General features: G+C 42.1%; 18 protein-coding genes across 23 annotated transcripts; 8 read left to right on the top strand and 10 right to left on the bottom strand.

Annotated features, from left to right (window-relative positions):
• On the bottom strand, positions 1868–3925 carry LOC8074856 (probable WRKY transcription factor 67). Its single transcript, XM_002441759.2, has 3 exons — positions 2919–3925; positions 2733–2840; positions 1868–2513 (listed from the first exon to the last, which is right to left on the bottom strand). Exons 1-3 carry the CDS (start codon positions 3227–3229, stop codon positions 2129–2131), a joined length of 804 nt encoding a protein of 267 aa, XP_002441804.2. The 5' UTR covers positions 3230–3925; the 3' UTR covers positions 1868–2128.
• On the bottom strand, positions 9844–11397 carry LOC8074855 (probable WRKY transcription factor 62). The gene is made up of 3 exons (XM_002441758.2): positions 10915–11397; positions 10656–10760; positions 9844–10271 (listed from the first exon to the last, which is right to left on the bottom strand). The coding sequence occupies exons 1-3, from the start codon at positions 11328–11330 to the stop codon at positions 9893–9895; spliced, it is 900 nt and encodes a 299-aa protein (XP_002441803.2). The 5' UTR covers positions 11331–11397; the 3' UTR covers positions 9844–9892.
• LOC8074854 (E3 ubiquitin-protein ligase EL5) lies at positions 27614–28465 on the bottom strand. Its single transcript, XM_002441757.2, has one exon. The coding sequence runs from the start codon at positions 28442–28444 to the stop codon at positions 27743–27745; it is 702 nt and encodes a 233-aa protein (XP_002441802.2). The 5' UTR covers positions 28445–28465; the 3' UTR covers positions 27614–27742.
• On the bottom strand, positions 40360–41371 carry LOC8067178 (probable WRKY transcription factor 54). Its single transcript, XM_021446208.1, is given in 4 exon segments — positions 40360–40747; positions 40965–41025; positions 41028–41044; positions 41127–41371. Coding segments are annotated over 4 exon segments (711 nt in total).
• LOC8074853 (histone-lysine N-methyltransferase ATXR7) lies at positions 51066–68959 on the top strand. 6 transcript variants are annotated; one of them, XR_002455546.1, is made up of 18 exons: positions 51066–51397; positions 51899–52056; positions 52161–52611; positions 52703–52825; positions 53423–53713; positions 53814–54164; positions 54280–54576; positions 54664–54934; positions 55030–55665; positions 55742–56160; positions 56248–56370; positions 56455–56535; positions 56918–56971; positions 57049–57200; positions 63827–63865; positions 65210–65946; positions 66027–66102; positions 66521–67141. XR_002455546.1 is itself a non-coding variant. In XM_021466027.1 (16 exons), exons 2-15 carry the CDS (start codon positions 51917–51919, stop codon positions 63846–63848), a joined length of 3411 nt encoding a protein of 1136 aa, XP_021321702.1. In that variant the 5' UTR covers positions 51066–51397; positions 51899–51916; the 3' UTR covers positions 63849–63865; positions 65210–67141. The 6 variants fall into 6 exon arrangements, 1 of the variants encoding a protein (XP_021321702.1); XR_002455545.1 differs by having other exon boundaries at positions 65210–65555; positions 65672–68959; XR_002455543.1 differs by having other exon boundaries at positions 66027–67141.
• Positions 58345–63207, bottom strand: LOC8074852. The gene is made up of 7 exons (XM_021466028.1): positions 63114–63207; positions 62929–63000; positions 60582–60695; positions 60181–60497; positions 60014–60086; positions 59238–59920; positions 58345–58479 (listed from the first exon to the last, which is right to left on the bottom strand). The coding sequence occupies exons 3-7, from the start codon at positions 60688–60690 to the stop codon at positions 58465–58467; spliced, it is 1197 nt and encodes a 398-aa protein (XP_021321703.1). The 5' UTR covers positions 60691–60695; positions 62929–63000; positions 63114–63207; the 3' UTR covers positions 58345–58464.
• On the bottom strand, positions 72020–74139 carry LOC8074851 (probable WRKY transcription factor 54). Its single transcript, XM_002441754.2, has 3 exons — positions 73699–74139; positions 73464–73577; positions 72020–72777 (listed from the first exon to the last, which is right to left on the bottom strand). Exons 1-3 carry the CDS (start codon positions 73992–73994, stop codon positions 72162–72164), a joined length of 1026 nt encoding a protein of 341 aa, XP_002441799.1. The 5' UTR covers positions 73995–74139; the 3' UTR covers positions 72020–72161.
• LOC8074850 (PRKR-interacting protein 1 homolog) lies at positions 87812–89830 on the bottom strand. Its single transcript, XM_002441753.2, has 3 exons — positions 89523–89830; positions 88538–88829; positions 87812–88197 (listed from the first exon to the last, which is right to left on the bottom strand). The coding sequence occupies exons 2-3, from the start codon at positions 88793–88795 to the stop codon at positions 87916–87918; spliced, it is 540 nt and encodes a 179-aa protein (XP_002441798.1). The 5' UTR covers positions 88796–88829; positions 89523–89830; the 3' UTR covers positions 87812–87915.
• LOC8067177 (pentatricopeptide repeat-containing protein At3g02330, mitochondrial) lies at positions 89425–93316 on the bottom strand. The gene is made up of 2 exons (XM_002441752.2): positions 92732–93316; positions 89425–92623 (listed from the first exon to the last, which is right to left on the bottom strand). Exon 2 carries the CDS (start codon positions 92544–92546, stop codon positions 89895–89897), a length of 2652 nt encoding a protein of 883 aa, XP_002441797.2. The 5' UTR covers positions 92547–92623; positions 92732–93316; the 3' UTR covers positions 89425–89894.
• Positions 97988–98695, top strand: LOC8074849 (pollen allergen Lol p 2-A). Its single transcript, XM_002442723.2, has one exon. The coding sequence runs from the start codon at positions 98073–98075 to the stop codon at positions 98436–98438; it is 366 nt and encodes a 121-aa protein (XP_002442768.1). The 5' UTR covers positions 97988–98072; the 3' UTR covers positions 98439–98695.
• Positions 102960–103748, top strand: LOC8067175 (pollen allergen Lol p 2-A). Its single transcript, XM_002442722.2, has one exon. The coding sequence runs from the start codon at positions 103046–103048 to the stop codon at positions 103409–103411; it is 366 nt and encodes a 121-aa protein (XP_002442767.1). The 5' UTR covers positions 102960–103045; the 3' UTR covers positions 103412–103748.
• Positions 114284–126400, top strand: LOC8067174 (pollen allergen Lol p 2-A). Its single transcript, XM_002442721.2, has 2 exons — positions 114284–114719; positions 126079–126400. The coding sequence occupies exon 1, from the start codon at positions 114343–114345 to the stop codon at positions 114706–114708; it is 366 nt and encodes a 121-aa protein (XP_002442766.1). The 5' UTR covers positions 114284–114342; the 3' UTR covers positions 114709–114719; positions 126079–126400.
• On the top strand, positions 117874–118677 carry LOC8067173 (pollen allergen Phl p 2). Its single transcript, XM_002442720.2, has one exon. The coding sequence runs from the start codon at positions 117964–117966 to the stop codon at positions 118327–118329; it is 366 nt and encodes a 121-aa protein (XP_002442765.1). The 5' UTR covers positions 117874–117963; the 3' UTR covers positions 118330–118677.
• LOC8067172 (pollen allergen Phl p 2) lies at positions 122584–123389 on the top strand. The gene has a single exon (XM_002442719.2). It carries the CDS (start codon positions 122673–122675, stop codon positions 123036–123038), a length of 366 nt encoding a protein of 121 aa, XP_002442764.1. The 5' UTR covers positions 122584–122672; the 3' UTR covers positions 123039–123389.
• LOC8074848 (pollen allergen Lol p 2-A) lies at positions 125665–126369 on the top strand. The gene has a single exon (XM_002442718.2). It carries the CDS (start codon positions 125702–125704, stop codon positions 126065–126067), a length of 366 nt encoding a protein of 121 aa, XP_002442763.1. The 5' UTR covers positions 125665–125701; the 3' UTR covers positions 126068–126369.
• Positions 127600–128661, bottom strand: LOC8074847. Its single transcript, XM_021446507.1, has one exon. The coding sequence runs from the start codon at positions 128165–128167 to the stop codon at positions 127814–127816; it is 354 nt and encodes a 117-aa protein (XP_021302182.1). The 5' UTR covers positions 128168–128661; the 3' UTR covers positions 127600–127813.
• Positions 130908–131745, bottom strand: LOC8067171 (RING-H2 finger protein ATL34). Its single transcript, XM_002441749.2, has one exon. The coding sequence runs from the start codon at positions 131685–131687 to the stop codon at positions 131085–131087; it is 603 nt and encodes a 200-aa protein (XP_002441794.1). The 5' UTR covers positions 131688–131745; the 3' UTR covers positions 130908–131084.
• LOC110429742 lies at positions 136450–137484 on the top strand. The gene has a single exon (XM_021446207.1). It carries the CDS (start codon positions 136450–136452, stop codon positions 137482–137484), a length of 1035 nt encoding a protein of 344 aa, XP_021301882.1.

Genomic DNA, 141552 nt, shown 5'->3' with positions numbered 1-141552 from the left:
GAAACAACGTGGAGGCAAAGGCGAGATCAAATAGATCTTATATATGCGTGCAAGTGCAATACTATACTATTGCTGAAGACGCCGAGAGGGACGGATGGTCTTAGGGGCCGTCGCCCACGTCGTTTCAACCGCCCACACACCACACTGGCACTACTGCAGCATCTGTTCGTGCACGCACCATCGAGCACACCCGCACATGCGGCCGCCCACACTGTCACTGTCAGTGCACGCACCAAAACAACATGAATATAAATCATATATCATCAATTCTTTGTCAATAGAAATCAACAATTATAACATAGAAACAAAAACTACACTAATTATAAGTATAATAGTCATAGATATATCAGATATATGTGTATTTCATAGTAATTAATGAATAAATATGTGTTGCCAAGGTGGATATAAATTCTCCGTAGGTAGGTACTCGGCTGTGGAAAGCATGTTCCCATACACATACCTGCGTACCTGATGGTAGAGATTTTTACTTATTAATATATCAGTAGGTGAAGAATTCTTCCCATTCTTACCTTGTCATCGGGTAAAATCCATCGGGTAGTCAAATTTCGCATGCCCGTTGCCATCTTTAATCCCTGTCTATGGTGAATTGATCGATGAAAAGTTGGAGTTACAACAAACCTCATTTGTTGGGCTTGGGCCCTGGGTAGGGCCAGTTCCGAAGGGAAGAAACCCATTTGTCAGGCTAGGGCCTCACTAGGCTGTAATGAGCCTCATTTACGTATGATGCACAATACGCATAGGGCCTGCCCGATTAACTTTTCAGCCCAGTTATTATGTATCTCTCTCTGTTCCAATAATGACATGACCATCTTCCCCAAAAAAAAAGAGAAGAAAAATCAATGTTCAAAAAAGAAAAAATCGAGGGCTTTTCGGCTCCGGCGACGGCGGCCGTGGCTTCCTTCTTCGGCGATCACCGAGCTGGGGCGGAGGCAGCAGCAGCAGCTCCACTAAACTCCCCAGGTCAGGTCACCCCTCTCCATCTCCTCCTTTTGGCTTTCCTGTCAAAGTGTCGAAATCCGGGGGCGCTGCGCTGTCCTCTGAAACCGCACTGATTGGTCATCGTTTTCTCCGTTCCACATATCCCATAGCAGAGGCGAACAAAACCGCCGCATTCCACCGGCCATATAGCATCAGCACACTACTCCTGTGTGGTGTGAAGTGTGAACCTTTGGTCACCTTTCACTTTCAGTGTGACCAATGGCCAACCTACCAACTACCTAGGGACACAAAGCAGAGCCACCAAATTTTAGAACATAACAGAACCACCCAATTTTAAGTAGCTTCCAAATCGACCAGATGTTTATGTTTCCTCCGGTCCACAAATTATATATATTCAGTCAAATGTTATTTATTCAGTTCAACTACAGACACATGCTGGATCAAGTCAAGTCAACGAGGCATGGGATGGGAGAATATAATTAACCATCCTGATAGCTACTAGGCTGCACCCTGTATGCATAGAGAATGTAGCAAAGCTTTGACAGTTCTCATATCAATGTGTGAAATTGTGACTAAGGGTCTGTTTGGTTCCCCTTTCTAAATTTTAGTTAGCTAAAATTATTTTAGCTACTCTTGGATGACTAATGAAACTAAACTATTTTAGCTTCTTTTAGTCAATGTGTTTGGAACTTTAGCTACTAAAGTGACTAAAATTTAGCTAGCTAAAATTTAGCAAGGGGAACCAAACAGGGCCTAACTATGGAGTTTTTCTTGACTGACATCCATTATTTGTCATGCTAATTATTACTATTTCTCATGTTTCTAGTACTCTCCCTCAAACGTTAACAAGTTAGTATAAGCTACTATTCTAGGACCACTTTACCTCTTATGACGACTTTGCATGATGTGTAGGAATGGGATGGTTAATAGTTACACTCAAAGGAAAGTCTAGATATTAGTACATCAACTTTCTGCATGTGGGACAGCATTTACAACTTTTAAGACATAAATTTCTGTCCACTCTGCACATCCACTTTCTTTGCTTATCACACATACTGTACTCTACAGGTAACAAACTTGTGTCCCTTTCTTGTCACAACTCATGAAGCAGTAATGGCTGTCTGCATGTGAACCGATTGACGTACACCTTCAAAGGAGTTCCTTTTAACTACGCCCATATATCTTCGGAGATTATCATAGATGTAACCTCAAGTGCCTCTGCCGTTTCAAAATCTGTGAAATCTGTCAAATATTCTGGCATTCCTGGCACCATGAAAAAGTTTTCGAAGCTTTCATCGTGAATTCCAAGGACATCATTATGAACAAACATTGAGCTGCTACTGCTTTGGTTATAGTTGGCAATTGGTGCACTATAATCTGTTGTCTCAACAACATATGGATGGATTATGTCGTCCTTCTTGCAAATGTGCTGGCCGTAATACTCAACATTGAACAGCCTCACTGTTCCAGTGCTGCCATCTGATTCCTTTTGTTGCACTGTCTTGGTTGCAAGACACCCTTGGTCTTTACTATTGGCACATCTATAGTAGCTCCTGAAAAAGCATGACCTCATTATATATATTTTTTGTTATACACAAAAGGCAAAATATGCAAAATAGTATTCATTCACATAGATGAGAATATGTATGGCTGCAATTTGAGCTACAGTATATGTGCACAAAGCTAATCATCCACACACATGAGAATCTGAATTCAGTATAGAAAATATTATTATATAAGAAGTACATCAACACATATGTTTTATTACATACCTAGAATGCTTTGCTTTGGAGATCCACTTTTGCCCATACTTCCTCCATTGATATCCATCAAAGTGTGGTGCTTGTGTCATAACTGAACCTGTGTGTTGTGCATTCTTCCTAAGAGTAGGGATAAATATGTTAAGCCCTAGTAAATGATATATAACTAAACATATATATGCTCCTTTTGCTACATACCTTCTCTTATTTCCAATTTCTTTAGCTTCGTCCCCCAACATGTGACTCTCCACGTTATTCTTACCACCTTTTCTTCTATATTTGATAAGATTGGCCGGTTTCTTACTGTTATCACCAAGTTGGAGAAAGGAGATAACCTTACTTGAGGAACTGAATATATCTTGAAAGAGTTGCTGCGCATCCTGCCTACTACAGGGATCAAGTGTTGGTAGGATAAGGTCATGTAGGTCCGTCATGAGAGCCCTTTGGTGTTCAATCTCGTTGATCACCACTTGGCACCCACTATGAGTGGAAGATTCAAGGATGTTCATTTGATGCTTTCTCAAATATATGTGGCTATAATAGTTGGACTTCGGAGCTGAAGGTGCTAGGAATATGCAGCTTTAGGCATCTATTTATACATGCAAGTAACATCACACAGTATGAGCATGGTGGAGGGAATGGATCATTTTTCAAATTTTCTCACTGGAAAAGACTAGGGAGAGTACTGTGTCCCTATCCATCAGTAGTATGGTACAACTAAAGGTGTCATTCAAGATCCTGTTTTTCTCAGACTGATGCATAAATATACATAGATCATGATCGTTACATAATTTTTGTTTGATGCACATGTTTAATTACATTATGTGTGATGGGCCTAGGAGACACATTTTGAAGTAGTACATAGTAATGTTATTATAAGGTCAGATGATGATTTTTAAATGCCACACTAGTGATACTAGTGTTTTAAATTGTTGGAGGAAGATAAATTAGTATGAACTTAACTGTTGATCATCAGATGATAAGGATCGATTATTGACATATCTAGTGCATAAAAAACGCAACTGATTTATTCATGTATAGAATATAATAGAGGTGATGCATAAAAAATACAGTTGTAAGAAAATTGTTGTCTCCATAAGTTATTTGATGTGTGAATAAGCATTTCTGTTAGGTCACTTGTTTAGCTTGAAAATCGCCACTGATTGTCATTAGTTTTTATTCCTGTGGTCGACAGTTGTGATAACCAAAGACTTCACTAATCATGCAGGATCGATGACAGTGTCTACATCGCTCACATGGCATAGACATTCATGAAAGGAAATATGTATATAGGCAATAATTCTAGAGTCTGTTATAGGGAACAACGTTGCTATAACTACACCGGCCGTAGGACAGGGACATTCTTGGTAAATGACACCTAGTTATTTGGAAATGAATGCAAAAAATAAACTATAGCTAGTTAATTTCATCTTTTACATAACAGATGTGCTATGATGAAGTAGGTTATCACCATTTATCGTCAATTCAAACTTTAAACTTTGTGTAGATAAATCATTACATGAAATTCAATTTCTGTTAATCCTCATACATGCACAAGAAAAGTATTACTGGTACTTACGAAGCCTGTTGAATAACTAAACTAAACATTAAGTGATTCTCAAAAACATTCACTACCAAAATGGTGGAGTTCTCCTAGTGTTTTTAGTTAGTAATAAAACACTACCACTAGTCAAAACACTAGGGAATCCTCACTAGGAGGTATTTACTAGGGAAAGTTTATACTAAATTTTGAATGCTAAAACACTAGGAGAACCCCACACTACTAGGAGAAATTGAAAAATCTGGTTGTGATTGTTGAGAACCATGAAAATTGCATGTTATGTGTTCAAAGATCATAGATACTTCATAATATGAACATGCACTGATAGTTCCACTCCGACTAACCATAGCCTTGAACTAGTTTTGTTGACCACCATGCATCATTATCAACCAAAACTACAAGAGAACAAAATTAAGTGATATGTGGTGAACCCTTCAGGATTTCTGAGCACCACATGAATGCCATACGTGTAAGCAAACATACCAATTGATTGCGACAAAAGATAAGGGCATTGCTAGTTATAAAGATGATATTTCTCGACATGCAAATAGTGTCCAACAGTTCTTTCTCACAAACCACAGTTGGTGCACGTGCGCGCACACACACACACCAAAAAAAAAACTGATGCCTGTCTGCCGATGCTTCCAACTTTGCGACTCAAATATCTCAAAATTAAACGTTGAAACACTTCCAGCTCTTTCACTTAAGGAGTTAAGGTATACATACTTAGCTGGTACAAGGGGTAGATGAGCTTGACTATACATAGATAACAGTTGGTGCCAAAAACCTGTGGCCACTCTATCCACTATCAGCATGAGGCACCAAATGTTCAGCAGGCATGGGAGTGATAATGAGTGGATGACAATGAGCGAAAGAGAACTCTGTACTGTGTTTTCAAAGATTCTAGTAGCACAGCAGGAAGGATAATCGGAGGTCGTCCCTTCTTCCTGGCCGAACCTTGGGAGAGAGGCTTTTATAGGGTTCTAGGTTAGAGCCCAAATATGTGATCTTTATGTATAAATATTAGCTTACCTGCTACCTGCACAGGTAACTCAAGCACTTGTAACTTTTACACAAATTTATATACTAACTCCATCCTGAAATATAATATAACCATTCAAAAATATATTTGAAATTATAAGGGATTTGAGGTGAATTAACTCTCGTAGACTCCAATCACATATGCTGCCTAGTTGCCAAACCACTGAACAACCAGGCTCAAATATGGTAAGCATAATAGCTGCCTATTTTTAAGGGAGAGTCACATGCGTCTTTTGCTTTCCCAAAATATATTCTAGAACTTCTTGGATATCTTATATTTCAGGATGGAGTGAGTATTAACTAGTAACAAAATATAATATTCCTCAAAAGAAACCAAAATATTCCAACTTATGGATCATTGTCTTTATCATTATATCTCATATTTGTGTCATAGTGTGATGCGTGGTTATTCTTTTGCTTGTAGACTTGCAGTTAGTTTAACTGTATTTTGGACAAGGATGATGCCCACAACGCCCCTTTCTTCAATGGTCACAACTCAAGATTCAGAATGACTTTGTCCATTTGCCTTTGTCCCGTTTATTTAGAAAGTAACATGTGCCATTATATTACAAATGAATATCTCCTTAGTCTCAATGACATGTTAGAGCATAATTAAAACACAAGTAGCATATACCTTAGTTTACTACTTCCCATTTACAGGATAGCTAGACATATGTATATGCTAGTTGACCTAGTTTACAGAGTCATTGTCTTGCTTGGATCCCGTCAGGTTGTTCGGTAAAGCCACGCATGCATATTACTAATTCATACTATTAGTTATCTTTTTTTTGCGAGCAATACTATTAGTTATCTAGTGCTATAGTATTAGCAAGTCTGATGCAAGTGTAACAGCTATACTTGTGCACTGACCTCTCTACTCCCAAGAGATACTCCCAAGAGAGCCAACTTGTGCACTGAACCGTCACAAAAAAAAAAAACTTGTGCACTGAACTCTATACTACTACTTCATACATGATACATATGTATCCCTTTTTCTAATTAAATTCTGGTTGCAGCATCAATTCCATCTACAACTGATCTGGTATGCACGTGCATTGCATTGAGAGCATACACGACAAACTTGTGGCGGCTGGGGGGGTCAACATACCCAGTTTATAAATACTTCAATGATCATCATCGGCTACCTACTTGTGGTTAGTTTACATAATTATGTGTAGTTGCTTGCTATTGCAATGCATAACTCTGAACATATGATTTCCATATTAAGGCTGTGCTGATATTCCAGCAATCACAAGGATACTGTATTGTGAGAATCCAATACCTTCAGACTGGTATCTGATTCTTGACTCTAACAAGATCAGACAAATTGCGTCTGTTTAATCTACTCCCTAGCTCTACTATTCACAGAGATTCGTTTTTTTTTTGCCTCCCGATTCCTTGCCGCCACCCTTCACCTATTCTTCCTTGCAGCTCCCCACCCCAACCAAAGGGTGTGTCTGTTTGTTATGGCTCAGAAGAACTATAATCTGCTTGGAAACTTGGAATGTGCGGGAATTAAATGACCTGGCAAAAAGTTCTAGTGTTATTGGTAGCCTAATTGCGTCCTCCAACAGAGAACTCTGAATGAGATGGTTTGCTTACATGAAACAAAAATTGCTACTGGAATCAGAGAACTCTGAATGATACCCTTGGCCCCAACTTGGCATATCCTAGGTTGTTGTGCTTCCATCAAATGGTGCCTCTGGTAGCATCACCATGCATCACGGTATCCAGTATTGTTTCGAACTGATATCGATGCACACATCAGACCACTGCATAACTACTAACAACAGACTGCGATTAGAAGGCACTGTTTAATTTTGTCCTTAACAGGGGTCTATACTCTATAGTCCTCAATGTGATGTAGACAAGATCGAATTCTTATCTGAGCTTATCGATTTGAGACCTCTTGTGATTCTGGAATGGTTGCTTGTAGGAGATTTCAACCTCATTACTTCAACAAAAGATAAAAATAATGGAAGGGTCAATATGCAGATGATTAATAGATTCAAAAAAACACTTGATGATTTACAACTGGCAGAACTGCATTTGCAAGGGAGAAGATTTACATGGAGTAAGGAACAAGATACACCAACAATGACTAGAATAGACCATTTCTTTGGAACCATGGAATGGCATGATCTCTCTGCTTGCTTCCCAAACTGTTCATATTTCATATCATGTAGATTGATCACTATTTCAATCGATCGATAAACCAATTATGAGGCATCAGGGCCGCTCGGAGCCGAGCCCCCGCGTCGCTCCTTGAGCGACTCGGGCAGCGACCCACCGCGCCGCTGCCAAGAGCCGTAGGGCTGCACATCCTCCGCTCTGCCTCTGCCTGAGCCAGCCCCGGGATGCCCGGCCGGAGGCGAGGATGGCGGCGGCAGGGCTGGGTTTCTCCTCCTCCCTTCCTCTCTCCCTTGAAGCTCCTGCACGTCGGACTGCCATCGTCGCAGGGAGCTGGTCGGCGGCGCAACTGGTGGTCGGCGGCCGGATCCGGTCGTCCCGGGCCCGGATCTAGCCGATCCAGGCGCTGCCGCCTCCGTTTCTGCCCGCCTTGGTCAGGGGCCATCGGCCATGGGTGGCCAGGCACACGAGCTGCCTGACCGTGGCCGGCCATGGCGACCGATGCGGTCGTGACCGTGCTGGTGTGGACAGTCACTCCCGTCCTCTCCCTGTTCTCGGAGGCCGGATCCGCGTGGGGTGCAAACTGGCGCTGCCGGTCGACGCAGACTTGCAGCGGCGGTGACTAGATTTGGGGTTGGCCCTATAGTGGAGCAGGGTTCGCTGTTTGGCCGCGGGCAAGCCAGCTGCGGGGCAGCATGCCCACTCTTCTTCGCTCTTATTTTGCAGGACCCAGCAGCTGCACGGTGCGTATTGTTTGGCCGCGGGCTTGCCGGCGGTGGGGCTGCGTCCATGGGCATCGTGCCGGTGCGCGCCTCCCACCGTTGCGGGAAAGTCCGGGAGCGGCTCCGCACGGTGTGGCGGCGACCGTCACATGCTGGCTGGTGTGCGCCTCCCACTATCACGGGCGAGTCCGAGAACAACTCTGCGCGGTGTGGAGGCGGCCAGCAACCTCCCTTCATCTGGTGTTATCACTTGTCGACGCGCGCCTCCCACTGTCGCGGGCGAGTCCGAGAACGCCTCCGCGTGGTGTGGCGGCGGCCGGCAAGCCCCCACTACCTCCAGCGTTCAGGTGTGGATGTTTGCTGGTGCGTGCCTCCCACTGTCGCGGGCGAGTCCGGGAACGGCTCCGCGCTGTGTGGCGGCAGCCGGCGAGCGCCCCACCCTCTTCGGTCCAGGCGTGGACGAATTTGTTGGTGTGCCTCCCTCCGTTCCTTGTGGGTCAACAAGAGCTTTGGCAAAGCGTTCTGGGCGAAAGCCCAGTTCAGATCCGTCTAGGCAAATGACGAGTCTCCTTCTTGAAGGCGTCATTAAAAACATGTTGCCGTTGTCTCCTAGTTTGATCTGCTCAACACCTCGGTATAAGGATCGGGCAAAAGCCTTGCCAAGCCCCTGCAGAGTCTCCTCCTTAGGCTTGGCTGACGATGATTACGCCGCAGCGTCATTCACCTCTCTGGAGGCATCGTTGAAGAGCTCTGTGCCTTAGTGTTGTTCTTTCCTCTCTCTCTTTCGGTGTATCTTTGGTTTTTGCAATCTTTTGTACAAAATGCCTTGTAAAACTAAAATTATACAAGCCGTTTTGGGCCAATATATGAAATCAGGTGGGGAACGCCTCCCCCGTTGACTTTCAAAAAAAATATGAGGCATCACATCATATGGTCTAATATGTGAAATCCAAAACGCAACTATATTAGTAATAAGAAGATGGGGATCCTATTTTGAGTCTGTGTAATTGCCTCACTCATATTTGGTCCCGTATAAATGAGAATCTTGTTGAGGACCACCCCTTCTCTTTAATACAATGAAATGAAACGCAACTCTTCTGAATTTTCAAAAAAAAAGTGGGAATCCCATGCATTTTAAATGCTAGCTGATTCATAGAAGGGTGGCGTTGCTCAGTTATTCTGTTTACTTTTATAGTTGAGAAAGGCATATTGATTTCAACCAGTAATTCATCATGTACTAATACTCTTCAGTCTTCACACCCTCCAACTCTCAACACTAGTGCAAAGCATGGTTGTGGTTTTTGCTGGGGTTTTATGTGAGGCACTACTATTAGTTGTCACTTGGTCTTTTTTTTCCCGACACATAGGAGAGCTGTACGTGTATCTTATATTAAGAAGATGTAAAAAAGGTAAAGAACCCAAACAAAGAAAAACAAGCCAACAAACACCAAGACTCAAACACTCACTCACGCCTAAGAGGGTGACAAGATAGAAAAGTGCCTTTATATAAGAACAAAACGACCACACACACCCAAGGCCTGACCTAGTCACAGTGAGTGGTGCAATCAAAGAAGTGATGCCCTTAGCCAAACCCCATAACCTCGTTTCCTCAATGGCCATTGCCAACACATTTCTCACATCAGGTGCAGCGCCGTCAAAGACACATCGATTGCGGTAATCACTAGCTTTTCATCGATATATATGTGAATTATCACTTATCAGGCTCCAAACCTTAAGAATGCATCCAACGCCCAACTGTCCAAATCCAAAGGTTCAAATACAGTCATGTCGGCTGGCTCATACATGCTGTTCCTTGTGATCAAGTCTGCAGATTTGTCGAGCAGCTTATTGCCATCTAGGGATGGTGTCTCACGGCCATAGGGATCTGTAGAGATTGTCGATATGCTGGATTGGCTATTTGTTTCAGAGTCATCGATGCCTAAGTTGATGCCATTGTTGTCCTTGCAAGTATGCTGGTCGTGGTAGACGACTGTGAACATCACGGGATGATCAGTGCCTGTGCTGTCATCTTGCTGTTGCACCGTCTTTGTTGCTTTACAGCCCTGTTCCTGCCTGTAGGCGCATCTGTAGTAATTTCTGCATATATGTATAATCCATTTAGTGATTGTACAACCCATTATAGATTTGCAGCGTTATTAGGTTTCTGAACATGCACATGATTTAGTGATTAGTTTTATTTTTGTTTTCTTTTTTTTTCATGGCTGATGAACTTCATTCGCTGCTAGCTCTAGTAAAGAGTGAGCGCATAATAAGAGTCCAAGATCTGGTCTGCCTTGATATTATTCTTCACATGCATATATATGATTTTGTGTTTGATTTAATTTCTTTCTGATGAACCTTGTTAATTCATACATCCCCAGGTGTGTTAAAAGAGAAAGAAATCAAGGAGTCTCAGAACGTCAGAAGTACACCACCAAGGAGAGTTAGATGTGTCCCTTCAATTAAGAAGGAAAAATTTACCTTGGGTGTTTTGATTTGTTGATGTGCTTCTGCCCGTATTTCCTCCACTGCCGTCCGTCATAGTGTGGAACGGGCGTTTCAAGTGACATGGACTCGTCAAATCTCCTGCTCGAAATTAAATTTGTTTGCCAATAAAAGAATCAAAATCGATAGAAAGCTTAATCCCATGCTCACATAATACATATACAGAAGCACTATAAACAAAAAACAAAAGCAGTAGTTTTACTCATCGATTGATGTTGGAAAAATGCATGCATACCCTCTCTTGAGCTGCTTATGACGCGGCTTAACAACATCCTCCTCCTTGCTGATGCAGTCATCAGAGATACTCCTCTTCACTCTCTTCTTGTCATCAACGAGCACATCATCTGGTCGAGCTCGAGCACCATCATCAGATTGGTGATGACGCTGCAGCTCGGCCATGGCCTTGCTGGAGCAGTCCAGTATGCTCTGGAACATCTGGGCAACAAGCTCGTAGCGTTCGTCCGCCTGCTGCAGCGCAGGGAGGACGATGGCTCGCAGCTGTGTCACCAGTGACTGCTCCCTGGAGATCTCCTTCATCGCCGACCGGTGGTCGCAGTCGCAGGCAAGAGAGTGGTGATCAGAGGCTGAAGATTGAGGAAGACATCTGTTGTCATGGAGGTAGTGGTGGTGCTTCATCTCTGTTAATTTCATTCTAGCTCAGCTCGATCTGGTATTCTGGTATCTGAACTGCAGCTTGTTCTATAACCTTCAGGTTCCTCAATCCTCCCTTGTGTATGCAGCTTTCGGAGAAGGGATGAAGGGGAAGATTAAGCGATAAAATTATTCCTAATCGGCTGTACTTATATATGGAGATGGCAACATGATTAACTACCAACTTGGGCTGAATAAATTAAATTTGGCTGTGCCTGTGCCTGCCTGCATGCGTAGGCAAGAGCGGAGTAGCACATGGAGATGGACAGGAAGGACTTCGACTTGGCAGCTGCTACCGCACGCGCCCTAATACGATTACGAGATGAGTATGCAATTAATTAGATGCTACGTACAGTCCTTGTCAATGGCATTCCTGGCACTTGGATTGGCTAATTTCGTCGTAGTCAAGTCGTTTGTGTTCACCAGCTACTGCCTTCTCCCAAAACAAACAAGTCTGGTCAGTAAGCAGTCGCCTGCTCAGTTCTCACCTGACCTTTATTTTCACCTTTACTATTATGTTCTGTTCTGTCCTTAAATGTCATTCTCAATCCCTTGGAATAAAAGAACAAGTGCTCAATGGGGCATTGATCTGAGGTGTTTCTCCTTAAGAGCTAGTTTGAATAAGAAGGAATTGTCCATTTTAACTTCTGACCAGAAAAGTCTGTCTATATTTAGGGTGTTCTTTTTGCATCCAAGTTCAAGTATGAAATGAACCACAAATAATTTGCATCCATATCTATCTTAGGAAGACTAGAACTGGTTTAATGTAGATGGATATATTGCTCAAGCCTCTATGCTGGTTATATAAACTATAGAGTGCATTATTTGGAGGGCAAGGAGCCCAGGGGCAGATCCAGGATTGGAACAAAAGGAGGCTAAATAGTGAAAGTTTAGAGCTAGAGCTAGAGATTAATGATAATTTGAGACTAAGTACCATTGACTTAAAGACACAAATCAGGCTCCAAGGAGGGGGGGCTGCAGCCCAGGCAGCCCACCCCCGTGGATCCGCCCCTAAAGGAGCCTATCCTATTCCTAGATAAGGCAGGTGTCCTGGGACTACAATCAAACAGTCATCCTCTCGCATCTGGATGCAAGGTTGTGGCCCTTCATCCTACTCACAACACTATGGAGATTGTGAGATGCCAAAAATGGAGAAATTTTCCGGAACGAAAGGAGCAACGACCGACTTATCATCTCGCGCATCTGTGCTGATCTTGTAACCTGGCGCAGACGCCTTAAAAATGCAGCTCTTGTAAACAGTCTTAATGACTGTCATAGTTTTCTGAGTATTACTGTTACCAACTCCGATTTGTTGGAGAACTCTCAGCTCTAATGAATTCCCCCCCCCCCGTTTTTGTCAAAAAAAAAACAATCAAACAGTCATAATCTATCATGTATGGAGAACTAGCAAGTACAATAAGAGGTTGTTAGTAGGTTGTTCCTAAGAGCAACCACAATTTGCTCCAAAAGCAGTCCATAGGGACTAAATTATTCCTTATGAACTGGCTGAAACATTGTGAAAGAAACAATAAAGGAGTCCATAGTAAAAGTCGTCCATAGAACTATGGACCACCCATAACAAATAAAAAAATATTTCTCTCTAGTCTCTCTGTACCGGCCCTCTAGGCTGCCGCCCCGGCCAACCGCGCCGCCCGCGAGGCTACAGCCGAGAAGATGCTGCTTGTTGGGACCATGGGGTTTTTTATTTTTGTGTAGACCCCACCTTATGGTTGGACATTGTGAAAGATGAAATAGTAAAAGACTACTGACGCTGGGGCCCACTCCTATGGACTGGTTTGCTATATACATTGAGATTGCTCTAAATTTTACTAGTGCTATTTTTTTAATAAATGCTCGATGGTCCACATTGGCGACGTACTAACAATTTAATGATGGTTTATTCCATAGTCTATCGTTTGTTCCAAGAGCATTGAGTTCTTAATTGTAGTCAACAATGAGCTTTTTAGAAGCTCTGAGCAATGCAAATGCGGAGTTAGCTGATTAAATTTTCCAAATCACAGTGTACTAGCACAATTTACATTTGTTCCTTTATTATATGCTGACCACATACATAGGGGCTAGCTTTTGACATTATTTTCCATGAAACAGATCGAAGACTGAGATGACAATGTGAAGTGTTACGAGGCTTTAGCAGTGGCTAGGTGATCTGGGGCGGATTTATGTTTTGGGCCGAGTGGACTTGCCTGAGTTGTAAGTCGGTAGGTGTGCCAGTCGAAGTATAAATTCTGAGAGTTTTGTAACTAAAAATGACCATGAACTGAATAGAAGAAACTGCTTTCCAAAAAAAATGAAGACATCACCAGAGGGGTGAGAGCCCCACCTGAATAAATTTTTATTGATTTCGGCATGCCGGTGTATGGAGGGTCCAGGACCCTAAAGTTTACAAAAAGGTTTAGGACTAGGGAAAGAGAGAGATTACAACACCAACACCATCATCAACAACAACACTCAATAGACTCAAGGATAAGCCTAAACATAAGCTAAAAGATGCCAACCGAACGTCGATTTGCACCACCACCGAACAACATACTCGCTGGTTTTACCGTGACCGTTGTGCCCTCCACCACTCCTTGTAGCTACGCCACTCCACTGCCGCCCTCCATCTCAGGGCCAACCAGTGAGATGGGGACTAAGAGTAGCGACGGACACGCAAGCCTAGGATCATCAGACATGGCGAGCTCCCTTGGAGCTGATGGTGACATCCTCTAGCACATCCAGGCCCACATGCCACCATCCAATGCCATCCACGGGGGAGAAAGCCATGGAGGGCGTCAGCGGTGGAAACACCACCTGTCATTTGTTTTTGTGGCACCATCAAGGAGACCGTCGACGGAGCAAAGACGCAAGAGGAGGACACTCGTTGAAACATCGGCAATGACCAACAACCAGAGCCAGTGTCACCCAAGAGGGTCCAACAACAACATTGGGGAGAGAGCAAACGGAGAGAACACAAGGCCGCGACAGGAGTTGGAATATATCCCTCCACAGTGGCGCTCTCAAGAGGGTCAATGGCGTTGACGATGTCGCCACCACCGTCTCTAGAAAACTAGAGCTAGGTTTTCACCAGGAGGGAAGGGACAAAACTACAGTCATAGAGTTGGGATCCTAAATTATCGACGCCTCCAAGGAGGTAACCGGTGCTGGAGGGCATCGCCGTCGATCGCACATACAGGGTCGTGCAAGGCTCTCGCCTAAGCTTTCCTAACTCATGGACCATAGTCTCTCGACTTGCTAGAGTGAGCTGGCGTGGAAGTGCAGAGACTGCACCGCTCGTTGGAGGACCGCATCGTTGTGGAGCACGTCAAGAGGCACAACGCCCATGTGGGCCCTGTGACTGGGTCCTGCCGCACGGTCGCGCCTAGTCCCACGATCGGGAGCCGCACACTACTGCAGGCCGCTATGCCCAGCAGTGCCATAGCCTCAGCTACCAGCGAGCACCACACCACCACGCGGCCACCTCGAGCGTCAGAGACCCACCAATGCCCCTGACTCTCCATGGCCACTGCCGCCACCGCAAGAAGTTGAAGCCGTGCCAACGCTATTAGATCGATGGCAGGGGTCATCGGATTCGGCCACAGGGCCACTAGATCTAGTGAAGGCCGCTCTAGAAGCGCCAGGAGCAAGCCGCAGATTGAGCGAGCAGAGCATCCACCATCAGAGAAGCATCTTCTTGCCACTGTACGTTGCGCCCTGACAGAGCCGGATTGAGGGCAAGGGCGTCGTTTGCAGGCCCCTAAGCCATGGATCCAGAGCTGCGCCAGCCTCCATGACCGCCGACAGGCGTCCTTGTTGCTGGAGGTTCTAAGGTCGCCAATGGGAGGAAAGGAGAGGAGGGAGCACGCTGAAAGCCCAAGTTTGGTTTTGGTAATTAATGACACCGAGTTGCTAATGCCTTGTGTTTAAGTGATTTGAGTTAGGCATAGCAACACATGTGATGAAGGTGCATGGTGGCATGGAAAGGGGGCCACATGATCACAAAGGGATGAAGCATAATGTGGAGTTCATGATGATAGACGAGGAGCAAAGTTATCAAGGCAAAGGTATAAACATAGGGTTGTACTTTTGCCGGTCTAAGATGAGTAGAGAAGTGATTGACCGGGTTTAGAATAGATAGCCGACTATCAAGAGGGGAAATCACGGTCATCTCTCGAATCAAGTGCTATTTTGCAAAGGAGGTGGTTTTCCTAGGGTTGAGAGGGCTGTGGGTTCCTCTCTCCCTCCCGCCGAGCTTTTGAGAAAAATAAGTGTATATTTTCTATTGCGCCGGTGGGAAATTTGGAGAAGTAGCGGAAGTGTTTCTTAGTGGGAAACACTCACCGGACGCTCAGTGCGGAGGCACCGGACGCTGGCCCGAGCGTCCGGTGTACTGTCAGAGCTTGACTCTGCTAGGGTTGAGCACCGGACGCACTCTGGTAGCGTCCGGTGGTTAGCGTCCGATGTGAGGGGTTTTTGCAACCCTCTCTGCGCACGAGTCCGGTGAGCACCGGACCGTCCGGTGCCCAGCGTCCGGTGAGGTCGCGAGTTTGACAAACTCTCTGCGCTTGAGTCCGGTGAGCACCGGACGCGTCCGGTGTGGACTTGCAGAGCGTCCGGTGGTCCGCAGGTGACCGTTAGAATCTGACACGCGAGATTCAAAGAGGACACGTGGCCTTTCCCTGAGCACCGGACGCTGGGGGTCGAGCGTCCGGTGATCACTTAGTAGCGTCCGGTGTCCCCGTTTTCAGCCCAGTGAAAGTGGCCAACGGCTAGTTTCTTTGAAGGGCTTATAAATAGAAGGTGGCCGGCTTTGGGAGGCACTCTCTTGCACATTTGATTACTTGAGACATACATTGAGCTAGAGAACACTCCCTCCACTCATCTCCTTGCTTGATTGCTAATCCTAGTGAGATTGAGTGAGATTCAAGTGCATTGCTTTGAGAATTGCATTTAGTGGCACTTGATTCTTGAGTTTGCTGTGGATTTCTTGTTACTCTTGGGTGTTTCCCGACGCCCTAGACGGCTTGGAGCAGCGGTGGTGTTGAGCTCGTGCTTGGCGATTGTTTCGAGCCTCACCAAGTGACTTGTGAGGGGTTCTTGAGCTTTCCCCGTGGGAGATCACAATTGGCTACTCTAGTGGATTGCTCGTGGCTTGGAGGATCCCCATCTTGTGAGTGGATGTGCGGCACCCGCTGAGGGTTTGGCTTTGGATTGCCAATTAGCTCGTGATCCATCAAGTGGGTGTATCGCCACAACGAGGACTAGCTTGCCGAGAAGCAAGTGAACCTCGGTAAAAAATCTTGTGTCATCTCTTGCCGAGGATTCTCTTGTGATTGTGAGTGATTGGTTGGATATATCTCTACTCTACAACGTTGGTATAACAATCACTCTTCACTCCTTTACTTACTTGTTTACCTTGCTAGTTGTTTAGCCTGTTTAGTTTAGTCTTCTTGTTTAGGAGTGTAGCAAGTTTCTAGTTGTGCTTTCTTGTTGTAACTAGTGTTTAGCTTTCTTGCTAGACTTGTGTAGGTGGCTTGCTTAGCTTAGTTGTGCTAGTGCTAGAATAGCTTCGCCTTTTGTTTTACTAATCAACTTGTCTAGTTGAAGTTTGTAGAAAATTTAAATAGGCTATTCACCCCCCCTCTAGCCATTTGGACCCTTCACATGCATCCGTCCCGAACGAACACGGATCCAGCCATTGGAAGCAAGGATCTGACCAAAGTGCTAGCAGATCAAGATATGCTTGAGGGACTTTGGATTGGGAAGAAAGGAATGATGGAGGATAGAAACATGCGGGGTGAGCCTTTTTGGGTGCCGCCCGCTGGCCGCCGCCGCCAGGGCTGTCGCTGGCGAAGAGCCGCGGCAGTAGCGGTTGTGCTCGCCGGGGAGGGTGTGGTGGTCAGAGACTGGACTAGGTCACCCTCGAGTCGCCTCGCGAGCGAGACGGCGTGAGAGCCCCTACGTGAGAAATTCAGTTCTTGATGTTCTTCCTAAATTCCAATCCATGAGCAACAATTTACTACCAATTTACCGTTACTTCCTCAGTAGGTGTAAGTGCATTAAGCCACTTAATGTGTTTTGGATGATTGAATGACAACCATGATTAAAGGAACTAATGATCTTGCTAAGTGTGAAACAGGGAAAAGCTATCTCATAGGTATTTGATCCAAGCTTACAAAAGCCAAAATTATGCATTGTTATATGAAGCAATCTAGTTCAAGCACAAAACAACATTGCAAATGGAATTATTGAAAAAGGCTTACTTATTGTGAAGATAGCTATCACTCATATGAAAGCAAAAATGAAAAGTATAAAATTGATGGGATGATTCAAAGCAACATATGACTTGAAGTAGTTAATGGAAATGACTTGGTACATTTGGAGTCAAATCTATCTATTGATTGGAACCAAGTCATGTGCTCAAGATGGCTATGCTCAAGATGAAAACAAGTTTGACATGATGACATCCTCAGCTTATCAAGAATTGAAAGAAAGGCTTTGGTTTGATGGAAGCTTCTCAAGTGGTTTCAGTTTGATTTATCTTTTGTTCTTGAGTTGATAGGAAAGCCGTACTATTAAGAGGGATGCATCATGATCATGGATTAATACTCTCTAGTGCTCTAGTCAACCCATGTGAGGTCTTAGAGAGACTAACCTGAGAGTTGAACTCAATGTGCACAGGTCGTGCATACCGGACGCGTCCGGTATGAGTACTGTTGCGCATACTGACTTTTTGGGTTGCGGTGACCAGGGAGTTGTTCTGGTGCGCGTCAGCTCTTCCGGTGCGCGTCAGTAGTGCTGACTTGTCGGAAGTTCCGACGTACGTCGGGAGTTCCGACGTAGGCTTCTCCGTGGTAGGGAGTAGCAAGCTAACAGGGGTAAGTCTGTTGGCCTCGACCATATCGGACGTGTCCGGTATGATACCGGACGCGTCCGGTATGGCCAACGGCTAGTTTTCAAAACTGTCTTTAACGTGGGCTGCTGATTCTACGGGTTTGGAGACACTTTGCTGAGCTTTGCTAACTCTCCCACAACCCTCTCTTTGTGAGTGTTTGGTCTAGATTGACAAATCCAACTTGTGGGTTGAAAGTTTTTCGGTTTTGAGAGCAAGCCACCACTTGAGCACTTGAGCATATTGTCTATTTCGTGATTTGCATTTGTTACTCTTGGACTCTTCGGTCCTAGACGGTTAGGCGTCGCCGGAGAGCACCCAAGTGTTTGTGGTTGCCTCAGATTGTTTGTGCAGGTCGGATTTCGCCTCCGCAAGGGAAGAAATCATCTAGTGGAAGGAGGAGTTGGAGTTGGAAGAGACTCCGGCTAGAGTTACCTTTGCGGTATTCTCTAGGGAGGACCTTTGAGCTAGAGTGACCTTAGTGGTATCCTCTAGGTCATCGAGTGCCTTACCCGTAGCCCCCTCAACGGAGATTAGGTCTCTATGGAGACCGAACTTCGGTAAAACAAACTTTGTGTCTCCCTTCGCATTACATTTGAAATTTGTGTCTTATCTCTTGTGTGAGCTTCTCTGCAGGGTTCTAGTATCATATATACTGTGATTGAGACTCTTGCAGGGAGAGGAAGAAGTTTCACAGCACAAGGATTGAATATCCTCTGCTCGTGAATTTCGGACGCGTCCGAGATCAACCCGGACGTGTCCGAGTTGAACAGCACAGCACTTCTTATATAAATTGTATTATCTGTGTTGGATACCTTTTTGTAGGGTGTTGTATTTCTATACATCTTCATACAAGCTGTGTGTAGGTTTTGGAGAAGCTGGAGAACAGAAACAGCTAGGTGCTGTGTGCTCGTGTATCTCGGACGTGTCCGAGTTGATACCGGACGCGTCCGGTATTTGCGAGTGGTCAAGAATATTTCTTTGTGTGATCTAATCTCTGTGGTGCAGTTGTTAAACTTATTTAATATTGTTTACAATTGTTTCTCTGATTATCTTTGTGTGGAGTTTTTCATTTGCGTGGAAAACTCCAGTTCTAATTGTTTCCGCATTTTAAGTTGTAAATTTTCAGAAACGCCTATTCACCCCCCCTCTAGGCGCATCCTTGGTCCTTTCAATTGGTATCAGAGCAAGGTCTCACGATCGAGCTTCACCGCTTATGAGAAAAGGATGTCGACGCCTATTAACATGGATCCCATACTTCTCCAAAATGATGGTTCAAACTTTCTATCTTGGTCAATTCATGTACTCAATACTTTTCGGACTATCAGTCCACTTGTAGAGCAGATTGTGGATGCAAGTATATCTCATTCCATAGTCGATTGGTTTAGTTATAAGAATATTCCAAAAGAGGAAGAGATATATGTGCAACTCAATGCTCTAGCTACTAATGTCATTTTGAGTACATTAAGTGTAGAGGTTCAGGATGAAGCAATTTTCAATGGACAAACTCTTCCATCAAGTGCTCATGTCATTTGGATCAAATTGTATGAGTTATATGGAAAACCCAATGACAATGAGTGCTATGTGTGGAAAACAAAGGATAATATGTCCACCTTACTTCACTGCAATGAAGAAATATCCAGCAACCTCAAGAGTGCAGAGCTGAAGCTGATCAAGGCAGATGCTGCTGTGCTGGCAGTGCAGCGCATACTGGACGTGTCCGACATGATGCCGGACGTGTCCGGTATGGCTGTGGCAGCAGAACATCAAGCAGATCAATGCAGCAATTATGCACCTCAGTGGAGACCAAGTGATGAGTCAACGATAGAATCCAATGACTCTCATCACTTGTGTCTCATGGCCAAGAAGAGCAAGAAAAAGAAGAAGAAATGAACCAAGCAAGAGAAGGCTCAAGAGGATGATCAAAGAGAAAGTGAAAATGGAGATAGTCACTTGCTTGATCACCTTAGCAGCAAGGACAAGCTCATGTTCATGAAGCTAGTAAATGAGGAACAAGATAAAAAATTTCATGATCAAGACAAGTCCCCCATATCCAAGCTTGAAGAGCTAAAGGAAATGAATGAGAGGTATGAAAAATTGTCAATTGAGCATGATTTGGTTACTAATGCTCTTTCTAGTGTTGTTCAACTAGAAAAGGAAAACTTCGAGCTCAAGAAAAGGCTTGACAAGATTTCATGCAACTTCAACACTCTTCAAGTTGTGCATGAGCAACTCAAATGTTCACATGAAAGCCTAGTAGAATCACATGCCATACTTGAGATAGCGCATGAGGTTGTTATTACAATGGTAAAATCCTCTCAACCTCACACTCACCCACTCACTAGCACTCCCTCTAAATTAAATATTTCTTATGCTAATGAGTGTGCTTCTCAAGCTAGCCAATCTTTGATTGAGCATGATCCTATGGAAAACATTAGGCTCAAGGAAGAAGTAGAAAAATTGAAGAAAGATGTGATTAGGTTGAAGGATAAGGAGAAAGCACAACCTTCTCAAGATAACCGTGAAAACATGGTGAAGAAGCTTGAGAAGGGTTCAAATCTTGCTTCCTCCAACATACAACAAACTAACCACATCACAAGCAAAGCGATGTCAACCAAGAGCAAGAAACATAGTAAAAGGTTATGCTATGGTTGCGGGGCATATGGGCACATGAGAGATATGTGTCCAAACAAGAGTTGGGCCAACAAGTGTGAGGTGGCCGAGAAAAAGGCCTCTAGCAAGTTGGCAAACCAACTCAAGATGGATGAACCTAAAGCTAGCATCAAGTGCGACAAAATAAGCCACTTGAGCAATACTTGCAAGGATTTCAAGAAGATAAGAAACAAGGCTCAAGTTGCAACAAGAAGATGTTATGCATGCAATGAGGTTGGACACATGATATATGAGTGTCACAACAAACAAAACAAGGATTGTAGCAACAAAGGCCGCATTTGCTACAATTGTAGAAGAAAGGGACATCTAAGCTATGATTGTCCCAAAGGTAACATGACCAAGCCAAATGCATATGTTTCCAATGATAAGCTTAGAAGGACCACAAATGGATCTAGTACTAGCCAAGCAAGGTATTCACCACATGCTAGCACTAGAGCCACTTGGGTGCCTAAGCACATTGCAACTAACTCTATAGGACCCAACAAGAGTTGGGTACCAAAGTGTGCCTAAGCTGTGATTGTAGGTACTTGGTGAAGATGAAGGCTTTGGGGTGGTTGAGAAAGCATACCATGTCCTTACATTTGACACGCTCAACCTATCAACTTGTTCATCAATCTTCAATATGTAGTTGACCCAAAGCAAACTAAATTGTCGTATCATTCACTTCATCTTCATCATCGGTGAGAAGTACCTAAACCAGTTAGTTTAGTCACTCATGCTTAATATTTCACAAATAGCAATATTTGTGATATTTGAGAAAGTGACTAAGTAAATTTGACCACATTCTTACTTGCCATTCGATGCCATCAATGTCTCTCTAGTAGAGCAATATTTTCACCTATGTGCAGGTCAATTCAAAGGCAAAAGGAATGGCCAGAAAACAAAATGATTAGTTTCTGTCCTATGCATGTCGGACGTGTCCGACATTGGGCCGGACGTGTCTGGTATTCTTGGGGCAGAAATTTCTGATGAAAAGCTCATGAAAAGACTTGGGCCAGAAGCACTTTAGTATTTAACCATTAATAGTGGTCCAGGACTAGTTCTACTGCCCAGATCATTTATTGCAGGGATGTGGCACATGTCGGACGTGTCCGTCATTGTCTAGGACGTGTCCGAGATTTACGTGGGTGAAATAACTTCGGTTTGCAAGCCAAGAATTGATCCTTGAACCTCATTTATCATAAGTCCATCATATTAATGAGTTTGTGAGTTTACTGACCTATGATTTGAGCTTGTAGACCTTGATAAAATTGGATCAATAAAATTAAAAATTATGTATGGTCATCTGGTGATTGGACTTCAAATGTTGATGACCATACTTCAAGATACACTCAGTGGTATTCATAGGGGCTCAAGGCTAAGGTATGGTTTTATATGAGCATTGTAAGTGCATATGAGGCCCTTATGCTAGAATGTGCATTTGATTGACTTAACGTAGAATCTTTTCAAAATCTCTAGTAGCATGAGTAGGCTGAGTGGGTTGTGAAAACATTTGGTTCTGGGTCTTTGTGGCCTAATCATGCTGAGTGTGGTTATTGTTCTCCTTGGTTGATTGACTGCCTAATCACACTCGGCATGATTCTCTCAAGTCCTAAGTCACTCTCTTATCTCTTCCTCACATCTCTAGACATCATAAGACTCATGGACATAAGACCGAGGAAAGAATTCTTGAAGAAATTTCAAAAAAAGATTTGAAATATTTTGGAGTACAAATTGTAAAGAAAAGAGATGATAAATGATTGGATTAAGTATATATGTGTTTGGACTCAGTGTTAACATAGAAGGGGTCTTGGATCAAGAAAAATAAGAAATTCAGCAAACTATTTGGAGCCCGAGCATCTCGGACGCGTTCGGCTCCATCTCGGACACGTCCGGTATGCGCGGGGTTAAAGAAGCAGCGTACCCCTTCAGACCTGTTCTCTCTTCATTCCCTTCTCTCCCTCTCAACTACCTCTTCTCTCTCATCACATTGGCGATTTCGTGAGTTGTCCGTGGAAAAGGAAGGGAGGAGGGTGGATTGGAGTCACCAAGCATCAAGAGTTAAGGATCTGCAGCGAGAAATCGAAGGCCCAACTTTTTCTCCACTCTCATGGGGGAGATCATGACTAGAGACGGATGGATTGAGCCACGAGCTAAGCACAAGAATGATCCCACTGCCATGAGGTACTACAAAAGAACAAGGGAAGCTAGAAGAGCAGCTGGCAGCGGTAGTGGCAGTGGCAGTGGAGGTGTGAGGAGGAAATCTGGTAGGCTTGCAGATAGAGCACCAGCTGATTATGGAGAAGGTAGTGATGATGATGATTCTTCATCTGCTTCAGAGTCAGATCAGTTTAGAGTTGAGGCCAGAGGTGAGATTGAGTCTAGGCATGAGTCAGGCAATGGTCAAGAGTCTGAGGATAGTGATGAAGACCATGTGCAGGCCTAGAATGTACCACCAGCACAATAGCTAGGACAGGGAGGTGGGCGTCACTTGGGGCATCCTAGAGTCTATGCTCCTAATGTGCCAGATTTTGTGCAGAGAGCAAATTACAAGGGCACAGGGATGACAAAGAGAGTGAAGACCCTTAGAAGTGAGGATCCCAGGACTCAGCAGCAGGTGATGTATGACTACAGGTTTCGCACTCTGTTTCAGATTGACTTCTACACCACTGTTATTTTGACTAGAAATCATGTGGTCATCAAGTCTCAGTGGGCTAAGTGGAAGGAGTTGAAGGCTCACAAGAAGCCTTCACTTGATAGAGCTGTTGATATTTGTGCATGGATTGGTGCTAGTGAGATCATGTCTTTCAAGCATGATTGGAACACAGAGATAGTGGCTCAGTTCTATGCCACTTTGTATGTTGATTCAGATAGGGTGATGCACTGGATGACAGCTGGCGAGTGTTTCAGTGTTGAGTATGCAGCCTTCGCTGGATATCTTGGTTTTGATGAGGAGGACCTTGCTAGAGACAAGATTCATGATGAGATAGTGACACCTCCAGAGAGGATGGGACAGCTGTACATTCCAGGCTTTAGAGGAGCAGTTGTGGGGAAGGTGAAAGGTTTTTTCCCCACATACAGATACTTGGATAGGATGTTCAGGAAGACCATTGCCTGCAAGGTTGGAGACAAGGGCAATGTGGGAGATTATAGCAGAAATCTATTGATGAGGATGTTGCCTGATGCTAGACCATTCAGTGTGTTTGATTTCATTTGGAATGAGATCAAGTCAGTGGGTGAGAGACCAGTCAAGGGATGTGGCTATGCACCTTACATCACTTATATGATTCGACAGGTGACATGCTACTCCTTTGAGTATGACAAGCAGCACAAGGTTATGAAGATTGCTGCTGACTTGGCTGAGATTGATTTGTCACCTCTAGGAGCAGCAATAGAAGGAGGTTCAGCAGCACACCCTACTCCACCTCGTGGTCCTTCCCGGTCTTCTTCACGTAGCCGTGCCCCTCCTTCTCCCATTAGGAAGTTTTTCAGTGCTATATTTGGGATGTGCAAGGACATGAATGCAATCAAGACTAGACAGCACCATGAGAGAGAAGCAAGGAGGAAGGATACTCGTACTCTCAAGGAGCTTGCACAGAAGAATGAGCTTCCTACTCCGAGGTCTCCTATTTCTAACAGTGCTGCTAGTGAGCCTGAGACTTTTGAGCAGCAGCAGGCTAGATATGAGAGAGAGTTTCAGTAGGAGTTTGGTGGATACTCTCAGTCACAGCTAGTTCCACCACAGGTCCAGTAGGGTCAGACAGACCAGGGCGAGTAGCCTGAGGCGCCCTTGCAGCAGCAGTCACAGGAGCACTGGTGGGACAGTTTTCTTTACTTTGGTGAGTCCTACGACTATGACCACGGCTTTGGTGGTGCGGGGACCTCTAGTGGCTTTGGTGGCTATGGCCATCTAGGTGACCCAGGACAGAGTGGTTCTCGCCCACCAGGTACTTCTCGCTCTCCAGATCAGAGGTATGGAGATGACGATGATGATGATGATGATGATGATGACGAGTGAGAGACAGCCAATTACATCTTGCAGCCCTCCTATGTCATATGCTTGTTCCTGTACATTTTTTGGAGATGGATGACAAAGGGGGAGAGATATTGATTAAAGCTTCAGATGTTTTTCATGTTTGGCATATTCTGAGATATGTGTTTTCATGTTTGGCATATTCTGAGATATGTACTGCAGCTGTAGTGTCTATGATGAGCTCTTTGATGTATGAGACTGGTTATATTTATCATGAGACTTGTTATATCATCTTGTATCTTGTTGAGTCTATGTGAGATGTTGAATAAGACATGGTCTTTTTCTTAGTGACTTGTGGACTTGGGAAATCTATGTGATGTTTGCTATGTGTGTTGGTTATAATTTTTAGATTTCTAATTTTTTTACAAATGTGCTGCCCTGACATGTGTTGGTGTATGTTTCATATTTATTCTTGTGTATTTTATACATGTCATGTGCATCACGGTCTTATTGTTCACACTCACTTGCACTGGATGCAATGATTTAGGGGGAGCTTGACACTCACTTAAAATGTGCAAATTGACCTTTATAGGTCTCATTATGAATTCCACTCATATTGCACATATTAAGGGGGAGCTTCAAATAAATCATTAAACCCAAGAGCTTAATTTTATTATCTTTTGTAAGCTTTAATCAAGGTTGTCATCAATCACCAAAAAGGGGGAGATTGTAAGTGCATTAAGCCACTTAATGTGTTTTGGATGATTGAATGACAACCATGATTAAAGGAACTAATGATGTTGCTAAGTGTGAAACAGGGAAAAGCTATCTCACAGGTATTTGATCCAAGCTTACAAAAGCCAAAATTATGCATTGTTATATGAAGCAATCTAGTTCAAGCACAAAACAACATTGCAAATGGAATTATTGAAAAAGGCTTACTTATTGTGAAGATAGCTATCACTCATATGAAAGCAAAAATGAAAAGTATAAAATTGATGGGATGATTCAAAGCAACATATGACTTGAAGTAGTTAATGGAAATGACTTGGTACATTTGGAGTCAAATCTATCTATTGATTGGAACCAAGTCATGTGCTCAAGATGGCTATGCTCAAGATGAAAATAAGTTTGACATGATGACATCCTCAGCTTATCAAGAATTGAAAGAAAGGCTTTGGTTTGATGGAAGCTTCTCAAGTGGTTTCAATTTGATTTATCTTTTGTTCTTGAGTTGATAGGAAAGCCGTACTATTAAGAGGGATGCATCATGATCATGGATTAATACTCTCTAGTGCTCAAGTCAACCCATGTGAGGTCTTAGAGAGACTAACCTGAGAGTTGAACTCAATGTGCATAGGTCGTGCATACCGGACGCGTCCGGTATGAGTATTGTTGCGCATACTTACTTTTTGGGTTGCGGTGACCAGGGAGTTGTTCTGGCGCGCGTCAGCTCTTCCGGTGCGCGTCAGTAGTGCTGACTTGTCGGAAGTTCCGACGTACGTCGGGAGTTCCGACGTAGGCTTCTCCGTGGTAGGGAGTAGCAAGCTAACAGGGGTAAGTCTGTTGGCCTCAACCATATCGGACGTGTCCGGTATGATACCGGACGCGTCCGGTATGGCCAACGGCTAGTTAACGGCTAGTTTTCAAAACTGTCTTTATATACCCCTCAGCCCTCTTTCTTTTGGGCTGCTAATTCTACGGGTTTGGAGACACTTTGCTGAGCTTTGCTAACTCTCCCACAACCCTCTCTTTGTGAGTGTTTGGTCTAGATTGACAAATCCAACTTGTGGGTTGAAAGTTTTTCGGTTTTGAGAGCAAGCCACCACTTGAGCACTTGAGCATATTGTCTATTTCGTGATTTGCATTTGTTACTCTTGGACTCTTCGGTCCTAGACGGTTAGGCGTCGTCGGAGAGCACCCAAGTGTTTGTGGTTGCCTCGGATTGTTTGTGCAGGTCGGATTTCGCCTCTGTAAGGGAAGAAATCATCTAGTGGAAGGAGGAGTTGGAGTTGGAAGAGACTCCGGCTAGAGTTACCTTCGCGGTAATTCTCTAGGGAGGACCTTTGAGCTAGAGTGACCTTAGTGGTATCCTCTAGGTCATCGAGTGCCTTACCCGTAGCCCCCTCAACGGAGATTAGGTCTCTACGGAGACCGAACTTCGGTAAAACAAACTTTGTGTCTCCCTTCGCATTACATTTGAAATTTGTGTCTTATCTCTTGTGTGAGCTTCTCTGCAGGGTTCTAGTATCATATATACTGTGATTGAGACTCTTGCAGGAAGAGGAAGAAGTTTCACAGCACAAGGATTGAATATCCTCTGCTCGTGAATTCCGGACGCGTCCGAGATCAAGCCGGACGTGTCCGAGTTGAACAGCACAGCACTTCTTATATAAATTGTATTATCTGTGTTGGATACCTTTTTGTAGGGTGTTGTATTTCTATACATCTTCATACAAGCTGTGTGTAGGTTTTGGAGAAGCTGGAGAACAGAAACAGCTAGGTGCTGTGTGCTCGTGTATCTCGGACGTGTCCGAGTTGATACCGGACGCGTCCGGTATTTGCGAGTGGTCAAGAATATTTCTTTGTGTGATCAAAGTGTGGTTCATGCAAATGTAATAATGGCGGTGAAGGGCGGACCAAAAGCATCAACATTTCCATTCCTAACAAAAATACCATGGCCAAATTAAGCAAATTCCCATTTTCTTTTCCCATTATCGTCAATAGCCATAGTAGGATCAGATGTTGTCAAAAAAAAATCGATGGATGCATCGCTTCATTGTTTCCTCGCATGCATTTGCTCAGTGATGATTAAACCAAAGCTCATTTCCCAACAACATACAAGATTTAGGCATGTAGTAGCTAACAACACAACATCGAAGACTGCAGAAATCAGACTCAGACGGACGGCACAATAATCGTCTCTTCTCCTTCCCCACTAACAGCCTGCGCGGGGACCTGCAGATCAGTGCCAGCAGCGGCGGGCGGCGGGTCCTGCTCCGACGCCGGTGCCGGCGGCACCTCCCCTGCTGCAGGCCCGGTGTTCTCGGAGGGGAGGCGGCAGCGGCAGATGGGGCAGGAGTTGTGCACCTCGAGCCACGGCACGATGCAGGAGGAGTGGTAGAGGTGGCCGCAGGGGAGCCTCCGCGCGGCGGCCGCGAGCGGGAGGTCGTCCTTGCAGATGGCGCAGACGGCGCCGGGCTCCGACACCTCCACCGTGGGCAGAGCCTCGATGGACGCCGCCGGCGCCGGCGTCACGCCGCCGCCTCTGACGACGACCCAGGGCGCGAACAACGCGGGGGCCGGTGGCATGGCCATGATGGGACTGCGACCACGACCGGCACGACGACGCTGCCCTGCTTCTTCCTCCTCGCCGTAGGTTTGGCGGTGGGTTGCGATTGCGATGACGAGGTCACTGTCGTCGTCGCCGTCGTGGCTGTCGTCCGAGGACGACGAGGACGAGGACCGGTCAGTCGGCAGCAGCAACACCTGCTCCGGCGGAGGCGACGACGACGTGTCGGACATGGCTGCCGGCGGCTCTCTCGGTTTCGCTCTCACACTTTCTTGGGTGCTCCGGCCGGCCGGCTCGTGTGGCATCATTTATCGGTGTCGTGCACTTGTTCAAGGGAGCGCCTGCATGGTCTTTGCTCTCGTCGTCACTCTCGTGTCGTCTGGCCTCTACGCGAGCAACCAGCGCCAAAAGTGATTTCCAAATTTCCTACTCAGCTTAATTAATCACTTAATTATTAGTAGCATGGTTGTTCATTGACGCAATCCTCTATGAATCGCCTGTTTGGTAAGGCTCCACTTTATACTTTATTAGTGAAGCTGTTTTGAAGGCTTGCTTCACGAACAACTCTATTGGTGGAGCTAGAGCCGTTTTGGTAAATCATTTGACAAAACAACTCATTTCTTAAATATGCTCTCACATAACGCCAGGTAGGATGAGGTGAAGCTCGAGAAAAACTATTTTTTTTTTTGCTCCATCGCACCCAAAAGCTTTGTGATAGCACATTTTTATGGGGTATTTGGGACTGCTCTGCTCCACATTTTCAGCTTTGCTCCACGTTTTTTAGCCAAACGGTTTCAGCTCCACGCACTCAGTTCGAGGAAAAAAGGTGGAGTTGTAAGAGCACCTCACAAACTCCAGTTTTTGTGGAGCTGCTCTACGGTGGAGTTTGTGGAGCTGTCCCAAACACCCCTTCATCAGTGGAGTCATTTTATTTTATCCTGTTTGACAGAAAACGGCTCCAAACAACTTCTGAAACCGCTGGAGAAGCCCTGCCAAACGAGACTATATATATAGTATATAGTTTCATCCTCAGCAGTGAGTCGATATACGTCGTAGTAATAATCTTTCCCTAATACTTAATTGTGAAAATTTCAGTCTGCCTAAACTTTCTGTCTGTTCCCTCTCTTTCTGCCTGCAATACGAGTCCGTCCGGAATTGGCCTTGTGAAAGACGAAAAAAAGAAAGTCCTATTAAGAATAAGGAAAGCCTAGAGCACGACGGATCCGGTTGCCGACTTGCCGCACACCGGGAAGCTGCAGCCACCCGCCACCCGCCGCCCATCGGGAAGCTGCAGCAGGGAAGCCGCAGGACCACACGCCGGATCCAGTTGCGAAAATTTCAGTCTGTCGTTGTGTCCGCCATGTCCCTATAGAATTCTTTAGAAGGGAAAAACAAAACGGCCAAAGATAAAAACTCAGAATCCAAAAAGAACTATAAATAAATAAATAAATCGATTAGAAACACACAACAAATTGTGTGGACTATAGTAGGAAAGATCTGGATTCGATTCCTCAGAGGTTCCGGCATAAAAAGATTCCAGAAACATAACGCACGATCCATCGAAGCAACCAAACAAAATTAGGGTTCCTTGGTCCAGATGGAGATGGAGAAGAAACCGATCCAAACCCCAGATATGTGGATTCAGTGAGGGACTTGCATGACCGCCGGTACAAAGCTTCACTGACAATCCCCATCTTTTCAGCCTTTTAAACCTTCCTTCTATTTCTATTAAATTTTAGTGATTTATAATAATAATAATAATAATAATAATAATAATAATAATAATAATGCTTTGCTGCATGATTTATCAGGTGCTCCGAGCCGAGCAGCATCACGTGGCTTCCGGTAGTGGTGACCAAACGCAGAGCACTGGCGTTTCCTGTAATGCAGGAATATGCCCGTTCCACCAGTGTAACAATGGTGTGGTTTATCCCACAATCTGGGATTGGCTATTCGTCTGGTCAAAATGGGGCGCAGGGCGCATACTTGCAACATCAACATATAGGTTTCATGTATATGAGCCAAAATGGGCAGATGTGCGGTCTTGTTCTTGTAAAGACCTTCCGGCCATGGACGTCGATGCAAGAGTCTAGTGGCCGCCGACGAGGTCTTCCCAACTACGGGTCTCGTGCCTCTGCCTCCGTCACTTCAGCATGTGGTGCTGCGTGTCCGGCGAGTGCCTGGAGACAGACCCACCAGCAGGAGGTGCGCGCTGGAACAGAGGTCCGTCTTCGCCTTCGGGATGATGGGGTCGCCGAAGAGGGAGGGGCCGTGGGAAAGCCAAAGAGGGAGGGGACACGGGGTCGGCAGAGCGGCGACATCTAGACGTCGGATGGAAAGACGCGGAAGAAAATCAAAAATAAACCGATATCTTTCATAAACAGTGGTAGGTGGGTAAATTCTTTAAAGTTGCCCACCTTCATAGCAGGTGAAAGCAAGAGGAGATGCTATGAGTTTTGTACTAGAGTAAAAACACAACAGGTCAAAGCAAGAGGAGCTACTGTGAGTTTTGTACTAGAGTAAAAATAGCTATGGTTGCCGTCCCTTTGGTTGATTTTTGACTTTTTTGAATGTCGAAGCAGGTTAAGCCCAACCAAAGGGGGCCTTAGCCTGGCATCATCTAACTTTTCATCACTTAGTATTGCTTTTCCTAATTTAGCCCCTCTTGAGAATTACGGTCTGAATATGCAAGTTGTCTTGCAGATAACCAACCAAATGGTTCATTCATACTAATGCAATCTTGTGCAGTTAACAAGTCTAATATGGAATTGGATGGGGTTTGCTTCTAAAACTAGCACTAGCAGGTTCATTGAAATTGTTCTATGGTTGCAATTTGGCTTATCTATCATATGCTGTCAACTATCTGTTGTCTGCAATTTTTAGAAATATGTTAGAAGTTATAAGGGAGCTTGGAGAGAAATTGAAACCTGTTGCTAGCAGAGGATGGAAAACTTAGTTTATCTACTATCTGGTGTCGGTTCTCTTTTTCTGAAAACTTGTACCAGTTGCAGTTTGCTGTAGTATCTGACCAATGGAGTTTGCTGTATAATAGATACCTATTTTGATGAATGCTATCGTGCTACCTTTTGTAATGATGTTCATGCTTCACCATTTTCTATCAAATAACAACAAAATGGTATCCAAAATGCTACTCGCGATTGATCTTTAGCTACATACAAAACATTAATTAAATAGCTTGCAGACAAACAGACAATTCATTGGATGACTTGTGTCTTTTTAACTATACCTGTATTCATCTTATACTCTTATAAAGCTAAACCCTACTAGAAAATTCTCTCAACATGCAAACTATGCACATCAACAATCCACTAGAACTTACAATTATAGCCAACTAACACATATAATTATGATAGTTATCTTTTCATCCACTAACATACATTTAGTTGGTCAGCCAAACCATTCATCAAAATTAATTTAAGATAATTTCGTCCATATAACTATAAATATAAATAGTCTAATTTTTTTTTAAATTATCTGGAATCCCCATAGCAACGCGTGAGGTATTCTCCTAATAGTATTCTAAAAACATATAGACATGAAGTTGGTGGTGGCCGGAGCAAAGCTAACAACAATTACGACTAGATTTAAAATCTCGTGCTACCGTCATTTTCTACACCTCACCATCATCGTCTAGAACATCTTTGATTGGTCCAGCACTTAGAACCACCTCTCTCTCTCAATTGGAAAACTTTCCAATAGCTAGATTCGAGTGGATTTCCCTTGAATGGTCAGTCATGGTTTTCTTCGCTCCACACACAACCATAGCACATGCCAACACAGTTTCATAGCTAGGGCCTATAGTTCATAGTAGTATGCTACATGCGGCATATGAGGCGGGTCCTCAACGGCATGAAAGAAACTGCTAGCGACGGTCTCCAGAAACGATAAAAAAAAAGGACATTGAAGTGCAAAGCTGAGCGTGACAGATTTTTTTTTAAAACGTGCGGACATTGAGGCCTTGTTTAGTTACGAAAACTTTTTGGTTTTCGGAACTGTAGTACTTTCGTTTTTATTTGACAAACATTATCCGATCATAGAGTAACTAGGTTTAAAAGATTCATCTCGTGATTTTCAGATAAACTGTGCAATTAGTTTTTATTTTTATCTATATTTGATACTCCATGCATGTACCGTAAGATTCGATGTGACGGGGAATCTTAGAAAAATTTTGGATTTTGGAATGAACTAAACAAGGCCTGAATGAAGTGGAAAGCTGAGTGTGATAGATATTTGTTTGGCGGCAAACGTGCGAGACTGGCTAATATTATTTTCTCGCTAGCACTATTCTATATTTTCCTTGTATATACAGTAAATACAATATCTCCTAGAGACCTAGACCATCTATTTGGTCACTCTCGGAACCAGCCATTGCTACCTTTGGACCGGAAGATCTATACGTAGCAAAACTTGTATCATAGATAGGCTGCATTGTTTTTTCTCGACTTGCATGCCATTTTCACGCTTAATTAGTGGCATGCATTACCAGTGCGGAGAGGAACTGGTGGGACTGGTGGGAAGGAAATCAGAAGAGGAATTGGTGGGAAGGAAATCAAACACAAAGGGGTCCTTTAAGTTTGAAGCTAAGTGGCTAAAAGAAGAGGGGTTTAAAAATATTATCAAGGAGGGCTGGGAGTCAGCGGGGAGTGCGGAGAGGTTGACAACAAGGGTGAAGGGGGTGGCTGCTAGCTTAAAGGATTGGAATAGCAAGCTCCGCGGGATTCAGTGTTTTTGAGAAAATAAAATATATATTTTCTATTACGCCGGTGGAAAGTTTGGAGAAGTCACGGGAGTGTTTTTCTCTAAAAAAACACTCATCGGACGTTGGCCCAGCGTCCGGTGTATAGTGGCTGAGCAGCACATTGTTGAACTGGGCGTCGGAGCGTTTGACGAGTGAATGTCGGACGCAGCTCTGACACTGTTCCCGCGCTCGGTGAAGTAGTGACGTCAGCGGTCGCGTGAGCGAGCAGCTTCTGCAGAGCGTGTCGGACGCTAGGGAGCGTCGGTGAGGACCCGTCAGATGCGTCCGACGCTTGTGCGTTTTGCAGAGCTCCCTGAGGAGCGTCTGGTGCTGAGAGCCGCGTCCAGTGTGTACCACCTAACGCATCTGACGGTTAGAATCTGTGAACTCGAATGTTTAAGTGACCGTTAGAGATCGATGTATGAGATTCAAAATCAAGACACGTGGTTGTCATCTGAGTGTCGGACGCTGGGTTCCAGCGTCCGACAACTAACCGTCTGCGTGTTTGACGCCCCCGTTTTTCTATGCAGTGAGAGAGCCAACGGCTCTATTTGTTTGGAGTGTCTATAAATAGCGTTTGGCCGGCTTGGGGCTCACACTCTTGGCATTCTAGTATACTTGACATCCTTGTGAGCCTAAGCAAACACCTCTCACTCATCTCCTTCATAGATTAACTATCTTTGTGAGATTGAGAGTGATTCCAAGTGCATATGCTTGAGTGATTGCATTTAGTGGCACTTGGGGGTCGATTTGGCTACGGTTTTCTTGTTACTCTTGGTGGTTGCCGCCACCTAGACGACATGGAGCAGCAAAGGAGCATTGGCACAAGTTGGTGATTGTTCGTGGCCATCTCTCGGTAATTTGTGAGCGGTTTTGTGCCTTCCCCGGCGGAGAGCTAAAGGCAACTCTAGTGGATTGCGTGTGTCATTGAGCTACCTCACTTGTGGGTCAGTTCTTGCGGTGTCCTAACGAGGACAAGGTTCGTGCAACACCTCTTAGCCGCTGAACCTCCAAGTATTGGTCGACACAACGAGGACGTAGCGTGTCATCAAGCACGTGAACCTTACAAGAAAAATCTTGTGTCTCCATTATGATTGTTTTATTGGATTTCTCCCGGTGATTGGACTTTATATTATTCTAATTGGTTCATCCCAGCTTTCTAGTGTATGTAGAAACATGGCTTTTGTGTGCCTAGTGATAATAGCAACTAGAATTGTTGGATAGATAACTTGCAAACACCCCATTAGAGCTAGAGTAAAAGGTTTCGCTTTGTTATTTGCTAACCTCTTGCTCTAGTGAGTTTGTAGAATTTTTAAATAGATTATTCACCCCCCTCTAGACCTTTCACATGTGCTACACCCTTTCAAACTTGTTGTGGATCCAACTAGTGGCCAGTCCAACCATTGTCTGCCATGATTAGACCACCAAGTCCCACCAAAGGGACCTCATGCATAAACAGTGCCAACGTTGCATCCGATGGCAAACACTAGCCATGGGCGGAGCTAATAGGCTGTCTGGGTGTGGCATGGCATACTCTAAGCCCAGCCCAATAATGGACCTACCCCTCTATAAAAAAAAAGAATCACGAGACTCTGCTATCCACGTTCGCTCGTAGCCCCGTCCTCTCCACGTTCGCTCGTCCCGACTCACTCGTTTCGTTTGAGTTGAACCACAATTGTCAAATATAGATAAAAGTGTTGAAGTATAAAAATGCAAAAACTTTTCACAACTAAGGTCTTGTTTAGTTCCCAAAATTTTTTGCTTTGGGCTACTATAGTATTTTCGTTTTTATTTGACAAATATTGTCAAATCATGGACTAACTAGGCTCAAAAGATTCATCTCGTGATTTATAGGCAAACTGTCCAATTAGTTTTTATTTTCGTCTATATTTAATGCTCTATGCATTTGCCGCAAGATTTGATGTGGACGTGAAATTTTGAAAAGTTACCAAAAAGTAGCCAAAATTTTTCAAGATTTACTGTCACATCGAATCTTGTAACATATGTATGGAGTATTAAATAAAAATAAAAATAAAACTAATTGTATAGTTTATGTGTAAATCACAAGATGAATCTTTTGATGTTAGTTAGTCTATGATTAAATAATGTTTATCAAATTAAAACGAAAATGCTATAATATTTTAAAACAAAAAAAATTAGAAACTAAACAAGGCCTAAGATGTTCGACGCGGAGTTGCATGCAAACAGTGACTTGGTGGCCAGGCCGCATGGGGCTCGGTGGCATAGCCCTTGGAGCGGTGCTTGCATGCGAATAGTGCTCGTGGCTCGTGGCCACATGGTGCTCTGTTAGATTCTGACACTCGATAATGTTAGATACACGAGCACTGTTCGCCTGTGACCTGTCTCGGTCTCCGCGAGGCGAACATGAGGCAGCGCTGTAGACTGCCTTCTCGGCAGCTACTGTCGTTTTCCGATATAGCTCACGTATGGCACTGTTGAGAGAGACTTATGTCCCTATTCATGTCTCGTTTAGTTCCATTTTTAAAAAATGAACACTATATCAATTTTGTTTATATTTGATAAATATTATTAAGTCATACACTAACTATACGCAAAAGATTCGTCTCGCGAATTACAATAAACTGTGTAATTAGTTATTTTTTTATTTATATTTAATGATTTACCGTAATATTCAATGTGATAAGGAATCTAATTTTTTTTAAAAAAATTAGAACTAAACATGGCTAGAGACCGGGCATAGAAGAAGCTTGCCTTAAAAAGCTGTACTATATGCTACTGAATATGTTCCAACATCAAGTGAACCTTGTCTTTATATATCTATATCTCAGCACCTCCGGTCCCAGCCACACGCAACTCCAAGCCACACTCTTTTATCTCAGCCTCGCGCTCTCCTGTCACTCTTTCCTAGTATGCTCTCAGCACCTCCCCAGCTGCAACTCCAAGTCACACTCTTTATCTCAGCCTCGCGCTCTCCCTTGCTCTCTGTTGTCTCCGTGTGATGGCGAGCGAAGGCTCTAGCTACGACAACCAATACCTTAACGCCGCTGCTGGAGAATCTCATGGCGACGATGCCAGATGATCCAACCTTCAACATGACAGCGCCGACAGTTTTGACCATCCCGGCGACGAATGTCGGCGACGGCTATGACTTCGGCAACGTCGGACAGAACCTCAACGCGTCGGCCCTCCTCCCTCCAGCCGTCGGTGCCTACGTTCTTGGCGGCCTCTACGACGTCGATGCCGTTCCCAGCTATGCCATCGCCTATCATCCTTTCCCGGTGGCACCTAACCGGCCGGTTTATTACCCGCCGCCACCGTTACAGGTGGATTACCCGGCCGGCGTCCCATACGGCGCGCCCGGTGCTGTTCTCGGCGTCTACTCCTACACGACGTACTTCTATGGGGGGCACCACCCAAGCGAAGTCATAGCGCACCAAAGCTATCCTCCTCCATTATGTGCAAGCGAAGGTCCCTCTCATCCTCCACATTGTTCGCACGCCGCGGCTCCAGTGGCGGCCACAAGTCACGTACGGAGGAGAATTTAGTTTAATTTCTATTCTAATCTAGCTTGATATTTAAATTTAAATATTATAATCTCATTTTGCAGGAAGAGCCGGGCAGGAAGAGTAGCGGGAGAAAGAGCCACAAGACGCATAGCTGTGGACGAATAAAAAGGTGCAAGCGTACAATGGACAAAACGGTCAAGAGGATCTTGACGAAGGCCAGGAAAGCTGGTGTACCAGAGTCGAACCAACGTCTGTGGCATGCACTTGGCGAAATAATAAAAGACAAAAATGAAGCGGCGTTCTTCCTGCAATCCCACCACAGTGCAAGGAAGGCTATCGTCGAGAACAAGGCTAGGGAGTTGGAAGACGCGGCAAGGAGTGGTCCCTGACAAGATCAGGGAGCCTTGTTTAGTTGTTAAAAGTTGTTTTCATTTTGGTATTGTAGTACTTTTATCTATACTCCCTCCGTATCGTTAAAAAATAACGTCCTGACTCATACGATGAATTGCTAATTAAACGACGTCGTAGCGCAGCAGTTCGTTTCCTAGACATCTTTGCCCCCGACGCATCGATCTCTGCAGTAACTCGGTGGTGGCCGCCTCAGCGTGGTGCCCTGTGCCCCTGTCTGGCTGTCCAGCGTTGGCTGTCCCCTCTCTCTCCCTACCTCGCATCTCCCAGCGTCTAGCAACTAGCATCTCCTCCCTCTCCCTGCTGAAGCAAAGGTACTATCATTGAACTATTTTTTTCCCAAATCTGTAACCCTAACTATTGGTTGTTGTTCAATTTATTCTCAAATTAGTTCAATTGATGTAGCGGTGAGAACTAAAAATTAGGGAACAGAGACGAATTAGTTGATTACTACTTATACAGAACAATATGTCCTTTGTAGGATCTGTGAACTATGAAGAGAGATGGAGACATTGCTTCTATGTTTCAGAAACATGCTGCAAAGAAACATGCTTCTTCAGCTCCTGTTGTGGAAGAGCAAAATCAAGTGGAAGAGCAAGATACAATAACTGAAGAAATTATTGATCCTTTTGTAGAACCAACAGAAGATGGGACTACTGTTGAAGAACCAACTCCTGCTCCTGCTATCACTGATGTGTTGCCACCTACATCTCCACAGCCACCTTCAGGCTATGATGTTGATCGCCTTCCACATGATCCAGGTGAAAGGTTGCCTATTGCAAGTTATCATGCTAATGATCAAGATGCAGTTAGGAGATCATACATTCTTAGAGGACCATTCCAACCTTATGCTCATGAGTTTCCAAAAAGGAAAATTGGAGATAGAGATCGTAATTTCACATGTATATGGTTTGCCCAATATGATTGGGTCGAATATAGCATCAAGAAGGATTCTGTGTTTTGCTTTGTGTGCTACTTGTTCAAAAATAAAAAAATACAAGGGCAAAGGGACGGATGCATTTATCATAAATGGATGGAGAAATTGGAATGTAGGAGATACTTCACTTTTGAAGCATCATAAATCTAAGGCACACAAGGAAGCTCAACTTATTAATGTGGCAAAAAAACAGAATGCAACACCTGAGGTCTAATGGATGGGATCAATTCCTTCAAAAGGTCACTTTGTTTTGCAATAAACATGGTGTCGTAGTTCCTGATATGGAGGCTAATTATGTGCCTTATGGAAGATCAAGAAGGTTTGTCCAAGATCAAACAAGTGATGATCACTTTAGAAGAGAGGTATACTTGGGGTTGTTGATAAAATAAGTCAAGAGCTTGGTAGTCGGTTTGATGAGGTTAATATGGAGTTACTTTCTTGTATGTCTGTCCTCAACCCTTCCAATTCATTTGCATCATTTGATGCACAGAAGGTACGCCGACTTGCTGATTTCTATCCTAAGGACATATTTGGCTCCGAATTGCTAAAACTTGAATTGCAACTTGATACCTATATTGATGTCATGAGACAAGATGATAGATTCAGTGGTCTAGAAAACCTTGTTGACCTCTCGGTTTTTTTGAGCATTCTCTTAGTTAAGCTAGTGGAAACAAATAGACACAAAGTCTATGAGTTGGTTTATTTGCTTATCAAATTGGTATTGCTTCTACCGGTTGCGACAGCAAGTGTTGAGAGGGCATTTTCTGGAATGGATTTTGTCAAAACCAAGAGGAGAAACAAGATGACCAATAATCTATTGGATGATTGCCTTGTCACGTTCATTGAGAGAGACATTTTGGATGAAGTAGATGAAGATGACATAATCAAGACTTTCATGTCCATTAGAAAGCGTAGGCCCAAAAAGTAGTGGTGTGATCTTATTTGGTCAGGTTTGTATCATGCATATTCTAAACTATCGGTGTGCTATTTGAACTATTTCTATCTTCATTTAGGACTTGTTATGCTATTTAGTAATTGTTTACCGAATTGTGAGACAATTTTTATGATACTGTACCAAAATGCTAAATGGATTTACCAGTTTGCATATATAAATTTTTGTTCGGCATACCATTCTAAAAAATCCTAGCTCCGCCAGTGACACTAGCAAATCACCAAACTAGTCTGGTGGTCGGTGAGACCGCCTAGTGGGCTGGTCCAACTACCAAGACGACCGATAGCTCTCTAGGCTCCCTCAACTTTCACCTTCAACATGCACCATTATAGTCCACTACCAAACCCTAGAAGGTCACCAAACTAATATGGTGGTCACTCAAATGGCCCATCAAACTTTATTTTCAAAGCCTTTTTCAATATGCTCAACTCCACCAAGTGTTTCTATCGTTTCATGTGTATGAGTTAGCATTTTTCAAATATTTTGAAAGGTGGCTTTTCTCTTGCACCTCACCACGTCATTAAGCTAATTCAAATGCACATGAGGCTGACACTTAGTGGCACTAGATAACTGTTACAACTAAAGATTTCCTCTCTTTATAGTATGACTATCTATCCTAAATCCAATCGTGCACTCTATTGCACTTTGTTTGGCAAAAGCAAAGCCCTGTCAAATATTTTGGCATCATGCCTTGATTTTGCTCCATCCTCACTTGCTCCATTTAATGAACACTTGCATAAATGTGATCATGATCTTCATTTCCATCACCTCATATGCCTTGCTCATCACAATCAAGTGGACCCTAGTAGCTCAACATACTCAACGAAAGCATTGGTCCACATGGTTGGTACTCAATTACCAAAACCAAACTAGGAATTTCGCCTTTGCCCTCGTTATGGAAGGGGGTTGAGGGGGAGGAGAAGGATAGCTGGAGGCGGTGGCCACCTAGGGTGGAGCGAGCGATGATGGTAGCTGGTGGTGGTGAGGCTGGTAGACGAGCGGGCTCCTGGGCGACTCTGATGCCAAGCTGGTGGAGGGTGCTGGGGAGTAGGTAGAGAGGATGAAGGATAGGGGAGGCTAGGGATGGTGGTCATAGGGCCGAGGCAACCGCCAGTGGCAGCAGAGGCGCTATGGGGCCAAGCCTGTTAGGCACCCTAAATTTCTTTCGAAGGACCAGGAACCAACTACATGCACGTATACAATATACTAGATCAAGTCAATGAGGCATGGGATGGGACAATATAATTGACTAGGCTACAATCTATATTGTTATTTTTTTAATGGAGGATGTAGCAAAACTTGACAAGTATCATATCAATGTGTCGAATCATGAGTGATCAACTATCGAGTTTTTCTTGACTGGCATGCCATTTGTCATGCTAACTATTGTTTGCCATGTTTCTAATGATCTCTCCGTCAAACATTAACAAATTACTATATGCTATTCCATAACACTTTAACTATATTATAAAGACTTTGCAGGGTGTGCTTTACAGAGGTTGGAAATGGAGTGGTTATAGTTACAACTCAAAGGAGTCTAGATAGTACATCAACTTATAAGACATCATTTACTCTTTGCACATTCCTTTTTTTCTTATCACACTTATTATACTCTATAGGTACCATAATTGTGTCCTTTTCTTGTCACAACCCCAAAGAAGTTCCTTCTCATCACTTCTTTACGACCATATATCTTCAAAGATCATCAAAGAGGTAACCTCATCTAGTGTCCCTGCCATTTCAGTATCTGTGAAATCTGTCCAATATTCTTCTATGCTTGGCATCATGAATAAGTTTCCAAAGCTTTCATCCTGAATTTCATGAACATCATTGTGAACAACTGTTGACCCACTACTGCTTTCGTTATGATTGGCAATTGGTGCAGTATAATGTGTTGTCTCAACAACATATGGATGTATTATGTCATCCGTCTTGCAAATGTGCTGGCCGTAATAGTCAACATCAAACAACCTCACTGTTCCAGCGCTTCCATCTGATTCCTTCTGTTGAACTGTCTTAGTTGCAAGACACCCTTGGTCTTTACTATTAGCACATCTATAGTAGCTCCTGATTAAGCATGGCATCATTATGTATATATTTAGTTATACACGCAAAAGGAAAAATTTGCAAAATATTATTCATCCACATAAATGAGAATATGTACGGCTGCAATTTTGAGCTACAGTATGCACAAAACTAATCATCCACACACATGAGAATCCAAATTCAGTATAGAAAACATTATATATATGAAGTACATCAACACATATGTTTTGTTACATACCTAGAATGCTTTGCTTTGGAGATCCACTTCTGCCCATACTTCCTCCATTGATATCCATCAAAGTGTGTTGTGCATTCTTCCTAAGGGAAGGGTTTACTATTTTAAGCCCAGTAAATGAGATATAATATGAGCAAACATGTATATGCTCCTTTTGCTACATACCTTCTCCTATTTCCAATTTCTTTAGCTTCCTCACCCAACATGTGACTATCCACTTCGTTATTCTTACCACCTTTTCTTCTATATTTGATAAGATTGGCCTGTTTCTTACTGTTATCACCAAGTTTGAGAAAGGAGATAACCTTACTTGAGGAATTGGATATATCTTGAAAGAGTTGCTGCGCAAGCTTCTCCTGCCTACTACAGGGATCAAGTAATGGTAGGATAAGGTCATGTAGCTCCCTCATGAGAGCCCTTTGGTGTTCAATCTCGTTGATCACCACTTGGCAGCCACCAACAGTGGAAGATTCAAGGATGCTCATTTGATATGGCTATAACACAGTTGGACTTTGGAGCTGAAGGTGCTAGGTATATGCAGCTTTAGGCACCTATTTATACACGCAAGTAGCAGCACACAGCCACACAGCTGAATGGACCATTTTTCAAAAATTTTCACTGGAAAAGACAAGAGAGAGTACTGTCCCTATCCAGTAGTACGTAGTATCAGTATTGATAACTTTGCTTACCACGGGTGCCTCGTGGTCCAGCAGTACGTAGTAATTGTCATTCAAGATCCTGTTTTTCTCGGACTGATGCATAAATATACATAGATCCTGATTGTCACACAATTGTCATTCGATGCATGCAAATGTTTAATTACATCACGTTTGATGGGCCTATGAGACACATTTGAAATAGTACATAGTAATGTATTATATGGTCAGATGATGATATATAATTAGATGCCACGCACTAGTGGAATGGTGTTTTAATTGTTGGAGGAAGATAAATTATTACCCCCGTAAGGTTGGTAAAAGAAGTTGTTTTGGACGACAACACAGTCTTAAAAGTATAACTTTGACCCCCTTATTTCTATAAAAATATTTATTAAAAATTAATATATATTTTTATGAAAATATATTTCAAGACAAAACTACTCGTATGGTTTTCACATTTATAAACTCAACAACTTAAAAGTTATTCAAGATTTATATTCCCAAATCCTAATATTTGACCCAAACCTTGTCTTAAACAACTTCTTTTACTAACTTGGAGGGAGTATGAACTTAATGGTGGTCCATTTATTTATTTTGATCAGATGGTTATGACCACTTATTACCTCCTAGGAGGTAATATATGAGATATATATTTATTTAATTTTTTATTTTGTAAAATAGGATAAATAAGGAAAGTTTTAGATATAAAAATATTTTTTCTAGATTTGATTGATGCATTCATGATCTGAGTGATATGGTAAATCTTTTTTATTTTGTAACTTTGGACTTAATATATTTTGATTATCATGTAACTTTGCATATATTTGGAATCCTAAATGATCTCAACTAAAAAAATTTATCAACTATAAAGTTTTAGATCTCGTTGAGATCTACAATTTTGATATAAATTTTTTGTCTTCATCCAACTTTATTTGAAAAAGATATGAACTTATTTATGCTACAGTTATTTTTAAGGATGGTTGACTTTGTCAACTATCTTTGAAATTTACTTTTTAGGGACGGTCGACTTAACAAAACTGCCTCTAAAAATCAATCATCTTTTGATACGGTTGACAAAAGCAACCGTCCTTAAAAATCTTATTTTCAAGGACGGTTCTTTTAAGGCAACCGTCCCTAAACATTGATTTCTAGCAATGGTTCGTTAGCTACAGTGCTCCCTACGAAGGTTACTCCTAAGTCATCCGCCTTTATTAGAAATGATGTTTGTACTAGTAATATACACTTGATTTTTCATAATTCCTTGTGGCTGTGGTATAATTTGCACGTGTACATAATTAGCGTGTGTGTAAGTGGTTAGTGTGCGCACATGAATAGCGCGCGCCCACATGGTTAGAGTTTGTACGTGTGTACATGTACATTGCTAGAGTGGACTTAATTAATGTTGAACAGTTAAATTAAGCATTAAGTGATTGTCAAAAACATGTTAGAGAACCATGAAAAATTCATGTTACGTATTTAAAGATCCTAGATACTTTTCAATGTGAACATGTACAGATGTATTGATAGACTAAGGCCTTGTTTAGTTCACCCAAAAACCCAAAACTTTTCAAGATTTTCCGTCACATCGAATCTTGCGACACATGCATAGAGCATTAAATATAGATGAAAAAAAAACTAAGTACACAGTTTATCTGTAAATCGCGATACCAATCTTTTAAGCCTAGTTACTCCATGATTGGACAATATTTGTCAAATGATAACGAAAATGCTACAGTGTCGTTTTCCCAAAAAAATTGCATAGAACTTGCATTCGTTGTTGGCCATCGACTGTTCTAGGGTATGCGCTTGAATATAATCAGCCTCGAAAAGGTTGTTCTTGTGACTGTGCATATTTTTCTTGACTCTGTATGACACTATAAAGTGTGAAATCCGGTGAAATTAAAATGTGCTATGTGATTAGAAAATTATATAGTGGTTTCACTTACTGGTTTAGCACGATGAGTAGGTCATTGATCTAAGAAAGTTCCCTTCTCTTTGAGTCCCACACTTCAACAAGTGATTCTGCATGTTCGATATCTAAAAGGATGTAATGGATATATATTTGCAGTCGTCGTTGTCTTGCAGACCATGGCGTCGTCTCCTCAGCAGTCCAATACTAGCCATGCATCACCAACAAGAAGAACTTAACTCGTGGTGGAGCACATCTTTCCGAACAATGAACATGGAACCCTGTGCAGAGGACTCTGAATACTGATTGAAAGACCACCCTAGTAGAGCCTGTCTGCCACCCTAGGTTTGAGTTTGGATCCCCTCAAGGACCCCAGGCATGGATATATTCCACCAGCACCTGTGATGTCGGTTACCCAAGCTCAGTTGGTGAGTGCCGAGGCGACGGTGCAACCACTTACACTAGATATTCACATGCGACATATTAAGAGCTAACCATTCTACCCATCATGTTGACAGAAGCACGCTCAAGTCCACACAGATCCGACACCCCACTTGCCTGTTCATTTTGCCTGTTCCTCACTTGTTCGGTTTGCCTTTAAACAAAGGGGGTTGGGAGTGATTGAGGGGGATTAAATTCCCTACAAGTCAAAATCCTCCTTAATCTCCTCCAATCCTCCCTAATCCCCATGGTTTAGGGATGAAATAAACAAGGCCTAAATCTTACTAGTGCTATTTGTAGAAATGCTCGTTGGTCCACATTGTTGGCGAATTCTTAGTGTATTGCTTGTTCCAAGAGCACTGAATTCTTAATTGTAGTCAACAATGAGCTTTAGACGCTCTGAGCAACGTAAATGTGGAGTTAGATATAATTTTCCAAACCACAATTCATTAGCACATTTGTTCCTTTGTGCCGACCACACACATAGGGACTAGCTCTTGACATTATTTTCTATGAAACAGATTGAAGACAGAGATGATGACATGGTAAAGTTTTTTTTTGGGATGATTGGTGAGTGGTAACCAAGCAAGGTAAAATCCTTTCAATTGAGTTGTTCTAGGGTATGACGAACCGGAGGCCAAGTGGTGGCGCTGCACTGTGTCTCTTAGGTGTATATGTGTAGGTGTCAGAGAAAACCTCTTGTCCATGACGAGAGAGAAGGTCAGGCAGTGGTTCATGCCCATGTAACACTAGCAGTGAAGGGTGGACGAAAAACATCAACATTTCCATTTGGCGCTAATGAGCAAAATCAAGAAACTAGTAGTTATGACGATGGCCAAATTCAACAAATTGCTAGGATCTAGGTGAATTAGTAAAAGTTTAGTTAGAATTATATTGGGTTCATTGAGCCAGCTGGAAGGAACGCTAATATATTAATCTAGATGCTATTAATTAGCCAACTACTTTGTTTGATTCATGCATCAACAAAACAGAGTTGATTAGCTAGTTAATTGTGATGACTCGGTTGACATATTACAGTGTGATGAATGAGTCAGTTTGCATGGCAAAAATTCCAATGGAGTTGCCGAATTGTCTTATTCACAAACGGAGCTGACTGAACGATCAATGCGTTCTAGTAGCACCGTGGCAACCTGGATGTGATCCTTCGCTAAATGGAGGTAAAAGAAGTCCTCTCGTCTGTCTCGCATTCCAAAGTACAGGTCTAAGGATCAATCCACTTACCAAAGCACGGGTCTAAGGACCAGCCCACTTACCAAAGCACAGATCTAAGGACTTACCCACTCACAGGGCAACGGTGCCGTTGTGAACTGATAGGACATATGGGGTTTAGAAATTTTCAGGGTCTTTGTGAGAGGTCTTCTACCTTAAGCAGAATGCTCAAGCGTCTTCCCCTGACTGAGTTCTTCTTTTTTTTATTGTCTTATTCAATGTTAGCCTCATTAAGTTGGCAGGGCAACCAGTGCTAGTTCGTCATAAGCATCAGGATTTGTATTTAGCTCTAAAAAGGCAGGTATGGTTGGAGTCCAGAACAGGGGATCAGCATCAGCATTGGATCAGAGATCGTTAGGCAAAGCAGATTGTTTCACCATGACGAGTAGTTATGCTTGTTCGACGCTCTATAAGTCCAAAAGATACTGATGCTGATTTGTTGTGAGAGAAAAATATTATTCTATAGCTGAAAAATAGTGCTAATAAGTTCAAATGAATAGTGATCAGGTACAAGTGCTGTGCAGAGCAGCTAGTCGCTAGTCGCTAAAGAGAGAAGGGAAATTGTGCATGAGTATATATAGATTTTCTATGAGATGCATGTCGGTCGTTTACACAGATGTTTGTTTCTCCGAAGTTTAGTGGAAGAATTATTGGAGATAGAATACTATAGTTGATTTGTCTCCTATACTATACAACTAAAAAGAACAAAAGAAAGACATCTTTTTTCGTGCGACATTTATTTGGTGTAACTTTGGCACCCTCTCCCCTTGCTAGGTCCAGGTGCTAGCCTCTCCCCGTGCGACAAAACGCCGCGAAGAAAAGGAAAGGAACGAGTGAGAAATAGGAAAGGCAGACCATGGTGAAGCACTCTCTTGCAACATGTACTGACCGTGCGGAAGTCTTTCCCAAATCACGCTAACTACCACGGCCTCTAATCAGGATTTGCACGCATGGCCGTCCGGCCAAATAGGAAACCGCAACAACACTGACGCGTTGCTTGCGCACGGCTGCCTTGCGTGGCTCGAGTAGCACAGGTAGCGTAACATGTTTTTTTTTGTCTGTGTAGAGAATGAACAGCGACCTTTTGTATGCAAGATTTTTTGTTACTTGATCTCTCATGGTTCTTGTGTTTGTAGAGAATGTCAGAATGAACATCAGGCTTGTGTATGCGGGATCCTTTTTTATGGATTTTGTAAGTACTATGCTTTAGATTCTAAAATGGTGCAATAAATGTTCTAAAATGGAGGATTGACAGGTATCACTATCAAATCAAAAGAGATTGTCGTGGACTGTTTGATGAGTCTCCAAATGAAACTGTGTTGTTGAAATTGAAGGCCCATTATTTCAGTTAGATCCCTCAAGGAAGACTGGAAGACCACTGCCTGTTATAAAAAAAAATGTGAAACCATTGTGATTCCATATTGATGTCTGGTTTCAGAATAAACCAGCAAATTATTTTTCTTCTTGATTGATGTAGCTATTGTTTTAAACTGATGTTTGATGCAGAAAATGCAATTCTAGTTCCTGAAGAGCATTGGCAAGACGGGTGAGGATAAGGATGGGCTGAGTACTGAATAAACGAGCACACTATTAAAGCATCCATTCTGTAGAGCACCCCAAAATAGAAAAAAAATTTGTAAGACCCAAAGTTGCCAATAGAGATGTTGATCTGGTTTTTCTCTTATCAGCAATCCAATCCATAGAGTTCGAGTCCAAAAGTAGGAAATGGCATGATGGAATTTGTCGCTTATTCTATTCCTACCAACACAATTTTTTATTTTGATATGGTTGTTGTACACACGCATGCTTAACAGTTAACAGGTAACCAAAAACCTAGCTTTCTGTATAGGTTAGTTGGTAATCCTTGAACCAATCTTTAGGTTAGTCTCCAACTGCATGCATTCAGGTTGAACCATGTTAAAGTGGGTGTCCTTCATTAAGATTGATCCATTTTTCATGCTTTTGTGCATTGTAATGCATTAGAGTGAAAGCTTTGTTGAGGATGGCTGGGCAAAAACGTGGAAGCCAATAATGACGCCCTTGTCCAGGCCTGGAGAAAGTAGGTTACTAATTAACAGCCAGAGCCTTGCATAGATGGTATAATTCTGACATTTCACTGTATAATATGTGCTCTCCGAGTCTATCAAATTTGATCTGAGTGATTGTTCATTAACAGGTGTAAATAGAGGGGATTAGCAAGAGGATGGAGGTTCTCCAGGAGTTTGTTCAAAATGCTTCAGCCTAAACTTGTTGGAACCTGGCTCAGTCTCAAGCTAAGCTACCAATGGACATCATGCATTTCATGACATAAGGATTAGCACAAACTTGCAGATAATTAATGCCTAAAGAATTCATTACCTACTTATATCTAAATAAAGAATCACTAGCAATCTTAGATGGTGTTCCAGTACTTGTTGCTAACGATTTATTAGCAGTTGCGTAATAAAATTGATCCGGTTAAAAAAGGCATATATGCATGCATTTAACCGAGGACAATACATATACATAGGTTGACAGAGGAAGATATATATACATATTCTATATATTGCTGATGGTGAATCTTGCCACAGACACTGAAGTGGATACCTGAGTGAAATAGACCTAAAGCCACATATATTTATATAGTGAGTACAACATACTTTGTTTTAAAGTTTGTGAGAGATTTTTAAGACATATAATATTACTCATGTGACAGACACTAATATTTATATGCATACTCGAACCATTGTACAATGATATGGAGATGTGATGGAACTTATTCGTATATTTGCTAGCGCACAAAAGAAATGGATATTGAAGATTTCTCTCTACCGATATAAAACATTATCTTTGCCACATCACGGAAAGGTCTATACAGAAAAAAAAATTGTGAGCCTGCGACGTCGCACTCTCCGTGAATGTGTTAATTCCACAAACTTTATTTTTTTGTTAAATGCCACTTTAGTTTATGTAAGACTCCTAATGAATATGTTTACCAAAGACCGGGTACACCCTATGTCGGGACCGATAAGCTTTGCCATTTTGTACTAAAAATAGTCCACCCACCTCCATGAAAGTGAGGAACTTGTTTGCTAGTTTACTCTTGAAACTAGTCGTTCATCGTACCAAAAACGGTAGTTATTATGGTGCCATGTAATCAATTTTTAGCGGTAACATAATTGTTGACTCCGCTAGAGCTGGCCTTTTTAGACCTTTCTGTACACCTTTTTAGGCCTTTGTGTACATCTTTAAGTCCACAATCCTTCCTATCCAATATCTTAACAAGGTCCAATAACCCAATTATCCTCCATCTAGGCATCACCATCGAGAACATTTCGTGTCGCTTTCGTTGAACAATTGACCTCACAGTCCCCAAACGTTAGCGATTGCCAATTGAGCACGTGGTGGCACCCCGACGATGGCCGGTGACGACGGGTGCGCATCATCCGAGCAGCGGCGAGATGGCACGCTTCTGCACGGACCGATGACCGTTGGGCGGGCGGCGAGCACATGGGGACCCGCGGCTGCCATGGAGTTTTTTTTAGTTTCTTTTGTTATCTTGTTCTCCCGTGACAATCATTAAAACATGAAAAAAATATATTTAAGAACAAAAATATAAGTTTTCTCTCTGTTTCTCTCTATTTTTACTAAAAGCTTTGACAATAGTACTATTCAAGTATTACTATTGTTTGGTTCTTGATATCTTTTGCCTTTACTACAAAAGCTACTCAACACCCTTCTTTGGTAGAAAACAATAGTCCATGAAAATTTAGTAATTGTATTCAATTCTGTAAGAAACGATTTCATAAGAAATGTTTTTTTCTAAAGTCCGCCCAATTAATCTGTCGGTTTATTTTCAATCTTTAGTAGTTGTATTCTATTTTGTAAGCAGCAATTTCATAAAGGACCGTATTTTTAGTCTTACCAATTAATCTGCTAGTTGACTTTTGATCCGATTTTATTTTTTAGAGATCTATCTAAAAGTCAATTACAACGAGTCCATGATGTTGTCCATCAACATGTCTCAGGAAAAACTGGATCACCTGGCCAAAACTTTTGGATGCTCTAAAGGAACCTGTCTTTCACTTACCTAGGGTTACCGCTTGGCACGACAAAGCCAAGGGTACAGAACTTTACACCTTTACTCAACAAATGTGAAAAGAGACTGGGAGCTATTTCAACAATACTCAATCAAGCCGGCAGACTTCAGATGACAAATGCAGTCCTTTCTTCTTTACCAACGTTCTACATGTGTACACTAGAAATCTCAAAAGCAGTGATCAAGCAAATTGATAAATACAGAAAACATTGCTTATGGAGAGGATCGGGTTTGAATGGAACAAGAGCCCCAAAAGCAGCATGGGAAATGGTTTGCACCACAAAAGAGGAAGGTGGCCTAGGTGTCATCAATTTATATCTGCATAATCAGACCTTGCTCATGAAAAAATTAGATAAATTCTTCAATAGAAAAAACACCCCCTAGGTACATCTAGTCTGGGAAAAACACTACAGGAATGGTAAATTATCCAGTACTGTCAAGAAGGGTTCCTTTGGGTGGAGAGACACACTAAAGCTTCTGCGGTCCTTTAAAGACATGGCGCATATCCAAGTTAAGGATGGCAAGTCCTATCTCTTCTGGAAAGACAAATGGACCAATAACATCCTTGAGCAACACTTTCCCCAGCTTAACTCTTTTGCAAGAGACAAAGCCTTGTCAGTCCACTCTGCACTCAATTTAAACTCCAGCAATGACATGTTCAACTTGCCGCCGTCACACGTGGCCTACAAACAACTGCTCAGTCTCAACCAAATTCTTGAAGAAACAAATCTGTACAGGTTGTAGAAACAAATCTGGTATAGGTCAATGATCTTTGGACCTTCAACAATGGATCTGGTAATTTTAGCTCTGCTATGGCTTACAAAAAACTCATCGGTCATCAACAAATCCACCCAGCTTACAAGTGGCTCTGGAAATCCTTCTGTCAACCAAAGCAAAAAGTGTTTTGTTGGCTACTCTTTAAAGACAGGCTGAGCACTAGAAACTTGCTTAGAAGAAAACACATGCAACTGGAATCCTATGAATGTGAGGTCTGTTCTCTAAGAGTTGAAGAAACCGTTGAGCACCTATTTTGGAAATGCCCCTTTGCACAACAATATTAGGGCCTTTTGAACATGCACACGGTCCACAATGCAACCTCTCTTGAGAATGTTACAGCACTCAAGATCCAGCTAAACTCCCAATTCTTCATGGTGGCCATTGTGTTAATGCTGTGACGATCTGGAAAGCGAGAAATGAACTCATCTTCAATAATAACCAAATTGACATTCAAGACTGTAAGGATCGATTCTTCCGGGAACTCTAGTCTCTCTAAGAGTGAAAGAGAATCTCTTAGGATTGTTTGATCAATGGTTACTAAGCCTGCTGTAAATTATTGCCTTCTCTTTATGTTTATGTTTTTTTATTTCCTAAGCCTCTTTTGTAGTAAACCTTTGGTCTTTTTAATAAAACTTCTTCTGTAGGGCTCTCGGTCCCTCCAGTTTCCTCAAAAATCACTAAAAAAATATAATGTTATTAAAATTCTATAATAAATTTAGAAAAATACTGATACTTAGGGAGTGTTTGGAACTGCTCCGCTTCGTGTTTTTTTAGTTCCACTCTATGTTTTTTAGCCAAATAGTTTCAGCTCTACGCACTTAGTTCGAGAAAAAATAGTGGAGTTGTGAGAGCACCTAAAAACGTACTCCACAAACTCCAGTTTTTTGTGGAGCTACTCCATGGTGAAGTTTGTGGAGCAGAGTTTGTGGAGCAGTGCCAAACACCCTCTTAATTTTGAGTCTACCACTACCACTTATGCCCAGTGCTATAATTGAATTGGGTATAATCAGATGATCACTTTAGAAAAAAAAAAAGAAAGGATACCCGAGGCAGAAACAAAAATAGAAACCGTACAGGCTCGAGCGCTCGACCCTTGGCCCGCCGCCGGAGCTCGTCTCGCCCGCGGCCGATCCTCTCCATCCGCTCGCCGCGCCACAACCCGGAGAGGAGACAGCGCTCGATCGACCACCAGCTGGGGCCCAGCGTCCTCGCGAGTCGCGACCAGCTCCGGCGCGGCGTCCGCCCTCTGCAGCCCCGGTGTCCCCGGCGACCGCCGCCGCTGTCCTACTCCTACCTCGCCACTCGCCACATTGGCCGGCGACGAGCACCACCAGGACACCAGGTATTCCCTCCCCCTGGTCCTCCCTTCCTGCTGCGCGAAGCCGTGCGCCCGAACCCTAACATACCATTCCTAATCGGATCTGAATCTAATTACAGGTGTATATGCATGTATTATTATGACTACTAGCTTCGATTGCTTTGCAAAAATTATTGGGTGTACATGTGTACACCCATGTCCTTTACTGGGTCCACCCCTGGTGCAAATTCACCGGCTCCCGCTCCGCCACTGTCTATATATGCCACAACCCCCAATTCCTGATTTCTATACTATGCATTTGCTTGGCCCTCGGCGTGCAAATTCACTGGCAACTAATGTATATACACAGTGTCAAAATAAAAGCACAAATTTGTCGCATGTGTTATACATCAAGGCGCGCTAATGCACATAACAGCAGACCAGACATCAACACATAAGGCCACCATGATTTTCCTAATAATAAGCTGAATGATTTGGTTGATACATATCTGACACTTGTGCATGTGCCGTTATTCTTGTGATCAGGGCCTGGATGCTGAACCAATGGTGTCGGGCATCGGCTGCTCTTACCCTGTTACTGGAAGGAAGCGCGTAAAGTTGTTGGCAACCGAGTTGTCGGATAGTGAACCCCTTGTCTGTTGCGTGCCAATATGTCACGATTCACTGGGGGACTTGCTTGACCGGTATAAAGCTTCCTTGCCAATCCCGTGTCTTCAGCCCTTTTATCCTTCCTTCTATTTCTATTAAAAAGCTAGAGTTTTTAATGCTTTCCTGCATGATTTATCAGGTGCTCTGAACGGCATCACGTGGCTTCTGGTAGTGGTGACCCAACAGAGAACACTGGTGTGTTTCCTGCAATGCAGGAATATGCCTGTTCCACTGTTAACAATGGTGTGGTTTATCCACAATCTGCGATGGGCTATTCATCTGGTCAAATTGGGGCACAGGGCGCATACATGCAACATCAACATTTTGAAGGTTGCATGTATATGAGCGGGAATGGGCAGATGTGCGGACCTTACCCACCTGAACAACTGTATGAGGGGCTGTCCACTGGTTTCTTGCCTCAAAGCCTCGCTGTCTATGCTGTTTTTGGTGGGAAAACAGCCGATCCTGTGCAGTTGATCTTTCTGAAACAATTCCTTTCACAATGGAATGTCGGTGCCATGGCTTCCACACCAAATGCTTCGACGGAGACAGCGAAAGTGGCTTCCCATGCTAAAATGGTTTTTCCAGATGTATGGCTTGCTCTTCTGTCTATATTTGTTCGTGTCATCCTTAGTCTGCCTGCCTTCCTGACTGCTTTGGTTCCTGCTTCCTCCCTGTTAGTCTCTTTCAAGCGAAGAATCATGCTGGATGTTTGAGGATTCAGAAGGTTGCCGACAAGGGCCACATTCTCTTGCTGAACTTTCCTATTGGCATCACAATAGCTATATCCAAGATCTTTCAATGGTATGGAAATTAGATATGAAAATTATCATCTTCTGGATCACACTAATGCTTTGTGTAAGCAAAAAAAAGTGTGTATACATGTGTAAATTATGACATTCTTGATTGCTTCTATGTAATGCAGCACTTTCCTTTTCCTATGATTTGGTCACATCTGTCAGTGGCTCAAGAATATTAGGCTATTGGATATCCTAATGTGTAACAGTTGGAGGAGTTTCTCTCTTTCGTTGAAAAAAACTTTTAAAATTTGGTTCATTTGTTGCCATGAGTTCCCTTGGCTCTTTATGTTAGATTAGCATACCATAGTACTATATTATTATTTTCATTCTTTGCAAGTACAGACTATCTGGTAACTCAGCCAGGTTGAATAAAAGATTTACATGATGGATGAGAAAATCCAAGATAAGATTCTGTTGAAATTCATGGAAGTCTTCCCTGACTTTTGTTCCTGATTTAAGATAATCGATAGACTTGATGTGCATCTAGATCCTTCACTCTCATACTACACATTTCCTTGTATCTCATGTGCCAACTTATGAAATAAGTTTTAATTTCTCAACATACTTTACATTCTGAATTATTCTGATAATTTTACTTCAGATTTACCATGTTCATGGCAAATTTGGCCCATTCACACTTGTATCACTAATGGGTATGTGGAGTGGGGAACACACAGAGCGTTCGGAAGCTACAGACAACGATTCTGCATCATTCAATGGCTTAGTGGGGGACATAGTTGATGATGTTAGCCATCAGCTGCATGCAGGGATTATGAAATCAGCTCGCAGGGTTTTAATTGATGAAATATTCAGCTCTATACTTCCAGATTTAATTGTTTCCAAGAAGACTGAGAAGCAACTGGCTGCAAAACTGAAGAACCAGGTTACTAAGGTTTGTTTTATTTATGAGGGGTTTGTCTAAGGAGGGAGCTGCGTCTTAGTTTTCCTTTTCAGCCTTCAATAACCTGCCCTTGTTGTGCTGTTGTTTGCAGCCTGACAGTGTGAGCAACAAGAAGGATTCCACAGTTAAGGTCAAAGTTAACACATCATGTACTGTTCCAAAAAAAGGCAACTCCTGTTATACAGCCGCAGTGGATTGTTCGGCGGCAATTCAATTTACAGCAGTGCATGGTAAATTTGCTGGTATACTATCAGCAGTTCAGCAAACAGTTTATTGTGAATCCATGAAGAATGTATGGGACGAAATACTGTCTAAACGTGTTATGGACTACTGTGATGTATGGTTACAGAGAAATTGTTTATTGAATCTGCCCTCTACAAGTATTTCCGTCACCCCTGATGATAAAATAAAAGCCCAAGACAGTGATGAATTGTCACCAAAGGTGTTTTCACTGGGGCTGAATGTGTTTCTTTCTTGATAAGACTGGTTTAGTGTTTTATAAACCTTTGGTTATTATTTCACAGCTGATATGTTGTGGTACTTTAATGGTTCTGCAGGATTTAGATGCTACTGAATGTGACATGGACTTTCCACCTGGATTTGGACCATGTTGGAAATCTCCTGAGAGCTCCCTCTCTCCATCCTTATTAGAAGTTAATGGAAGTGCTAAAACAGATGGGAAGTCTGAATCAGGCACCACTTTATTTTCTGGCCCCTTAGCAGTAGTCCAGAGGATGCTGGCAAATGACCTATATATCTCATCGAAGCAGTCTTTATTTCATTATTTTGAGGAGGTTATTGCAGAGGAGATAACAAATTGTTTATGCTTTGGACTCGAAAGCAGTATTGATCAGGTGAGCTGATAATGAAAAGGAATTTATCCTGATTACTGCTAATATCCCTGAATTCTCACAATTTGTTTCGGTAAATGTGTATCACAGGAACAAATTGGTACCCCTATTCATGCACCAGAATCACCCGTGTCAGCCGAAACGTCTATGCACGAAACACTCAATCCTATTGAGATGACTGGAGGCGATGAACTGAATATTGTTGAAATGGCTATGTCTACAAGAACCACTCCAATTGAAATGGCTGTAGATGAAGAGCTGAATACTGTTGAAGCTACAAGAACCAGTCTAACTGAACCAACTTCAGCTGAAACATCAACTGCTGCTGAAATGGCAACAGATAAAATGCCTACTTCTCATGGTAAATGAGCAGCATCCTTCTGTTTTATGTTCTTCCCTTCTTACCTGTGTTGTGCTTGATTGCATTTTTCTTATTCCTTTATAATGTGTGTGCAGTGGAAGAGCACCTATCCATGTCGTATGCAAGGATATTTGAAAAGATGGATATATGTAAGACAGCGGAATTGGATGAGAAATTTGATGAAGTGCCTCCTGGAATGGAGACTGGCTTAGTCCCTGTACCACTTATGGACAAAAACATATATCAACCTTCAAAATCCATGAACTCTATTCCTTTGATTTCTAGATATATAACCTTGGCTCTCTGCCGGCAAAAACTACATGAGAATGTTGTGAGAGAGTGGACATCTCTCTTCTCTGATACGATTAGCAAGTGCTTGGGCTCATGGTACACCAGGAGAAATGCTGTACCTAAAAGTGCAGATGGATCATCAAAACCCAAAGAGAAAACATACTACAGGAAGAGGAAATTTGAGAAAACGTGTCAAGCAAAATCATCAAAAAAACCAGTGGAAATCTCAATGGATGAGCAGCTTTCAAAACCTCTCTGTCAGCTTGTTGACCGCAAGATTTATGTGAAAAATATCCAGGAATCAAACAAAGCTTTGACATCAAAGAAAGTTTCATTTGTGGACAAGCCCTCCAAAAAAGGAGCCAAACCTGTGGCTAATGATGCTCATGATTTGAATATCCAGCAAGATCTGACACTCCTTTCTAGTGAGGTGCCAAAAAGTAAGTCTTTTGATCTGTTTCTTCTCCTTCTGATACATAGGTTTGGATATATTTGTGATGTGCCTTTCCTTTCCAGGAGCCAGGTCATCTCATCCAACTAAGAAGCACATGGTTGCTAACAGGACACCTACGGTGAACGATAATGTGGCGAATAATAGTATGCTCACGAAACATGTCAAGAAAAAAAAGGGCAGGGACATTTCCAGTGAGACCAGTCAGAAGGTAAAACCAATGATCTCATGCCCAGAATCAGATGGTTGTGCTAGAGCTTCTATTAATGGATGGGAGTGGCGCAATTGGGCGCGGAATGCTACTCCATCAGAAAGGGCTCGTGTGAGAGGGTACCGTGTTCGGACTATTCTTTCTGCCTCAAATAATAATGTTTGGAAAAATTCTCAAGCAAAGGTTTCATCTGCAAGAACCAATCGGGTTAAACTGCGAAATCTGTTAGCAGCCGCTGAAGGTGCTGAGCTGCTGAAAATTACCCAAATGAAGGTAAAACAAAACTATATATTCTGATTCTGAAGTTTCTGTTTCTAAGATGTTCTGATGATTCTCATTTATGCCTTTCTTGATGTGTAGGCAAGGAAAAAGCGCTTGCGTTTTCAGAGGAGCAAGATCCATGAATGGGGTCTGGTCGCACTTGAGTTGATCGAAGCAGAAGACTTTGTTATAGAATATGTTGGTCAACTGATTCACCGGCGGGTAATCATGCATTATTCAATCAACCATTGTTTCACTGGTATGCTTGCTTTGATTAATATGTTAAGAATGATTTGTACCCTATAGGTGTCTGACATACGCGAGTCTCAATATGAGAAGAGTGGGATTGGAAGCAGTTACCTCTTCCGCTTGGATGATGATTTTGTGGTGGGTGATGCAGATCATTCCTCACTTAATGCAGTTTTGCTTTGGTATCTTCATTTTTTTTCTTTGATTACGAGAATAAGAAACTCATGTATTATTTCAAGGGGTACAAAATAAACAAAATATGTGAAAATGGTTAGCTAGAGCATTAAGGAAATGTTTTAGTTTGTTGGGAGCTTGCTATTATTATTTTTGAACAAAAAACCTCTGGGGCACTTCTTGACAGAGGGCCTGCTTCTTTGGATGCTTGGTAGTGGTAATTGTACTGCTATAGTGCTATGTAATCTCAAGCTGCAACCAAAAAGAAAAGGCTGTCAGTGTTTTTTTATTCCACCTTGTGTTTTTTGTTTTAGTGTTCATTGCCCAAGTATCTTACTTTATGCAGGTTGATGCCACTAAGCGTGGTGGGTTAGCAAGGTTCATAAATCATTCTTGTGAGGTAAGTGTTCAAGAAAAAAATATTCAATTGCGATGCTTGTAGAATGCTAAGTAGTTATTTCCTATTTTCCATGCCAGCCAAATTGCTACACAAAGGTGATCACTGTCGATGGCCAGAAGAAGATTTTCATTTATGCAAAGAGGCGTATATATGCTGGTGAGGAAATTACATATAATTACAAGTTTCCATTGGAGGAAGAAAAGATACCGTGCCATTGTGGTTCTCGGAGGTAAATCTGCTAATCACTATACAGGAAGGCCGAAGGCTTTTTTTTTTTTGTCAATTGAGATCTATTTCATGAAGATAATGTGTTTCAAATGATGTTACGGGTATTAGATTTGGCCGCCCTTGTAGTCTTATTGATGTTATTGGTACTACTTGTATGTCTACATAATAAAAAAATTTGGAGCCAACATAAAATGATTTCCTTATCAAACTGTTGATAATGCGAGATTAGACTACCTGTAGATGCCAATTTTTGTTTACCACTGCACTATGGAAAGCATGCAATTCGGTTGCCTTTATCTGTGCTTCATCCCATTTTGCACAGCAGTATGCAAACACCTAAGGCTTCGTTTGGCTGTCCATGAATATTATACAAGTGTGTATAGTTCCACCCGTGTATTGGATGAATCCACACCATCCACCCAATACACGCGCGATTTGACAACCACGTGTGAGCTCGCGGGAGGCCAAGTGGTTCTCAGCTGCTCCACTGGCCAGAGCCTTGGCACATCATCACGGCATGCATGGTGGATTATCAAATATGAACTGAACTATAAATACAACATATGCATGTGAGAAATAAAAAAATAAAAAAAATTCAAACTTAAGCTTATTGAGTTCAAACACTACTAGAAAAATAAAATACTTAACAAAAGAGTTGAGTAAAAATCGGTATATAAAAGATCGAGAAAAATAAATAAAAATAATAAAAGAAAGAAAATATCAGAAAAGAAAATCCAACATATATGTCCATCTGTAATTCTAAAAACCTTGCTTTGAAATTGAAAAAAAAAACAAAAACACGAACACAATTTCACATAGAAAATAGAGAAATTAACATGCATACACATGACTGAACATAATCATTGAACTAAAACAATACACACACTTGAGTAAATGGCAGTACATACATGACCTTAAATGACACATTGGGTCATCTCATAAACTATGTTGCGTTCAAACAATATTCCAGAAACTATGCATGAATAAATTAAAACATTTCAAGTAACTGAAACTAGAGCTCTGCAAGGTCTCAGCTAGTTCTCTCATGACAAATCAACATTAATCTCTTTGATTCTTGATATCAACACTCTAACATGTCTAACTCCAATAGCTAAGATTGCTACAGAGGTATAATTTGAAGTCTATTATCTATGAATAATTCCAAGTACCAGCATATCTCCAAGAAAAAGACAACCAAGTATTTAACAATAAGATAAATTTGGAGACAACTCCAGCACCAGCATATATCTCTCTGCTTGAACTTTTTACCCCTGCATCACCTGAAACAAATGAGAAGTTATTAGCAAACTGAAGGACATGTCAAATGTGTGGTAGATTAGCAAACAAAAGCATATTTGTTTTGCAGTACATGTGTACAACACTCAGAAACCTATCATCAGTAAGTTGCCAACCTAATCAACAAGTAGGCAAGGCACTAGGCAGTACAAACCAAACAGTAGAAAATTAATTTGGTTATTTACTTGTTCTAATATGACAGGTTCTTACATTTTGGGTACGAGCTTATTACGGAGCTAACAATAGGAAATGAATCCTTCAAATATCTGTGAAGGATTGCTTGACTAAAATATTCACTATTAGGTGACAAAACACAAAAAGATGCAAGGCTGCTACTCTGGAATAACTGAACTGCACTGAAACTGAAAAACTCTGAACTTTTCTACTTTTTTTTGTTTGGAGTGGCCAGTAAAAATTATTCATACTTGATTACGAGGGCTGTGGAGTGGCAGCTAAACCATTTGGAGGCACTGGAAAAAAAGAGGATGGATAAGCATCTCAAATATCATCACTGCACATCTGTACTAGGTATCCAGACATATCTCAAATATCATCACTACACATTTACATTCATGAAAAGGGTTGAAACTATGGCCCCCATCCTAGAAATGTAAGTTAAATTGAAGAGCTATAAATTCTTATTTTTTAGAATTGTACTTAACAAGTAAAACTGAAGAACATGACCTAGAATAGATAAGAGGTTGCATTGAATAAAGGAAGAGGATGGGAAGAGGATCAGTACCTCCCTCCTTAACCACTTGAGACGTGTAGAAGGTTTTGCAGACATGAAAATATATCTGTTTTGTGCATCCTTGAAAACACCATAGGCCAAAACTTTTTCATCATCTGAGAGCTCCTCCATGCTGTCCACAATAGAAATGCACATTGGGATTGAGAACTCTTCACTTGCATTAGTTCTTGCCTTTTCCTTTTTGGCCATCTCATCTTCAGCTTGCTTTTCTTTCATCTCTATAAACCTCCCCATCATTTCAACCACCTGCCCATCTTGTCGACGCCTTTGTGCTGCCTTTTTTGTCTTGTCACTTGTAGCATTGTCCTTGTTTCTTGTACTTGCACCTCTTTTTCCCATTCTTGACCTTGCAGTGGCATCACGTGCAACTGGTTGTTCCAATATCCTCAAGTCTTCATCATCAGTTTCAACATCATGTGCAAAAGAGTCAAAATGGAGACTCTCATCTTCTTCTCCCATATTATGTTGGGTGACAGTAGCTTGAGATGGCTGTGTGACAGGAACTTGGAAAGGCTGAGTAATAGGAGCTTGATAAGGCTGTGTGACAGTAGCTTGATAAGTCTGTGTGGGAGCAACTTGGGAAGGCTGTGTGATAGGAACTTGGAAGGGCTGTGTGACATTAACTTGGGAAGGAGCAATGGACGTGAAGTTTAGGGTTCCCTCAGCAATTTGTCCTACACGAGCAAGTGAAATCAAGTAATATTAGGAGAACTGAACAAAACATACTTGACTGGTAGGAATATAAAGATACAACAATGGTAACATACCGTCATATAGCTCCCCTAAAGCCTCAAACAATGGGAAAGATTTATTTTGGAACTTCTTGGCATTGCGATGAGACTATTTAACGAATACAAGAATGAAAAGTAATTAGCAAATGATGAGACTATTTAACAAGAATGAACAACAGAAAGAGACAAGAAAGAAATCTTACAGTAATGATGTTGTTCCAAACAGCTTGATCTGCTACAATCATGCATAGCTTATCATCCCATGACGCACCACTTTGCTTCCTTGCTTCTTTCAGAAGTCTGTATTCCCTCTTTAGCTCCCTCTCTTTGTCTTGGATTTGAGTCTTTGTAAAGTTGACATAGGGGAACTTCTCATAGAACAATTTGACAATCCTATTCCATGCATCTGGGGACCACCCATTCTGGCCCCTATAATGGTCATTATTGTGATCATGTAATAGTTCTACCAAACCCTTTTCAAGTCCCGCATTCCAATGAGCTCTTGGACGATCAGGTACAGCTGGAATAGAGAAGCACAGATAAGCTACAAATAATAGCATGTTTTTAATGTACCAACCTTCTAGACTTGAGAAAAAGCCCATACCTTTTGGTGATGGCTTTTTCTTTTGAACTCGTGAAGTCTTTGGAGACGGATTTCTTTGGGCAGCTGCAACTTGGAACAAATTGAGCCTTGGGGACCCTCTTCCAAACATTGTTGCTGCAAATACAAAAATCTAGTATCAAACTTCAGCATACAAAAGTCTGCAAATAAACATGGTTGCCACAGATACAAGAATCTGACTAGGCTTAGAAGACAGAAAATACATAAGCAAAATATTTCATGAGATACCAATGATACTCACATTTATTAGGATGAGTTATGACTGTAGTCATTCCACATATTTTGGGCTATCATATCTCTAACTGCGTTTCCATCATCTACTTGACTGCTAAGGGACGTTACATCATCACTGTAGTGATTGTCACCTTCAGGGAGATCAACAAAATGTTCTGGAGATATGTTGCTTTCTTGGTGATCAAACCAACTCTCATCCCCATTAAGCATCCGTATAAGATTGTGGAACACCACTGCTGCAACTGGTATCTTTACTTGGTTTTCAATAGGATGATGTGTTCCAACTTTTAAGATAGGGAAGCGTTTTTTAAGAACACCAATTGCTCTCTCTATGTGATTCCGCAATATGGCATGCCTATGATTGAACAACTCCTTATAATTTCTTGGACGTTGCTGGCCACGCCCAAATTCCTTCAAATGGTATCGAACACCACGATACGGCGCAATGAAGGATGGTGTGTTAGCATATCCACCGTCAACAAGATAATATTTGCCATGAGGCACATTGAATCCTCCAAGCATGGCTGAACTAAGAACCCTAGCATCAGTTGCAGACCCCTCCCAACCAGATGATATAAAGAAAAAGTTGAGATCAAGATCACATACTAACATCACATTTTGACTTAAGGTATTCTTTCTATTCCTATATGGGGCCTGTAGGTCTTGAGAAATGGTAATAGGAACGTGTGTTCCATCAATAAATCCCAAGCAATTCTGAAAGTAAGGAAAGAACCTTTGATCTGTGCTAATCTTCCAATGAGTTTCAGTTCCACTAGGGGACTTCACAAATCTATAGGTCAGAGATGGGATTACATTGAAAACATCCTTAATATGCCGGTGAATCGTTTCTCCACTATGATGGAATTCATGTTGTAGATCTTCATAGCTTGCATTGTGAGAGATCATGTAAAGAAAATGTCCAAGTTTCTCCTCTACCGTAATACCTCTCGTGTCACGTAGGAGATGTTCTGTTCGGAGATATGTCGCTATTGCTCTAAATATGTTAGGCTCCATGCGGAACGCAACAAGGCAATTTTTCTCATGTCCCTCTAAAATATTTCTAATCTTTTCTTCACCATACTGACTTGAAGTATGCCTTACTCTTTTCTGTATCCCTCCATTACTAGTTAAAAGATATAAGGCAGGCAACCAAAACATCATAATCTCCTCATCCTCCTCTTCCCTCCTCTTCCTAATTAGCAAATCCATTATCTTCTAACTAGAAGGAAAACTGAACCTAAGATGGCTGCAGCTAGCAAAAAAAAAGTTTCAGCAAATAACTTGGTAATGTGTCGATATATTTTGAGCATAGAAATATATTCCCATAGATATATTTTGAACATAAAAATATAGGAGACTGATATATCAGTCGTATCATCAATATATCAGCAACTAACTAGAGATTATCTATAATCTACACAGATCATGATACAAGCATTGCATACTTGTATAGAGAGCCAGAGCATGCAGTCAAATAAATTAGTAAAACGACTTACAGACAGACAGACACCAGCAGAGCTCGATCATGGACTTCACTCTTAATTTTACTCTTCATGCAATGATTCATCAGTTATTAATTTACTAATTACTATAGCTAGTTTATTGCCCCTATAACCATCATTAGCGATAACAGTGGTAATGGACTAAAGATAAGGCTGCACTAGTCAGCTTCCAGGAAATAGCCAAACTCAACTTGTCTCTATGCACATAAGAATGACGCAAGCTGTACTATTGTTCTCACTTAAACAATGACTTCCTAAAAGATCTGATAAAGGCATGCTTGGCAATGCTCTACACAAATTTCAGAGGTAGTGTGCAGTTTGTGATTCAGGGGCATCGGTTTGATTATTATTTTAAAAGAAGCCTGAGGTTTGTTTCCAATTTTATAAAACTATTTTTTTCCTGTAAAGTATTATACTCTCCAAATATAAATTCTTTTGATCAAAGATAAGGAACAAGTTGGGTCGTGCTCACTATATGTTCTATATCTGAGTGAAGACCGACAACCAAGAACTGGCATCTTGTAGGTGCTCGATAGCAAATTGCTGAAGGCTAAAGGCAGGAACACAAAATAAGAGGAGCTCTAAAAATTTACCGATGGTTTGACGCCCGAATGCAGCAGAGAAGTGTCCACCAAGATGCTACTCTGCCAGATCTGACTCTCGATCTGAAGGAAAAGAAGAAAGGTGAAATCGAAACCCTAATACTAAAACGAGGTGAAGCAGAACCCTACAGAATATGGGAGACGGGGAGAAAGAGTAAGAAAGATGTTCACCGGACCGGATGCGGCGGCGGCGGTGACGAGTTAACGACGACGACGTCGAACATACGACAGCGGTGACGAGGGTTGGCGCGGTGCGGAGGACGAGGGGCACGACACCGCGAGGAGGCGGTCGGTGGTGGTGCACCGGCGAGGAGGAGGCCGTGGTCGGAGGGGCACCGGCGGCGTGGAGGAGGTCGCACACGAGAGAGACGACGCGACGCGATGCGAGCTCGGTGTTTTCTTTTCCACGGCTCGGGTGGGGATTTTTCTGGCACATGTGGTTTGATGTGTATTGACCCCTCATCCACGGCAATACTCGAGCAGCCAAATGCAGATTTGCACCGAACGTGGGAGCTCACCCCAGCGTGGGATTCGGCCCATGATACACGTGGTTTGAGGCCCGATCCACGCCAATACTCAAGCTTCCAAACGAGGCCTAAAGTAATTATTTTCATGTCCTGAAGTAATTAAATTATAGATATCAAGCTCTAGAAAGATTGAAATAATAATTTAAATAGTGCATATATGAAGGTAAACATTCAGATGTTACTATCTTCTGCATCCACGTGAAATACTTCTTTCCCCTAAGTGACTTGTCTTCCTCATAGTCATGGTTTTGCTGAGGAATGACCTGTTGCGTTTCTATTTAATTAATGTAGCAGTTGAGTACTACCATTGATATTACTTCTGGTTTACTCTACCTTGTCCTAACTATCTACTGCTTGTTTAGGTGCCGTGGGTCAATGAACTAAGAAGGCCATCTTTTGAGGTAATTGCAGCACTTATGATTCTTGGCTGTGTAGAATTCATTAATCAGGTTTCATATAGTTTTTTTGCAGTGTGAAGTTCATATATTAGTTTTATATCATTCTTTGTCGTGCTCAGATATTCTTATCACGAGTTAAATTTTGAATGCTGGATTTTAGTTTCTAATACTTTATTGAATTCTATGGAACAAAAGACCATGAGAATTTGCAATAAGATATATCTACAGCTATATTAACCTTTCCAAAATATTTAACACAATGTATTCCTATGGTCATTAGAAGCCATTTCTTACAAAGGGGGCATCCTCAGTATTCTTTTCGAACAAGCAACATGGGACAACTGACTTCGTATTGGAATCATTTAAACATTATTTGAAAATCCTTCAATCCGAAAGGGCCCCAAGGCTCAGCCAAATTTCAGTTGGTATATATTCGTTGCTAAATGTTGAATTAGAGATGGAGCATTTAACTTGTCAAACTGCATCCGATTTGTCTTGTGGTTACTGATAATTTATTTTTCAGGGATTATAAACTAGAATTGGTATATATGCATGATTGGGTTATTAAACTGCATTATATTGAACTTTTGGCGTAGAGTCCCTGGCGCCTGATCCCCTGTACTCCATGGTACAGTTTTTACTATTATACACAGAAAGCCATCTGCGTTTTTATCTCTATGTTTGTGTTGATGCCTATCCATCACCCCAATATACCTTTAATGGCTGATGATATTGATGTGATTAATGATCAGACCACTCATTCCACATTTGTTTATTCTTAACATATAGATGCACATCATCTTACTGCTTAGCCTCCTTCTTCCTTTTCCATGTCTAAATGGGTTGATACCAGTGCTAAATATTTCTAAAAATCATCTGGGATTGTAATTATGATTCATGCCAGAGCATTTATGGTACCTATATAATTCCCAAGACATGTCAGTCACCTGGGAATCTCATCCTGTGTAGTTCACTGTACAGGCTTTCATAGTTGCACCCTCTCTTGGTATTTCTGGACTTAGGATTCCAATTGATATAAACAGTTAATTTTTCAGACTTCCAAGAATTTAATGTCCTCCCAGATATTCTGTAGAAATATAAATTGACCATTAGCAGTAAATTTCGATAGGGGGGCAGAGTGATTCTTGGTGAAATTGTTATAATGTAAGTTGAGATCTAATATCTTGGCTAGTGAAAACAACTCCTACTTCCCATTTTATTGACAAATCATCTGATAGGAATAACGATCATCTCTACTCTGTTTTCACTACATAAAACATGCAACAGCTTGCACTGTGTACTTGAAAAAGACTTGGTGGTGATTCGGGTGTTCTGTTTACTTTGCAGGATTTACATCAATATCAAAGTGTGGAGTGCATGAACATGCTGGACAGCAAGAACAAACTGCGCATTATACTTATTTAAGCTATTGTCCTGACTAATTTCAAGTTATCCCAAGGATGGTGCAAGAGGAGGCCCAATACAGTATGATGCCCTGCTCTGCCTCGTGGAGGTGGCTGGCATGGATATCAGTTGACGATGGGCTGAGCTAGTAAAGGGTTGTTTTCTGACAAGGTCAATACTATTGTTTTTTGACATACCTGGGTAGAGTCGCAAACTCTTGTACAGGCGCAGGCTTTACTTATTACATTGTTTGGATTGAGGATATAGTTCACATGGTGGATATGAAATGGTTAGATTGGTTTAAATTCTCTACCTCGTCCTTTAAGTATTTATATTTATTTAGTTATTAAAAGATGAAACACACGAACCACTAGTTCTTGTAATACTTCCGCTGCTTTTGTGAAGGATGTTATGAGCACCAAACTGAACTGAATGGATGCCCTACTCCTGTTGATCTGACTTGAATGGACGGCATGGATGGCAGTGTGGGCTGGATGACCATTTGCTGCAATAGTACATCCTGGAAACAAATCAACTATTTTCCACCCGGGTCTACACGTTTTGCAGCAATCTGGAGTAGCTTTTGGTTTTAGCCACTTCATCCATTCCAGTGGCGTGAAAAATATTTATTTACTGCACCCTTCATTTGGCGTGTCACTTTATGCAAATCCTACTCTATGGTAGTGCACTGGGGGTGCAAGTTATCTTTCTGTAAAGCGGTGCAAGTGTTTATTCATGGACCTACTGTTCTTGCATGCAGGTACCAAATCTGCATAGGCTTGTCGATTCATCCATGAGGTATGCATGTAGGCGTCCACGAATTTTCCAAATGTGTGGTATGTGTTCATCTCTTTATTGGTTGCCTATATGCTTTCTTCGTGCATTTTGGTGCATTTTGATCAAGCACTAGAACCGATAGCTCACATTCACTACGGTCACAACTCACAAATGCTTATGTTTTTGTACAAGATCCAGCCGAAGTATTAAAAGTTTTATTTTATTTGGAAACAAAAAAAACATGTGTAGATTTGTCTTGAAAAGAAACATAGCAATATCATAAATCTATAAGGTTTTAATGTTTTATAATAAAAATCACATGTACTGAAAACATATATGGTCTCATAAAGCCACTGGATTTTGTAACATTCTAGTACAATAGAAATACAAAGCAGTGGTCAAAACATCCACCGGAGAACATGTCATGTCAAGTATTTTTAATCGCATGCCTCCTGATTCACACTGTTTTGTGTTTAGCCAGAGGATTAGGTTTGGCAGCTCGGATGCATGCGTGCAAATGGATTACGCGACTAGCTACCCACCGTAAGTTTTGGCTGCCTACGTAATATGGACAAGGATTAACCCAAAAAAATTGCATGGGTTGTGATGGAGGCATCTGCTTCTTGAAATTTTGACTGCCAACCGAAAGAGTGACCAAGCCTTAAAAGTGACAAGGTTGGTTTTAGCAAAACTAAACAAGGTTTTGCACAGGCAAAGGCCGAAAACAAGCAATCATGTGCAATCCAAGAATGAGGTCCTGCGTTTCTCTATAATATTCGTGGCAATTGAAAGAGAGCCAAGTTAAGCGGAGATGGATAGGTGCACCACGTATTTTGCTCCCTGCAATGATTAGTTACATCACTGCTTTAAGCTCTTCACCACGTAATTGAAAGAGAGCAAAGTTAAAGCGTGATGTTTATTAGTAGTTCTAATTTCGGCCGGAAGGCAGGATGTGGTCATTTAGATGAAATTTGAGTTTGGCTTTTGGGCCTAGATGTGGACCTGAAATTACGAATTTCTTCCTGGGCCTGCCTCTTGGTCATTACTCATTGGAAAGAAGAAAAAGAATAAAAATTCCTTACATGCCATTAGCATAAACCTAAATCCCTTATCTGCAACCTAAAAAACACAATTCTCATATATGTAATTGGTGTTAGACTGTAATCCTCTCGTATCAAGGTAATTGTCTGAGTAAGTATATCAACATGCATATGTCAATATTGCTCCTACTAGTCCCCAAATCGCAAAGGTAGGCAATAATGAGCAAATGGGTGGCTCGGTGATAAAGGTGTCGGTAGAGATGAATCTTCGATTGAGGAGCACGTGCCGTGTGCTGCTAGGCTGTAGTGTGTGGGAGTTGCTCAGTGTGTGGGCGATGTGGTTGCTAGCTGCTATTGCTGGATGTGCTGATTGGCTGTTATCGTGTCATTTTTTGGTTGTGGAGGGTAAGCCCTGTTGACACTCCTCACATGTATCCTTCCAAAGTTCCAAGGATGTGTTGTCAAAAAAAAAGTTCCAAGGTTGCATAAGTACAATATAATCTGCATCATGTGCTCGGTTCGGGGCATAAGTGGGGAGCAACTAAATTTGTGTTCAAGTGAGAGGGTGGGCAAATTGATCTTTTTGATGCCTATTAGCTAAGACTAACAGAATATGATCAGCAATGACGTGAAAGAGATTAAAATTTATAGATAGTGCTACTAGTGGGATTTGAGTTTTTTTTTAGCCAATGACATGTAGCAAGATTTCCATAGAAAGTTGTTTCAAAAAAAAATCCATAGAAAGTGAGCTTAGTTTCACATGAAGTTAAGTTGTCGAGTACTCCATCCAGTCAAAAGTACCCCATGTTTTGGATGTGTAATTTAACCATTATTTTATTTCATTATTTATTTCAGCATATTTCTAAATCTAGTAAGTATAAGATTATAAAAGTATCTTTGAATGTAGAGATCTATATATCCTAAAAGTTATTGGTAGTCAAGTTTTTTCACGAGTTTGACCAGATCTTGTACAAAATAGACCAGCTGAAGTACTTAATTTTATTTTTTTAAAAAAATATATGATATTTATGACAAGATGGTTAATTTTTTTAACCAATTAGCTTGTTATATATACTCCATTCTAATTAGCTTTGTTCCAAATTATAAGTAGTTTTAGATTTGTCCTAGGTCAAATTTCTCTAGTTTTGAGTAAGTTTATGGAAAAATATATTAGAATCTGAAATATAAGAAAGTTCACTATTAAACTATATTTCATGGTGTATCTGATGATTTTTTATTTTATGCTGTAGAAATCTATGAATTTTTCCATAAATTTGGTCAAAGCTAGACAAGTTTTATTTTGGACAAAGCTATAACATACATTTTGAAACAAAGAAAGTACAAAAAAATGGAGGGAATACTTAGTACTTTTGTATTGCCTGCATCATTTAACAAAAATATAATGACAAAGAACTCGCGAGGGGGAGTAGTGCGCCATTTAGTTTTTACTTTTGAATAGGTGACTTGTTTGCTCTCTAGTAAAATTATCTCAAGGAGATCGATCTTCAGTTCATTTTAGTCATGCTCACTCGATGGTATTACCTCTGTTCTAAATCATAGTTTTTTTTTCATATATAATTTTTATTATGTATATAGACAATGTATAACTAGGCGTAGAACTTTGTTGTACATCTTGAAAAAACTAAACACAGACCTATAATTTAAGTTCGGAGGGAGTAGACTGCTTTTGCTTGATTGGAAGAGCGTAGGTGAGCGTGAAGTCACTTTTACTGGAGTCACTTTATTGAGTATTTTGGTTTATTGGATTTGAAGCTTATTTGAACAGGGGACCTTGATAGTTCCAAAAGGGTTTGTACCTTTTTCTTCCTCTTTATTTTCTTTATATTATTACTACTAATACGACTTTTTTCTTTTAGTTAGGTCCTTGATGTTTATTGTGTAGGTTAAAATCTGATTGTAGAAGTGAAGTATGTAAGACTAATTCTCTTTTAATCGTCGAATAAGAGTGTACAGTACATTTGTTGTAAATAATGTAATAATATATATGAGAGCCAGACAATGCATCAGCTTGTATATATCAAAGTCGTCATCTTCAAAACAGCAGCTCCAGCTCCATATAAGATTTCAAGTCGAATATACGATAGAGCTGTTTAAACAAACATATGCATTTAAGAAGAAAGAATGAAATTGCTAAGCCCAGTACCTTTTTCTTTCTCTATTTATTTATTTTTTAATTTTGTGAAGTTCAGTGCTTGGCGAGGAAGGATCTTACTGTACGTTTTGCGGTCACTACCAACGTGGATTGGAAATTTGCCATTTTGTAAGCAATTCTAACAATTTGCTAAAAGTAATTGGCATTCTAGGATTTTTGCCAAAACAAAAAAACAGCCTCTAACAAGTTGGCAAAACTATTTAGCAATTTTGTGAGTTTTGCAAAATTTTCCCTTCACTTGGTAAATATGCTAAGTCCTCCATCGCTTGGCATCACATGTATCCTAATTTGCCAACTAGTTTTGCCAACTTGTTGGAGGCTGAATTTTATGATTTTGACAAAAATCCTAAGATGTAAGTTCTTTTGCCAAGTCCAAATAGCAAACTGTTGGAGAAGATTTTTTTTTTTCACTTGACATTTGGTTTTAAGACTTGGCAAAATTATAGATTTGCCAAGTGAGTTTTAGCAAACTGTTGGAGTTGCTAATAAATAGAACAAAATTGGCATATATTGTAATAAATAGCAATAAAAAAGGTGTGGCTATATGTAACGACAACACGTTACACGTGGCGATCAACTCCGACCCTGTGTATGGGCTGGGTCAGAACTTAAAGGCAAGATTACTAGAGTATTGTCTACTGGGCTGGATCCGGGCTAACCGACAGAATCGTTGGGTCGTCGGCTGCGACGGAGAACGGCCCAGATCTCCATCCCCCATGCTCGATTAGTCGTTAATTAAGAATATGATTTGCACATAACTCTACATTTATTTGGCTTGTTAGAATAAAAATAAAATGGCTGCACTAGAATAATTTGGACTCTGCGGTTGCGGCCGCAGTCGCTGCTGCTGCAGTAAAAATTTGATGAGTGAAGAAAAAGAAATACTTACAGCGGCTACAGCTGCGGATTTTTTCCCCTCTCAGAAATTACCGTAGCCAAGCCGAACGACAGCCCCACACACCTACCTAATACGATTAGGAGGTGCAACAACATCTAATGCTTTTAGTAGAAGCGAACAGTGCAATCGTAACTGAATATAAACCATTTATTTAGTTTTCCACCCCAAAAATTTTTACCTATCCATCAAATTTTTAGACATATGCATAAAACATTAAATGTAAACAAAAAAAACTAATTGCACAGTTTAGTTGTAAATCGTGAAACCAATCTTTAAGCCTAAGGCCAGTCTCAATGCATGTTTCATGAGAGTGTCATGCACATTAAATAGGGTGCCACATAAGCAAAAAATGCTGACTTGGCAGGGTCATTAAATGAAGGAGTTTCATGAGATGAGAGAGGAGTTTCATCCCCATGAAACTCATATGGCCCGGTTACCTAGTTTATAGTCTTGGTAACTGTGTCATGAAACTATGCATTGAGACTGGCCTAATTAGTCTATGATTAGTCATAATTGCTACAGTAACCCACGTGCGCTAGTGAGGGATTAATTAGGTTGAATAAATTTATCTCGTAGTTTCCAGATGAGCTATGTAATTTGTTTTTTTATTATTATCCGAAAACTCATTCCGATATCCTTTCGACACATTTAATGTGACAACAATAATCTTAAAAAGTTTTTGGTTTTTGAAGTACAAAGCCCTCGTTTAGCTGGCACGTGGGTACGGAGTTCGCCTGCCGGCGGCGAGCTAGGGTGCTGCGGTGCTTGCCATGTCACTCTTCATCAGCCACGCAGCAGCAGAGTGGCGTCACGGAGGTGACGTCATAGGCAAGGGCAAACCGTGCAACTCGTGTGGGTGTCATCATCGGATTCAGATCGGTCGACATGGCCGGGCCCACCGAATTGAAAGTTGACGGGTACAGTGCGAATTATCCGCTGGGAGCAACGGACGGACACGAGAGCTCTTCCTGCTGGCCCAAGGACCCCGTTGCAATATCCTCTTACATCTTGTTTAGTTGGTAAAAAATTTTAGATTTAACTACTGTAATTTTTTTATTTATATTTAACAATTATTGTTTAATCATAAACTAACTAGGCTTAAAAGATTCGTCTCGCAAATTTTAGGCAAATTATATAATTAGTTATTTTTTTTATCTATATTTAATATTTTATGCATGCGTAAAATTCGATGTGACGGGAATCTAGTAGATAGAAGTGCTGTGATGGGATGGCATTTGTAAGAAGACAAATAAACAAGACTATGCCCTACAACATTTTCGAGTAGGAGAAACCTAAACCCTAGTACAACGTCAAAAACTATTTATAGCTACCTGTGCTATTATTGGCGGCTTGGACCACCTTGCTAGTTGTAAGTGTACGTTCTCTAGGAAATGCATGAGAGGAGCCATTTGTTTGAGCATCCATATCAAATTAGATCAAGTATTTATTACGAACTTGTAGATGAATATTTTTAAAAAAGCAGACCAAAATTAGAGAAATTCACTTAGCACAAAAACTATAAAAGTGACATATAATTAATTTGGAACAGATACAGTAACATTCACGCGCTAGATTATTACAATCTACTCTTTTGTTCCAAATTGTAAGTCGTTCTATCTTTTAATTTCTAGTTACATTGTTGTACATCTAGTTATACATTATGTCTATGTATCTACTAGAACAATTTGGAATGGAGGGGTAATAATAATCTATTTTCAGTTTTCCACCAACATGCAAATATGTGTCTACAAGCTGGACATTAACGAGGCCCCTCTTGGTGCCTCACAGACCTTGTAAAAGGCCTCTATACATAATAGTACGTACGTATAAGCTGGGCATCTATCAAATCGAGTAGACACTGTCACTGAGAGGGCCATATAGAAGACAATGCCTGGCCAGCCATTCAATTAAACAGAGCCTAGAACACGTACAGTACAGTCAAAACTGTTCACATCCATCTCAATACCAACCTAAGCTACAGAAACAAATTAATTAAAGCAGCAGAGCTTAGAAATGGCAGACAGCAGGCTCATTAACGAGCTGCAGCAAGAGCGGGTCAATAATGGTCCAACCAACCGCGGGAACGTGCACCGGCGACCGGATCGGTCCGTTCATGTCCTCCATCTCCAACAACGACGACGACGACGATGCATCCGCCGGTCCGGTGGCCCAGCCACCACCATGGACAGCGGCACCGAACAACCCGCCGCAGTCGTAGTAGTAGTCATCGTCGGCGTAATTATAATCGCTGCTGCTAGCGCCGCCGCTGGTGCTGCTCCAGCAGGTGATGTCGTCGCCGGAGATCGCCGGAGATTCAGTCCCCGTGGTGATGGTGATGGTGGAACAAGAGCCATGATCTGACATAGTTGGAACGACGATGCTGTCGGTGTAGGTTGTGGTGTTAGCAGTAGCAGCAGAATTAGAAGGGGCGACGACGGTGGTGGTGGTCTCGAGGATGACCGGCGCCTCCAGCGAGTCGTTGGCCGTGCAGGTGTGCTCCGACACGTACACCACCGTGTACTCCGGGGCGGCGGCGGCGCCGCCACCGTCGTCGTCGTTGCGCTGCACCGTCCGTTTGGCCGCGCAGCCTTGCTCGGCGCTCCGTGTACACCTGTAGTAACTTCTGCATGCATGAAGCGCCAAGTAACTCAGTGCACTGAAAGTTTTGCCTTTTTATACAAAAAAAAAAGGAGAAACTGTGTGAGAAGAATTTGGAGACAGTAACACTGTAACAGTGACCTTATAATTCCCTAAAAAATGAAAGTATGGAAAGCATATAAACTGTCTCGATCGATGGGTCGGTGGTACGCTTAATTGCATGCGACAAGGCACAACGTGTGTCACGACGGGCAGAGTCATACTATTTGGTTAGCTATCACTAGCATAGCACGTACTCTATAGCAGTGGATGAACGGACCCAAACTGATACTCTAGCAGCATCAGGCATCCAGCTAGTGTCACTGTCGATTGGTGGACAAAGTATTTCTTCGATTTATTTTGTATATAGGAAAGTGAAATGGCATCTTTTAGCAGAGGCAGCGCTATATATAGCTCTCATCTTTTCCCGTTCCATGCATCTCTCCTTTTCTGATTGGACAAGGCATTCTCGATCGAGATTATTCCCAAAATCGTTTTTTTTTTTACGAACAAGCTACTCGAGTACAAGGGAGGAAGAAATAGTAGTAGTACCGTTTAATTTATTGTTCATTGCATATGTAAGAAGAAGGTACTTACAGACTAACTAAATCACAGAAATAGGAGATGGACAGAAGATAGATAGAGTATTATATTATTACAACACTATACTACCTTGGGTACATGGCACCTTCGATCTGCTTCTGCCCGTACTTCCTCCATTGGTACCCATCGAAATCGGGCACTGATGTCACAAGAGACTTGCTCTTGCTCTGCTGCTTCTTCTTCCTGCAGCCAGCCAGCCAGCAGCAGCACGACATCGATCAGATCAGCCATGGATCATCGTGATCGAGATCGAGATCAGAGGAACTATTGGTTGCAAGCATATATATAGCATGGACTACCGCACCTTCTTTTGCAGGGAGGAGGAGAATAATGGCGAGGTTCTGTAGCTGCTGCTCTCTCCTCCTGATTCTGTTCGTCCTTCGCTTTACTGTCGTCGTCCCGGTCTCTCTTGCTCCCCTGCAGTCTGCGCCGCCGTCGTCCACCGCCGCCACTGCCCATGAGCGATCCGCCGCCGGCGGACTCCACCTTAACGGCCGCCGGAGCTGCTGGTGTCGCCGCAGCCGCCGGGGAAGGCAAGAACAGTAGCGCGCGGAGCTGCGCCAGGAGCTCCTCCTCCCTCCCTACTACTTGTAGCGCCATCGCCACCAGGAGCTCCTCTCTCCTCCGCCTCCGGCCGGCCACGAAGCTTTTTGGCTTTGGCTTTGGCTTGGCTACCCCTCTAGCTAGCTAGCTGCTAGTGTGAGGTCAATGGGCTCACTTGCTTGGCTTGACTGCTGCTGATGATATTTCTTCATTCTCAGCTCGCAGCTCACTTGCTTTGTTTATATAGACAGCAGCTTCCAGAAGGGAGAGAAGGCTATTAGGCTAGCTAGCTAGGGCAAGCGTGGACATCACACATGCATGAGCATGATGCCTTGTGGTCCCCACACGTACGCCCACGTGGCGTTTCTTGGCGGTATGGATTCTATACAAATCGGATGGGCCCCGCGGGCGATCTAACCCTGGGATTTATGTATGGTGGTGTGGTGGTACCATACACATACACATATATATATATATAATACAAGCAAGTGATGGATGGCCTATTCAGTTATGTACGTGTTGCACGAGGTCCGTGTACACAAGGTATTACGGATATATACTTCGATTTTTCAATATATAATTTCTCATCTCTTCTTTGCGACGACGACGTGCAACTAAAGAGAACAATGAACCAACACTATGCCAGAAGAACAGCACAAAGAAAACATCACGTCATGCCAAGATAGCACAAAGAAGACACACCACATCAGAGGCGGAACAACGTTTGTGATATGGTATTAGAGACAGGCGTAGGTGCAATAACGCGTCTATGACGTGTTAGCTCCAACCAAACACGTATCTAGGAAACACATATGCAAAGGTGTTAGGCTAGCCCAACCTCAAGTAACATGTCTGCATTTATTTTGCACATCATACATTACATGATGGTAGTCTCAGTGCCTCTCATGTTAGCTTGCAGAAGCGCGCGTTGCAGCAAAGGACTATCTCAATGCAGAAGCGCGCGTTGCAGCAAAGTTTTCTTTGCCCTTGAGGGCATGTGCTCTCACTCTCCTACCCATTGGATTCGCTTTGAGAAGTGTGCAAACACACATCTCAATGCGAATCTGCTTTGAGATGTGTGTTTGCACACTTCTTAATGCGAATCCAATGGGTGGGAGAGTGAGGGCATATGCCCTTAAGGGCAAAAAAAAAACCGCGTTCCGGATAGGGTAGCCTCTGGCACGCACAACAACCATCAGGGGCGACGAGAGGAAAATTAAGCAGCAAGATGAAAAAAGAAAGTTGCAAACTGATGAGACCAATAATAAAATGCTCCTGCTTAGCTTCTTGTTGCTTGCGCTGTGAGATTATTTGCCTTATCTCTTCCTTGTCTACATGGAATACTACTTTTGGTTGAGGCTAACAACACCATTCGCCTACGAATGAAAGGAATGAAAGGTAAGTTCTGATGTGTTGCTTACTAACCGCAAACTACGTACGACCTAATAGATACATGTGGCCATGTGCAATGACATATAAAACACTCGTACTATTGTACTAGATTAACATTAACTACCTAACAAATTTTCCATGCCAATTGGCGTAGGTACGTAAGTACGTTTGGAGAATTTTTTTCTAGACTAGAGAGAATAATGTCTCCCGGCCTGCTTTATTTAGTTCGTTGTGCAAGAAACCCTGTCCTACAAAAAGAAATATTTTGCAATTTATCCTACTCATACTAAATAAATCTATACTCCTACATATATATTTAGTAGACTTTTTTTCTTCTGTGAAGAGCAAGCTGGTGGTTCCGTCCTTTTTTTTAGTTTCTGCTGTAGTACGTACCTGTGTCAATATTGCATGGGCCAGGTCGCCACAAGACGCTGGACGCGCGCTTTATTTGACACACATGCACACGCGGTCCTGAATTAGGGCACATCGGTGACGTTAGCACCATGACGTAATATATATAAGCATTCTGTTCTTCGTCACACAATAATTCATGTCGCGATAGTCGTCGTCTGGATCGATCGGGTCGCTGGATATCCACATCCATGCCATCTACTATAGGCCATAGTTCCTTCCTTCAAGCGCAGGGATGATAGATGTTGCCACGTTGCAACATGCAAACAACAAAGTCCACGAGTTTTTTTTTTTTTTGAAAGTGTGAAAGACTGAAAGTCCACACACAGGTTACGTATCGATGATTAGTACGGTGATAAATGTTGTGATGTGTCCACGTCGTAGAGTGAGGATGTTCACATGGGAAATGTGTGTGAATATTTACTTATCGAGATGCCGCCGCTGCCTAAATATATATATGATAAAGACATTTCCTTTAGTTAGTTTCCATGTTCACAAACTTCACAACGCAGACGAATCATATATGTACTCCAGTCAGAAGAAAAGAATGCAATTATCTTTCTTCACAAAAAAAATCATATACTTAATTTGAATAAATTTATATGAAAAAATAAAAATATTTATGATAAAATAAGTAGCGTCAGATTAATTATGTAATATATTTTTTAGTAAACCGATGGATACCAAATTTACATTCTTTTGTGGATAGAGGTAGTACTCTCTTCGACGATCATTTTGGATTCATCATGACTATCCCCTCGTTCATCATGACCAAATGTATATATATAGTTCAGCCTTTTCTATTACTATCCCCTCGTTCAAAAACATATGCATTTATAATATTTTTATTCATATTTATGATAGAGATAAAGGGCATGTTTGGATTATCGATCGAGTCTAAAGTTTACTTGTCTGAAGTAGAGGTCTAAAATTTTAAACTAATATATTTACCTCACTCATGTGGTCTAATAAAGTTTGCGATGATGGCTAAACTTTAGACATCATTTTAAACCTTTTGTTCGGAGCCTAAAGAGCTAAAATAAAGTATACTAAAGTTTGGAGTTAAACTTTAGACCATGATATCCAAACATATATTGCCTACGAGAAAGGTAGAAATGAGTCAATCATGAAAATAATAATAATAATAATAATAATAATAATAATAATAATAATAATAATAATAATAATAATAATAATAATAATAATAATAATAATAATAATAATAATAATAATAATAATAATAATAATAATAATAATAATAATAATAATAATAATAATAATAATAATAATAATAATAATAATAATAATAATAATAATAATAATAATAATAATAATAATAATAATAATAATAATAATAATAATAATAATAATAATAATAATAATAATAATAATAATAATAATAATAATAATAATGTAGGAATACACATTAGTCATTCAGGGACGCGGGACAGGACTAGAAGCACGTGACGGTGCAAGAGGTTTTTTTTTTTTGACAAAAATTGACATATGATCAACGACTAAATAATGTTGGGATTTTACCAGACTCGTGATCTCGCTCCATGATTATGATTGTAAACCTTGTTGGGGTCAACATGTTAGTTAGAGGGAGTAGATCAGAGCCTGTTCGCTTGTGCTTATCTATCAGCAGTGTTTTTCTCTCATAATAAATCAAGGAATAGTATAGTACTTAGTCATGTCTTTTATGCTAAGCGAACAAGCTTTTAAGCATGCACACAACAGAGGATGATCGGACTATCTACATCCTCCCTCAGTCCACAAATAAATGCACATCTCGTTTTTCAAAAAGTCAAACTTTTTAAATTCAACTAGAAATATATCAAATAATATTAACATTTATATCTATAAATAAGTATATTATAAAAGTATATTTATACTCAACTTAATTATATATATATTATATATATGATAACTATTAGTATATTTTTGGTTTATATTTAGTCAAACTTCAAAATATTTAACTCTTCAAAAAATAAGATGTGCATTTATTCTTGGAAGGAGAGAGTATATATATATCTTCCATCGGAGCAGCCGCGGTGTTGAATCGCCGGGAAAAAAAAGTCTAGTCCACACGTACACAAACAGCGCGGGTGGTTGAGTGTTGATTTGCTGCTTGTTGTTGACTGCTACTACCTGTTTTGTTTGTGGATTCATTCTTCGCGCGTCCGCCGTACGACCCCTCTCATTCTATAAGGCCTTCCGAAAATTTTTTGGATTTGTAACATTTTCGTTTTTATTTAACAAATATTATCTAATTATAAACTAACTAGGCTTAATAGATTTATTTCGTGATTTACAGTTAAACTGTGTGATTAGTTTTTGTTTTCATTTATATTTAATACTTTATACATGTGCCGCAAAATTTAATGTGACAGATAATATTGAAAACTTTTTGGATTTTGAAATGACCTAAACAAGGCCTAGTTCTGCGTTGACGATCGACGTCGTCTTGACGATCGATCGGTAGCAGTGTCGTCAGTGTCATCGATCAGTGTGTGTACTCATGCAAATGATGCAAGCAGAGAGCTGGGCCACACGTACGTACTACACAGGCCGGAATCGAAAGGGACAGTCGTACGTCGGCAGTGCTCTCGCAGCAACGTCATTTTCTTTTTACACACATACTGCTATTAGGGCCTTGTTTAGTTCCTAAAATTTTTTGCAAAATTTTTCAGATTTTCTATCACATCGAATCTTTAGACGCATGCATGGAGTATTAACTGTAGACGAAAATAAAACCTAATTGCACATGACGAGACGAATCTTTTGAGCCTAGTTAGTCCATGATTGGACAATATTTGTCAAATACAAACGAAAACAAAAAAGATCTTTAAGTCTAGTTTTTTAAAAAATTTATTTAGAGATATAAATATTGAACGTATTTTCTACTGATCGAGTCAAACTTGTACCACAGAAATCTAAAACAACATTTATTTTTTTTTGACGGAGGGAGTATTTTTGGTGGTGTTGCTACGAGAAACCAACGTACGTAGGTCCACGTGATCGTACGTCCTCCTGTGGCATCCTTTTTCTCGCTCGTGCATCACGATGATATCTCTGCATGCACTCACATCACCCATCATATCACTTATTAATAGAGGTACTCTGCCAGCACGCGCCCAGCGGCAACGTTTTTAGGCCCTGTTTAGTTTCCAAAATTTTTAAAAATTTCTCGTTACATCGAATCTTGCGGCACATGCATAAAACATTAAATATAGACAAAAACAAAAACTAATTACGTAGTTTACCTGTAAATCGCGAGACGAATCTTTTGATCCTAGTTAGTCTATAATTGAATAATATTTGCCACAAACAAACGAAAGTTCTACAATAGCGAAATCTAAAATTTTTCCCAAACTAAGCAAGGCCTTAATCATAGGGCACCTAGAGAGCTGGCCGCCCGCCGCGGTCATATGACGCGGCGCATCATCAACTGAAATTAATTTTGCACACGCTCAGACACAGATTTATATTTATCATCCTATATAAATTTGTTATTACACCCTGGAATAAGCTAAAATGGAGGTTTTGTTTTTGTTGGACAAATACTATGATTTCGGTATGGTGCATCCACAACATACCGAATAAATTTGTTGGCCTCGAACGTATTCAACATTATTGCATGTTTTCTTCACAATAGTTGGATCTCTTTTTTTTTCTTTGGGAAGCCTTTAAAACATGTTTAAACATTGCAATAATATTTTGGGAAATTTCCAGATATTTATGTGCATTATCCAATTCTTCTAAACATATTCTTATGAGCTCAACAATTATTTTATTTGATTTTTTTGTATTCCAATCTATAACTCAGTTATACACGAATCGACTAGAAACTATCAATTCCTTAATGCCATACAAGACAACGTCTGATTTGCTATTCAACCAAACAGAGCCTAGTATAGTTCAGCTGTACATATCCATCTCAAGTCCTAACGCGTTGTTTAGTTCACAAATTTTTTAGCTTTGACTACTGTAGCACTTTTGTTTGTATTTAATATTTATTGTTTAATTATAGACTAACTAAAGTTAAAAAATTCATCTCGTAAATTACAAGTAAATTGTATAATTAATTTTTATTTTTGTCTATATTTATCATATGCTTCAAAGATTTGATGTGACGAAAAATCTTTATATTTTTTAAACTAAACCAGAACTGAGTTACAGAAAAAAAAATTAAAGCAGCAGAGCTTAGAAATGGCAGGCAGGCTCATTAACGATCTGCAGCAGGAGCTGGTCCACGGTCTGGCACGTGCACCGGTGACCGGATCGGTCCGGTCAAGTCCTCCATCTCCTGCAACGACGACGACGAATCCACCGAACGGTTCGGTGGTCCAGACACCGCCGTGTGCAGCGGCGGCGAACAACCCGCCGCAATAGTAGTCATCGGCGGCGTAATTATTACAGTCGATGCTAGCGCGCGCCGCTGGTGCTGCTCCAGCAGGTGATGATGTCGTCGCCGGAGATTCAGTGCCGGTGGTGATGCTGGTGGGGTGGCGGCGGTGGTAGAACAAGAGCCAGCTGACGTAGTCGGAACGGCGACGATGCTATCTCTGTGTAGGTGTTAGTAGCCGCAGGGACGACGACGACGACGGTGACGATGGTCTCGAGGATAACCGGCTCCTCCAGCGAGTCGTTGGCCGTGCAGCAGGTATGCTCTGCCACGTACATCACCGTGTACTCCGGCGCGGCGGCCGTAGCGGCGTCGTCATTGCGCTGCACCGTCCGTTTGGCTGCGCAAGCTGCGCAGCCTTGCTCGGCACTCCATGTGCACCTGTAGTAAGGGCTTGTTTAGTTCACTCCGAAATCCTAAAAGTTTTCAAGATTCTCCGTCACATCGAATCTTGCGACATATGTATGAAGCATTAAATATAGACGAAAATAAAAATTAATTATACAGTTTGTCTATAAATCGCGAGATGAATATTTTGATACTAGTTAATTAGTTCATGATTGGACAATATTTATCAAAAAAAAATAAAATTACTAAAGTAGCGAAATCCGAATTTTTTTCGGAACTAAACAAGGCCTGCATGAAGCAACAAGCAAGTTTAGTTTCTTTTTATATTAAAAAAGAGTAGTACTGTTAAGATTTTGGAGACAGTAATAGTGATCTTAGATTTCCCCTAAAGTTATTTATGCAGTTTTGCAAAGCATATAAAACTGTCTGGATCGATGGGTCAAGGGTACCCTTAATTGCATGCGACAAGGCACACAACGTGTGTCACGACGGTGGGCAGAGTCATATCTCAAAAAAAAAAAAAAACAGTATCACTAGCATGCCGGGGACGGACGAACCCAAACTGATGTGGAAGGGACAGTGTAGCATCAGGCATCATCCACTAGCAAGCTTGCAGCTAGTGTTACTGTCCAAAGATGGATTTTTTTTTTGAGGGGACAGGAGGGGTTTGAGGCCCCTACTGAATATATTAAAAGATCAAGAAGAAAATACAAAGTAAAACTGAGTACAAAACAGAGTAAAAAACGGACAGAGAGAGCAAGCTGAAGCACAGCAGAGGAGAAAGGCTTACAGCAGGCTGCACAAGGGAAACCTAGGGAATTAGGAAGGAGTGGAAAAAAAAAATAAACCTAAGAACTACCAGCAACCTTAAGTAGTAGCCCAACTTAGAAGGATTATGATTTCCATGAAGAAAGGGTGATTCAGCTGGCTTCTGAGGCGCTCTAAATTGGAGAAGGGACAAAGTATTCCATTGATTTATTTTGTCTCGATCGATATATATGTAGTAAAGTGAAATGCATCTTTTAGCAGGGTCAGCTATATATATAGCTCATTTTTCCCGGCTAGGAGCTGGACAACAAACGACGCCAATTCTCTATCGAGATTATTCTCAAACCTTTATTCGCCATCGCTCGCCAGGAGCTCCGGTCCTCCTCCCGCCTCTCCTCAGGCTGGCCGGCCGGCTGCTGATATGTTTAGTTCGTCAGCTCGCAGCTCATCACTCTTGCTTTGTGTTTGTCAAGAGCAGCTAGCTTCCAGATTGCAAGTGTGGTCCCCTCCACACGCGTAAGCACACGCCTTTTTGCTTTTTTTTTTTTGGTTTGCCGGTATGGAAAGGATCCAAAAAGAGGTTTTTGCGTGTAGGCCCGGCCCGCAATCGCCCCGGGCCGGGATGTATGCAAAGCAAGTGGCCTATTTTTGTGTACGTGTTGCACGAGGTCCGTACTTGCACACATACATAAGGTACTTACAAAACTAACTATTTTGTAATTAATCTACTCTCTCTATTCTAAATTATAGGCCACTTTGACGTTTTCAGTACATAGATTTTGCTATATATCTTGATGCATATTATATCTGCAAATATTCCTCCCCACGTTGCTAGACACCGCCTGTCACAAACTCTTACGTCTCGCCCGTCACTACTGCCACCGTCGCACCTAGCTAGGGCCTCTCTCGTTCTTCCTCTCCGATGTTTTTTGGAGAACAATAATGTGAGGAGACTCATCTTTGTTCCGTAGTTTTTATATCTAATTGCTTAGGGTTTAGCCTAAGTAAATCTTTTGACGTAATCAAATGGTTTTCAGTCAGAATCATGTTTCCTATGATGACTTCGGTGATTGCCACGATGAGATTGTAGTTGCAAACGTCGATTTCATCTGTATGGAGTGCTAGGGCACTCCCAACAAAAGACAACTACTCTAGGTCATCGACCTCATCATCGATGGTCGTGGAGAGTGAATTCAAGGTTTGGAGATGAATTTGCATCCTATATTATATCCAACGATGCAACTGTGATATTCTTTCATCGATTCAGATATGTTTTGGACTGGTTCTGAAGCATTAGATCTTGTGGCATATCTAATGTTTGGGTTGATCGTTGGATTTGGCATAAATACACCTTGGCTTCGGTGTTCAAGGAAAGCCAATGGAGAAGAAGACAGTTGGTATTTTATTTTATTATATAGTTTGGGGATGTACTATGCTGAGTTTTAATATGTAGTTTCCATTTCTTCGTAGAAGAATTAGATATATATTATATCTATATGCACGGAAAAATAAATATGTTAAAAAGTAAAGTTATAATTTGAAATCATTGGAGCACTAAACGAATATGTATATACAATGAAGGGCCCGTTTAGATCTAAAATTTTTTAGTATTTGAATATTATAGCACTTTCCTTTGTATTTGATAATTATTGTTCAATTATATAAACTAACTAGATTCAAAAGATTTATTTTGTAAATTATATATAAACTATGTAATTAATTTTTTTATCTATATTTAATATATTTCATGTATACGTCTAAAAATTTGATAAGACGAAAAATTTTATAAGTTTTTGGACATAACCCTAAATAAAGACTTTCTTATTATTTTTGTGAGGACTGAGGAGCGGGTGGGCGTCGGACCTCCGCACAGCTGCGTCGCGTGGGCCAGGACAGTGTACGGCTTTGTTTGGCACATGCATATACTCCGCGCGGTCCCGAATGACGTGCACAGTAGTGACGTCATCACCATGACGTATGCCTGGATAGCTGGCTGTACTTTTGTTTCTTCATCAAGGGTACAACAGCCTTTAATTTTTTAGTATTGACATAATCACGCATTCATTGTCCATCGTCTCGAGTCGCTGGATATCCACATCCATCCATCCATCCATCCATCTATCTATCTATAGCTGCTCACTTGTTCCTTCGTCAGCGCAGGGGATGTGTTTGCCTGTATACACTTATCGACATGCCGTTGCAATACTCTTATTAAAGTTGTAGACCGCTCTCCCTCTCACAGTCTCCTGTACATGAACAGTGCCCAGACTCATATCTCTGTTTCCCACAACAGTGAATCCACCCGATCCTTCCTCCCCTCTCCAATACCGTCCACGTATGCATCCTTCCTGCCTCTCTCCTCTCCCTGCAACCTCTGGAACCATCCTGTCCCTGCTTCAGACACGCACAACTCCGCCTCTCCTCACAGTTCACTGTTCCAAGCACAGTAAACGCCCACCGCCCCGCATCGCGCTTCCCAACTCCAGCTTACTGCATCCTCGGCCTCGCAGCCGACGCCGCCGCTCTTCCAGCTGGGCCCTCCGCCGCAACTCCATCACCGGCCGCGTACACCCTGTGACTCGCCGCACCAGCTCTGCCGCTGCTCCATCTCTTGCCCTCACTGGCCTCTCCAGTACCACGGGACGTCTGCCGTTCTTCGGCAACGGAAGTATTTATTCAGAGCTGTTCCAACTTGCAATTTAATCGTATGCAGTTGCTCGAAATATTTTGCACATAGATAACTGGGACATCCACGTATCGGGTATTGGTTTCATGGTCTTTCAGCAACTCCGAAAGATCGCCTTCTACGCGGGCTATATCTTCGATTATACAACCAATCAAATGTGTCTAATACTGCGTACGTATTCCTTTTGTAATTCTTTAGCCAGCAATTCTGTACGAATTCTGATGACATATCCACGTACCAGATTTGCTACCAATGATCACATCCACTCCATTTGTTGTAGGCCTTGTTTAGTTCCGAAAAGTGAAAAGATTTCGGTACCGTAGCACTTTCGTTTGTTCGTGACAAATATTATCCAATCATAGACTAACTAGGATCAAAAGATTCATCTCGTGATTTACGGCTAAACTGTGTAATTAGTTTTTGTTTTCGTCTATATTTAATGTTTTATGTATGTGTAAGATGAATCTTTTGACCCTAATTAGGCTATGATTGGACAATATTTGCCAAAAACAAACGAAAGTGCTACAGTACCCAAAATCCAATTTTTTTGCCAACTAAACAAGGCCTAAAGACACTTTCTTTTTAGTTATTATATAATAATAATAATAATAATAATAATAATAATAATAATAATAATAATAATAATAATAATAATAATAATAATAATAATAAAGACCTAAAAAGGATACCATTCTACGGTATAGGTCACCCACAGTGAAATGGATAACACCTCAAATCTTGCCTTCTCCAACAGCTACCGCAAGCAGCCTAGCCAAAACTGCCACTCGCCGTGGGCACACCGCGCCGCTCTGGCCTCTCGCGCGTAGGCATGCCGCGCTGCTCTGGCCCCTCACCGCAGACGCTGCCTCACCCAACCGACCTGCCCCAGCTCCTAGCCGGAGTTCCTCTCCCCCTTGGCTGGGCGTGCGGGAGCTCCGTCGCTGCTACCTCGGCACCCGCCATGGCCACCGCGGGCAAGCTCCTCCTCCTAGCCACCGGGGCTCCGCCATGGCCACCACCATGGTCACCTCCGCATCCATAGCCTAGTCTGCACGATCCGCCTTGGCCTGCACCAGATCCGCGGCCCCGTGGCCCTCCTCGCATCCGAGTTGGAGGTCGCCGCCTTGTCTGGCCAGGACTGTGCCGAGGATATCCTCATCGTCATCTCCGGCCTCCTCTTTGGCTATGGAGCCTTCACCGTCGCGTCTGGGAGGTAGACGTCTGCTGTCTAGGAGATTTTCATCTGGGAGGGAGAGGACACAAATAAGCGTCCCCATTCGGTGGGTAGGCAAAATGGGTACTACATTTACACATTTTATTGGAGAGTGTTTTCTCCCGCAAAAATACTATGAGTGGCCTATTTTGGGTTTGCCTTGCCGTTTGCACGAGCTGTTGGAGACAGTCTTATACTGTATACTCCCTCCATACCTATAAAAGGAAGTCGTTTAGGATAACGACACGGTCTCCAAAGCATAACTTTGACTCCTTGTTTTTATAAAAATATTTATCAAAAAGTGGTATATTACACTTTTATGAAAGTATTTTCAAAATAAATCCATTCATATGGTTTTCACATTTCAAATTCAACAACTTAAAAGTTATTCATGATTTATATTCTCAATGTTTGACTCAAACCTTGTCCAAAACGACTTTTTTTATAGGTATGGAGGGAGTAAATGGCATAAGTATATGTACATTGTGCCATGATAATTGAATAATACTCCCTCTATATAGGATTTAGATGTCATTTAGGACAGTGACATGATGTCCAAAACACAACTTTAACCTTTTATTTTTATAAAATCATTTAGAAAAAATAATATATGTATACTTTTATGAAAGTATTTTTTAAAACAACTCAATTTATATAATTTTCATATTTGTAAACTAAATAACTTAAAAGTTATTAATGGTTTATATTCCTAATATATTGGTTCAAACATTGTCCAAACCGGTGAGTTGAATAAAACGGTGAGCTAGCTAGACGACCAAACCAAGCTAGCAAGCAACATACGAAGTATAGGATCCTACTCATCGGAGTATCTGTCTAGGATATGTACTATGGTCTTGTTTAATTTCCAAAAAGTTATGTAAAAAATTTTACATTCTCTATCACATCGAATCTTACGGCGCATGCATGAAGCATTAAATATAGATAAAAAATAATAATTAATTGTATAATTTGTCCATAATTTGGGAGACGATTTTTTAAGCCTAGTTAGTCTATAATTAGATAATATTTATTAAATACAAATAAAAATACTACATTGTCTATTTTAAAAAAAATTGGACTAAACAACCCTATATATGTGTGTAAATCCATCGGAGCAGCCGCGGAGTTGAATTATTATCGAACACCCGATCGAATCGCCAAAAGACGCTAGCAGCAAAGCTGTCCTGCTTCTTAATTTGTTTCACATTCTTCTAGGCCTTGTTTACTTTCAATTTTTTTTATAGAAAATTAGCACTATAACACTTTCGTTTGTATTTGACAAACTAAATTTAAAAGATTCGTCTCGTAAATTATAGGCAAACTATGTAATTAGTTTTTTTATTAATATTTAATGTTTTACGTATGTACTGAATATTTTCTATTTTGTAAAATAGGTGAAGAAGTAAACCCGGCCCTATTCATCGACGCCCGTCAGCCGTCCCCGGCCCTCCAGTCGACCGGCCGTATAGACGAGAGAGAGACGAGACGACTTCCGGCGTTGACGAACGAGAGGCCGGGCGAGATGTCGTCGTCTGCTAGCTAAGCGTTCACCTTCAAAACCAAAAAATTTTCAAGATTCCCCGTCACATCGAATCTTGTGACACATGCATGAAACATTAAATATAAACGAAAATAAAAACTAATTACACAGTTTAGCTGTAAATCACGAGACGAATCTTTTGATCCTAGTTAGTCCATGATTGGATAATATTTGTCACAAACAAACGAAAGTGCTACAGTAGCGAAAACTTTTCACTTTTCGAAACTAAACAAGGCCTGTTTAGTTCACCCCAAAAACCAAAATTTTTTCAAGATTCCCTGTCACATCGAATCTTACGCCACATGTATGGAGTATTAAATATAGACGAAAATAAAAACTAATTGCACAGTTTACCTGTAAATCACGAGATGAATTTTTTAAATCTAGTTAATCTCTAATTGGATAATGTTTATCAAATAAAAACGAAATTGCTACCGTTCCGAAAACTTTTCAGTTTTAGAAACTAAACAAGGCCCTAGTGACGATCGATCGGTAGCAGTAGTACGTGTCACTGAATTCCCGGCTCATTCCATGCAGGCATACAGCAGGGCCACACGTAAGAAAGCTGGAGTAGTACGTAATAACGAAAGGGACAGTCGGTGGTAGTGCACGCAGACGTCATTTTCTTTTTACCTACATGCATACTCTTTTGTATAGAATTTAGAAATCATTTTAAATAAAATTTGGATCAAATATTGAGAATATAAATCATCAATAAATTTTAAATTATTGAGTTTACGAATGTGAAAATTATATAAATAGATTTGTCTTGTAAGATAATTTCATAAAAATATACAAACATTATTATAATGAGTTAATTTGTTGGGGCTAGAGCGAGAGAGAGAGAGCGCATCAGCGTGAGGCACGCGCGAGAAAAGGAGATGACAAGCTATGATAGAAAGTACTGTTGACTGATTTGTTATAAAAAAATATTGTTGAATAGCTAGTAGATTCGGCTGATAAGCTCAAGCGAATAGGATGAGCATGAATACACGATCATGTGGACTGGGCTTCCGTATAGGATTTAAAGTTTAGGACAGTGGCATGATCTTTAAAATACATCTTTGGCCTCTTATTTTTATAAATAATATTTATGAAAAATAATATATTTGTATACTTTTATGTAAAATAATTTCATAAAAATATATAAAAACAATGTCACTGTAGCATTAGCACAGGCAATATACTAGACAAATTTGTCTTCAAATGAAATTAACGTGTAGACTTGCCATCGTCGTCATCTGAACCTTCATCCTCATCAGATGACTCCACTCTGTTAGGTTTTTCGCCACCATTATTATCAGTTTTAGCTCGCTTCTCTTTTTTACGCTGCTTCTGCTTTTGCCGTTTCAGGCGCTTCTTGGCTGTCCGCTCCTCGGCTGCTTTCAGCCTCTCCACCCTCCGTAGTTCGTACTCAGCCATCTCTTTTCTCTTCTGGTAGTCAGCATCCATTCGCGCTATCCGGTCCTGCTCTCGCCTCCTCATTTGCCGGTACTGTAAAAGGAAGATATTTCTTAAATGAATTATACTTTAGATCACAGGAAGTTGTACTAATACTTAAGTCTTTAATGTTAAAGTATAACCTGAAATTCTAACACTGCTGACTTTTGCAAAAAAGGGTTACTTAGTTTACTCAGCTGATTTTCGCGCGCGCAGGGAGGGGGGGGGATCCTTTCACATGTTAATTGACAAATAAATCACAATGAAAGCAAGAGGTGATTACTGTAACTGAAAATACCGCACAAAACAGGGAAATTTTTCATCAAACCCAGATCTTAAAGGAAAGTCCCCATTGATGTATCCACACACATAGGAAGGGAGGGAAGAAGAGTACCTGGTGGAAATCACCAGAGCCAGAGCCAGCAGAGGAGCCTGATGTGTTACTGACACGCACAGGGGCATTTTCCATGATGCGCCTGAGCTTCACCTCTAGTTCCTCCTCATCCTCTCGCAGTTTTACACCTCCTGAACTCTTTCCTGCAGGATCCACCACAACCAGCTCCTTCCCACTGTCACCACCACAAGAAGCCTCTCCTGGTGGTGCTATAGGGACTAGCTGCTGCATGTTGCTATCACTGTTGAGGGCTGACATTGCAGGGTGCAACCCTGCTTGTCTTCCAAGTTGCCTGCACATGAACAAATTAATGGATACGAATGTTGAGGTTTATGGACACATTCAGATTTCAGACTTCAAGATTATAATATGCAGACTGGACTTCCTAGTTCCTTTTAGGCTTAAATGAGAGTTTGAGGTCATGCACACGAGGAGCTGAATATAGAAACCTTGAAGTTCGAAATTACATGTATAAGTATAAGCAATAACAATATAATGTCACAAGCAGGTTGAACATTCACTGTTAGAAATAAATGAAAAATACACTGAAGTTAGAAAAGTTTGAATGAAACTATGTAAAAACCGAATGAGCATAACGCTTAACAATTGCAGAGAGTGGACAAATAGGTGATCATTATCAAATAGTGGAAACAAACATAAATTCTTCCTTTGTTCTTGAAGAGAACAGCAAGCGGCATTAAAAAGTAATCATGAAATTCTCCAAAAAAAAAAGAGACCTCAGCTGTAAGAGGCGGTGGCAGGCTTGCACAGGAACACTGCACTGCCTCTCGCAAACATTTGGGCAAAAGACATAGTATAGCATCTAAAGGTACCATTTGAGAGACACTGAACTTACTGAACAATCAATAAGCTTGCTCAACCTAATCAGAGAGCCAATAGTATTTTTAACAAAACCAGCAATTTTTTGATGATGTGAAAGGAAATGGTGAATGCATCTACACTTCTGCCAATTTGATTCATTTACCTGTATACAAGCCAGAATCAGTACAAATGGTGGAAAGAACCATAACTGGCTTATCTATCAGATTATATAATAAAACAAGATGTGGCCAGTTTGTTTTCTTTCTCTTTTTTTTGGCTGGTGTATTTTCTAGAATCAGTCCTCATAATGCCAAAATTACAGACATGTTCATGACTTGCTTTCACGCCAACAGACGTCAGTTCCATGCATCCTAAGATCAACAAGAATACGCTTACATGACATGTCCATGTAGAAAATTTTTAGTTTCTGCCTCAGTGTCCTATGTAGTATCACTATCTCTGCTGGAGTAATCTATCAAATTTACACAAAAGGTCAAATCTTCATAATGCTATTGACATCTTCACACAAAACACTTTAATCACCACCGACTCCAACCAAGTCATCTTGAGAATCTTGCTCAGATGTGCTCCCCTCTTCATCAACCTCAGCAAACAACGCTGATGCAGGCTCATATCCAGAGAGTTTCATCTCAACAATCAAATTATTCAACATCTCATACACCTCCCTTGATCTGGGATGGACCTTATCGCCCGCAAGGAAACCATGCATCTCAGATTGCACCTCAATCCAGCTACAACCAGGTTCCTTTTTCAGCCGTCCCTGCCTCATTAGCCTTCTAGTCCTTGAAACATCAACCCATTTCCCTGATTCAGCGTATACATTAGAGAGGAGAATGTAAACTGATGAATCATCTGGATCTAGCCGTAGAACATTACTAGCAGCAGTTTCAGCCACTTCAACATCTTGACGGATCTTGCAAATGCTTAGCAGAGTCTTCCATATGACAGCGTCTGCTTCAAGAGGCATGCTTCTAATAAATTTTAGGGCTTCCTGTGGGCCCTTTGAGCGTCCTAGTATATCAACCATGCAAGCAAAGTGTTCCAGTTGAGGTTCCAATTTGTAGCGGCTGGTCATCAGATAGAAATACCGGCATCCATCATCTAGCAGACCAACATGGCTACATGCCCGCAGAACTGCAACAAAAGTTGCATGGTTTGGCACAACATTTGCTTGCTGCATCCTCTCAAACATCTCTAGGGCTTCAAATCCCTGGCCATGGAGTGCGTAGCCACATATCATAGCGTTCCATGATACAAAATCCAGTTTCTGTGCCTTCTCGAACATCAGCAGTGAGTCTGGCATGTTCCCACACTTGGCATACATGTCTACAAGAGTGCTAGAGATATATTCGTCTCCAAGCATTTCCTGTTTGATAATCTGACCATGGATCTGTTTCCCCAACTCAATGGTAGCCAGATTAGCACAAGTATCAAGAACGGTGGCATAAGTAAAATGATCAGGCTTTACACCAATATCTAGCATCTCCGAGAAGAATTTCTGTGCTTCTTCACTCTGCTTGTTGAGTGAAAATCCTGATATGATGGAGTTCCACGAAACAAGTTCTTGCCCCCCAATTCTATCATGAAGTTTCTGAGCCTCTGTTATCATGCCACATTTGCAGTACATGTCAACAACAGTGCTTGAAACAAAAGCATCTAAACCAAGTCCAGATTTGATAGCTTTGCCATGAACCACCGACCCATATTCCAAAGATTGTAGACCTGCACAAGCCTTAAGAACACTACCATACGTGAAATCATCAGGTTCCATACCATAGCGCAGCATTTCGTTTAGATAAGCTATAGTATCCTCATAACACTCATTCTGCTCGAGAGCTGCAATAATAGCATTCCAAGACACTGAATCTCTTTGCTCCATCTCCTGGAATACAAGGTACGCTTCTACTAATGCTTTGCACTTCCCATATAGATCCAGAATTGCATTTCTGACACAAACATCCACATCAAAACCTGATTTAATCGCTAAGCAGTGGACTTGTAACCCTTGCAAGTACCCCTTAACCTCAGCACAAGCACTGAAAACACCTGATAAGCTAACTACATCAAAACCAATGCCAGACCTGGTCATGAACTGAAACAGTTGCAGGGCCTCAGCTCCTAGCCCTGTGCGCACAAGCCCAACCATCATGGCATTGCATGCCTGCACAGTATGGTTAGGCAAACTAAAGAATGCCCTTCTAGCATCAACCAAGCTATCAGCCTTTGCATACACATCGACGATTGCTGTCCCAACAACACGGTCAGCACTAAACTTATTCTTTATGGCATGTGCATGCAACTGCCTAGCAGTGCTCAGACATGTGATCGCTGCACAGGATCTAAAGACACTGGCATAAGCCGGCTGGCTGACCCCAAGTCCCAACCTCTGCATCTGCACAAACAACTCCAGCCCCCGCGTGTACTGCTCATTCTGAACACATCCAGCGATCGCCGCACCCCACGAGACCGAATTCCTCTCACCCATTCCATGAAAGAAGCGGAGCGCGTCTTCCAAACTCCTGCACTTGCCATACATGTCAACGAGAGCGCTCCCGGCTCGGACATCCATCTCCAGGCCCGTCTTCACCGCCACCGCATGGATCTGAACACCAAGCGCCAGGTCCTCCAAGCCACCACATGCCTTGAGCAGGACAGCAAGCGTCGTCCGGTCAGGGGCGACACCACGGCGAGCCATCTCCACAGACAGGCCCACCGAGTCCCGGAACATGCCGCGCTGGCAGTAGCCCGAGAGCAGCGCATTCCAGGACACGACATCCGGGTCCGGCATCGCGCCGAAGAGGGACGCAGCTGCGCCGGTGTCGCCTGCGTGGGCGTACGCCGTCAGCATGGTGTTCCACGAGACCGTGTCCCGGTGGGGCATTACGTCAAACACCCCGCGCGCGTGGGCAGCGCCCCCGCACCGCGCGTACATCTGGAGGAGGCAGTTGGAGACAAACGTGGTGGGCATGAACCCGGACACGAGCATCCGCGCGTGCGCAGCCTGGCCCGTGGCGAGGGCCGAGCGCCCGGCGCCGGCGCATAGCTGGTAGAGGTGGGAGAAGGTGGCGGTGGCGAGGAACCCCGCCTGAGCGGGCGTAGGGCGGCCAGCAGCAGCAGCGCATCCCGGGCTCAGGGAGCGTGTGACGTGGCCGGTGGCGGCGGTCATGTGGTAATGAATGTCCAGCTCTCTTTAGCTCCAGCACTACTCTCCGACACATCTTTCTATCTTTCCATTCTAGCCTCCTATATTATTGCAAATTGCAATGTGATTATTACTAACAAACATTGATATTCACCGAATATCTGAAAATCGAAATTGAACAACAAGATGTGGTACTGTTCTGTTCTAACCTTTGAGGTCTGATTTCTGAGGTGTGATGTATGCAGTACGCCTTGGCCTCGCTGGTGTGAGGTCGACCTTAACGAACTCAAGACTGGCGTCCAAGCTTAGGCGCAAAAGGACTCGCCTTTCTCCCTGGAAAATCAAATCAAAATGGGGCGGGGTGCTGCCTGCCGGCTGCAGAAGAGCTCCCGACAGCAGAAGGGGCGGTCGGGGGCCGGCGCCGGCGGGGCGGTCGCGACCCTCTCGCCTGGAGCCGTCGCAGCTGGTGCGCGGACGTGCTGTCGCCGACTCGCCTAGGCGCCGCGCCGCCGCCGTACGTAGCGGCCGTCCGCTGTCCGCTCGTGGGGCGACTTCGACAGTGGGGGGCTACCGAGTAGCGAGCGCCGAGCGGGAGGCGGCCGCCGGCCACGGCCAGGCGGAAGGAGTCACGGGAGCTCTCGGGGGCCGGACCGGGCCGGGCCCAGGGCTGTCTTGGGCTGGCCGTGGGAGAGCTTTCATGGGCTACCGAACACCTGTATCTACGCCACTACTGAATGTTTGAAAGATTCCACGGATAAGGCCTTGTTTAGTTACAAAAATTTAATAAATATTATCAAATTATAAACTATCTGACAAATTTTACAAAATATACACTATAACACTTTTATTTGTATTTGATAAATATTATCAAATTATAAACTAACTGGGCTCAAAAGATTTGTTTCATAAATTACACGTAAACTATACAATTAGTTATTTTTTAATCTATATTTAATGCTCTTTACATGTGCCACAAAATTCGATGTGGTGACAAACCTGACAAATTTTACAATTTTTTTAAGAACTAAACAAGGCCTAAGTTTAAGCGAGCAGGGCGGAAGATACAAATGAAACTACTATTCCTATTTTTGTTCTTACTATTTTTATTATTATTGTTGAAGCATTTAAAGGACATCTCAACATCTAGTGATGAGCTACATTGCCCGACTTGTCCTGCAAATTCTCTTGACAGTCATCTATTACATGCTGCTTCAACAATGTGTTTGGTTGCCTTTCCTAAAATTTAGTCCATGTCATATCGAATATTAGACACTAAGGAGTGTATTAAATATAGACTAGTTACACAAACTAATTTATATAGTTTGTGACTAATTTACGAGACGAATCTATTAAGCCTAATTAGTACATGATTTTAACAATGCGGTGCTACATTAAATATGTGCTAAAGACGAATTGAATAGCTTTGATAGATTTATCTCATGAATTAGCCATGACTTCTACAATTAATTTTATATTAGTTTATGTTTAGTCTGGCAGGTTAGCCTCAAAATATCCGATGTAACAGGATTAAACTTTAGTCACGGAATCCAAAAGTCAAGGCTTATATGATAAGCCTTCCGTCACAATGACAGGCCAGGAACGTCCATGCCGGCATGTTCTCGGAGAGGCTGGCCCATGGGGAGAGATGCCGCCAGACACGAATGCACGATAATGAGGATCCCCATGCGGGATCTCGGAAGGAATGGAGGCTTTCAACGGGCATTTCATGAGAGTGTCATGCACATTTAATAGGATGACAACTCAACAAAAAAGGAATCTTTACATGAAATAGTGAAGAGAGAGAAAGAAAACGTTTCATCCCGGTGAAACGAGATAGCAGTTGTTTCCAATCGGAAACAGGGTGAAACGAGCGTTGAGGGGCATCGTTTCATCCTCCCTGATCCCGTGTGGCGGCGGAGCCCCTTCACCATCATCCCGCGCGGCAACCACCGTTCTCCCCCGCGTAGCTTTCCTCCCCATCCCTCTGTGCTCGCCGTCCGCCGTGTTGCAGTTGAAGCCAAGGTCTCCCGAGGTGCGGATCTGCCTGGCCCCGGATCTGGGCTCGCCACCCTCTCTCCCCCGCGTTTGCTCTCGCTCGATTCGCCGCAATGCCTGCCGCGCTGTTGCCTCGCTCGCACCTTGAGCTCGAGTGCTCGCTCCGAGGTGGTTTTGCTTCGCTCGGGTTCAGGGAGCAATGCCGCCCGGTCGGAGGAATCTGAGCTTTTAGGATAGACAAATCTGTGCTAGCGTTTATGGCTTGTTTTTTTTTCTGCTTGTGGGGGATCCATTTGTTGTAATGTTGCGGGGAGATCTCGCGTCGAGTCCTCTCGTTGGTTTGATTTCAGCATGGATTCGAGTGTACTAGGCCTGAATTGCGTTAGCGTAGTGTATGTATTTGCTCCATTGTGTGTTTCTGAATCTCTTCCTTTTCTGTATCTATTTTTGAAATCATTTTCTGTTGGCTCCCTCTATATTTTCGTTTTAGATTTTTGTAAAATATATATGTAGAAAAAAATATGTGTCTCTACTGTGGCTTCAGCGTATTTGAACTTTTTTATCTTAGTTTACTATCTAAGTTACAGTCATATGTTCTAGTTGTCTTTGAATAGTCGTATGCTGAAGGTTCAATGCTGCTATTCTGGTTATCTTAACAATTTTATATGCAATCTTTGTGTGTCCCTGAGTGCGAATGGCTACACAATTAATCGGTGCATATGATCTCTTCATTCATCAGTAGTTAAATACTTTACTTAGTTTTGGAATTGGTGCAATGAAACACTGCGTTGTGAAGACTAGTTTCATTCGTTGTTTCATCCCACTCCAGCTGATGTGGCTTTTTAGAAACCGTGTAGTGAAATTGAGCATTGAGGGGCAATGGCCAATGGGGCACCAGGCACCCACCTCTCGAGCGCTGCATGAATGAACCAATCGATTCTATGACAAATATGTCAATAATAATCTACACAAAGTTAAAGATGGCAAAAATTAAAATTTTGAAATACAGTGTGTCTTACATTTTGAGATTAAACAGCTACTATAAATTTGTTTAGGTGTCTCACAGGAATAGTGATTTGTGACATATATATTATCTATAACTCTTATAATCTGAAACCCCACTAACTATTTCTCTAAGCATGCAAGCTATCCACCTAAGCAATGTACTATCATATTCAATTAAAATCCACTAAGTAAAACCTCAATAACTATTTATCTCAACATGCAATGCACTACCACATATACAATTAATTAAAATCCAATAGCACACATGACAACTGTAATGTCCACATCAGCAAGACAAATCAGTATAGTCCACATCATCATACTACACAATTCACTAATCCGCAATTCCCGCAGCAACGCGCGAGGTATGCTCCTAGTTCTAAAAATAGTACCAGCAAAACGTTGTTCATTCTTGTACTTTCTAGAGGGCGCCTGCATGCCATGCACTTCTTTTGACCGGCAGTATTTTGGCAATTGAACAAGCGTCCATGGTTAGAGAATATGGCTTGTCCCAAATAAGAAATTCTGAAATTTCTAGAGAAATCTTAAAAGCCCATTTATGTGTCCAAAGAGTTGGAGTGGGAATTCTTTAGTCTCACCTTACTTATGAAAGTTAAGGTAGTTATGCTTAAATATGGAAGTCCTCTCTACTTCCTCAAATCTAGTGTGAGGAGGAGAAAGAAAGCCCACACACTTGCGCTCACCTCACCTCGCCGAGTACAGAGTGTGATCGTGACAGGAGATCGAGTTAGACAGCCCTATATAAGTAGCCTATTGACCAATGCCAAAACACCTCAAATTGAGTTAGGGTTTTGCCTCTTCTTGCTCCTGCATCGACGCCATAGCCTCTCACCTGAGCGCCTGTGTGCACAGACGATCAGGTTGCAAATCCTAAAAGGTTTATGTCATGATCGCGATAGGAGATCGAGTTGGACAGCCCTATATAAACAGCCTGTTCATCAGTGCCAAAACACATCTATTTTAGCTAGGGTTTTGCCTCTTCTCGTTGCTACACCGACGTCGTAGCCTCTCCATCCTGAGCGTCTACGTGCATCAGCGATCAGGAGAGCAGGTCTCCCAAACCTCGTCCTTGCAATCATACACTAGAAGAGGACGAATAAGGTTTTTGGAAAGCACACTTGGCACGAATGCTCTCAACCTCCACGATGGCTCGTCTTCCAAAGGCTACATCAAGACATCGTTTCCATTGCTAGCAGCCTCGTCACACCTGCAACGGTCAGTGACAACATTACTCCAACGCTAGACAATCTTTCATCATCAACTCCATCTACACCCCACCACCTGCGACATGTGTCTCGTTCTGCAAACAAAAGGTACATCTGTATGCATGCCTGCTATTTTGATCATGTTGTTGTTCATGTTGTCCAATTTAACTGGAGCAGTTTGTTGGGTTGCTTGGGGCTATTTATAACCCTCCAATCGGACATTTTTAGCGGCCCGGAGACTAGAACAGTTAGATGGACTTGCTAGACTTGAGGATGATATACTCAAATCACATATGAGAGCTTAGTGATTATATCAAATCGTCAACCTGAGTGAGAAAAAAATCCAGGTGCCTGGCACAGCGGGAGAATTTAGAATACAATACACATTATAAAGGGATTATTTCAATCCAGCCTTTTCATTTGGCCGGAGTGGAAAATTTTTGTCACGCTAGAACTAAAACACATCCACGAGACTAGAATATGGGTGGGTGGGACCCGGTTGGGTGGGTGTTATTCTTTTCCTCTTATATAGTAAAATGATGATGATATATTATATTTAGATAGAGTACATACAGATTAGTGTTGGAATTTAACAAGTTTGAATTTTAACATGGGTGTGCTTTGTATATTTTGGGATATAAGGAGTGCAAAATTTGTTTCAGTGTGTCACGTAGGTGCTCTCGTGGGTGACTGGTTACCCGAGCTTGCTCTCAGTCAGTCAGTCAGGAGACCCACGTTTGAGCCGTGGATCCTCTTAATTAAAAAGCGGGAGTGTAGTCTGCTCCTTCCCGTCATTTTTTTTTCAGTGTGTCACAGGAAAATGGGGAATAGAAACATGACATGTTTTACTCTAAAAAAATAGTACTATAAAAAAGTTAAGGGTTGCATGCCTGACTTTTCTGAGAGGTCTGTATGTCCCGCAGTTCTTTTTGAATGACTATTATAGTGTCACAAGGAAATGGAGAATAGTGACATGCCATATTTTACTCTAGAAAAATAGTACTATAAAAAAGTTGAGGGTTGCATGCCCGACTTTCTGAGAGGTCTGCATGTCCTGCAGTTCTTTTGAATGATAGTAAGACAGCTGGGAATACCTAGCCCAGGTCTATTTGTGGCAATTGAACAAGTGCCGGCTGATAAACAAACCAGCCAGCGATCTATGGGGTGCACCATATGTCCATGCCAAGTTATTTTCTTGCCTCTGCCATCCATAAATACATAGCTGCTAGCTACAACACATGAACACCAATCGCCACACACATCCATCCATCCGTCTCCATCGATCAAGAAGCAAACAAGGTTCCACCAACTTGCTAGGTCACCAATGACCTCGTCATCCTCCTTCCTGCTCGTGGTGGTGGTGTTGGCAGCACTGTTTGCCGTCAGCTCGTGTGACAACCCCCCGGCCATCACCTTCACGATCGGTAAGGACTCCAGCTCCACCAAACTATCCTTTGCCACCGACGTCGCCATCTCCGAGGTGGCGGTCAAGCAGAATGGCGCCGAGAATTGGTCTGACAACCTCAAGGAGTCGCCCGTCAAGACCTTTACCCTCGACAGCAAGGATCCGATCAAGGGACCTATCACCATCCGCTTCGCTGATAAGGATGGTGGCTACCATGTTCTTGTTGATATCATCCCTGCCGACTTTAAGGCTGGCTCAGTTTATAAGGCTTTGTCCTACGTCTAAAATAAGCTTGTAAGAGAGATCAAGGGTACAAAACCAGCAAGCCAAAAATTCATTTTCAATACAAGATATGTCTCAGTTTATGATGTTTATCGCATTTTATCTAAAAAAATGATGTTTATCGCATGACATCTGATCAAAAAGGTCACTAAATCGATTAATTTATGACGTTTGTTTCAGAACCATTGAAACTTAGTGATATAATTAAATGTAATTCCCAAAAATTGTCTTAAAGGTAATCAAATTTCTTATTGTGACAATACTTGTCGTGAATCAACACCAATTTACATTAGTCATAAATTTACGACAAGGATTATTGTGTTATATATTATTTTATTAATTTTCTTAACTTTGTTATCTAAGGTGACTTGTGGACCGAACTCTTGCGAGGTTCATGTACATATTTTTTTCTTTTTTCCCATGTTTTTAGGAACTAATACTATATTAACATTAAAAAAGAGTCAACACGGAGGATTTAATACAACAGGAATCCATACCACTAGAGTACATCCATATTTGTACGTGTTAGTTCACTACTAGAAAGCGAAATTTCCCTGAGGGTTTCGATTTTTTGACAGTTACTGCTTAAATCGACAGGGTAATTAGAATTATCTTGACAATTTCTAAAAAAAACACATAGGGAAACTACATAACCGTCAGAAAAAAATTATATTAACATGCAAGTTTAGGAAACCGACAGTTATTTTTTCAATAACTTCTAAAAGAATGATATTATTGTATCGTTTTGTGTACTTTTCATGGTTATCAAGATTACACATAGAGAAATTATCTTGACACGAAAGCTTTATTAGCCCTAAAAAGTACGCCAGACCATGGGTACATGAAACATTGGCGAAAAAAAGACCACCAAATTTTTTTGTCCTGGCTACATCTCCCCTCTGTGACTTCACTCCGCCGTGGCTTCCCGGCGCCCGACCTGCTCCTCATGTTCACCGAATCGTCGCCTCCATTCCCTGTAGTGCCTCATGTCCACTCCTATGGCCAAAGTTCTGCCAGTGCTCCCAGTGGCGAAGTTAGAGCTAGCAAAATTAAAAGATAGTGCATTTGCTTTGTGGGTGCATATGCTTATATTAGGGATGGTGCATATGTGGTGAAATTTAAGTCTAAACTACTATTTTTTTTAAAAAAAAAGAAAATTGGAGTGGTACATTTGCATCTCCTATAGGTAGTATACCTTCGCCCCTGAGTGTGCCTTCGCCAGAGTACGAGAGCCGAGCGCCACAGGCCCATGCCAGCCTGAGCATTGGAGCAACGCTCGTGGTCTCACCCTCGCCATAGCACTGCCTGCAGCAGCGGTGGACCTAGGATTTTCAGGGTATGCCATTGTTTTTTTTTCAAATAATTTGGTATAATCCATATTATAATTTAGTAAACATTCTAATAATATTTGTGGCATCTAATACTATATAAGCGGAACTTCAAATGAATTTGCTGATGTGTGTGCCAAATAATCCATACAGCCAGTAGACTTCTGTATTCTCAAACAAAAAAATTGTGGATGTGCCCGTAAAACCATTTGAACGCCTAGGAGTATACTATAATGTTCCGATGGAACGCTGGATTTTTTTCCTATTGTTTTATTTTTCCTATGAAAATAAACTAATTCATGTAAAATTATTGCATTCCAAACAGACAGTGTGGTCAGCAGAGCCTATGAGCCTCACACTCTAGTTTCCAGGTTTCACCCGTGATCAATATTCTAATAAATAGTTTTAGTGCTGAAGTGTGACACGCCCATGCGTTAGCTTGTAGGTGACCAACTAAAAGGACCAAATATATTTTTCCTACGTAACAAAAGCGATCAATATAAGTAGCGTATGAAGAAATAGATAACCGGATATAGGTGAGTCGTTGGGATAAATTCTCCAATTTCAGTGTAGCAAAAGGAAGAAATAAACAAGAGAGGATTGTGCCAAAAGTGCAAACCCCTCTTCTCACATAACAGTTACTAAAACCCACAAACAAATTAGCAATATCCGTGATAGTAAGCCTACAGGGAAATCAATTAACCTAACGGTTGCTGACAACGAACCGCATCTCATGCCGTTGCATTTTTTCTGTCAGGCATCTGTCAAAGAAATACCATTAAGAAAATATTTCTATCAGGCAGCTCATAGGCAAATACTGGATATGCCTGTCGGTCCACCGACAGAGTTAATTTTTTTGACGGTTTTTCCCGTTTCCTTGATGGGTTTTCAGCACACAGGAATTTGTTTGGGGGGTTTTAGTAACTGTCTGTCAATCAACTCTCAAGGAAAAAAAGACAATTATGTGGGATGGGAAGCTATTCCCTGTCGGTTTTCCATCAATGAAATACTAAGTTTATGTCAGTAGTTCAACCAAATTTTCTTGATGGTTTCCCCTCAAGGAAATTGCAACTGGGATTTTCCTCAAAGCACCACCGGAGAAATTAGTAGATTACAGAAAAATATCACAATTAACATGTTTCATAAAAGCATAGAACAATAATCATTCATATATATTAGAAGTTCCATAAAAGCTTACAGAGTATTCAACATAGGCCAACATACCAAAGGTTTTACCCTCACAAATTACATCTAAATAAGTTCTACTACTAGCACCATATGCTGCTCCTAATTTATACATGTACAGCCATGTCACCTAAGACAACAGCCTAGTTTTAGCCAAAAAAATATATAAAGCACACAAGGATATTAATTTAATTACTCCGTGAGCCAAAATTTCTTGTGTGGTCCATAAAAACCGACAGGTTAAATCTAATTTTTCTGTGTGCCAAACCAACCCACAGGTTTAATCAATTTTTCTGTGAGTAATTTTGTGCCCATCAAAAAAATTACATGCCACACAGGAATAATGTAGTTTCCAGTAGTGAAATGAAATGGTTTCGAGAGTTGATGAAGCAATTTGTCAGTTTATATTTTAAGGAGGAAACTAGACGAACAACAACAGTTTGAAGACACATTATTTACTACTAGTAGATGTTCTTATCATCTTTTTTTTTGTTCATTCAACCTTTGGCTCTAAGGCCGTGATATTAAGACCGTTTGCTTGACAAACATCACAAGCCATGAAATGTTTACAAACTCTGGTTGGCTGACCCCAAAGCCCCAACCTCTGCATCTGCACGAACAGCTCCAGCCCCTGCATGTACTCCTCATTCTGAACACATCTAGCGATCACCGCACCCCATGAGACCAAATTCCTCTCACCCATTCCATGAAACAAGTGGAGCGTGTCTTCCAAACTCCTGCTTTTGCCATACATGTCGACGAGAACGCTACCGGTTCAGACATCCATCTCTAGGCCCATCTTCACCGCCAGCGCATGCATGGATCTGAACACCAAGCGTTGAGAATGAGCAGGACAGCGAGCATTGTCCTGTTAGGGGCGACACCACTGAGTCCTGGAACATGCCGCGCTGGCAGTAGCCCGAGAGCAGCGTGTTCCAGGGCACGACGTCCGGGTCCGGCATCTCGCCGAAAAGGGATGCAGCAGTGCCGGTGTCACCCACGTAAGCGTATGCCGTGAGCATGGTGTTCCACGAGACCGTGTCCCAGTGGGGCATCGTGTCGAACACCTGACACGCGTGAGCAGTGCCCCCCGCACCGAGCATACATCTGAAGAAGGCAGTTGGGGACGAACAAGGTGGGCGCAAACCCAGACTCAAGCATCCGGGCATGCACAGCACAGCCTGCAGTGAGGGCACATTCAGATTTCAGACTTGTATATGGACACATTCTTTGCTCGCAAAAAAAAAAAAGTATATGGACACATTCAGATTTCAGACTTCAAGTTCATGCTATCCCGACTGGAATTCCAATTCCTTTTAGGCTTTAATGTAGTACCAGATGGAGCATACACAAGATACCATAATGGAATTAAATGAGGATTTGTGGTCAATTGGTCATGCATGCAAGGAGCTGAATGTAGAAAGCTTGAAGTTCGAAATTAGATGATAATAAGCAAGCAGTAAAAACATGCTTTTCACCTATGGCGCCCAGATACAGATAGTATTGGATAAGGTACGTATCGGATATGCGAATACGCAATTCTCTAAAAAAAACATTGACACAGGGACACGCCTAGGAATTTTGTAAGAATAATAAGCAAGTACACATAATTTAATATGAAACAACATATTATATGAGTGGTGTTTAACAACTTAACAAAACCATAGCCACCGTACATAAGACATATTTTGAGTGCACAACTTGATAAGGTCATAGCCTATCAAGTGTATTTACTCGTGCCGCATTATACTCTAAAAATAGTACTATAAAAATATTGAGGGTTGCATGCTTGTGCTTTCTGAGAAGTCTTCATTGATGTCCTGCAATTTTTTAGCCTGACAACAAGACAATCGGAAATGTCAGCCCAGTTCTATTTGTGGCAACTGAACAAGTGTCCGTCGATTAACAAGCCAACCAGCAATCTATGCGGCTCACCATACAGCCATGCCTTGTTTGCTTGCCTCCACTACCCATAAATACGCAGTGGCCAGCTACAATATCGATCGCCACACACATCGCCCACATCCATCCATCCCTCTCCATCGATCAAGAAATAAACAAGAAGGTTCTGCCAACTTGCTACTTTCTAGCTCACCAATGGCCTCCTCATCGTCCTTCTGCTTCCTACTCGCGGTGGTGGCATTGGCGGCACTGTTTACCATCGGCTCGTGCGGGACTACGCTCACCATCGAGGTCGGTAAGGACTCCACCTCCACCAAATTATCCCTTATCACCAACGTCGCCATCTCCGAGGTGTCGGTCAAGCCCAAGGGAGCCACAGATTTCACAGACGACCTCAAGGAGTCAGAACCCAAGACTTTTACGCTCGACAGCAAGGAGCCGATCGAGGGACCTATCGCCTTCCGCTTCCTTGCGAAGGGTGGTGGCTACCGTGTTGTCGATAATGCGATCCCTGCCGACTTCAAGGCCGGCTCAGTTTACAAGACCACCGAACAAGTCTAAGCAATGGACACATGTGGTCATCTGCCGCGTAGAGATTATATTGATCTCTAAATAAATTTTCTACAGAGACCAAGGGTACACAATGAGCATGCCAAAGATTCATTTTCTATGATTATTTAGAGGTAGGCTTCCACAAAATAAAGTATACTATGTTCTCCCACGTGTTGTTGTGGAGCTATATGCACACACTTTACAATATTGTTTATGTATGGTAAAATAGTGGCTGTGTACTTTGGTTTTCTAAACTTCTAATAAATATATGTATGTAAGAATCGATGAAGCATGTTTACCTTGTGTAGCATGGAAGAAATGCTACGGAATTTCAATTTACACGTGATGTTTTTCAACACTAATTGCTAAATGGACCAAGCCATATGACATGAAACTATTATCACAAATCAACTAATACATAATTTAACTTTATGAAACGGTCTTCTCATATAGCCGTGATGCATTGTCAAGGAGGTGTGTTTCGAGCGAACTGATCACAGATTAGCTGGTTGAGCTCCTTGAGGTCGAACCTGCCCACCCGTGTTCAAGTCCCTGACTTGACACGGCTGCACGCATTTTTCTTAATTTATTTTAGGATTTAACGGCGCTATGCTTTCAGTGGTAGGCAACGTAGCCGTCCACAGCGAGGCGCCTATGATGACTTCGTCAATCTCGAGATTTGCTAGTCCAACTCGGTTCTTCGGAGGTGCTCATAGGGGTAGGGTGTGTGTATGTGTTCATAGGGCTGAGTGCACACTCATGTTTGTGAACGTCTACGTATGTAACTGGATCTCGCAAAAAAAGAAGTGTGTTCCAATAAGTGACTAGGATTCTAAATAGGCCAAATAATAAAATGGAACCAGCAAAAAAGAGGACCTAGAATATTTCGTATAAAGATGGCAAGTTTTGGAATGTGGAATTTTATTTGTTTTAGTAAATTTTGACAATAGTTTTATGTTGGCTAGGGGCTAGTCAGGGCCAACGAATTCTGTTTTGTTTTTATGCAATGCATGTTGCATGTTCCTTGATGTTTCCTAACATTCATATACTTCTCTGATTGTAACTAATTTTGTCTGAGATAATACCAAGCTACTCAGGAAAGGATCAATCAGCATAGACCTTTTTTATAATTATAGAGGAAAAATGACCAAGTCGCCTCTTGTGGAAAATCAAAATAAGGAGAGCATAATGAATGATGATGCCCACCTATGTAATTAAATGTTACTATTTATAGGGCGGGCATCTTATGTCACCATCCCTGATAATCACTATAGATACATGGACCTAGCCAAAACTTTTAATGGTTTCGATGATTGAAATGGTAACCCAATCACTCGGACTAACATATACATATGCTAAGATACGTTCGATGACTTTTCTTAGATCACTGAAAGATAGTAAATTCATGATAAAAAGAAGAATAAATAGGACTTGTCTTATGAAGTTACATTTAGAGTATATAAAAACTATATGTTGTTATATATGTTCAAGTTGTAAATATTTTTACAAGATTTCGAACAAGTAAAGACCACTAAAACTAAGTCTATAGGAGAAAGATTTGGAAAAATACCAAAACATCAAAGTGTGTGCAACACTCGAATGTTCACGTGATTATATGGTCATTTTAATTCGTTGGACCAAGTACTTTTGCATAATCTAGTAAATTACTTTAGAAAATTCACATGGACAATGCGGCCATATAAACAATGTTTGGAAGAAAGAGCTCTGTAACACCCTAAAATTTATTCCTTTTTAAATATAGATAAAATTATTTAATTTTGTATTTTTGTGCTCATGAAAATATAGGAAAAATAATATTTTTTATTAAATTAAAATTTATTATAAGGCATAGCAATATTATTATGCATACATGCTGGTGCATATGCTTTGAAGTGATGCTTGTTGCTCCTTTATGTGTTGATAGTAAGAAAAATATTTAAAATACGTTTATTAGATCGATCTTCCTTCTTGGGCATATATATTTTTTTTCTACAATCAAATTCCTTGTCTCTCAGCTCAAGATTTCATTCAGAGTCTCTCAGAATATTTTCTTTCAAACCTAAGTCACTCCTTTCAGTTTCTCATCCATCAAGAGATCACTACAAAAATTCTTGAGAATTTTTCCGGCCTTTCCCGTGAGCTTAATCTAATTTTTAGATTCTCCAAATTATCTTATCACGAGCTCCAAATACTTCATTTAGATTCCTCATATTCTAAAGTGTCTCTAAGAATTCTCCCCAAATTTTTGGAGCCTTCATAGTATTTTTTTAGACCCTAGATATCAATTCTGGATTTTTTTTTGGAATTATTTTTATTCACGAAATTAATTGATTCCGAAAATAATAAAATATCCAATTTTTCCATGACGTCAAACCCTAACACTATATATATGCCGGCGTAGCCCTTGACGCGCTGATTCCAAAAGTACGACCACTTTTCCGAGCCGCCACTCCTGTCGTCCTAGATCTAAAGCCGAAGTTTCGAAACCTAGAACTCCGACGAACTTCCGGCGAACGTTCGGCGAAGTTTTCCGGCCATCTCTACGTGTCCCGGCGAAAACTAATACCAGTACTAGGTTCGTCTCGTTATTCTCTTCACTGTAGTGTCCTTATTTACATCAAACCGACCCTGTTTGATAGTTTGCCTTTCGTTTTCTCTTTTCCGATGAACTGTTCCGGTGAACTCACGATGGATGCTCTTCTTCTTGTTGTTTTCTGCCATGTCATGTCGCGGTCGTGATCCTCCTGGACAGTTGCTTCTGCGGGCTCCAAATCATTGCTGCTAGGTTCCTTCCCGGCGCCCTGGTGTGCCTACTAGGCCGTCCGATGCAGCAGCAGCACGTCGGCAGTGCCGCCGGCCGGCCCTGCTCCCTCTCCCCGTGTGCATGGGCTGGGTGCGCTCCATCCACCGCACCAAGGCCATCGGCCGGACACGCTATGGTTTCCACCCCTCGTTGGTCACCTGCACAGCCCCTGCTTCATGCGGCCAGCAGAGTTCCGATCGACCATGGTCATAGAGGCCACCACGTTCTGTACGAGCAGCTCAAGGTAGAAGAAACAGGTAATTATGGTTTTGCCCCTGCTCGTTTAATCCCTGCCGTTTATTCGTTTTACGACCGATTTGAGTGGTTTAAGTTGCGTTGGATTCGTATCGACGTACTCTACACAGTAGTATAAACTTTTATTGTGTAACTCAATTCTGAATTTATTGATTTAAACGTAATTTATTTAATATTTAATCAATAGCTTTCTAATGAAAATTAATCTAGAGTTTTAATTATGTTTTCGTTGCGTTGTGGCCACACCAACTTGAAGGGTATGAGTTAGCAACAATATTTGTCACGTTATGAGTTTATATATTTAATTAATTTATTTTCTATAGAAAATCTTAGAAAATTCATAACTTTTCCGTTTTAGCTCCGATTTTCGTGATCTACATCTGCGAGATCGTAGCGATGTGTAGAATCATTTTATAAACTTTTCATACTGTTTTTATATGTTTGGTGTACTGTTCTAATTGTAGCCTTGTTTGCTTCGTGTATGTTTTCTTCGATTGTTTGTGTGATCGATGATCGAGTTTAGACGGAGAGCAGTTTTTGGTGATCAAGATCAGAGTTTTGGATATGTGAGACCAACAGGACCAAAAGGATAAGCAAGAGCAATTGGATTAAGGCAAGTATAGTATTTGGATTTTATTTCTGTGACCATGATCCTGTGACTAGATTAATGTTAAGTAATAAACGATAAAAATGACTTTTTAGCAACTTGATGATTTGTCTGTACGTGATCACCCGGGACAACAGTGCAACCATGAGGGCTATAATGGCTCTGGCTTTAGCTCAGTATGAAGACCTTTTCTAGCTTGTTAGAGGTTACCCGAAAGGGCGGAGGGGCTGAACCGTTTTGGGTATAGTGTGGCCTCTGTCTGTATGTGTATAGGCTGCGCGTCATTGTGCCATCGGAAGGGGGGCTCTATATCTGCGCGCAAAGGAAACCTTGCGGCCCTAACATGTTAGACGAACTTTTGAAATGCTTCATAGTGATCCCTGCCGACCTTCCTTGGAAGTGGGTTAAGAGGCTGATCACCTCGGGCGAAAGGGTAAATCATGACTCATGGGTAAAGATGTGCAACCTCTGCAGAGGGTTAAAAACTAGTATACTAGCCGAGCTCACGGTCAGGAGCGGCCTTGGGGATATCTACATTAAGGATGATGAATCTTGTGTGTTAAATATGCTCATTGTTTACTGTTTAATGATTTACATTATTTATGTCACATTGGTCATGAGATTGTGGAAGTTATACAATCTAGTTGCTATACTTGTGGAGTTCGACATGGACTCACTCTTGCTATTTCCCCCAAACCTCAGGAGAAGTTTAGGCTTGTGATCAACCAGTCAGTTGGATCCTGTGGAGAGAAGTTAATACCCGAAGTTGGAGTTGTCGATCCGTTGTTTGCTATTAAAGGTTATCTCTTTTATACTAAGTACGTTATATATTTACGCATTGTCTTTTGATATTACCCCTTATTTGTAGCTATATGTGAGATTTGGTTTCTAAAACTCACATATGGTGCATATCTGGTTTTGTCCTTAAAATCGGGTATTACAAAGTGGTATCAGAGCAATGCTGACTGTAGGACGCAAGCCTAGTTAGAAATTTGTCGTCTTAAGGTTTAGGAATTGTCATAAAATCCTTGCTCTATAAACCTTGGTATTTTCATCCATACTATATCCCTATCCTTGCTATTTGTCTTTACCTTGTTGCTTATTTCAAAAGTACTTGTTCTCATCTTCACTCCTTTGATTTGGTATGCTATTAGAACATTTTCTTACCACCTTCTTGCGTCTTTGAAATATAAGTTTTAGGATCTCAACCCCTAAGATGAAGCGAACGATAGCATCGTAAGTTGAGTGAAGTGTGAACCTTTAATGCTTAGTTGGTTTGTCATTATGCTTATGTTTGATTTGGATCTTTGTAATGAGTGCAATGATCTTGTGGGTTTTCTCCACAATTTCATTTAGTTTAAAGACCTAAGGCATAAGGAGTAATGAAATAAGTAGTTGGGTTTGGTTATATCATGTTTCTGTTCTTTGCTGATTTCTGGAGCAGTTTGCAATGGTTCTGGTGTATCTCAACTTTTGATTGTGAAAAGTCTATCAACTTTTTCTAAGAACAACTAGACTTCAAGATCTTTCTCCGACCGCAAGAATCACCCTCATAGCTGTTATGGTTTGGAAGTTACAAAAATCACAAGATGATACAACTGTGCTGTCAAGAACCTGGATCAGTTTCGGTTGCTTACTGTTTTAGACATATATAACTATAGAATTTGGAAAAGTATTCTATAGAAAATTTGTAGACAATTTTCTATTCTTTCCAACGGTATAAGCTGGAACTTATTTGGATAAGTAGAACTTGAGATTATGATATTTATACCCGGATGTTTCTGTTCTGCTTCAAAATCTGGACAGATCTGGTATTTCTAATTTTTCAGCCAAGTTAAAGACAGAATCTGGGAAAACGTGGTATACGAAACTTGTAGAGAATTTCCCAACCTTTTCAAAAATGTAAGGATCATCTCCAGATGAGTTAAGGAGCTCTAGATATAACTTCTGGAAGTTACTGCACCTTTGCTGAGACATTTTCAGGATGGATATTAAGTTTGGTTGTTTTACCTGAGCTTAAAGACAGAACCTAAGGAGGTCTTCTACAGGAAAGTTGCTGGAAATTTCATAAGTGTTCTAACGGTATAAGCCACAACTCTATTGGATTCATAGAATAAGAGTTATGTCCATTTTACTACGCTGGTGTTTTTCATATCGCGAGGAAATTTCAGGATACCTGTTTGCTCTATTGCACATAAGTTCTTTGGAGTGTCAGAGGTTCTCAATGTTAAGTTAACCTGTCTGGAAAGTATGGAAGCTACCTTTCTTGGTCCCTTAGTTGACTTTTCTTAAGGGGGGTAGCCTAATTAAAGAACTATAAGGAGAAGAAGTGGTTAATAACTCGAACATCTACGAGGACATCAAGTGCTTGGTATGTTGGTTTGTTTCAAGATATCATTCTATTTGGAGTGTGCTAATACCAATGGAAGGTTATGTCATTACTGATACTCATGGATTAAGAGTTGTGTATGAGGATCAGATGACACCAAAGTCTACAGAGTTGTATGTATAGTGTGAGAGTGAAGCAACTTAACTGTGATAAAGGTACCGATAATTGGAACTTAGTGATGAAACTAACCTTGGATAAAGAGACTCGGTACAGCGAATTTAAAAGACTATATGATGTGTAGGGTCTAAAAAGGATAGGAGAAATAAGTTTAAAGAAGGATCGTACCTGCTACACTAGGTGTCTCGTCAATATTTTAGGAATACTTGAGAGGCTACTTGGAGTAAGAGAGTGGAATCAATGCTATGAAGATATAACTACTCAAGAAAGTGAACAAGATTCAAAATCTACGTCTCTTTGATAACCGTCTTCTGAATCTCGAGGACGAGATTCATCTTAAGGGGGGTAGAATTGTAACACCCTAAAATTTATTCCTTTTTAAATATAGATAAAATTATTTAATTTTGTATTTTTGTGCTCATGAAAATATAGGAAAAATAATATTTTTTATTAAATTAAAATTTATTATAAGGCATAGCAATATTATTATGCATACATGCTGGTGCATATGCTTTGAAGTGATGCTTGTTGCTCCTTTATGTGTTGATAGTAAGAAAAATATTTAAAATACGTTTATTAGATCGATCTTCCTTCTTGGGCATATATATTTTTTTTCTACAATCAAATTCCTTGTCTCTCAGCTCAAGATTTCATTCAGAGTCTCTCAGAATATTTTCTTTCAAACCTAAGTCACTCCTTTCAGTTTCTCATCCATCAAGAGATCACTACAAAAATTCTTGAGAATTTTTCCGGCCTTTCCCGTGAGCTTAATCTAATTTTTAGATTCTCCAAATTATCTTATCACGAGCTCCAAATACTTCATTTAGATTCCTCATATTCTAAAGTGTCTCTAAGAATTCTCCCCAAATTTTTGGAGCCTTCATAGTATTTTTTTTAGACCCTAGATATCAATTCTGGATTTTTTTTTGGAATTATTTTTATTCACGAAATTAATTGATTCCGAAAATAATAAAATATCCAATTTTTCCATGACGTCAAACCCTAACACTATATATATGCCGGCGTAGCCCTTGACGCGCTGATTCCAAAAGTACGACCACTTTTCCGAGCCGCCACTCCTGTCGTCCTAGATCTAAAGCCGAAGTTTCGAAACCTAGAACTCCGACGAACTTCCGGCGAACGTTCGGCGAAGTTTTCCGGCCATCTCTACGTGTCCCGGCGAAAACTAATACCAGTACTAGGTTCGTCTCGTTATTCTCTTCACTGTAGTGTCCTTATTTACATCAAACCGACCCTGTTTGATAGTTTGCCTTTCGTTTTCTCTTTTCCGATGAACTGTTCCGGTGAACTCACGATGGATGCTCTTCTTCTTGTTGTTTTCTGCCATGTCATGTCGCGGTCGTGATCCTCCTGGACAGTTGCTTCTGCGGGCTCCAAATCATTGCTGCTAGGTTCCTTCCCGGCGCCCTGGTGTGCCTACTAGGCCGTCCGATGCAGCAGCAGCACGTCGGCAGTGCCGCCGGCCGGCCCTGCTCCCTCTCCCCGTGTGCATGGGCTGGGTGCGCTCCATCCACCGCACCAAGGCCATCGGCCGGACACGCTATGGTTTCCACCCCTCGTTGGTCACCTGCACAGCCCCTGCTTCATGCGGCCAGCAGAGTTCCGATCGACCATGGTCATAGAGGCCACCACGTTCTGTACGAGCAGCTCAAGGTAGAAGAAACAGGTAATTATGGTTTTGCCCCTGCTCGTTTAATCCCTGCCGTTTATTCGTTTTACGACCGATTTGAGTGGTTTAAGTTGCGTTGGATTCGTATCGACGTACTCTACACAGTAGTATAAACTTTTATTGTGTAACTCAATTCTGAATTTATTGATTTAAACGTAATTTATTTAATATTTAATCAATAGCTTTCTAATGAAAATTAATCTAGAGTTTTAATTATGTTTTCGTTGCGTTGTGGCCACACCAACTTGAAGGGTATGAGTTAGCAACAATATTTGTCACGTTATGAGTTTATATATTTAATTAATTTATTTTCTATAGAAAATCTTAGAAAATTCATAACTTTTCCGTTTTAGCTCCGATTTTCGTGATCTACATCTGCGAGATCGTAGCGATGTGTAGAATCATTTTATAAACTTTTCATACTGTTTTTATATGTTTGGTGTACTGTTCTAATTGTAGCCTTGTTTGCTTCGTGTATGTTTTCTTCGATTGTTTGTGTGATCGATGATCGAGTTTAGACGGAGAGCAGTTTTTGGTGATCAAGATCAGAGTTTTGGATATGTGAGACCAACAGGACCAAAAGGATAAGCAAGAGCAATTGGATTAAGGCAAGTATAGTATTTGGATTTTATTTCTGTGACCATGATCCTGTGACTAGATTAATGTTAAGTAATAAACGATAAAAATGACTTTTTAGCAACTTGATGATTTGTCTGTACGTGATCACCCGGGACAACAGTGCAACCATGAGGGCTATAATGGCTCTGGCTTTAGCTCAGTATGAAGACCTTTTCTAGCTTGTTAGAGGTTACCCGAAAGGGCGGAGGGGCTGAACCGTTTTGGGTATAGTGTGGCCTCTGTCTGTATGTGTATAGGCTGCGCGTCATTGTGCCATCGGAAGGGGGGCTCTATATCTGCGCGCAAAGGAAACCTTGCGGCCCTAACATGTTAGACGAACTTTTGAAATGCTTCATAGTGATCCCTGCCGACCTTCCTTGGAAGTGGGTTAAGAGGCTGATCACCTCGGGCGAAAGGGTAAATCATGACTCATGGGTAAAGATGTGCAACCTCTGCAGAGGGTTAAAAACTAGTATACTAGCCGAGCTCACGGTCAGGAGCGGCCTTGGGGACATCTACATTAAGGATGATGAATCTTGTGTGTTAAATATGCTCATTGTTTACTGTTTAATGATTTACATTATTTATGTCACATTGGTCATGAGATTGTGGAAGTTATACAATCTAGTTGCTATACTTGTGGAGTTCGACATGGACTCACTCTTGCTATTTCCCCCAAACCTCAGGAGAAGTTTAGGCTTGTGATCAACCAGTCAGTTGGATCCTGTGGAGAGAAGTTAATACCCGAAGTTGGAGTTGTCGATCCGTTGTTTGCTATTAAAGGTTATCTCTTTTATACTAAGTACGTTATATATTTACGCATTGTCTTTTGATATTACCCCTTATTTGTAGCTATATGTGAGATTTGGTTTCTAAAACTCACATATGGTGCATATCTGGTTTTGTCCTTAAAATCGGGTATTACAAGCTCTGGCTCAAATACTGAAGCATCAAAGTGCACAACATTTTGGTCTTCACATGATGATCAAGTATGAATTTTTATTAGTCAAGTGAAATATTTTTGTAGAATCTTACAAAGCACGTCACAACATTTCAATACTACACAAGGATATTTGAAAAAAATTTCAAAGCAAGAAGTAGTGACCAAACAATTGAGAAGGCAGTTTGCTGAAAATAGTTTCAAAGGATGATCCGATTTGAAGCATTTTAGGATCATTGCACGACTTGCTCATTGGACACCTTGACCAAACAAGTGTATTATGTGGGCTTGAACCATTATTTTACCAGTACCCTGACCCAACCTTGGAGAACCCAAGAATTAGCACTAACTAGCCTGACGTGTCCAACAGGTGAGAATGGCCAAAATAATTTACCACGGCAATCATTTGGGCCTCGATCAAGCATTTGATTAGGTCTAACTATATCATCTGCCAACAACAAGAAACAAAGCACAAGTATTATGACATCACATAATGATCCATTCGTGACCATTTTTTATGACATCACATAATGATCCATTCGTTAGTGCAATATCCGGTTGTATTCATAGGATAATTCTGTGTCTTCATTTGTTTCATCATATCATCCGGTGTTCTCATGAAGTATCACCACTGGAGCAGCATGTTGGCTCGCTTAGGGCTATTTATATCCCTGCAATCAGACATTTTAAGTGGGTTGAGAAGTTATAGGGACTAGCTAGACTTGAGGATGATACACTCCAATCTTATGTGAGAGCTTCATAACTATATCAAATTGCCGTTCTAGGTTAAAAAAACAGGTCTTTGTCACGGAGAAAATTAGAATAGAATACACATTATAAAGGGATTGTTTCAATCCAGGCCAGTGCTTAGGTCAGAGTGGAAGTTTTTAGTGCACAAATACTAAACTTTGAAAACACGTCCATGAGACTAGACAGTGGGTGGGTGGGACCTAGTTGGGTGGGTTGTATTCTTTTATGGTTTTGTAGTATAATAATAACTGTGATATAGATAGATAGACTAGGTATAGATTGCAGTATACGCAGACCAGTGCAGGTCAAAAAGTTAAGAAATTTGAATTTTGAAATGGGTGTGCCTTGTATACTTTGGGATACAAGGATCACTAAATTTGTTTAAGTGTGTCAACAGGAATGATTACTCATGCTGCATTATACTCTAAAAATAGAATTATAAAAATATTGAGGGTTCCGTGCTTGTGCTTTCTGAGAAGTCTACATTGATGTCCTGCAACTTTTTAGACTAACAGCAAGACAATCGGAAATGCCTAGCCCAGTTCTATTTGTGGCAATTGAACAAGTGTCCGTCGATTAACAAGCCAACCAGCAATCTATGCGGCTGACCACACCACCATGCCTTGTTTGCTTGCCTCCACTACCCATAAATACGCAGCGGCCAGCTACAACATCGATCGCCACACACATTGCCCACGTCCATCCATCCCTCTCCATCCATCAAGAAATAAACAAGAAGGTTCTGCCAACTTGCTACTTTCTAGCTCACCAATGGCCTCCTCATCGTCCTTCTGCTTCCTACTCGTGGTGGTGGCATTGGCGGCACTGTTTGCCATCGGCTCATGCGGCACTACGCTCACCATCGAGGTCGGTAAGGACTCCACCTCCACCAAATTAACCCTTATCACCAACGTCGCCATCTCCGAGGTGTCGGTCAAGCCCAAGGGAGCCACAGATTTCACGGACGACCTCAAGGAGTCAGAACCCAAGACTTTTACGCTCGACAGCAAGGAGCCAATCGAGGGACCTATCGCCTTCCGCTTCCTTGCGAAGGGTGGTGGCTACCGAGTTGTCGATAATGCGATCCCTGCCGACTTCAAGGCCGGCTCAGTTTACAAGACCACCGAACAAGTCTAAGCAATGGACACATGTGGTCATCTGCTGCGCAGAGATTATATTGACCTCTAAATAAATTTTCTACAGAGACCAAGGGTACACAATGATTATGCCAAAAATTCATTTTCTATGATTATTTAGAGGTAGGCTACCACGAAATAAAGTATACTATGTTCTCCCACGTGTTGCTTTGGAGCTATATGCACACACTTTACAATATTGTTTATGTATGGTAAAATAGTGGTTGTGTACTTTGGTTCTCTAAACTTCTAATAAATATATGTATGTAAGAATCGATGAAGCATGTTTACCTTGTGTAGCATGGAAGAAATGCTATGGAATATCAATTTACACGTGATGTTTTTCAACTCTAATTGCTAAATGGACCAAACCATGACATGAAACCATTATCACAAACCAACTAATACATATTTTAACTTTATGAAAAGGTCTTCTCATATAGTCGTCACTATGTTGCATTGTCAAGGGGTGTGTTCCGAGTGAACTGATCGTAGATTAGCTGGTTCAATTTTTTGTGGTGGAACCAGCCCACCCAGGTTCAAGTACCTACCTTGACACGGGTGCACGCATTTTCTTGAATTTATTCTAGGATTTAACGGCGCTAAGCTTTCAGTGGTACGCGATGTGCCTGTCCACAGCAAGGCGCCTATGGTGACTTCATCATTCTCGAGATTTGCCGGTCCAACTCGGTTCTTCGGAGGTGCTCATAGGGTAGGGTGTGTGTGCATGTGTTCATAAGAGTGAGTGCACGCTCGTGTTTGTGAAAGTCTGCGAAAAATGAGTGTGTTCCAATAAGTGACTAGGATTCTAAACAGGCCAAATAATAAAATTGAACCAGCAAAAAAGAGGACCTAGAATATTTCGTATAAAGATGGCAAGTTTTGGAATCTTGAATTTTATTTGTTTTAATAAATTTTGACAATAGTTTTATGTTGGCTAGGGGCTAGTCAGGGCGAACGATTTTTTTTTGTTTTAATGCAATGCACGTTGCATGTTCCTTGTTGTTTCCTAACATTCATATACTTCTCTGATTGTAACTATTTTTGTCTGAGATAAAACCAAGCTTCTGAGAAAAGGATCAATCGGCATAGACCTTTTTTATAATTATAGAGGAAGAAAAGCAAGTCGCCGCTTGTGCAAAATCAAAATAAGGAGAGCATAATGAATGACAATGCCCACCTACGTAATTAAATGTTACTATTTATAGGGCGGGCATCTTATGTCACCATCTCTGATAATCACTATAGATACATGGACCTAGCCAAAACTCTTGATGGTTTCGGTGATTGAAATGGTAACCCAATCACTCGGACTAACATGTACATATGCTAAGATGCATTCGATGACTTTTCTTAGATCACTCTAAGATATTAAATTCATGTAAAAAGAAGAATAAATAGGACTTGTCTTATGAAGTTAGATTTAGAGTATATAAAAACTATATGTTGTTATGTTGAAGTTGTAAATATTTTTACAAGCTTTCGAACAAGTAAAGACCAATAAAACTAAGTCTATAGAAGAAAGATTTGGAAAAATACCAAAACATCAAAGTGTGCGCAACACTCGAATGTTCACGTGAATATATGGTCATTTTAATTCGCTGGACCAAGTACTTTTGCATAATCTAGTAAATTAATTTAGAAAATTCACATGGACAATGCGGCCATATAAACAATATTAGGAAGAAAGAGCTCCGGCTCAAATACTGAAGCATCAAAGTGCACAACATTTTGGTCTTCACATGATGATCAAGTATGAATTTTTATTAGTCAAGTGAAATATTTTTGTAGAATCTTCCAAAGCACGTCACAAGATTTCAATACTATACAAGGTTATTTGAAAAAAAGTTCAAAGCAAGAAGTAGTGACCAAACAATTGAGAAGGCAGTTTGCTGAAAATAGTTTCAAAGGATGATCCGATTTGAAGCATTTTAGGATTATTGCACGACTTGCTCATGGGACACCTTGACCAAACAAGTGCATTATGTGGGCTTGAACCATTATTTTACCAGTACCCTGAGCCAACCATGGAGAACCCAAGAATTAGTACTAACTAGCCTGACGTGTCCAACAGGTGAGAATGGCCAGAATAATTTACCACGGCAATCATTTTGGCCTCGATCTGGCATTTGATTAGGTCTAACTATATCATCTGCCAACAACAAGAAACAAAGCACAAGTATTATGACATCACATAATGATCCATTCGTGACCATTTTTTGTGCCACCATACGATCCGATGTTCAGAAAAAATATTACCATTTTTCATTCAATATCCGGTTGTATTCATAGGATAATTCTGTATCGGCATTTGTTTCAACATATCATGCGGTGTTCTCATGAAGTATGACCACTCGAGCAGCATGTTGGCTCGCTTAGGGCTATTTATATCCCTGCAATCAGACATTTTAAGTGGGTTGAGAAGTTATAGGGACTAGCTAGACTTGAGGATGATACACTCCAATCTTATGTGAGAGCTTCGTAACTATATCAAATTGCCGTTCTGGGTTAAAAAAAACCAGGCCTTGGCACGATCGGAGAAAATTAGAATAGAATACACATTGTAAAGGGATTGTTTCAATCCAGGCCAGTCCTTAGGCCAGCGTGGAAGTTTTTAGTGCACTAATACTAAACTTTGAAAACACATCCATGAGACTATACAGTGGGTGGGTCGGACCCAGCTGGGTGGGTTGTATTCTTTTATTGTTTTGCACTTTTATAGTATAATAATAACTGTGATATAGATAGGTAGACTAGGTATAGATTGCAGTATACGCAGACCATAGTTGGTCAAAAAGTTAACAAATTTGAATTTTGAAATGGGTGTGCCTTTTATATTTTGGGATACAAGGATCACTAAATTTGTTTAAGTGTGTCAACAGGAATTATTACTCGTGCTGCATTATACTCTAAAAATAGAATTATAAAAATATTGAGGGTTCCGTGCTTGTGCTTTCTGAGAAGTCTGCATTAATGTCCTGCAATTTTTTAGACTGACAGCAAGACAATCGGAAATGCCTAGCCCAGTTCTATTTGTGGCAATTGAACAAGTGTCCGTTGATTAACAAGCCAGCCAGCAATCTATGCGGCTCACCGTACGACCATGCCTTGTTTGCTTGCCTCCACTACCCATAAATACGCAGCGGCCAACTACAATATCGATCGCCACACACATCGCCCACATCCATCCATCCCTCTCCATCGATCAAGAAATAAACAAGAAGGTTCTGCCAACTTGCTACTTTCTAGCTCACCAATGGCCTCCTCATCGTCCTTCTGCTTCCTACTCGCGGTGGTGGCATTGGCGGCATTGTTTGCCATCGGCTCGTGCGGCACTACACTCACCATCGAGGTCGGTAAGGACTCCACCTCCACCAAATTATCCCTTATCACCAACGTCGCCATCTCCGAGGTGTCGGTCAAGCCCAAGGGAGCCACGGATTTCACGGACGACCTCAAGGAGTCAGAACCCAAGACTTTTACGCTCGACAGCAAGGAGCCGATCGAGGGACCTATCGCCTTCCGCTTCCTTGCGAAGGGTGGTGGCTACCGTGTTGTTGATAATGCGATCCCTGCCGACTTCAAGGCTGGCTCAGTTTACAAGACCACCGAACAAGTCTAAGCAATGGACACATGTGGTCATCTGCCGCATAGAGATTATATTGATCTCTAAATAAGTTTTCTACAGAGACCAAGGGTACAGAATGAGCATACCAAAAATTCATTTTCTATGATTATTTAGAGGTAGGCTACCACCAAATAAAGTATACTATGTTCTCGGGCCCACATGTTGTGGAGCTATATGCACACACTTTAGAATATTGTTTATGTATGGTAAAATAGTGGCCGTCTACTTTGGTTTTCTAAACTTCTAATAACTATATGTATGTAAGAATCGATGAAGCATGTTTACCTTGTGTAGCATGGAAGAAATGCTAGGGAATATCAATTTACGCGTGATGTTTTTCAACACTATAATTGCTAAATGGACCAAACCATGACATGAAACTATTATCACAAACCAACGAATACATAATTTAACTTTATGAGTATTCTCATATAGCCGTCACTATGTTGCATTGTCAAGGGGTGTGTTCCGAGCGAACTGATCGTAGATTAGCTGGTTGAGTTTATTGTGGTGGAACCAACCCACCCGGGTTCAAGTCCCTGACTTGACTTGACACGGGTGCACGCATTTTCCTACATTTTTTCTAGGATTTAACGGCGCTATGCTTCCAGTGGTAGGCGATGTGACCGTCCACAGCAAGGCGCCTATGGTGACTTCATCAATCTCGAGATTTGCCTGACCAACTCGGTTCTTTGGAGGTGCTCATAGGGGTGGGGTGTGCGTGCGTGCGTTCATAGGGGTGAGTACACGCTCGTGTTTGTGAGCGTCTGCGTCTGTAACTGTGTCTCACAAAAAAAAGAGTGTGTTCCAATAAATGACTAGGATTCTAAATAGGCCAAATAATAAAATCAAACCCGCAAAAAAGAGGACCTAGAATATTCCGTATAAAGATGGCAAGTTTTGGAATCTTGAATTTTATTTGTTTTAGTAAAATTTGACTATAGTTTTATGTTGGCTAGGGGCTAGTCGTCACTGTTTTGTTTTTATGCAATGCACGTTGCATGTTCCTTGTTGTTTCCTAACATTCATATACTTCTCTGATTGTAACTATTTTTGTCTAAGATAATACCAAGCTAATGAGGAAAGGATCAATCGGCATAGACCTTTTCTACGATTATAGAGGAAGAATGACCAAGTCGCCACTTGTGCCGACCTATGTAATTAAATGTTACTATTAATAGGGCGGGCATCTTATGTCACCATCCCTGATAATCACTATAGATACATGGACCTAGCCACAACTCTTAATGGTTTCGGTGATTGAAATGGTAACCCAATCACTCGGACTAACATATACATATGCTAAGATGTGTTCGATGACTTTTCTTAGATCACCGAAAGATATTAAAGTCATGATAAAAAGAAGAATAAATAGGACTTGTCTTATGAAGTTAGATTTAGAGTATATAAAAACTTATGTTGTTAGGTTCAAGTTGTAATTAAATATTTCTACAAGCTTTCGAAGAAGAGTAAGGAGCACTAAAACTAAGTCTGAAGGAGATAGATTTAGAAAAATCCCAAAACATCAAAGTGTGCGCAACATTCGAATGTTCATGTGATTATATGATCGTTTGGACCTAGTACTTTTGCATAATCTAGTAAATTACTTTAGAAAATTCACATGGACAGTGCGGCCATATAAACAATGTTTGGAAGAAAGAGCTCTGGCTCAAATACCGAAGCATCAAAGCGCACAACATTTTGGTCTTCACATGATGAGCAAGTATGAATTTTTATTAGTCAAGTGAAATATTTTTGTAGAATCTTACAAAGCACGAACTGAATACCCTTGAGGGTCAAAAACCCTCAAGGAAACCCCTAAAATCGTCAAGAAAATCAATATTGGCGGCTAGCACTCAAGGAATGGCCGCCAAGGGTAGAGAGACAAGGAAATACTATTTCCTTAAGTGTCGGCCGCCACAAATCAATTCCTTGAGGGTTAAACCGTCAAGAAAATAAATCAGTGGTTAGATTTTTAACATCGTCAAGAAAATGTAACGACACCCAAGGATATAGGTTTCCTTGAGTGCCAATGACACTCAAAAAAATGTAAAAACACCCAAGGATATAGGTTTCCTTGAGTGCCGATGGCACCCAAGAAAATATAAAAACACCCAAGGATAGATGTTTTCTTGAGTGCCGATGACCCTCAAGGATATGCATGGAAAAAAAGAGAAACAATCTTGTATTTGTTGTAGCTGAGAATCGAACTCATGACTTCATGTTTCATGTGAAACTAACTTACCACTACACCACGAAGTCTTTTGTGACTAAGTGAATGTTTCTTTCTTTTTGTTTTCACTTTAGTGGATTTTGTAATGAATATTTGAGAACCTAAATGATTTCAAATGAAAAAAGTTTGAATTATAAAGTTTTATATCTCATCGAGTACTATAACTTTGGTTTAGGTTGTATCTCTATCTAAGGTCATTTGAAAGATTCAAAAAATTTAAAGTTTAAAGTTCTAATAATTTAAAACATATTTTATGACCTCAAATAATTTCAAATGAAAATTTCATCAACTAAGAAGTTGTATATCTCTTCGGGCTCTATAACTTTGATATAAACTTTGCCTCCATACGATATTATGTTACATTTTAGCTTTAAAATAAGCAGGCATATCTCAAGCTAAGTGCTAGTATATGCATTCTCTAATGCATAACAACACAAAATTATAACTTTTATTGGATTAATTTACTAACAAAAATTATATATCATTTTCCAAACATGAGCGTTTATGTCTATAAAATGCAACGTCTAACTAACAAGAATGCAATGAGTTTACTAGTGGTTAAGAGAAATATGACTAAACTGTTTTTTCCTTGGCAGCTGTAATAATTTACTTGAGAGTTTACACCCAAAGAAACTAAAACTTCCTTGGCGGTTTCTAGTTACACCCAAGGAAATGTTAATTACATTGGGTGGTTTATAATAACACTCAAGGAAACATAGAATTACCTTGGCGGTTTCAACTAGCACTCAAGGAAATATAGATTTAACTTGGCGGTTTGGTTTAGCACTCAAGAATATGCATTTTCTTGGGGGTTTTATACAACCCTCAAGGTAATTGTATATCCTTGGGGGTTTAATTTCGCCCCTCAAGGAAATTGCTGGCCCTCAAGGATACTCAGTTTTCTGGTAGTATATTTGAAAAAAAAAGTTCAAAGCAAGAAGTAGTGACCAAACAATTGAGAAGGCAGTTTGCTGAAAATAGTTTCAAAGGATGATCCCATTTGAAGCATTTTAGGATCATTGCACGACTTGCTCATGGTACACCTTGACCAAACAAGTGCATTCTGTGGGCTTGAACTATTATTTTACCACTACGCTGACCCAACCTTGGAGAACCCAAGAATTAGCACTGACTAGCCTGACGTGTCCAACAGGTGAGACTGGCCAAAATTATTTACCACGACAATCATTTTGGCCTCAATATAGCATTTGATTAGGTCTAACTATATCATCTGCCAACAACAAGAAGCAAAGCACAAAGTATTATGACATCACATAATGATCCATTCGTGACCATTTTTTGTGCCACAATACGATCCGATGTTCAGAAAAAATATTACCATTTTTCATTGGTGCAATATCCAGTTGTATTCATAGGATAATTCTGTATCGGCATTTGTTTCAACATATCATGCGGTGTTCTCATGAAGTATGACCACTCGAGCAGCATGTTGGCTCGCTTAGGGCTATTTATATCCCTGCAATCGGACATTTTAAGTGGGTTGGAGAGTACAGAAGTTACAGGGATTAGCTAGGTGGGTGGTATTCTTTTATCGTTTTGCACTTTTATAGTACAATAATAATTGTGATATAGATAGACAGACTAGGTATAGATTGCAGTATACGCAGACCGGTGTTGGTCAAAAGTTAACAAATTTGAATTTTGAAATGGGTGTGCCTTGTATATTTTGGGATACAAGGATCACTAATTTTGTTTAAGTGTGACAATAGGAATTATTACTCGTGCTGCATTATACTCTAAAAATAGTATTATAAAAATATTGAGGGTTCCATGCTTGTGCTTTCTGAGAAGTCTATATTGATGTCCTGCAAATTTTTAGGCTGACAGGAAGACAATCAGAAATGCCTAGCCCAAATCTATTTGTGGCAGTTGAACAAGTGTCCGTCGATTAACAAGCCAACCAGCAATCTATGCGGCTCACCGTACGACCATGCCTTGTTTGCTTGCCTCCACTACCCATAAATACGCAGCGGCCAACTACAATATCGATCGCCACACACATCACCCACATCCATCCATCCCTCTCCATCGATCAAGAAATAAACAAGAAGGTTCTGCCAACTTGCTACTTTCTAGCTCACCAATGGCCTCCTCATCGTCCTTCTGCTTCCTACTCGCGGTGGTGGCATTGGCGGCATTGTTTGCCATCGGCTCGTGCGGCACTACGCTCACCATCGAGGTCGGTAAGGACTCCACCTCCACCAAATTATCCCTTATCACCAACGTCGCCATCTCCGAGGTGTCGGTCAAGCCCAAGGGAGCCACGGATTTCACGGACGACCTCAAGGAGTCAGAGCCTAAGACTTTTACGCTCGACAGCAAGGAGCCGATTGAGGGACCTATCGCCTTCCGCTTCCTTGCGAAGGGTGGTGGCTACCGTGTTGTCGATAATGCGATCCCTGCTGACTTCAAGGCCGGCTCGGTTTACAAGACCACCGAACAAGTCTAAGCAATGGACACATGTGGTCATCTGCCGCGTAGAGATTATACTGACCTCTAAATAAATTTTCTACAGAGACCAAGGGTACAGAATGACCATGCCAAATTTTTTTTTCTATGATTATTTAGAGGTAGGCTACCACAAAATAAATTATACTATGTTCTCCCACATGTTGTTGTGGAGCACTGGAGCTATATGCACACACTTTACAATATTGTTTATGTGTGGTAAAATAGTGGCCGTGTACTTTGGTTTTCCAAACTTCTAATAAATATATGTATGTAAGAATCGATGAAGCATGTTTACCTTGTGTAGCATGGAAGAAATGCTATGGAATTTCAATTTACACGTGATGTTTTTTAACACTAATTGCTAAATGGACCAAACCATGACATGAAACTATTATCACAAACGACTAATACATAATTTAACTTTATGAAGCGGTGTTCTCATATACCATCACTATGTTGCATTGTCAAGGGGTGTGTTCCGAGAAAACTGATCATAGGTTAGCCGGTCGAGTTCCTTGTGGTGGAACCTGCCCACCCGGATTCAAGTCCATGACTTGACTTGGGTGCACACATTTTACTAAATTTATTCTATGATTTAACGGCGCTATACTTTCAGTGGTAGGCGACGTGTCTGTCCATAGCAAGGTGCCTATGGTGACTTCATCAATCTCGAGATTTGCCAGTCCAACTCAGTTCTTCGGAGGTGCTTATAGGGGTATGGTGTGCGTGCGTGCGTTCATAGGAGTGAGTACACGCTCATGTTTGTGAGCGTCTGTAACTGGGTCTCACAAAAAAAGGAGTGTGTTCCAATAAGCGACTAGGATTCTAAAATGCCAAAATAAAATCGAACCAGCAAAAAAAGAGGACCTAGAATATTCCGTATAAAGATGGCAAGTTTTGGAATCTTGAATTTTATTTGTTTTAGTAAAATTTGACTATAGTTTTATGTTGGCTAGGGGCTAGTTTTTATGCAATGCACGTTGCATGTTCCTTGTTGTTTCCTAACATTCATATATACTTCTCTAATTGTAACTATTTTTATTTAAGATAATACAAAGCTACTGTAAAAAGGATCAATCGGTATAGACATTTTTTAATTATAAAGGAAGAATGACCAAGTCGCCGCTTGTGCAAAATCATCGTAAGGAGAGCATAACGAATGACAATGCCCACCTATGTAATTAAATGTTACTATTTATAGGGTAGGCATCTTATATCACCATCCCTGATAATCACTATAGATACATGGACCTAGCCACAACCCTTAATGGTTTCAGTGATTGAAATGGTAACCCAATCACTCGGACTAACATATGCATATTCTAAGATGCGTTCGATGACTTTTCTTAGATCACTCAAAGATACTAAAGCCAAGATAAAAAGTCTTATGAATTTAGATTTAGAGTATATAAAAACTTTATGTTGTTAGGTTCAAGTTGTAAATATTTTTACAAACTTTCAAACAAGTAAAGACCATTAAAACTAAGTCAGAAGGAGAAAGATTTGGGAAAATACCAAAACATCAAAGTGTGCGCACACTCGAATGTTCACGTGTTTATATTGTCATTTTAATTCATTGGACCAAGTACTTTTGCAAAATCTAGTAAATCAAAATATTGTGAGATCACATGATGATCCGTTCGTGACCATTTTTTGTGCCACCATACGATCCGATATTTAGAAAAAAAAATGTAACCATTTTTCGTTGGTGCAATATCCAGTTGTATTCATAGGATAATCATGTATCGTCATTTGTTTCATCATATCATCCGGTGTTCTCATGAAGTATGAACACTGGAGAAGCATGTTGGCTCGCTTAGGACTATTTATATCCCTGCAATCGGATATTTTAAGCAGGTTGGAGAGTAGAGAAGCTACTGGACTAGCTAGACTTGAGGATGATATACTTCAATCTCATGTGAGAGCTTCGCGACTATATCAAATCGCCGTTTTAGGTTATAGTCTTTGGCACGGTCGGAGAAAATTAGAATAGAATACACATTATAAAGATATTTTTTTCAATCCAGGCCAGTCTGTTAGGCCGGAGTGGAAGTTTTCATCTCACTAATACTAAACTTTGAAAACACGTCCACAAGACTAGAAAATGATTGGGTGGGACCCCGCTAGGTGGGTTGTATTTTGTTATCGTTTTGCACTTTTATAGTATAATAATAACAGTGATATAGATAGATAGACTAGGTATAGATTGCATTATATATAGACTAGTGTTGGTAAAAAAAGTAAACAAACTTGAATTTTGAAATGGGTGTGCCTTGTATATTTTGGGATACAAGGATTACTAAATTTGTTTAGGTGTGTCAACGGGAATAATTACTCGTGCCGCATTACTATATAATAAAAATATTGAGGGTTGCATGCCTGTGCTTGCTAAGAAATCTGCATGCCTCAGATAGACAGCAAGAGAATCGAGAATGCCTAGATCTATTTGTGGCAATTGAACAAGTGTCTGTCGATAAACAAGACAGCCAGCGATCTATGGGGCTCACCATACGTCCATGCCTAGTTTGCTTGCCTCAGCTACCATAAATACGCAGCCGCCAGCTACAAAATCGATCGCCACACACATCAACCACACCCATTTATCCCTCTCCATCGATCAAGAAATAAACAACAAGGTTCTGCCAACTTGCTAGCTCACCAATGGCCTCCTCATCCTCCTTCTGCTTCCTACTCGCGGCGGTGGCATTGACGGCGCTGTTTGCCATTGGCTCATGCGGCACTACGCTCACCATCGAGGTCGGTAAGGACTCCACCTCCACCAAACTATCCCTCATCACCAACGTCGCCATCTCCGAGGTGTCGGTCAAGCCCAAGGGAGCCACGGATTTCACGGACGACCTCAAGGAGTCAGAACCCAAGACTTTTACCCTTGACAGCAAGGAGCCGATCGAGGGACCTATCGCCTTCCGCTTTCTTGCAAAGGGTGGTGGCTACCGTGTTGTCGATAATGCGATCCCTGCCGACTTCAAGGCCGGCTCAGTTTACAAGACCACCGAACAAGTCTAAGCAATGGACACATGTGGTCTTCTACGTAATAGAGATTATATTGACCTCTAAAATAAATTTTTCAGAGAGACCAAGGGTACAAAATAAGCATGCCAAAAATTCGTTTTCTATGGTTGTTTTGTGGTAGGCTACCACGAAATAAAGTATACTATGTTCTCCCACGTGTTGCTTTGGAGCTATATGCACACACTTTCCAATATTGTTTATGCATGGTAAAATAGTGGTCGTGTACTTTGGTTTTCTAAACTTGTAATAAATATATGTATGTAAGAATCAATGAAGCATGTTTACCTTGTGTAGCATGGAAGAAATGCTATGAAATTTTAATTTACTCGTGATCTCTTTCAACACAAATTGCTAAATGGACCAAACCATGACATGAAACTATTATGGCAAACCAATTAATACATAATTGAACTTCATGAAACGGTCTTCTTATATGGCCATCACTATGTTTTATTGTCAAGGGGTGTGTTCTAATAAGCGACTAGGATCTAGAATATTTCGTATAAAGATGGCATGTTTGGAATCATGAATTATGTTTATTTTAGTAAAATTTGACTACAGTTTTATGTTGGCTATGGGCTAGTCGGGGCCAACAAATTCTATTTTGTTTTGTCGATGTTGCTTGTTCCAAATTTTTTCTTAACATTATTATAAATCTCTGATTGTAACTAATTTAATCTAAGATAATACCAAGCTACTGTACAAAGGATCAATCGACATAGACCCTTTTTTTAATTACAAAGGAAGAACGACCTATAGTCACTGCTTGTGAAAATCATCATAATCAGAGCATAACGTATATATGACAATGTCCACCTATGTAAATGTTACTATCTAAAGGGCAGGCATCTTAAGTCACCATCCCTAATAATCACTATAGATACATGGACCTAGCCATAATTTTAATGGTTTTGGTGATTGAAATGGTAACCTAATCACTCGGACTAACATATATCCTAAGATTCTTGCCATGACTTTTCTTAGATCACTCAAAGACATTAAAGCCATGATACAGATAAGAAGAATAAATAGGACTACATGTCTTATGAATTTAGATTTAGAGTATATAAAAATTTTATAATATCAGGATCAAGTTGTAAATATTTTTACAAGCTTTCGAACAAGTAAAGACCACTACAATTAAAGTATCGAAGAGATAGATATGGGGAAAATACCAAAACATCCAAAGTGGGCACCACACGAATGTTCACATGATTATATGGTCATTTTAATTCGTCGGACCAAGTAAATTTTCAATTCAGTAATATATGAATGTCTTTTGTGTATTTATCATATATTAAAATTTGTAAGTGTACACTCAGTGGAGTTGATGTGGACAGCCTGCATTAAGATGTTCAATTAAGCAGTGATACGTGATTATTAGTGGATGATATGACATGAATAATTTAGTGGGAGATGATGTAGATTTGTCTTCAAAAATACTTTTACAAAATATACATATACCATATTTTGATAAATATTTTTATAAAAATAAAGAGTCAAAGTTAGATTTTAGAGACCGTGTCGCTGTCCTAAACGACTTTCTTTATATATAAGTATAGAGAAAGTACATATCAACATATATATGGACCACTCCATAGTGAAGTGAATTACATTCAACAAAAGAAGAAAAAAACGAGAACTAGCACACAAGAAACAGACATGTGTAATTCCTCACAGGCCGGCCGGGAGCTGAGATCAACTGCATGCATGGCACGCTACAGCGCTGTTGAATCAATTCTAACCTCGGCACTGGTAGATGGCCAGGCAGCCGCGGCTATAGGCCTGCCCACGAGCGGGGCACGGCCCGTAGCAGGCGGCCTTGCTCGCGGCGAGCGCCGCGTAGCCGATGGACCCGCCACCGTAGAGCGCCCTCCTCCGCGGGTACGCTGCCTCCTCTTCCTCCACCAAGCTGCTCGCGTCGTCCTCCACGCGCCGCAGCGCGTGCAGGGACGACGACGGCATGGCGGCCCGATGAGCACCAGCTGACAAGTCGGCGGCCGCGGCGGCGGCGCCGGAGCTGCTGGCGAGGACCGCCCCGGCGGCAAAGAAGACGAAGACGAGCAGGACGACGAATCGAGCTTGCCGCTCCATTATTGTGTGTACTATTTGCAAGTGTTCTGCTAGCTAGCTAGTGCGGCAGTGCAGCATGCGGCAGCTGGGAGTGTGGGGGGCGGTTTTGTATTGGTGGGATCTGGAGGGTGTGGTGGTTGCTGTGGAGTGTGACAGCAACAGCACGCCTAACGATACACGTGAAGCTAGACGACGGTGGTGTGTGTACCGACGGGCTTGTTGTTGTGCCTTGCTCTTGAATGATTAAAGAAGCACCTTTTTCGTCAAGAACATCATATGGATCAAGTTGTGGAGTCTAGCTAGTAGTGTGTGTCCAGCAGCCGAGAGCTACCTGTTGTGTCATGTAACTAATAAAGTTCTGTCATCTGTGTGCCGTCTAGGTTAGGCATCCATGGCGCGGTGGTTGTTTGTCAATCCATAACTCAATTAGGTTAGGCGGGCACCGCAATGGTTGTTCGTTAATCCATAACTCAGCTTTTTTCTGATATAGATGATCCGTGTCTCAGCGATGTCTTTCTGATTGTCCAAGCATAATTCAAGGGACTGTCCTCCAAATGATTGCATATAGCTAGGCTAATTTTCTCTTTGGAATGCTCTTGATTTGTTTTTAGATAATTGGCAAACTTATCCATACATTGCAAAGAAACCTAATGCTCATGCAAGTTGGCACGACATATACATATATATATATATATATATATATATATATATATATATATATATATATATATATATATATATATATATATATATATATAATTTTACTATATTAATATTGATAGTGGTGGGTAATTTAGAAACTATATATGCTTTAGTTGTTATCTAAATAATTTTTTTGTGATAGGAGATGTTGATAATTTAGATTTAGATTTGACGGGGTATTTAATTTTTCTAATAATGAGATAAAAATTGAGTTATGATATTATCAATCATAATAAGATGACGTTGGTCATGCAAATTTTGGTCTACTTTATATCATTTTTCTTAACGATATATGTGGACAATATAATTTAGAGTCATGGATTAGTTTCTATTGTTTTACATGATAGCATAAGTGGATAATTATTTAGAAAATAGAATAAATCCAATACATGGTGATTAGGTTATACCTAATTAATGGTAAGATGTTTCTGAACTTTATGAAAATTTTTAGGATCTATCTTTTGTTTTCCTATCAAGTCTTGTGATGATTAACATGCAAGCTCTAGTGAGACCTCTAGTTTGAATTTCTAATATTTTTTTCTAGTGTAATATGTATTAGTCAAAATCTAGTCTTAAGATATATAAACATGCAAGCTCCAATGGGACCTCTAGTTAGAATTTCTAGTATTCATTATTTAACTTTTAATCAAGTTGTTGAAATTTTTTCACATGCCAATTAGCCATTCTAGTATTCTTTATCTTTTATTCAAAATTTTCTTTTTTCTTAAAAAGACTGTAGGTCCTAGTAATATTATTTTTGCACATAAGTTAAAAATCGACTTGCATGCCAGCACTAAATATGTTGAATTTGTTATATCGTAGGATTAATTTTGTGCAATATTATTTATGTATCACAATATACATAAAATTAAATTAATAATATTGGTTTGACATAATGTTTCAGCAAAGATATATAAAATTATTTCAAATAATAATTTATAAAATTTATTATCATGGAGTATAAATATTAAGTGTTATTGTGACGTAGTTTGTTAAGTGAACATTTTTTTGTGTTTCATAAGTTGTTAAAATAATTATTTATCCTAACGTATACGTGTTTATTTGATATACATGGTGGAATGTAGCATCATAATTATTTTATTTTATGATTATAGAAGTTTGTTAATTAGAAATATATATGTGTCGTACTTTGTGGATATTAATTTATTTTTTAATAATATGTATTACTATTTTAGTGTATTTTTCATATGACGAAGGTATGTACAAATATAAAGATAAATAACTTATTTATCTTTCAGAATGACATATATGGATATGTTCAATGCAAACTTAGAATATTACTATGCGTTATCTTTCATAATAATAAAGGCAGATAATTTATAAAAAAAATTGGGAGTCATTTTAAATCATTTTTCCTAATGGTATGTGTGTAATTTACATACAAAGTTTGAGGATTAAATTATCTTTCATAATGACAATTGGGTAATTTAGACACAATGTTAGGGGGTTATTTTAAATTATATTTCATAATGGCCAAGGTGGGTAATTTAGATGCAAATTTAAGGTTATACTTTATGTATTTTTCATAATGGCAACATTTTAACAAACTATAGACCCAATGGCCATTATCGGTGGTAATGATTATCAAATTAAAGGCCGGAGATCTTTCTAATTATTGTGAGAATTTCGAGGATTTATCTTTTTTTCTAGTGTGTCTGGTGAGAATTAACATGGTGCCTTCGTTGAGGAATCTAAGATAAGATATCATCACTGAACACGAGTTATTTCTAACTTATACAAGCATAGCCAGATTACAAATGGGATACGGAGCACCCGTCGTGGGGACACTTTGGGAAGTAAGAAAAACGGAAGAATCACTTATATAGGAGTAGATAGCAAGTGTGCCCGTAGCTTGCAACATAATTTACATTTAAGTCATTTGTTCTAATACGTTTGTGAATAAGATACAGTACCAAAGGTTAGAGAGAGGGAGGACGAGAAGAGAATTAATGGCAGAAATGAGTTTCCCAGCGTACGCGCGTGTGCGTCTCACAAGTCCAGACAAATTAATATACTTTTTTTTGGCGGTGGTGTTTACGGCAAATTTTCACGATTTTATAGTTGCCAATGCCACATATAAGTTGGACGTCAAAATTTCGATTCCCAAGTTGTACTAACTCTAAATTAAGGAGAAATGGTGAAGAGCATGCTGGGTATACGTACGGTTTCAACGTACGTACGTGACGCACAGAGCAGAGTAACCCAAGTACTACTACTACGCTGCCGGCGACGACTCTGCCGGCAGCCCCACACCCACAGCAGCAACCTTGACGTCGGCACGGCACATCGGGCAGGTGGCGTGCGCGCGCAGCCACCCGTCGATGCACGGCGCATGGAACGTGTGCGCGCACGCCGGCAGCCGCCTCACCGCCTCCCCGTCTCGCACGACGTTGATGCACACTGCGCACTGCTCCGCCGCAGCCTTCCGGCAGTACTCGAACACCGGGATGGCGCCCTCTACCTCCGCCTGGCTGAGGCCGCTAGCGCTGCTGCCGCCGCAGTTGACCGCCGGCACGGCGACCCGCAGCGGGCCAACGATGGCGGCATCCACCGGGAGCAGCGGCGGCTCCGGCGGCGCAGCCTTGAGGTAGCAGCAGCACGTGATCCAGCACCCGGCCACCAGGAACGCGGCCGTGGCGACGGAGCCCCAGACGTAGCCGGTGAAGACGTAGATCGCCACGGACACCGCGATGGCCGCCGACCACAGCAGGAAAAGCTTCACGTAGCGGTCGGACCACGCCGTGGTTGGGTCTGGCCGGACCTGCAGGACGATCTCCCACGCGCCGTTCCCGCGGCGAACTGCTTCGCCGTCGTCCATGGAGGCCGCCGTGGAGCCGCTAGCTTATCTGTGTTACACTTCCAGCGGTGGCTAATGGTGGTTGGGCAGTTGTTTGATCAAGCATGTCTGTGCCGTGCGTATATATAGTATGTTTGACAAGACGTACTGCAAATAGCTCATAGTCTATGGTATATTCAGCAATGATTGTTGGGTAGGAAATGCTTAAAAATTATGTATATGTGGTCAATTGTATTTGGAGAACAAGAGATAGGATGATGTGTAAATGCGTTGGAAATTACGGGTAGAAAGCAGAAGCAATCGAAACTAGAACTAGAAGTAACATCCTCGCTGACCCTGCTTGTTTAAAGGCAAGCTGCATTTTGTTTATGATTCGTGACAAATCATCAGTGACGTGTACGTGGGCTGGCATTTCTTCTGGGGGAGAGCGTATCGTTAGTCGTTACGCGGTGTCTTCAATTCGTTGGAGGCATCACGTAGGATGCATTTGACGACTCTACTAATTAAATAAGTACTTGTTTACCATTCACTTCGATTAAGCTACAGAACTGAACTCCTAGCTAAAATATAATAGTTAATGCACCATCTGGCCGGTTTCCAATTATGTATATACTTCACAGTTTCTGTTGATCTTGCAAATTTTTTTGGTGGCGCGCATTCCTTTGACGTGCACGTGACAGACAAACCCGAGATGAGCAGTTGTTTTTACAACAGTTCACGATCACGTGTATAGGGAGAATGTCACGAGCCCGATGGCTCTCATAACACAGCTAGCTTAAAACGGTAAGCAGGCGTCCGAAGACACCAATCCGTCTGGATGCACCTCTACGCGCCACGGTTCTACCCGCCACGCCCACCCGCGTCCCGCTTGCTCACACTCACAAACCCGGAGATGAAGACGACAATAGCAGTTGTTAGGGTTCCGACAACAGCGGTGATGGCTCCCTTCTTCTCTAACTCAAGTGGCTATAGAAGATGTTTTGGGGAGAGCTGAGCGGTAGGAGCGGTGGCCGAGCGACTCATGATCCTAGTAGCGGTGGTGGCAGCAAGGCCAAGTAGGGGTGGACGGCATCGCCAAAGTTAGAGAAGATAGTGTTGCCGGAGTTGGAGAAGATAGCAGTGGTAGGAGTCACGAGGTGAAGAAGGGAGGCCGCACTGTGTAGTAGGGTCTCGTCAGAGACCCTACAGCGCCACAGTGGGGCAGTGGTCGATGGTGAAGGGCGAGGAAAGGGCAATATGGCATGGGAAGAAGTGCGGGAGGACACCTGGGGGCACGGGCGTGGGAGGATGGGCGTAGCCACACAGGCGCCGACATCCAGACGCAGGCGTGTGTATGGGCGCTAGCAACACTGAACTAAAAATGGCGGTGCTTATACATGGGCATCCGAACAGACAGTGTATATATAGGGAGAATGTCACGAGCCAAATGACTCTTATAACCAAACAAAATGGTAGTGCTTATATGTGGGTGCATGAACAGAAACCAAGTCAGGATGCACCTCTGCGCGTCGTGGCTCTGCCCGCCATGCCTACCCGCATCTCACTCAGGGCCTAAATTTGGGCGATGACGCTGCCCCCTCCTCCTCCCAGCGCAGATCGTGAGGCCCAACTCCCTCCTTCTCCTAGTGGCGCTCACGGGTGAAAAATCTAGTTTAGTTTTGGTAAATCGATGAAATCGTATGTGCTAACCTATTGCTCTAAGTGTTCATGAGATAGGAAAGCACACTCCAAGTAGTGAGCAACATGGGTGATGATCATGATGTAATAGCGGAACCAAGGTGGTCAAATGCTCGGGCTTGGAAAAGAAGAAAGAGAAAAACAAAAACCTCAAGGTAAAGATATAATTGGTTAGGAACTTTTTGGTTTGCACTCAAGACACCGTAGAGGGTGTGAGTGATTTAGGATTGATAGCCATACTATTAAGAGGGGTGAAACTTGTATCGAAATGTGGTGGTCAAAGTGCCACTAAATACTCTAACTCATTGCATGTGCATTAGGATATACTGAGAGTGCTAATTCCTTTGAGAAAATGCTAACACACTCGCACATGGTGACTTACACTTGGTGGTGTTGGCACATTTATAAATGAGGTGGAGTTTGAGGGGTAGAGAGGGGGTTTAGGATCCTCTCTCCCTCCCGCGAGCTTGCTCGGTAGGATTCAGTGTTTTTGTGAAAATGAAATATATTTTTTCCACTGTACCAGAGGTGGATTTGAAGAGGTGACGAAGTCACGAGCATCAGATGCTGATTAGTGTCACATCGGATGCTAGGGCTGTGTCCAACGCGTACATGGCGTTTTGGCGCAGTGTCGCACGGTGCACCAACGTGTCCGACACTCTGGCACCGAATGTGGCTAGAACACTGTTGAGCATCCTTTGCACAGTGATGTTAGCAGGGTCGCGAGCAAGTTGTTCATATAGTGTGTGCATTGGACGCTGGCCGCGTCCGATGACTACCCTCTTGATGCATACGATGGACGATTTGATGTTTTGGTATCTCTCTAAGTTGCATCCGACACTAAGATGTTGGCGTTTGGTGTTATCCATCTAATGTTTGGCCGCCATCTGTGCATCGGACGTTGGGTGCTAGCGTCCGATGGCTAACTGTCGGAGTGTCCGATGCCCCTGATTTCTATGTAGTGAGAGAGCCAACGACTCTATTAGTTTGGGTGTCTATAAATAGTTATTGGCCGGCTTGGGCTCACACGCTTGGCCTTTTTGCATGATATAACAACCTTGTGAGCCTAGCCAACACACTCCCACTCAATTGCATCATTGATTCATCATCTTTGTGAGATTGTGAGAGCATTCAAGTGCATTGCTTGAGAGATTGCATCTAGAGGCACTTGGTGATTGTGTTTTGCTATGGGATCCACTTGTTACTCTTAAAGTTTGTCGACTCCTAGACGGCTTCGTGTAGCAACGATCGTTAAGCGGAGGTTGCTGATTGTCTTCGGCTTTGATCGTGGTGATTGTGAGGGGTTCTTGAACCTTCCTCGCGGGAGTTCACAAAAGATATCTCTAGTGAATTGTTCATGGCTTGTGTGACCTTCGTCTTGTGTTGGTTGTGTGGCGCCCTAGTGAGGGTTGGTGTGTGAGGCCATTAAGACCATAGACCTCCAAGTGAGTGAATTGCCACAATGAGGACTAGTTTGCTGGCAAGCAAGTGAACCTCGATAAAAAAATCATTGTGTCAATTATTTTATTTTGAGGTGATTGGTATTCTTTGGCATTCTATCTTGTGATTGCTTTGCTCCTTCCACTACGAGGAGCAATAACCCTTCTATCCTTTGTTGTAGTTTGTTTGTGTAGCTCTAGTAGTAGATGTAGCTAGTTCTTTAGCTCAGCTATTCTTAGTTCTAGCTAGCTTCTCTAGTGTAGAAAGTAGTGACTTAGCCTTGAGGTGCTTAGAGATCATAACTACTAGAATTGTTAGTAGGTAGCTTGCTCTTTTAGTAGACTAGTGCAACATTCGCTTCGTCATCCTTTTGCCTAATCAAGTTGCTTTAGTGTTGTTCTAGAATTTTTATTAGGCTATTCACCCCCTCTAGCCATTAGGACCCTTCAATGGGGCCCAGCTCCCTCCACCCAACGACACTCACGGGTCTAGATTTGGGCAACGATGTGTCTCCTGGCCCCCTCCTCCCTCTCCTTTGGCGTGGCACACGACCCCTAGCCCTCCTCTTCCCGCTGGTGCTCGCACGCCCCGGCTCCCTCCTCCTGGCGGTGCTCACGGCGCTTGGGGCAGCGGATTAGCGGCGACGGTGTCATAGTGAGCGGATCGATGGCGGCAGTGTGAAGCCTAGATCTAGGCCTGTGTAGGATTTTTTTTTGTTTTTATTTAATTTACTGAGACATTTGAACCACCTTGAGAAAGATCAATTTACCAAGACCTTAAGATCGAGGCAGTTGTGATGCCCACTTCGGTTAACCCATTTCACCTATCTCCAAAAAAGTTTTTTTAAGTTCACTTTGGCCCTCATGGCCTGTCATTAATAAACATAGACTCGACAAAATCGCGAGCCGCAAGATTGTTTACAATTTTTTTAGTATTGCTAGGAACCAGATGAGAAGAGGTGTTTTTGCACATGGCGGGCTTGCCTTGTTTGTGGGCCCAACAAATCAAATAAGGCCGATTGCAGCCTAGCGGCTCGGTCAGGCCTTTGGACCAGAAATCAAACACACCAGTGATCAACTAATAGAGCCATGCCGACCTTGTGCGAGCTCCTCCACTGTCTTCTTCTTCTCTCGCCAACCAACTGTTCGACACAATGCCTAAAAGGGATAATGTTACCGAAACATGGAGGAGGTGACTGTATTTGAGATAGTGAAGGCTTGGATTGGCCTGGTTTGTTTTTCTAGCCAGGCTTGACAGAGAAGAGAACCAAACACACTCTGTATGGCCATCTATAGCTCCACACGTCCATCGTCCTCCCATGACCGATTGACCTCAGGAAGACGATACTATTAGGATATGTATATATCAGGATCAATTAGAGATTGATTGGCAATCCTCTAGATAGGCTAGCTGCCATGTATAGCCTAGGATTGTTTCTATTTATAGCCTAGGATTGTTTCCTTGTACAGGGAATAGCTTCCCATGTATGTAACTTCCATGCATGCCTATTGGCTATATATATGAAAGGCTCCCCACCCACAATGGGTGTGCGGTGATTCCCTCCATTCTATTCCCTTCTACATGGTATCAAGCTATTTTTAGGTCCTCTCCCTCCCTCCCATCGCACCAGCCCTCCCTGCTGCGTTGCCCCCCCTCCTAGGTCGCCATGACCGATTCTGCCTCCAGCTCCACCACGTCCTCCAGCTCCTCGAGCAGCATGAACACCCTCTCTGCTCCTGCTGTGTTCGTCGCCCCCTATGCGACGATCAATGTCAAAAACCACATCCCGGTGACCCTTGAACTGATGAAGCCCAACTTTAATCAGTGGGAACCGTTCTTCACCTCTCTCTACGGGAAATTCGGTCTCCTTCCACACGTCGACGACACGGAGGCGGCCAGACCTGTCGATCCTGCTTGGGCCATTGCTGACGCCTGCGTCCGCAGCTGGCTGCTCGGTTCTGTCGGGCCAGACGTCATCGGCCTAGCTGTGGCGCCGAACCAGACTGCGCGCGAGCTCTGGGTCGCCATCAGGCGCCTCTTCGAGGCCAACAAGACTCCGCGTGCCATCTTCTTGGGTCACAAGTTTCACTCCATGACGCAGGGCGATTCCTCCATCAACGACTATGCGCAGCGGATGAAGGCCACCGCCGACGCGCTCCGCGATGTCGGACGCACCATCACCGACTCAGAGCTCGTCCTCAACTTCCTCCGCGGCCTCAACCCCCGCTTTGCCAGCACCGCCGACAACATCGCCGACTCGCACCCGCTGCCGGACTTCGCCACCACTCGCGAGAAGCTCGTGCTGAAGGAGCTCCGCCTCTCCAACGAGGGCACCGTTGCGGCCCAGACAGCATTTCACGCTGCGTGTGGTACCGGTTGCCGCACCAGCACCACCGGTGGTGGCCCCATCGCCGGTCGACAGGGCGGCTACGGTAGCAGTTCCAGCAACGGCGGCGGTCAGGGCAGCGACAATGGTCGCTGGAAGAAGAAGGGCAAGGGCAGCGGCGGCTCCAGCAGCGGTGGCGGTCACAGGTCGCCTGCACCGGCGGCCCCTTGGTACTACTACCCTCCCTGGACCGCCGGGGTGCACCAGCAGCCCTGGCGCCCGCAGCCGCCGGCGACAAACCAGGCCTGGCGCGGCCCTGGGGTCCTCGGCACCTTCCCTCAGGCCCAGGCGCACACTGCGTTCGCCCCTGCCTAGTTCTCCGACACCTCCGCACCATCCCCGCAACAACATGGTGGCTGGGATCAGGCCGGCCTCGTCGCTGCCCTGAACTAGATGTCCCTCCAGGGGCCTTCTCCCTGGGTCCTCGACACCAGCGCGACAGCCCACATGTCATCGTCGGATGGTATACTCCTCTCCCGTCTCCCCCCTCCTCCCTCCGGTATAACAGTTGGCAATGGCACCACCATCCCTGTCACCTGCAGTGGCACATCCACACTCTCTTCCCCAAACTCTATTTTCCACCTTAACAATGTTCTGGTTGCCCTTGCTCTGGTGCGCAACCTCCTTTCTGTTCGTCAATTCACCCGTGACAATGCTTGTTCAATTGAATTTGACGCTTGTGGCTTTTCTGTCAAGGACCAACAGACGGGGCGCGTGACTCTTCGCTGCAATAGTGGTGGCGACCTCTACACCTACCCATCCACATTAGCTCACTCCTGTAGCCTCGCAACCACGTCGTCCCTGTGGCACCACCGCCTCGGCCACCCCGGTCCATCCAGCCTCGCCACTCTACGGAGCATGTCGGTCATTTCCAACAATAAGAGCTCGTCCTGCCTCTGCCATGCCTGTCAACTTGGCAAACATGTGCGACTTCCATTTAGTCACTCCACTTCTGTAACCACTGCTCCCTTTGATTTACTTCACTGTGATGTGTGGACATCCCCTGTGCTTAGCAACTCTGGTTTTAAATATTATCTTGTCCTCCTAGATGATTTTTCTCATTACTGCTGGTCCTTTCCGCTTCGCCACAAATCTGAGGTGCACCGCCACATTGTTGAGTTTATAGCATACGCTCAGACACAGTTTGGCAGCACACCTAAATCCTTTCAGGCAGATAATGGAACCGAGTTTGTTAACCATGCCACCACCTCTTTCCTCACTGCCCATGGGATCACCCTACGACTTTCCTGCCCTTATACCTCACAACAAAACGGCAAGGCTGAACGCATGCTCCGCACCACCAACAACACCATCCGCACCATGCTCCTCCACGCATCCATGCCACCTCCCTACTGGGTTGAGGCCCTCTCAACAGCCACCTTCCTCCTAAACAAGCGCCCATCCTCCTCCATCCGCAACCAAATACCTCATCAAATCCTTCACGGCACCCTCCCAGATTACTCCTCCCTTCGCATCTTCGGGTGTCTCTGCTATCCAACCCTTACTGCCACAACCCCCCACAAACTCGCACCTCGGTCCACACCTTGTGTCTTCCTCGGTTACCCATCCTCCCACAAGGGCTACCGCTGTCTTGACATGGCCACTCGCCGCATTATCATCTCCCGTCATGTCGTTTTCGACGAGTCTGTGTTTCCATTCTCGGCAACATCATCGGCGGCTTCCATGCTGTTGTCACTTGACTTTCTGATGCAGGGACTCTCCTCCTCGACGACATCAGCGAGCACTTCTCTGCCGCTCGTTGACAGCAGCGAGGATGTGCTCCCGACGCTCCTGGACCCAGCCATACTACAGCTCGGCCCCCTGGCCACCCCTGCGGGCGGGCACACTCCAGCTGCCCCTCCTGCGAACGGGCCACAGCCGGGCGGCCAGGGGCGGCCGGCTGCTCCTGCGGGCGGGCCACAGCTGGGCGGCCACCGCTTCGGCATCGTCTTCAGCCGCCGAGCCCGTCCTCTGACCACCAAGGCTGCAGCTCCGGCTGCCTCCGTGGCCCCTGCTGCAGAACCAGCGGCACCACCAGCACCACCACCTGCTCCAGCGACCCAGCCTGCTGCAGAACCAGCGGCACCACCAGCACCGCCACCTGCTCCAGCGACCCAGCCTGTGACGCGCTCACAGACCGGCTCCCTTCGCCAAGTCCAGCGATTCGGCTTCACCGCCTCCGTCGCCTCGCCCACCCCCACAAACTATTGCAGCGCCCTCGCAGATCCTAATTGGTGCGCTGCGATGGCAGAGGAGTACAAGGCGCTGATCGACAACGGCACTTGGCGCATTGTACCTCGGCCACCTGGTGCGAACATCGTCACTGGCAAGTGGCTGTTCAAACACAAGCTCAACTCCGACGGCTCCCTCGCCCGGCACAAGGCGCGTTGGGTTGTTCGTGGTTTCTCTCAGGAGGCCGGCGTCGACTACGACGAGACGTTCAGCCCGGTCGTCAAACCGGCCACGATCCGCACCGTCCTCAGCATTGCTATGTCTCAAGACTGGCCCATATGCCAGCTCGACGTGAAGAATGCCTTCCTCCATGGCAACCTCGAGGAGACGGTCTACTGCGAGCAGCCGAAAGGCTTCATCGACCCCGCTGCACCTAACTCTGTTTGCTTGCTGCAGAAGTCCTTATATGGGCTTAAGCAGGCACCGCGAGCTTGGAACCAGCGCTTCTCCAACTTCATTTGCAGCATCGGCTTCACCCCATCCAAATCGGATGCCTCCCTATTCGTCTACAAGGCTGGCAACGACATGGCCTATCTCCTTCTCTACGTCGATGACATCATCGTCACCGCGTCGTCACCGGCTCTTCTCCAGCACGTCATCTCCAGCCTCTCCTCGGAGTTCGCCATGACAGACCTTGGTGACCTCCACCACTTCCTCGGCATCTCGGTGACACGGGACAACAGTGGATTGTTCCTTTCTCAGCGACAGTACGCCGTTGACCTCCTCCAGCGTGCTGGCATGTCTGAATGCCACCCGACAGCTACTCCGGTGGAAGCTCGGAACAAGCTGTCCGCCTCCGAGGGCGCTCTAGTCACCAACCCCTCGGAGTACAGGAGCCTCGCTGGTGCCCTCCAGTACCTTACCCTGACGAGGTCAGACCTAGCCTTTGCTGTCCAGCAGGTCTGCCTCTTCATGCATGACCCTCGCGAACCGCACTTTGCGCTAATCAAGCGCATCCTGCGCTACGTCAAGGGTTCTCTGTCCGCAGGTCTGCATTTGGGCTCCGGTGCTGTCGATCAGCTCACAGCCTACTCCGACGCCGACTGGGCTGGCTGCCCAGACACACGCCGCTCCACCTCCGGCTTCTGCGTCTACCTCGGCGACAACCTAGTGTCTTGGTCTTCCAAGCGTCAGACGACCGTGTCTCGCTCTAGTGCCGAAGCGGAGTACCGTGCAGTAGCCCATGTTGTTGCTGAGTGTTGCTGACTTCGTCAGCTACTCCAGGAGCTCCACATCTCCATCCCGCTTGCGATGGTTGTCTACTGTGACAATGTGAGCACTGTCTACATGGCTGCCAACCCAGTACACCACCGCCACACGAAGCACATCGAGATTGACATCCACTTCGTCCGCGAGAAGGTAGCTCTGGGACAGTTCCGTGTTCTCCATGTCCCATCTGCGTACCAGTTCGCCGACATCATGACCAAGGGTCTGCCCGTCCAACTCTTCACTGATTTTCGGACCAGTCTATGCGTCTGTGATGCTTCCGCTACGACTGCGGGCGGGTATTAGGATATGTATATATCAGGATCAATTAGAGATTGATTGGCAATCCCCTAGATAGGCTAGCTGCCATGTATAGCCTAGGATTGTTTCTATTTATAGCCTAGGATTGTTTCCTTGTACAGGAAATAGCTTCCCATGTATGTAACTTCCATGCATGCCTATTGGCTATATATATGAAAGGCTCCCCACCCACAATGGGTGTGCGGTGATTCCCTCCATTCTATTCCCTTCTACACATACCACTCTTGGACCAGCTCTATAGGAGCAGCTCCACCTTGCCCCCTGCCAATGGGAGCAAACTGCTAGTGGTGGAAAATCAGCTGAGAGGAAAGGAGACAGAAGGTGGGACCTGGAAAACATAGCTTTGACTGGTTTCACTAGCAGCCGTGGGCTCAACTTTGTGGGAATTTTACATATTTATTATTATAACGGATGACACTTATCGAAATCTCACTCTTATAATGACGCTTATATATTTAGCAGTTTTAAGTCACATCTTTTTTATTTTTACCATATTTGCCTATGTGGCACGCCATGTTGGGCTGGCATGCTGACGCAAGGTTAGCATAGGCACGTGAAATGTCCTTGGCACCCCTGCCTTGCTCCTCTCTCTTCTTCTCCGATAGCTGGGTCCCACAACTCTTA

This window comes from Sorghum bicolor, chromosome 8 (genome assembly GCF_000003195.3).
Source record: "Sorghum bicolor cultivar BTx623 chromosome 8, Sorghum_bicolor_NCBIv3, whole genome shotgun sequence".
Taxonomy (NCBI): Eukaryota; Viridiplantae; Streptophyta; class Magnoliopsida; order Poales; family Poaceae; genus Sorghum; species Sorghum bicolor.
The sequence above is the reverse complement of the archived record's forward strand: the minus strand, read 5'-3'. Positions and strand labels throughout refer to the sequence as shown.

What these genes read in the sequence shown, in the direction of transcription:
- LOC8074856 (XM_002441759.2), bottom strand. Translation starts at nt 3,229, where the DNA reads ATGAACATCCTTGAATCTTCCACTCATAGTGGGTGCCAAGTGGTGATC. An exon ending in GAAATTGGAAATAAGAGAAG is followed by an intron (nt 2,841 to 2,918) that starts GTATGTAGCAAA and finishes CCCTACTCTTAG; the next exon opens with GAAGAATGCACAACACACAG. An exon ending in TCCAAAGCAAAGCATTCTAG is followed by an intron (nt 2,514 to 2,732) that starts GTATGTAATAAA and finishes ATGCTTTTTCAG; the next exon opens with GAGCTACTATAGATGTGCCA.
- LOC8074855 (XM_002441758.2), bottom strand. Translation starts at nt 11,330, where the DNA reads ATGAAATTAACAGAGATGAAGCACCACCACTACCTCCATGACAACAGA. An exon ending in CATAAGCAGCTCAAGAGAGG is followed by an intron (nt 10,761 to 10,914) that starts GTATGCATGCAT and finishes AATTTCGAGCAG; the next exon opens with GAGATTTGACGAGTCCATGT. An exon ending in AACAAATCAAAACACCCAAG is followed by an intron (nt 10,272 to 10,655) that starts GTAAATTTTTCC and finishes ACATATATGCAG; the next exon opens with AAATTACTACAGATGCGCCT.
- LOC8074854 (XM_002441757.2), bottom strand. Translation starts at nt 28,444, where the DNA reads ATGATGCCACACGAGCCGGCCGGCCGGAGCACCCAAGAAAGTGTGAGA.
- LOC8074853 (XM_021466027.1), top strand. Translation starts at nt 51,917, where the DNA reads ATGGTGTCGGGCATCGGCTGCTCTTACCCTGTTACTGGAAGGAAGCGC. An exon ending in TGAAGAACCAGGTTACTAAG is followed by an intron (nt 53,714 to 53,813) that starts GTTTGTTTTATT and finishes TGTTGTTTGCAG; the next exon opens with CCTGACAGTGTGAGCAACAA. An exon ending in GTCAACTGATTCACCGGCGG is followed by an intron (nt 56,371 to 56,454) that starts GTAATCATGCAT and finishes TGTACCCTATAG; the next exon opens with GTGTCTGACATACGCGAGTC.
- LOC8074852 (XM_021466028.1), bottom strand. Translation starts at nt 60,690, where the DNA reads ATGTTTGGAAGAGGGTCCCCAAGGCTCAATTTGTTCCAAGTTGCAGCT. An exon ending in TTTGGAACAACATCATTACT is followed by an intron (nt 60,087 to 60,180) that starts GTAAGATTTCTT and finishes TTCGTTAAATAG; the next exon opens with TCTCATCGCAATGCCAAGAA. An exon ending in TTTAGGGGAGCTATATGACG is followed by an intron (nt 59,921 to 60,013) that starts GTATGTTACCAT and finishes TTGCTCGTGTAG; the next exon opens with GACAAATTGCTGAGGGAACC.
- LOC8074851 (XM_002441754.2), bottom strand. Translation starts at nt 73,994, where the DNA reads ATGGCGCTACAAGTAGTAGGGAGGGAGGAGGAGCTCCTGGCGCAGCTC. An exon ending in CCTCCTCCCTGCAAAAGAAG is followed by an intron (nt 73,578 to 73,698) that starts GTGCGGTAGTCC and finishes GGCTGGCTGCAG; the next exon opens with GAAGAAGAAGCAGCAGAGCA. An exon ending in GAAGGTGCCATGTACCCAAG is followed by an intron (nt 72,778 to 73,463) that starts GTAGTATAGTGT and finishes TCATGCATGCAG; the next exon opens with AAGTTACTACAGGTGTACAC.
- LOC8074850 (XM_002441753.2), bottom strand. Translation starts at nt 88,795, where the DNA reads ATGTCAGCCCTCAACAGTGATAGCAACATGCAGCAGCTAGTCCCTATA. An exon ending in GCTCTGGTGATTTCCACCAG is followed by an intron (nt 88,198 to 88,537) that starts GTACTCTTCTTC and finishes TTCCTTTTACAG; the next exon opens with TACCGGCAAATGAGGAGGCG.
- LOC8067177 (XM_002441752.2), bottom strand. Translation starts at nt 92,546, where the DNA reads ATGACCGCCGCCACCGGCCACGTCACACGCTCCCTGAGCCCGGGATGC.
- LOC8074849 (XM_002442723.2), top strand. Translation starts at nt 98,073, where the DNA reads ATGACCTCGTCATCCTCCTTCCTGCTCGTGGTGGTGGTGTTGGCAGCA.
- LOC8067175 (XM_002442722.2), top strand. Translation starts at nt 103,046, where the DNA reads ATGGCCTCCTCATCGTCCTTCTGCTTCCTACTCGCGGTGGTGGCATTG.
- LOC8067174 (XM_002442721.2), top strand. Translation starts at nt 114,343, where the DNA reads ATGGCCTCCTCATCGTCCTTCTGCTTCCTACTCGTGGTGGTGGCATTG.
- LOC8067173 (XM_002442720.2), top strand. Translation starts at nt 117,964, where the DNA reads ATGGCCTCCTCATCGTCCTTCTGCTTCCTACTCGCGGTGGTGGCATTG.
- LOC8067172 (XM_002442719.2), top strand. Translation starts at nt 122,673, where the DNA reads ATGGCCTCCTCATCGTCCTTCTGCTTCCTACTCGCGGTGGTGGCATTG.
- LOC8074848 (XM_002442718.2), top strand. Translation starts at nt 125,702, where the DNA reads ATGGCCTCCTCATCCTCCTTCTGCTTCCTACTCGCGGCGGTGGCATTG.
- LOC8074847 (XM_021446507.1), bottom strand. Translation starts at nt 128,167, where the DNA reads ATGGAGCGGCAAGCTCGATTCGTCGTCCTGCTCGTCTTCGTCTTCTTT.
- LOC8067171 (XM_002441749.2), bottom strand. Translation starts at nt 131,687, where the DNA reads ATGGACGACGGCGAAGCAGTTCGCCGCGGGAACGGCGCGTGGGAGATC.
- LOC110429742 (XM_021446207.1), top strand. Translation starts at nt 136,450, where the DNA reads ATGACCGATTCTGCCTCCAGCTCCACCACGTCCTCCAGCTCCTCGAGC.